The sequence below is a fragment of the Meriones unguiculatus genome, chromosome 6, assembly GCF_030254825.1.
Source record: "Meriones unguiculatus strain TT.TT164.6M chromosome 6, Bangor_MerUng_6.1, whole genome shotgun sequence".
NCBI lineage: Eukaryota > Metazoa > Chordata > Mammalia > Rodentia > Muridae > Meriones > Meriones unguiculatus.
Window position 1 is genome coordinate 33239879 of NC_083354.1, and position 125264 is coordinate 33365142.

General features: G+C 54.1%; 2 protein-coding genes across 2 annotated transcripts; one reads left to right on the forward strand and one right to left on the reverse strand.

Annotated features, from left to right (window-relative positions):
• Positions 1–18933: 18933 nt before the first annotated feature.
• On the reverse strand, positions 18934–28342 carry LOC110555047 (collagen alpha-1(I) chain-like). The gene is made up of 3 exons (XM_021648026.1): positions 28289–28342; positions 20426–20665; positions 18934–20373 (listed from the first exon to the last, which is right to left on the reverse strand). Exons 1-3 carry the CDS (start codon positions 28340–28342, stop codon positions 18934–18936), a joined length of 1734 nt encoding a protein of 577 aa, XP_021503701.1.
• Positions 28343–35429: 7087 nt separating this feature from the next.
• Positions 35430–109739, forward strand: Scn5a (sodium voltage-gated channel alpha subunit 5). The gene is made up of 27 exons (XM_060385064.1): positions 35430–35736; positions 37639–37769; positions 45602–45697; positions 46877–47005; positions 53638–53729; positions 56942–57172; positions 58641–58704; positions 59772–59913; positions 60304–60501; positions 61473–61652; positions 62143–62514; positions 64930–65062; positions 65851–66089; positions 73619–73792; positions 74968–75324; positions 78014–78451; positions 79523–79684; positions 82160–82280; positions 82871–83025; positions 93432–93605; positions 96554–96676; positions 98979–99260; positions 100837–100890; positions 101420–101561; positions 102109–102209; positions 103628–103898; positions 106416–109739. The coding sequence occupies exons 1-27, from the start codon at positions 35464–35466 to the stop codon at positions 107654–107656; spliced, it is 6075 nt and encodes a 2024-aa protein (XP_060241047.1). The 5' UTR covers positions 35430–35463; the 3' UTR covers positions 107657–109739.
• Positions 109740–125264: the final 15525 nt, after the last annotated feature.

A 125264-nucleotide genomic window follows, 5' to 3' on the forward strand; every position in this document is an offset into this window, starting at 1 on the left:
ACCAACTGAGCTACCTCCTCAAACAGCACACAGATATGTCAATAATCCTGTTAGGTAAAAATGAACTAAATGCTCCAGAAAATAGGCAAACAGTGTCAGGACTTTGAAACTCCGAATACAAGATCTCTTTAGAATGACTCACTTGAAGCCTAAGGTTTCCAAAAGGTACACATAAAAGATTAGAGGAACCATGCAAATACAACCAGCTAAAGCTGGGGCTCCAAACCCACCGTCTCTCGGTCAGCCCCCTTTCAGCTCAGAGGTTCACAAAACAAAACCAGCAGACGTGGGTGTGAGAAAGAGATGTGGGGGGAGGGCAGGAGGACAGGGTAGGGGGAAGGAGAGCCTGATGGTGACAGTGTCTGTACGCCTTATGAGCAAGTGTGAAATTGTTAAGGAGCAAATTTAATTAATAAAATAAAAAATTGCAAGCGATTTGAAGAGGCCCTTCACAATAGAGGAAATCTGAATAACTAATAAACATATAAAAGAGTGCACAACCTAATTAGTAATCAGGGAAATATGCAAATTAAAACCACAGTGAAATACCATTGTATGTCGACTGAATCTACAAAAAAAAAAAAGTTAGAGCCCAATAAAAATCAAACCCTAGCAAAAACAAAAAAAGACAAGAGCCCTCGGGTACTTTTGGAGAGAGTGTAAATTGATACAACCAGTTTTAGAAAGCACCATCACTTCATCTGGAGGACTTGAAGGCACATGATGTCATTTCCGTCCTGAGATACGGCACCCATGAACACATGCTTTAAGAGGTGTGTACGCTAAGGTTTCTTATGAAGCCGGGCATGTTCAAGCCCACAATCCCAGCATCTCCAAGGCGGAAGCAGAATCAAGGTCGTCCTCACCTGCAGAGCTGCAGGCCAACCTGAGAGACCTAGGCTCCTGTCTCAAAAACAAATAGGCTGGAGAGATGGCTTAGCAGTTAAGGACACTGGCTCGTCCCTCAGAGGAGCTGGGTCCTAGTTCCAGCACCTAGATAGCATCTCACAACTGTCTGTAGCACCACCCTCTTCTGGCCCCTGTGACCAGGCACACATGTGGTACACAGATATACACGTAGGCACAACATCCAGACATGTAAGATTTAAAAAATTAAAACAAAAACATTTCTTACGGATTTAATAGACCCAAATTTGAAACAACGCACTGTCTATCGGCAATAGAATAGTTTAATAACTTGTGTCATTTTTTTTCAAATAGTGTAATCTTTGCTGTAATGAAAGCGATTGAGAGATAGCATCCCACAAGTCTGTAAATGAACCTTTTAAGAGAATCGGAGAAAAGGAGCCAGACACCAAACTATTCGATATGGCTCTAGGAGATTCTGAAACAAGCAGAATTAAACTGTTTTGTGTAGGAACACATACAGAAAAACAAAGATTAGCTGTGAACGCCAGGGAGGAGTTCCTGCCAGGCAGAGAGGACGCTGGCCACTGACTGCCCGAGATGCTTTGATTACACCTCTTGGTGAGCATCTTCATAGCTTCCCAGCAAATCAAGCATGTTTGTCCAGGGCGTTCTCTGTGTAAAACAGAGACTCCAAGTGGTTCAGCTAAGACCCTCCTCCCTCTTCTCAGAGGTAATTACTGTCGACTGCTCTCCATCATGGCATTTACATCTTGGACTTAGGTCATCTGTGCCCGCGGGCGAGTAGGAGTTCAGGAGTGGGTAATTAAGACAGGAAATTCCAGGGAAAGTGAATCAGAGCCTGGGACGGCGCGGGAGAGCGGGCAGCTGAAGCTCTGGCGAGGCAGGCAGAGCGGAGGGGGGGAGCGGTGGACCGCTCAGCAGGGATGAAGTTTGGTAACCCTGGGTTACTTCAAACAGCATGGCTGCCGCAGGGCTTTATCCTGAGAGGCCGTTCACCACCCCGGAGGAGATCACAGGAATGCTTCGCACAGTGTAGACACTGCGATGGCTAGCTTCTGTTATCAGTGTGACACGGTCTGGAATCACTCGGAAGAATCTCAGTGCAGGGTTGTCTAGATCAAAGCAGCCTGTGGGCGTGTCTGTGGGCAGAGTATCTTGATGGCACTAACTCGTGTAGGAAGAACCAGCTCAAAGTGGGTGGCACCGCTCGCTGGAGTCAGGTCCCAGACGATGGCCCGGGGAGCAGGGGCAAGCTGAGCACAGGCGTGCTTGCACACCCCATCCTCTCTGTTTGTACCTGTGGGTGTGCCGGGCTGCTTCCAGCTCCTGCCTGACGGTGGTGGGCTGGGACCTGCAGCCAAATTAAACCTTTCTTCCTTAGAGTTGGTTTTGTCTCAGAGTGGTTTACCATGCAGAAACACACTGACCAGTGAAAGAGATAGAAACCAACGCCCGGCTGCAGAGAGGGCTGGGGTCAAGGGTCACTCCTGCAGAGGCTGGGGATCGACTCCTGGCACCCGCAGGTGTTGCTGCTCAGCTGCAGGGCATCTGACATCCTTTTCTGGCCTCCGGGGGAACATGCACATATACATACATACACATGCACATACACATACATACACATACATACACATACACATACATATATGTGCTTGCACACACATACATACACATGCACATACATATATGTGCATGCACACACATACATACACATGTGCACACAAGTACATACACTACACATACATATGCACACACACACACATACGCATGCATTTGCACACACCCACATACATACGCATGCATTTGCACACACCCACATACATACGCATGCATTTGCACACACCCACATACATACACATGCATGTGCACACACCCACATACATACACATGCATTTGCACACACACATACATACACATGCATTTGCACACACCCACATACATACACATGCATTTGCACACATACACATACATACACATGCATTTGCACACACACATACACACACATGCACACAAACATGCACTACACATACAGACAAACACACACACACAACAAATAATAAAATAAATACTTAAAAGAAGAAATACAACTTAGATTAGTTCATGGGGGAGAGAGAAAGAAATTCTGAAGAGCTACGATGGGTTTGCGTCATCTGCTCCTCACTCTTCTCTGGCCGCACAGTCCCTTCACCCTCCTCCTTGTTGGGTGTTTGCTGCTTCTTAAACCAGGTATGCTCCTGCCTCGGTGCAGAGGTCCTTGAAGCACACTTCACCTTCAGCTTCACCGCACTGTCTATGGTTCTTTCATGACCAGCCTGCCCAACCCCAGCCATCTCTGTGGCACTTATTCCCCAGAGGGCGTTATGCTCTTACTGTCTGTCTGTCTGTCCTGTTAGGATGTAAGCTCTCCAGGACTCAGCCTTGCTCTGAATCACTAGCAACAGGCACTGGTCAAATGAATGACAAATAGCTGCCCCATAAATACCTCTTTACAGTCCAGTACCCAGAGGCTAACTAGCCAATCAACATGCAAGAATATAGGCTAAAAGTTTGTCTTTCTGTGTGGAGAGTTTCTCCTCTACCCTCCTTCTCTTGTGAAACAAGAGCACGGAAGAAGAATGAAGAGGTTAGGGCTAGAGCAGGAAAGAAAGTGAAAAACAAAAGGAAGGAAAAGGGGGAGAAAGGGGAAAGAGGGCAGAGGATGGAGAGGGGCAGGAAGAAGGGAAAAAGGAAAGAAAAGGAGAAGGGGAGGGGAAAAAGAGAGGGAAAATAAAGGGAAACAGAAAAGGAAGGAGAGCACAGGGAAAGGGAGGAAAGAAAGGGAAAGAAGAGAGGAGAGGGAAAGAAATGTACAGAAGAGGGACACTGGCCGGACAGTTTCTTGATGTCACAGATTACCGGTTGGATTCTTGTTTCCTAAGGATGCTTCTGGCAACCATGACAAAGCCAAAGGGGCTGAACTCAGAGTGAGGATGGCTAGGTAAGCAATTGTGGCCAATGAAGACCTGAGCTACGCCTCTTGGCTGGTTGGTTTGAGGGGCTTTTTTTAGAATCTCAAGCAAACTGACTAAAAGCAATGAAGCCCTCTCAGAGAGTGTTTCTGCCCTCTCCCTCCGTCTTCTGTGCTGAAAGTAAGTGTTGTCCCGACCATCAGCAATGAACTCTGCTCCAGAAAACTGTTCATCCAATCCCTTCAAGTGCATCAAATGTCTGAAGTGTGTCCTCTTGAAGAGCTTTCGATGAGTCACCCCCAAGAGAGTCCAGGCGGAGAAGGCAGGATTCGTGTGCGAACATCAAGCTTGCAGCACAGACGTTCATGGCGACTGTTGACCTCTAAACACCGTTTCAACAGCACAACCAGCAACAATTGCCAGTGGCCGTTAGCTGGCTGCAGCTGTGGAGGGCAGGAGGCCTGTACGTGGAGAAAGCTCACAGAGTCAAGACTCGGTTAACTGATGGTTAGAAACTTGGCTGTACGTGCTCCCTGCTTCCAGATGCGACTGTGCTATAAGGTGAGCGAGAGAGGTGTTTCTGTGTGCATGTGTGTGTATGTGTTTGTGTGTGTTTGTGCAGATGCATCCGTGTGCATGTCTGTGTGTGCATGAAAGCAATGTGTGTGTCTGCTGGGTGATGATACCTCCCAAATTTGGGCCAGGGAGCCCCAGAAACATTTGGCAACTGAAGGTTTCTGAAGACGGATGCACTCAGCACCTTGTGTAGGCATGGTGGTGCCCTGGACTCACTCTGGGTGAGCAGGAGGAATGACCCAGTTTGAGCCTAGGCCTTCTGTTGTTTGGTCCCGACCTGAACTTTCATTGACTATGTAATGGGAGTAAGTCCCGTCCTGTCATCTTAGTCGGCTTCAGTGCAACAGTGATCAAAACCAGTTTTGGGGAGGAGAAAGCCAGGGCAGGGCTCAGGCAGAAACCGGGGGGAGCAAAGACATGGAGGGGGCTGCTGGCTGGCTTGCTCGTCGTGGCTGGCCCAGCCTGCTGTCTTACGGCTCCCAGTACCACCAGCCCAGGGATGACACCACCTGCAGTGAGCCAGGCCCTCTCACCACAGACTTGCCTGCAGGCCAAGCTCAAGATGGCAGTTCCTCAGGTGACCCCAGTTTGTGTCATTTGCAGGAACTACACAGCATACCTGCCAACCCACCAAAGCAATTCAAGAGGCAGAAACTGCTTTAGGAGTGTCACAGGGGGAAAAGGGGGCTGAGGGCAGCTAGTGGGGTGACTCGTCACATACACAGGCCTGGACACGCGTTTAAGAGGGTGTGCATTCTCCTTTTAAGTTTTGAAATATTTTCATTATGGGTGTTTTGCCTGCGTGTATGTCTGCATCACATGCCTGCAGGGGCCAGAGCAGGGAGGCGACTCCCCTGAGACTGGACTTACAGATGCCTGTGAGCTGCCACGTGAATGCCGGGACTCGAACCTGGGCTCTCTGGAAGAGAAACCAGTGTTCTTCAGTGCTGAGCCATCTGTGCAGATGCATGCTCATTCTTAAATGCTGCCTTTGTGTTTGCATGAGCCGGACAGTGGAGCCTCAGATTCAGCACCACGGCACCTGGAGTGCTTCATCTTTGTTCTAGACCCTAGTTCATCAGTTAACGCTGTGGGTTACCAGCTGTAAAAGGCTTACTCGTCAACGCCACGCCTCCAGCTCACTACCCACATGTCCTAGTTCATGTGTTACTCGGCACACACTGCGGTCCTTCACACCGAGCAGTCCTGCCCTCTACCTGGGTTCGTTTTTCCCTGTTTACTGATGCTGCTCGTCTCATTCAGGATTTATTATCTTTATCATGAGGCATGAGGCCATATGCCCATTGCCATATTAGTTTGCTTTTCCCGAATTGTCAACAGTAAACGTATTTTCTGGGCTGGAGAGATATCTTGGCAGTTGAGAGTACTCCCTGCTCTTCCAGAGCACCTGGACTCGGTTCCTAGCTCCCTTCTTCGGGCCAGCTCCCAGCTGCCTTTTAACTCCAGCTCCAGATGACCTGAAGCCCCCTTCTGGTGTCCAAGGGTATCCACACCCTCATGCCTATACACACCCACAGTCACAAGCACACAGATAAAAATGTAAAAGTCTTTAAAAACAATGAGCCTATCTGTGGGCTTGCCAGCAGCCCTGTTCATGTCTGTTATCCGTTTTCTCACCAGACCCTTTCTGCGGACGCTCACTGAAGTTTGACAGTACTTTAAACACTACAGATAGTGGCCTCTTTGCTGGCTACGTGGCCGGCAATAGACCTTCCCCAGCCTTCAGTTTGTCTTTCCTGCCTCACAGCAGAGCCTTCCACACTCTCGTGGCAATGCGTACCACTTACCAGGTTTCCTTTTGTGGATCCTGGTTGTGGTGTAAAAGCCTAAACCCAAACGTCCTAAAATTTCTCACCTACGACTTTTGAGGCTTTTTGTTTTACAGTTAAGGGTGTGGTCCTTTGAGGTTTTTGTCAGTGGTTCCAGGGCGTGAACCCAGGGCCTCTCCTCGCTATCCTAGTGCTTCACACTGAATCCAGCTCTGGCAAGCTAATTCTACACTGAGGCTGGGGCTCCTGTTCGTGCCCCAAGAAGTCCATCCACCCCCCATTTTGAAACTCTTACCTTTGACCATTAAGCTGCTTTGGAGCCCTCTGTCAGAGTGCAGCTGGGCGTGTTGGAGAGGCTCTGTTCTGCTCCGTGGCCCTGCACGTCTTCACGCGTGGTGCTGCTCTATCTCAAAGTCACAGCTCTGTGTGGTAAATTTAATGTGGAGTGGAGCGATTCCTCTCAGTTCTTTCTTTACCAAAATTAACTTAGGTATTTTTTTCCACTTTTTATTGATTCTTTGTGAATTTCACATCTGCGCCCCAATCCACCCTGTGCCCTTGCAACCTCCAGACTTAAAGAAAATAAAAACTGAAAATAAAAATAAAATTAAAAAAAAACAACAAGCAAACAAAACAAACCTCTCCATGAAAACTGCAGTGTCACAGTGTGTGTCACAGTGTACAGGATTACAGTGTGTGTGTGTGTGTGTGTGTGTGTGTGTGTGTGTGTCAGTGTGTGAGTGAGTGTGTGTGTGTGAGTGAGTGTGTGTGTGTATGTCTGTATGTGTGAGTGTGTTACTTATGTGCATATACTCATAGGGGCGGAAGAGGCCGTCAGAACCACTAGAGCTGGAGTCACAAGTGAGTGCAAGCCGTCTGATGTGGGTGCAGGTACGGACCCGACGCTCACATTGGTTCTTTCATGTTTGATGCCATCATTGCGGAAAAGGTCAAAAGGAGGAACCTGAGCTGCTCCGGAGCAGAGCAGCAATGACAATGGTTTCGTGCTCCTGGGGAAGTGTCACAGGTCAGAGCTACCAGTGAAGCTTTGAACCCGCTGGGCTGCAAAATGAGCCACATTCCATCTCATGTACTGGTGGGGCCAGGCAGAAGATCTCAGAATGTCTGTGGGCTACTGCGTACCTGTGTTTCTGAACGCAGGATTTCAGAGGGTACAGACGTGCTGGCGTAAACCAGCACAACCCCTGGCACCCAGGCCTGGGGGACTAAAACTGCTCTTACCTTCCAAGCAAGGGGCTTCTTGCTTTTCCCTTGTGTGACCAGCAATACACTGAGTGGCTCCTTCATCAAGCTCTTTAAACCAACGCGCCTCTGCAATGATACAGTGTAAGAACTAATTATCTTACAGATTCTGTGAGTACAAGGACATTCATCTGTGTCGTGTCTTTCTTGATATTATGGTGATTGGGTCTAATGATAAAGATGCAGCCGACTTTTTAGTTGCCTCGGCAATACAAATATGAATCAGAAAAATGAATTATATGAATGATAGGCCCCATCAGAATACAAGGGTACATGGCTCAGCAGTTTTGGGGGTTCGCTTATTTGAAGTATTTTATTACATACTAATAGGAATTTTCTTTAAAGGGTCCGGAAGTGGAAAAGATACTTAGTGCATTTCATATACATTGGTATGTATGCATGTACCTATATGTATATACACATATATACATACATATACTATCGAACCTGTCTAAAGTACAGGTATGAGAAGTGAAATAAGAGCTGGAGAGACAGCTCAGAAGCTAAAGCACAGGATTACAAAGACAGACCCAGTCAATGCCGGTGGACAGGCAAAAAGCTGGCCTGAATCCCAGCCTCAGAGTATAAAGCCAGTGTCCCTGAGGCAAGCTGGCCAGGCAGACTGGCCAAAACAGATGTCTCTGGGTCTCACTGAGAGACTGCAGTCTGTAAAGTGAAAGAGACAGAGACAGAGCACATACATGTGGACACACACACATAGGCACACACAGCACACACACACACACATACCAAAAGAAAATAGCTAAGTAAACGGAGAAGTATAATCATGAATTAAAAGGTTCAACAGAACCAGGAAGCCAAGTCTTCTCTGATATACTCTGTAGATTCAACCAGTTCGCAGTCAGAATTCCAGCAAGATGGTTTTGTTTTTAAATTGACAGAGATCACTTGAAAGAAACTATTTATGTCCTTAACTATAAAACCTAAGGTTGCAAGCCCCTTGGGAGAACCCAGCTTTGGGCCTTAGATCAGACAAAGATTTCTTACATACACCATAAAAAAAAAAAACCAATGCCCATAAAACACTATTTGAGGGCAGAAGCGATGGCTCGGTTGTTCCCAGACTTTTTCTTGCAGAGGACCTGGGTTCTGTTTCCGACACCCACATGGTGGCCCACCCACAGTCATCTGTAACTCCAGTTCCAGGGCATCCAATGCCTTCTTCTGGCCTCCGCGGGCACACACTCAGGCAAAACACTCATAAATATAAAATAAAATCAATAAATCATAAAAGAGATTTTTTTTAAATATGTGATACATTGTTCTTCATTAAGAATTTAAGTGCCGGGCATGGTGACATGGCTCTAAACCCAAGCACTTAAAGGGATGAGGCAGGAGGATGACTTTAGCCCCAGCCAAAGCCATGCCTGCCTCAGACATAACTAAAGAAGAAGTTCCTGCCAAGCACACTGTTAAGGAAATGAAAAGATGAGACTTGAATGTGGCGGCACACACCTGTAATTCTAGCACTTGAGAAGCTGAGGTTGGGATCAAGCCAGCCTGAGCTACACAGTAAGTTCAAGACCAGCTTGGTCAAGGCCAGCCTTGGATCTGTCAAAGAGCAAGCACCGGAATGAGTAGAAAGAGACAGGGATGGAAGAAGAGAGGAAAGAAAGGAGGGAGAGGGAATGAGGAAGGAAGAGCAGAAATAAAAAGGCAAGACATATACAGAAAGCACGCTGACACAGGATTTAGACTCAGAGAACACAAGAATTCTCAAAGCTCAATGATAAGTGGGTGCTGGGTCATTAAAGGGGAGTTCTCTCTTTGAACTGCAGGGTCCCAGTTAGCAGTCCGGGCTGGCCTGCGACTCAGAGAGCCCCCTGCTTCTGCCTCCCAAGTACTGAGGCTAAAAGCATGCATCGTCACACCCACATTGTTTTGTCTTTAGAGACAGGGTCTGGGTCTTCTCAGAGACAGCCCAGGCTTCTCTGGAACTCACTTTGTCTTCCAAGCAGGCTGGTCTTGAACTTGAGGCGACCTTCCCACCTCCATCTCTCAAATGTTGGGTTGAAGGCATGCGCAGCCACACTGTGCTCCAGGTGCTCTCTTCTTTACAGGCTAAACTTCCATCTCTCTCTAGATCGGCCGCTTCGCTTGCATGGACTCAGCCAAGAGGGAGGCGAGCACATGGTCATTTAGAGACCCAAGGAGAGCTTGAAGGCAAGCTACTGCATCCATCTGCCTGGAAGGGGCATCCCAGGAGGACCACCCGGCTTTAGAACAGCTGTGAACCGCCTGTGGCTCTCGACCCTGTCGGGAAGATCAGAGATTCTGCATATCACATATTTACATGGTGATTCGTAACAGTTGCAGAGTTGCAGCCATGAGGCAGCAATGAAACAATCTCATCGTTGAGGGCCACCTCAACCTGAGGAGCCGATGAGGGCCACCTCAACCTGAGGAGCCGATGAGGGCCACCTCAACCTGAGGAGCCGATGAGGGCCACCTCAACCTGAGGAGCTGATGAGGGCCACCTCAACCTGAGGAGCCGATGAGGGCCACCTCAACCTGAGGGGCCGATGAGGGCCACCTCAACCTGAGGAGCCGATGAGGGCCACCTCAACCTGAGGGGCCGATGAGGGCCACCTCAACCTGAGGAGCCGATGAGGGCCACCTCAACCTGAGGGGCCGATGAGGGCCACCTCAACCTGAGGAGCCGATGAGGGCCACCTCAACCTGAGGAGCCGATGAGGGCCACCTCAACCTGAGGAGCTGTATTAAAGAGTTGCAGCACTAGGAAGACTGAGAACCACTGGTCTAGAGGAAGGAATTCAAGCCTTGAGGATGGGAGTGAACTATTCAGTAGACACTTTTGAAAGCGCCGAAGCCAGCTGCGGCGTTTCTTGAGAATCCCTTGGAAAGGTGTATGGGTACGGTGTGACCCTGCCGCTAGAAAAGATGGCTGGCTGGGCCCAGGACTGCTTTAGCAGAAAGGGAAGCCGGTCCTCGACTCTGCTGCCGTCCAAAGTGACAAGACTGCCTGCATTCAGTGGAGGGCGGCATGCATCGGGCCATCTGCCCCCTCCTGGCCCTTCCCCCAGGAGCCCCCTCACAGCACAGCCGCTGGCAGGCCCTGGGAGTGTCGGGCAGTGGCTACAGCGGCAGCACGTCTGAGCCTGAGAGGGCTGAGCACTGGGATTGGGAGCTAGTGTCTCCGGTCTCCTGTCAGTGTGCGCTTGAGAAGCCTGCACTCCGGCCCCTGCTCTCATCTCCCTCACAGCCTGATGTGCTCAAGACAAGAGGCGCCTTTTGTCATCCGATGGCAATTTTGAGTGTTTTCTGGCTCTGAGCATTGACTTCCGGGGGTGGGGGGCAAAGTCTTCTGAATTCACTTGTCAGGCCCGGCGCCCGGCTTCTTTCACTTCTCCGAGCACGCAGGTTCCATGAGGCGGGAGGAGATGCTCAGGACTTGTCAGCACTGCCGAAATGAAGGAAGAGGTCCTGGAGAAAGGAGGATACAGCGAGGAGCACCCCCAGGCCCCCCCCAGCTTCTTTTCTGTGCTCAGCATTAGCTGAGAATAGCCCACCAGGGGATTTCAGAACCACTCAGTTTTCCCCAAAGGCCCTGGGACTCAGAGGCCTGGAGCAGCCTTCCAGTGAGTCTGATGGAAGTTGAAGGCTTCGCCGGCCCGTTTGTCCTCTAGTGCCTGCCAGGAAGTCTGTGTCTCAGGGAGCTGTGGGCTCTGGGCTCCTGTGAGGACACCATACCGCGGCCAGCAGGACCTCCCCCCGGAAGGCAGGTCCTCTGACATCCACAAACCACCCCCACCCCCAGCCCCCACACCACACACTCCAAACAGGTGTCATTTCTATTCAAAGAGGCAAAAATGCCTCCGTGCTTACACGTTTTCATTTTTATTTCTTTATGTTTTAATTGGCAGTCAGGCAAATTCTTTCCTTTTTCTTTTGTGCATGTGCTTGTGCGTGTTCTGATGGATGCTCGGCAGTGTACTCACCAGCAGTCAAGCCCCAGCCCCCCGAGCTGCTCCCCCCTCAAGCCATCACTCTGCTTCCCTCCAGCTCAGTCCCTGGCAACGGCAGGAGCGCTTCCTGCTCAGCAGCCCCCGGATGCTGCAGGACTCAAGTCGCACACACGGCCTCTCCACGCCGCCTTCTTCCGCCTAGACTAACATACTTAAAGTCTTCTGTGTGCTCTGCACACACAGAAGATGCCCCCTTGTGTGTGCGCATGCGTGTGTTTGTGTTTGCACAGGAGCACATGGGTGTGTGAGTATGGATGTGTGTCTCTGTCTGAGTGTGTCTGTGTGTAGTCTGCCTCTGTGTCTCTCTAGCTATCTGTCTATCTCTCTGTATGTAGGACAGAAGTCAGTCTTTTTTTTTTTTTTTTTTTTTTTTTTTTGCCTTGAGACACTTTTTCTCAGCATCGTGGAGTTGGCCACCGAGGTTACACAGTCTAGCCAGCAGGCTTCAGGGCCCTGCCTGCCCCTCTCCACCGCGCTGGTGCTGGAATCCAGGTGAGCGTCACCAGGCCAGGTTTGTGTGTGTGTATGGGCTTCGGGGTCAAACTTAAGCCTTGCAAGGGAAGTACTTTACTGGCTGAACCATCTTCCCAGCCTCCCACCCCTTAAAAATGCTTCTTAAAGGTTTAAAATAAAACTCCGGCGGGAACTCAGTGTCCACACAGAAGCTGCAGTCTTTGGCTTCCCTTTATTCCAGCTCTAATTGTCCCTAGCCTACCCAAGCCCCTGTCCTCCCACCTCCTGACCCCCCCTCCCAGGGCTGACCTGCTCTGCGCCTACTCTGCACAGCCATGACAGGGCGATGCACCAGTCCCTGCCGGCAGCTGACCCTCCTCAGGGGGAAAGGCCTCCGCGGCCTTTATCGGGCCCTACGAATAAGCAAATTCGGTCTAAAGAGTGCTTGTCGCAGGCAGCCAGTCACGGGACGATGCAAAATACCTGGCACCCCCACCCGCCCCATCATGGGCTGATCCTGGCGCCAGCTCTCCCGTCCGCAGTCTGACCTCTCACCCTGACCCTCTTACTCTATGAAAGGCAGCATTAAAGCGAAACACAACGGGACCAAGAGGTGACAGAACTCGGGGTGGCTGTGTCCCCATGGCACGTGGAGGGAGGGCCATGGGGATGCAAGTGCCGAGCACGGGCTTCTGTGGGCTGTTGGTGGGGGAGAGAACCCTGGGAGATGCCGGCAACCAGCCCCAGCCATACACTGCTTCCTGCCCTCAAAGTCAAGTCCAGGAGGCATTGCTCTGCGCAGAACCATTTCCCGGCTCATCTGCTTTTCAGAATGGCCACTGCCAACAGCAGCTCAGTCTCCCCCAAACAAGGGTGGAGGATGGGCTGTGGGGAGATGCTCAGAGCCCTTGTTAGGGTCTGGGCACTGTTGCTCCTCCCCTCTTCAGCTTACAGCGGAATCTCCTCCTTCACACTGCCCTTGCCTAGAACTAGCTGTCTCCTCCGAAGGTACAGCCCTCGTCAAGGGCAGTGGGCAGCGCACTGCCAGTATCTGCGAGGGCTGCGGGGGCCAGGAAGGCTGCCCCATCCCTCTTCGGCTTCCATGCTCAGCTCAGGGGCTTCCTGCCATCCTGGCTGCTGGTACAACAATGAGGTATGTCAATAACACACGGGGACCACTGAGATGGTTCAGAGCATGGAAGCGTTTGCTGCACAAGTAAGGCCTCCTGGGCTCTATCCCAGAAAACCCAGGCAAGAGAGGGTGCAGAAAACCAGCTCCCCAAAGCTGCCTTGTCACACACACACACACACACACACACACACACACACACGCACACGCACACGCACTGCAGCGTGGTGGAAACCACACATCTCACATACACCATGATAATAAATAATTTTATAATTCCATTGTATGTATGTACTACGTTAAAGAATAAGAACAAAAAAATAAAATGGAAGAGGAGCCAAGGGCAGAGGTAAGGAGAGCTTTCTGGAAGTTTGAATGGGATTCAAAATGTCTGAAGAGGGGGAGTGTTGTGTCTCTAGAGCGGAGAGAGAGAGAAGGGGGTCAAGGCGTCAGCTCCCTGGCTCATTGTCAGTGGGATGGGATGAAGGTCTTGTCCAGCCTCCTGACAGGAGTTTCATGGGGCAGAGGCTTTGTCAGCTGCAGGCAGGAAGGACAGGCAGAGGGTGGTAACCACAGCTGAGGGCTCTTCTACAGGAAGTTTCCTTCCCCACCAAGCCATGCTTTGGGCTCCTGGCCATCCCCAGGTTCTAGGTCTATACTGAATCCAGGGAAACCTCACGGCCAAACTGCAAACATTGCAGCCTTCCTGAGAGACACGGGAAGAGAGAGAAAGGTGGGACGAGAAGGAGCAGGGCCGAGTCTAAGGAGAAGACAGATGGAGGGAGAGGGCATGGCCAGCATCAAGAGGTCTTTCCCCACTAGCTGAGCTGTCAGTGTGGATGTGAAGAGCATGTAAGAGTCAGGGGTCTGGGGCTGGGAAATGACAAAGAGGTAGGCTTCTGTGCAAGCATGGGGACCTGAGTTCTAACCCCAAGACCCATGTTTAAAAAACAAGCAGATGTAGTGATATTTATGTGTGACCTCAGGGCCAGGTAGGCAGAGACAAGCTGGTCCCTGCACTCGCTAGCCAAGCAGCAGCACCTATGGGGGAAATTCCAGGCCAGTCAGAGACTTTGTCTCAAAACAACAACAATTTAAAAAAAGACAGATGGCTGGGTTGGGGATTTAGCTCAGTGGTAGAGCACTTGCCTAGCAAGCGCAAGGCCCTGGGTTTGATCCTCAGCTCTGGGAAAAAAAAAAAAAAGACAAAATAACAAAAAAAGACCAAAAAAAAACCAAACAAGGTAACTAGAAAGGTTGAGAACCACTGTCTTAAACATTCCTTCACAAAAAAAAGACAGATGGCTTATGAGGGACATCTGAGATTGCTCCCTGGCCTGCGTGTGCGTGCGAGCACACACGCATGCGAGCACACACACACGGAGGGCACAGAGATAAGTCTGGCACTCAAGAGCACTATGGGATTCACAGGTCATATTAAAGTCCCTGTGTCCAGACTTCTCCTGCCTCTAAGGTGCAGACCGCCCTGACAGCGCTTGGATCCAGCAGGCTTCGCCTGGGAGACCCAGAGCCAGGCAGGAAGCCACTGGGCCGAGTGTACCCACCCTTCTGCGTGGGCTTCAGGTGGGCCCTACCTTGTACTGCCATCTGAAGCATCTGCTTCTCAGAGCCCACTATCCTCCCTTCTCAGCTCGGAGCCCACTACCCTCCCTTCTCAGCTCTGAGCCACTACCCTCACTTCTCAGCTCGGAGCCCACTACCCTCACTTCTCAGCTCGGAGCCCACTACTCTCACTTCTCAGCTCTTCCCCAGCCTTACTGAATCAGCAAGGTGATGGAGACACAAGACAGTCACCCCTCTCCACACCCAAGAGGGCCCCAAGCCTCACCTCCAAGGGAATAGAGAGGAAAAAGGGGCGTGCAGGCTTCACATGGGACACGTTATAGCTGAGTGAGGCCGGGCTAGCCGTCTATACAGTGCCACAGCCTGAGCTCAAAGGCAGAGCACACACACAGGCACGCATACATGCATGTGCACACACACACACACAAAGAACTAAAAATGGAATCTTGAACAATGCCCATTTATATAAATGAAAAGTGCAAACACACAAATGGCCAATAAACCATGAAAAAGTGCTCAGTTTCATTAGTCACCAGGGAAATGTCAATTAAACCACAATGAGAAACCTCTGCACACCCACTCAGGCGACTAAAGCAAAAAAATGACAAAAATACCCAGTGCTAGAGAAAAAGGATGAGCCGAGTGTTGACTGTAGTAGCGTGAACGCTGGTAGAACAGTCTGGAAAACCGGCAATGTCTGCAAAAGGTGCTCACGCTCTCCCGGAGACTCGGCAACTCTGGTCAGGCTCAGGGCCACATACGTTCACCTAAATCCACGTCCCAGAATGTTCATAGTGCACCACTCATACTGGCACCAAACTAGAAACCACTCAAACACCCACTAGCAATACAGTGGATGAGTATTCACAGAAGGGCAATGGCCTACAACAGACCGTAATTTGGATGGATTGACAGATACAGGCTGATTTTGAAGTGAGGCTTAAAAGTTTGTTCCGTGTGACTCCTCTTTAAGCCCGTATTCAGAGTAAGCAAGCGTAGGGCCAGTGTGGTGGGTCAGCAGGTAAAGGGCTTGCAGCACGAGCCTGCAATCCGAGTTTGTTCCCCAGAATCCACATGAAGATGAAAGTAGAGGACCAGCTCTGTAAAGTAGGCTCCTGACCTGTGCAGTGGGTCATGGCATAGCATCCACCCACACACTTCATCACCATCATCACCATCATCATCACCATCATCACCATCATCACCATCATCACCATCATCATCATCACCATCATCACCATCACCACCATCATCATCATCACCACCATCACCATCACCACCGTCACCATCATCACCATCATCACCATCATCATCATCACCATCATCATCACCATCATCACCATCATCATCATCACCACCATCACCATCACCACCGTCACCATCATCACCATCATCACCATCATCATCATCATTATCTCCATCATCACCATCATCATCACCATCATCATCACCATCATCATTATCTCCATCATCACCATCACCATCACCATCATCACCATCATCACCATCATGATCACCATCATCATCATCACCATCATCATCATCACCATCATCATCACCATCACCATCATTAATAATTTTCTTTAAAGCAGGCAGAGTCAACAAGATGAGCTGGTAAAGGCACCAAGACTTACAACCTGAGCTTAAGCCTTACTCACATGGTAGAAAGACAGAACTCTCTGGCTTCCACACACAAATGTGTCATGCTACATGGGCACACACACACTAAAATAAAATAAATTAAAATGTTAAAAAAGGGCAAAGCTAGCGGAGAGAATTTGATGCAGTTAACTCTGGGGCTAGAAGTAGTGACAGGAGGCGTCTGTGAAGGGTTTTTGGGGTGTGGCAGGGCTTGGTCTCCATGCGCTGGCCATAAAGATGTGTTTGGGGGAAGCTCTAATGTTAAACATTGACTGTCCTTTTCTAGGTGCGCATTTGATAAAAGGAGACATAAAAACTGGGGCCTCAGGTAACCAGAGATAAACCAGAACCCCCTAGCATGGGCCCCAGTGTGCACAGGAATGTGACTGCCTTTTTGACAGGGGAGTGTGCTCTATGAGGAGCTCCCCTTTCTATCAGGAGAGATGCTTGCTGGGGAGAGCAGCGGCCAGCCGCCGCCGGGGAAAGACAGGGAGTGCTGGCATTGGTTGACATTCCCTGGGAGCCTGCCAGCATCTGGAATCATGGAGGAGACATGCTTCTGGGCGTGAGTGACAGGATGCTCAGATTAGCTTAACAGAATCAGGAAGACCACACGAAGTGTGGCCGGCGTCGGCCCGTGGGCTGGGGTCCTGGCCTGAGGAAGAAGGAGGAAGCAGGCTGAGTGCCAGCACTGAATGCAAGTGCAATGTCATCAGCCACCGAGTGCCCCAGCTCCATGCTTCCCACACATGTGTGCCGCCTTAACCCTTCCCCGCCATGCTGGACATGTGTGCCGCCTTAACCCTTCCCCGCCATGCGGGACATGAGCGCCACAAGAACACTTCCTTCCTTTAGTTGCTGTCAGGCATTTTGCCTCTGCCATGAGCAAAGGAATTGACACAGTCACCCAGGAGAAGAGTCTTGAAGCCTGGAAGGATAGTGTGCTTAATCCAGCTGTGAGCCTGCGGAGGGGAAGGCTGGGAGAAAGGTGAAAAGCATCGCCTTTGCTGCCTCTCAGTGCACGCTCTCTGTTCCTCAGCCACAAAGAGACCAGGGCATCCCAGATCTTGCAGGATTTCTCTGTGATGGTGGGAGCGAATACTCCAGGTGCCTGCTGCCCTTTCTTGCACTCTGCATCCTGTCTCAGAGCCCCAGATGTGGGTTCATGGTTGAATCTCCCTCCAGCGGCTTTGGATTTTCATTTCTCCTTCCACAGGCTTTGCACACACACACACACACACACACACACACACACACACACACACACAGAGAGAGAGAGAGAGAGAGAGAGAGAGAATGAGAGAGAGAGAGAGCTTAAACCTAGTGCGCTGATGCCCTGCACTGTGTAGCCCACCTCTCCTGGCAGCATCTCCTGCCCAGCACTGAGCAGACAGGAGAAAGCTGGAGGATTAGGGGGATTTCTCCTTCCACAGGCTTTGCACACACACACACACACACACACACACACACACACACACACACACACACAGAGAGAGAGAGAGAGAGAGAGAGAGAATGAGAGAGAGAGAGAGCTTAAACCTAGTGCGCTGATGCCCTGCACTGTGTAGCCCACCTCTCCTGGCAGCATCTCCTGCCCAGCACTGAGCAGACAGGAGAAAGCTGGAGGATTAGGGGGAAGGGAGTCTCCCCTCTCGCAGCCAGCACCTTTAGTTTCAGCCTGTCTCCATCCTGCAAGTCCGTTTGCATGTCTAAATCTGAATTTTGGATCCAGAGGCTGGCGGTTAAAGACCTCAGGGAAGGTGGGGACCTCGGGCGGTTTACCCGCCTGCCTGACGGGGTGTGTGCCCCAGCTCAAGAGAAGGTGGGTCCAACAGGGGGATCTGCCGCGGGACGGTGGGTGCACTTCTCACTCTGACCACTAGTGGGAGCTGCTGCCCAACCTCAGGCCTGGCCGGGACCAGAGGCCAGCGGCAGATCTGTGGTCCCTCTGTCAGAGCCCGCAGACCCCATGCCATTTAGAGCCAGAGCATCCTGTGTCCTGGGCGTCACTGGATGCTGACTTTATTGTGCATACTCCAGAGAAGCCTCCAGAAGCTCCTGGAGCCGCAGATGGACGCCGCCGCTGACCCACAGCCAGCCTTCAAAATTCCAGTAAAGAAGTTGCTGGGCAGAGCATGACAAAGTTTCAGTCTCAGCGGCTGGGAGACACAGGCAAGTGAATGTGAGTTCAAGACCAGCTTGGACCATATAGCAAATTCCAAGCAAGCCGGAAATACACAGTGAGACTCTATCTCAAGCCTGTCTCTGTGGTGGGGTGGAGGGTGCGCGCACACGCGTGCGCGCACACATGCATGCAGGGGCGCATTAGAGTGACTTTTGCCTCCCAAAACAGAACCTCAGCATCCTCTGAAGGTCAGCGCCAGTTTTGCCTTCCAGGCGTGCAAAGTCTTTCCTGGCTTGTGTTTGTGTGCACCTGTGTTCCTGTGATAGCCCTGGACAGTGCCCGTGCAGAGAGAAAGGGCACTGTCCTCTGCAAACAAGATGGTAGTGACCTGCTTGTCGAAATGGGTGCTCCCACTGGCCCCAGGCTTTTTTCTGAGATCCGCCTGGCTCTTCCGGCAGAGAGGAACCTGCGTCCACACGGACTGTGTGTGTGTGTGTGTGTGTGTGTGCCTGTGTGTGTGTGTGTGTCACTGGGTCTCAGCGTGGATGTCAGGCCGTGCCTGTGGATAACTGGGGTTCCTGGGGTGGGGTCCCCGAGGCAGAGAGGAGGGGCGTGTCTGTGCACTCCAGCTCCGGCGGCGTGAGTGCCGGCGTCTGTCGGCGTGTGCCTGTCCAGGTCTGCGTGGGTGGCTCTCCGTGGCGAGGCGTCCGTGTGTCTGTCCGTCCGCGTCCGCGTGGGCGGCCGCCTCCAGCGGGGGTCGGGGCGGCGGGCGTGCGCCCCGCCGGGGCCGGGCGGCTCTCCCCGCGAGGCGGGCGGGCGGGCGGGCGCAGCGCCACGTGCGGAGCCCCGGGCGGGCGGGCGGGCGCGTCGCTCTGGGGCGGAGCCAGCCCGGGGCCCGGGAGCCCCAGGCCGAGCCCAGGCGGGGCCCGCCCCCGACCCCGCCCCCAGCCCGAGCCCGGGAGCCCGAGCCGAGCGGCGGAGCCGAGACGGCGGCGGCGCCGTGGGATGCGGGGATCGCGCCCCCGGGGCCGCTGAGCCCGCCCCCGCCGCCCGGAGCCCGGCGCCCGCGCCAGCCCGCGCCGCGCCGCAGCCGCCCACCCCGGGGCGCGGGCCGGGGACCGGCAGGTGAGCGAGCGCCCCCGCCCCCGGGGCCCCGCGGCGCCCCGCGCCCCCGCGGCCGCCGCGGCCCAACTTTCGTCCCCGGGGCCCCCGCGGCCGCCGTCCCGGCGGGGGGAGGGGCGGGAGGCGCAGGTGACCCGGGCCGGGGTTCCCCGTGGCGCCGCGGGTCCCCTCTCCTTCCGGGTTTCCCGTGCGCTGTCGAGGGCCGGGGGTGGGGAGCTTCGGGCCGGACGCCCGGGCCGGCGCTGGCGCAGTCTCGCCGAGGGGCCGGGGCCGGGACCCGGATTCCCGAGGCCGGAGACCCCAAGGTCAGAGCGGCGGCCAGGCGCGCAGAACGTGGCTCCCGGAGCCGGGGCTGAGCGGGCTGAGCGGGCTGAGCGGCACCGGCCAGGGCTGGGGAGCAGGCCGAGCGCTCGCTTCCCCTGCGCCCGGGCCGTGCCCTGGGGTAGACGAGATCTCTGCCCCTCGGGAGGGACCCGGTGCGCTCTCGCGGGGTCGGGGCTGGGAGGGCGCCCTGGCTCCGGGCGCTCCCACCACGCCGAGCTTTCGGTGCCCGGTGTCGCCCTGGAGCGGCCGCATCGCCTCTCTCATCTCCATGCGCTCCGAGAGGGGAGAGATCTCTGGCCAGGGAAATTGGGGAGAATTCTTCGCCCTCCTTGCTTTGACCTGGACGGACTCGAGCACCCGAGCGGGAGAGGGAGGCGGCCGCTGTTATTTGGAGGTGCCCTGAGAGGAAGCGGAGGCGCCTGGCCTGGTCTGGGAACTGGGGGCAGCGCTGTGGCGGGGACTGGTGGCCGGGTGGTCGGGATGCGGGGAGCGCTGAAGGCGAGGCCTGGCGGAGGCCGGCCTGCCGAACACCTGTTGGAGGGCAGCTTACAACTGCCAACCGCGGAGCTCACTCTCGGCTCCCCAGCGACTTCAGCCAGCGGGACCGTGGGACCAGCGTGGCCCTCGGGGTCCCGAGCTGCCTCCTTACGGCAGTGACCCCAACACCCTCCAGAGAGGCGCAGGGCAGGACCTCCGACAGCCCCAGGCTTGCGTAGGTTCGCAGGCGCTCGGATCTGAGGCCCTGGGCAGCCCAGCACGTCTCTGACTGTCCCGTCCCGCTCAGAAGTGGGTGGGGGCGCACACTGACCGCCCTGCGCGGCAGGATGAGGAGGTGGGACAGACTCCTGCCCCAGGCTGGAGAGTATGGGCCGGCCGTGGCTCGCCCGTGCTTTGCGGAGCGGCCCGGGTTCTGAGAGGAACCTCGCTTGAACTTTCCCTCTCACCCCTCACCACCACCACGTGTACTGAGACCCAGCGGGTCAAGGACTTCTCCAAGGTTACAGAGAATCGCGGCCCTGGGGAGGACACTCGGGTGACAATCCCCTGGAATCTATTTCCTGCTGGCCAGACTGGTCTAGCACTGCCCAAAGAGGGTCTAAATAGAGCGGTGGGCCTCCGGTGCCAAGCACCCATTTTCAAAGCCGGCGTGGCGCGGGCAGCTGTCATCCTGTGGAGGGCCTGGTCCCTGTACGTGGCGGCCAGCGGCGCTTCTGGAGGAATTCCAGGGTTGACTCACATGGCTTGAAGAGCAAGCATGGAGGAGTAGTGGGGCTCAGCAGAGACTGATGGGGGGCAGGGAGGAGGGGAGGCTGGTGCCCAGGCAGTCCACACTGGAGAGGACCCTGGAGTGGTGAGAAAGGAGACGATCCCTGGCAGTCCTTGAGGAAGCTTCTGTTGGAAGTGTGCAGTGTCGGAGGTGTCTTCGTGACTTTGATCAAGAGAGTCAGAAGTGTCTATCTGAGGTAGGCAACCTTCCATCCGGGTTTTGAAGCATGAGCAGGAGTTTTCCAGGTGCTGACGGTGCAGTCCTGTCACCATCGATCAGTCAATACAAAATGCAGGGGTGAGACAGCGGTTAGTTGTGTGAGCTGTTGGGTCCCGTGGTGTGAGGAAAAGCCGAGGCCACGGTCATGGGGTGCCTGGGGGTGTCTGCAAGCTCTTCTCATGACCTGGGAATTCACCCTCAGTAATGGGTCTAAAAATAGCAGGCACCACTGAGTGCTTTCTGTAGACCACGCCAGGCACCTCCCAGGGTTCGCCTCCCAGCGTGTCCCAGCACAGGCCAAGAGCGGAGAGAGACCTAGTCACCACCATTTTGCAGATGGTGAAGCTAAAGACCCGGAAGAGAAAGCAGCTGGGTCACACTGGCACACATTCTCCCACGTGGCCCACCCCTGCTGTGCCACCTCCCCAGTGTAGATGGGTCTGTGCAGACTTAAAAAGTCCTTCAGCTGAGGTAGTGTCACCAGGAAGGCTGCTCTGCCACCCCTGCCTTCCAGGCACCGGAGGTACCCACCCGTCACCCTGTGTGCACAGTGAGGGGCGCGGCTCGGTGGACAAGCTTCATCCAAGCAATGCAGCCTCAGTTGGGCGTTAGAGGGGAGGATCCGGGAAGCAAGCTTTCCGAAGGAGACCCGGGCAGGAGGCAGGTGCTTTGGAAGGGCAGCAGAGAGAGGCTGGTGGGAGCCGGGCCTGCCTGGCCACCAGAACATCACTTGGGAGGCTTTACATAAAAACATCTGCCTGAGGCTCCGCCCCCAGGCATGCTAATTCTCCTGGGGTGGAGCAGGCAGCATCCTTCTGAAAATAGAAGACAGGTGATTCTGATGGCGTCAGAGGGCAAGGCTGGAGCCAGATGCTCAGAGACGCTGGACAGTCGAGGCAGGAGGGAAGCTAGAAGGGGAGGTGGCCCCGGCTGGCGGCAGAAGGGGCCCCTCCCGCAGGAAAGGGAAATCCCCCATTTCTGCTGATTTTTAGAAGGTACCTTCTGCGCCGTTCATGGACAGATGAACAAGGATGAATAATTCAGAGAGCAGTGCCCATTAGATTGAGCCGCAGCGAGGGTGCCAGCGACCTCGGCAAGAGCAACGGCACTCTGAGCCCACGAGATGTGGTGCCCTGCGCGGATAGATTCTGGTGAATGAGCACAGAGGAGAAGGCTGGGTTGGAGTGGGTTAAGGCACGAGCAGGTGGGGGTGATGTGGGGAGCACGGATAGATAGCCCTTTCAGGGGTTTGCTGGTTGGTGAGGGAGGGGAACATGTGAGGGGCGGGCTCATTTCGCCTTTGGGTAGAACCTGGGTAGATAGTATAGGTTAGGCAGCCCTGCATGCTTCGTGGGCAACAGCTTATAAAAAACATCTCAGGAAGAGGACGGGAAGTCTGTGGCTCAGAGTGGCACCTGAGAGGGGCACACAGCACACTTGGCCACTGAGCGGCCAGGGAGGCCAGGGTGGGCTGCCTCTGGGAGCATCTGCGAGAAGGTGATGTCGGGAACTGCTTCCTGCCTCAGGATGGAGAGTCAGTGGGTCCTCTCTCTAGGGAGAGGTGGTGATACCGAAAGCTTTCTTTGGAGACAGGGAGACAGGATGGGCTTGCCTAGAGAAGGCAGGTGTCCATGGTGACAGAATTTGGAGAAGAGGGGCTGGAGTCAAAGTCCCATGGCTAAATGGGGGCAGGGACGGAGAAGAGAAGACACAGACAGGAGCTGGACACTTCAGGGAATGCCTGGGTCTGATAACCACACCTCTGCCAGGCCGGGCTAACCTCCCACAGAGTTCAGAGGCTGTAGAGCCCTGCCTGGAGGGTAGGCTGGGGAACCTGGAGAGATGTTCAGCAACTGTGTATCCAAGATAGATACAGTAACTGAAGTTCACAGAGCAGTGGGGAGAGAGAGACTGTATCATGAAACACAGAGAGGGTACTTTTAGGTGGTGGCAAGTGCCATGGAGGGGTGAGACAGGATTCCTGGTGAGAGATGGTTGAGTCCATGTCTGTATCCAGGCAAGATCTGAAGGAGACAGCTGATCTAGGGCCTGAACAACAAGAAACATGTAGGGAGAGAGTACTGGAGAGGAAGCTGTGTGTGCAAAGGCCCTGGGGCAGAAAAGAGCTCCATGGATGCCCACTGTGGCTGGAGCAGAGGGCACAGAAGGGAATGGAGACATGGCAGGCCTCAGTTCTAACCACACCCCCTCTGTGGACTGCCCCTTCTCTGCGCCTACACCACTTTCCTTGGGCTGGCTCTGGCAGCAGTTCCTGGGAATGAATCTATTTTTAGACAGGACTCTCCTCTCCTGTGGGACTAGAACATACCGTGTCTTTTAAAGATGATCAATACGTGCTGGCACTATTTATAGAGACCCCATGTCAAGCCCTGGGGCCTGGGACCCCAGGCTTTCTGGGGGACAGTCATCACAGTATATATAACCTTAGGGACATTTAGCATAGATTCGTTAATCTACTCCTCAGCCAATTTTCTGCTCTCGAGGGCCAGACAGAGGCCCCAAGGACCTTGGAGCCTCCCAATACCACCCCCTGGGCCAGAAGGACCTGTCCAGGACAGGTAGAAGATAGGCTTGGAATGCAGGGCCAGCCTCCCCTCTCCCGGGTGATCAGTGTGGAAGAGGAAGCCTTCCTGGAGGAGACAAGCCTGGAGCCCAGTGGCGGAGGCTGCAGGGGAGAGCTAGCCTTGAGTCTCCTGGCCTGTGGTGGTTTAGCAGTAGGGAGAGAGTGTTTATGCTCTAGGCCTGAGTCCTTTTCTCCTCTTCAGTGCCTTCTCATTAAATCTCACAGGGAGGCAGTGGAAAGTGGAGTCCCCCAGGGGTATTTGCTGATGGCAGAGAGGAAGCTGTTCTTAAAGTTTCTGTGTGGCCCTGGCTTTCTCTCTCACCCGCTCAGACAGCCCTGAGTACCAACGGCTGCTCTCACACTCCTGGAGCCAGCGGCACAGGCAGGAACGGCATTGGCTACCGTGGGGTCTCAGGGCCAGCCAGGGACACGGGCAGGCCTTAGCCCGTTCACACCTTGGTCCTGGATGGCACTTTGTGAACAGTGGAAGCTTGTCTTGGATGGGGAAGGTGGAACACGGCCCTCTGGCAGGGCTGGGCTCTTGGAAGGACCTGGCTTTGGAGGTGGTTACGGAGACTACAAGGCAGGGAGAGGCAGTCCGACAGCTTGGGCATTGGAGCAGTTCAGAGACCGCACCTGAGGCCATCTGGGGGGTCGGGGGGGCTGCTGATCTCAGGGCAGGGTGTCCTGCCATGGGAGGAACCAGCCTCAGCAATCAGTCGATCCTGCCTGGCATTAAGGGCCAGCCCTGTTGGTCCAGGCAAGGGACCCAGACAAACCCCTTGAGGTACCCTGCTAAGTGAAAGAAGCCCAGCCAGGCCTATTTCTTTCCTGGCCAAAGCCCCACCTAGGGGTCCTGGGTTGGCACGGAAGTGCAGGGAGCCTGAGGGACAGAGGCCTACCCACGCAGCCAGAGGCCTGGGCGGAAGAAGGCGCAGGTGCCCACAGCCTTCCCCACTCCACAGTTGGGTCGGATGCAACACAGACTGCCAGTTAAATAAAGCGACAGCTAGTTGCCAGCAGCGCTGGAAACCCAGGGAAAGCCCCCACTCGCTCGCTGAGCCTGAGTGCCGAGGAGATGTAGAATTGCTGAGCTTCCGTTTCAGAATCTGTCCGAGCCAAGGAGACAAAAAAAAAAGCCCTCTCTAAGGAGCCTCCACAGCCAACCATTCCCAGAGAGAGGACACCGGGCCCCTCCAGTCTTCATCTTTCTGATGGAACTAAAGATTTGTACCCACAGGGGTCCCGTCTAGCCACTATGCACAGGTATTTTGACCTGGTCTCACCCCACAGGTGAGAATCAGCTTGCCTAGACCAGCCCACGTGTATCTGAGATGTTCTGCAAGGGGCTAAATGATGCGTGGTAGGATTAAGCAGCTGACTGGGGACAGAAGTGGGGAGCCTCCGCTCTCTGTCGGGTGGCAGTTTACGCGGGTGCGTGTACCTGTCAGTGCTTACCTGACCGCACACTCTGGGGACGTGATTTCGTGAGTTTAAAGCCTACTTCAGTCAGTCACACGTTTGGTTATGGTGTGTCCTGGATGCCTTTGCGGCTTAGATTCTGTGTCTTGTGGGTTGGTTCATCTCCCTCTGGGCAATGAGACCCCAAAGGGAAAGCCTCCCAGGTTTCCCTGGGGACATGTATGGTTCCTTCGATGCACACAGTAGGTGCCTCATAAATGCCTCGGTTGCCATAGCATCCATACACAGTAACCCTGTGAGGGCTCTTTTTCAGCTAAGGTATCAGAAAGATGAGCTGAAAAGGAAGTGAACCAGGCAGCATCAGGATGCCTCGTGGGCTGTGAGGGTCTGCGGGGGCCGAGCAGGGCCACTGTGTGGGGAGGTGGGGTGCTGCTCACAGCCAGGGGTAATCACCTCTCTGCGACTAACCCAGTGCTCTAACCCGGTGCCTTTGCCGTCACAGGGCTTAGATCATCCCCTGCCCTGGAGAGCCAGAACGCTGGGCCCTTGGGGGATAGCATACGGACATGTGTCTTGGTAGAGGTCCTGCGTGCATGGGCCTATGAAAGGGCTGACAAGGACTGCTGGGCACGGGGAAGGGTGCTGAGCTCACTGTGTGCCGTAGTGTGTGTTTAGGGGGATCTGGGGATTCCTCGGTTCCCCTGACCTAGCGTCTAGACACTGCCACTGCCAAGCAGTTGCCCCATTCTTGCTGTGGGGGAGGGGAGAGAGAAAAAGGCAAGACCTGGTAGGGGGACTCCTGGTTTGTCTTTGGCAGGTGGGTGAATCCGAGGAAGAACCATATAAACCAAACTAACCCCCCCCCAAGCTCCCAGCCCTGTCTTGAAGTGGAGCCGGGTTCTACCCCTGCCTGGGGATTCACGTCTGCAGAGCTAACACTGATGGGTTTTTTCCTGTCTGCAGAATTAGCCGGTGTTGGAATAAATGAGATGCAAATTTGTGTAAATGAGGGCATCCCCAGAAGCCGGGGTGGGCGTGTTCACCTCGGGAGAGATGGGGGTGATTGGGCAGGACTTCCCTGAGGTTTCTGGAGGTGGGGGAGTGGCCCAGATTTGCCCTGCTCCTCCTTCCACCTTGGATTACACAGGGTTAATGCCTCTGCAGCAGCCTCAGAGGAGTGGAGCCCGCAGGGAGCGGGTTAGCGGAGGCTGGGGGCAAGGACGTGTCAATGTGCCTTTGATCTGGGAACAGGGACCTCTGAATGAGGAGGCCAGGGCACCAGCTGGCACCCCTGTGGAGCCTTTGTCCAAGCAGTTACCCCAGAGTGCTGGGGCTGTACAGATAATTGCGGGGGCGGGAGGGTTGGTATGAACGCGCTGTTGACCCCTCCCCCTTCATCCCAACCTGTGGCTTTAGCCTCCACGGCCGTCCACACCCACCACCAGAAACCAGGCGGCCACTTTCTGGTCTACTGGGACAAGCCTTTCCCAACCCCTCCTGTCCCCACCCCCACCTCCTGAGACCAGTGTGAGGCCATGTGCCAAAGCTGATGGGCTCTTGTGGATGGCCAGCAGAACAGGACAGGGTCCCTGAATGCCAGTCACCTGTTTGGGGGGGGGGTCTTAAAAAAAAAAAGGAAAAAGAAGGCAGAAGTTATTTTAACAAAATATGTTTCTTTTGATCCAGTATTTTACCAAGTTAAATATTACGCATCTAACTGTAATCAATGTTAGAAATGATTAGTGTTTGGTATTCTTTATCTTTAAAAGCCTGCAGAGGGCCACACACAGCCTGTCTGTCTGTCCACTGTAGCCCTGTCCTCCGCCCTTAGAGCCACACACATCGAGTGGGTGACTCTTGGATGCTGCCAGAGCTAGGAGGAAAACTGCCAGGGAATTGCTTCTGTCGGGGGAAGTGCCAGCACTGGGCACAGGCAGAAACTGACCAAGGCTCCTTAAGAGCATCTACCCAGGCTCCTGGGGGTGAATCAGCCCCCTCCACACACACCCCATGGTGTTCACAGTCAGCCGTGTGCCTTTCCCCCAGCTCTGGCCGAGAGGAAGGAGACCGATGTGGCAGGGGTTAGGAGCTTCCTCACCTAGAAGAAAGGATAATACCCCCATCTTCATGGGATTGTAGCCAGGATGAAATACAATGATACAAAACAGCGCTAAAGAACACACATACTCGCGTGTGTGCGCATCATGAGACAGTGCTGGCATGGCTCTTGGCCCCTTGTCCACCCCCAGAAAGGGGCCGGAGTCACGGTATGGCTTCATGGCTAGAAAGCATTTACTCGTGCATTTGTTCCTTCAGCCATGGAGTCCATTCTGCTCCGAGGGTTTGTGTTGGATGCTGGGGGCAAGCTGTGCGTGGAATCGAGCTCTCTGCCAGGTGATGTAGGGATTCAGGTATACTGGAGACTTAAGAGGAGAGAGATGCTCAGACAGGGTGGCCTGGGGTGGAAGGAGGCCCTCTGAGCAGGGTCACCATGAGAGCACTTACGTGCTGCGTGACAACAGGGTTCCCAACAGCGACAGGCCACACAGAGGACCATGGTCCCTGGAGATGCCGAGGGAACTGAAAAATACCTACCACCTCGTGATGTTGTAGTTGTCCTAGCATCTCAGTACAGGGCTGTCCTGGGGTGTGTGTGTGCGTGTGTGTGTTGCTGTGGAAGCAAACCTTTATGTGAACATAAAGTATAAATGCAGTTACATGTGTGATACTCGGCAAACAGTAGGTAACTATGTTATTAGCTTTTTTTTTTTTACTTTTAAATGTTTTATTTATTATGTACGTGTGTGGGTGTGAGCCTCTGTGAGGTTGTGTTCACGCATGTGTGCAGGAGCCCGTGGAGACCCTCTGAGGCTATCATCAAGTCTCCTGGAGCTTGAGTTAGAGGCAGTTGTAAGATGCCCATCACGGTGTTGGGGACCATACCTGAGTCCTCTGCAGGAACAATCTGTGCCTCCGCATGCGCCGTGCCCTCGCCATGCGCCACGTCTGCAGCCCTGCTGTGTGTTCTCGTGGTGCTGTGCTTTTCTTGCTCTCTTAGAGTGCGCTCCTGCTTAGCCTCACGTGGTCCTTGTGTGTCATGGCTCCCTGCACTGGGGCTGTGCTGAGTTTAGGGGTGCTCTGCTCAGGGAACCCTGTGTACTAGAGCAAGTGCTTAGCGTGAAAAACAAGAAGTGGCCAGTATAGGTGTGTGTAAACACACGCTTATGTTCATGGACAGAACTGCCTAATGATGTCATTCCTATGGCTCCTCGGGATTAAATGACACATGGTAAGGACAGCAAAGCTCACAGTGACAGCAGCAGATAGTGATCGCTGCATCTGCACTGTGGGCAAGTATCAGCAACAAACACTCCAGAACAGCCCTCTGAAATTATCAGTCATCTATCTATCTATCTATCTATCTATCTATCTATCTATCTATCTCTCTATCTTCTATCTATCTATCTATCTATCTTCTATCTATCTATCTAGCTATCTATCTATCGTCTGTCTATCTATCTGTATCTCTCTTTCTCTGTCTCTCTCTCCCTTCTCTCAAACTTCCCTCCCTCCTTTTCCCTCCCTCCTTCACCTTTTCCCTCCCTCCTTCACATCTTTCCTCTTTCTCTCTCTATTGTCGCTATGTCAGGCTGGCCTCAAACTCACAGAGATCCTCATGTCTCTGCTCAACTGCTGGAATTAAAGGTGTGTGCCATCACACTGGGTCTCCAGGAATGGTTTCTCCCTCCCCCTGCCCCACTTGGCCCATGGGGAAATAGAGTAACGTGTGGCAAGCCAGCGGCAGGGCCCAGGTTCACCTGCAAGGACTGGCTTCCAAGCCACAGCCACAACCACCTCCTCATCCAGTGTAAAAACAGGAAATCTCTAGGAGAGGGAAGTGGGGGAGGGGAGCCAGGGAAGAGGAGGCAGAGATGGGTCTGGGGGAGGTTCTGTGCACACGGTTGTTTCCTCATTACTAGTCTCAGCAAGTCTGGATAGAAAAACGTCCTTTGGGGTCAGCGTGGAGTCTGTGCTGATGGAGTCGTTTCCCATCTGGTCACCACCAGTTGATCTGAGAACTATGGTCTGGGGAAGAAAGTACCTTCTGAAGCCACTGTAGGACCATGCCCACAGTGGGCATCAAATGAGTGCTCACGGAACCCGTCATGGAGCTGAGGTATTCCCATTAGTCTGTCCTCTTGAAGGAGGCCACCAAGCGGCGGGGTGCGTGCACAGGCCACAAGCCTGGGTGGGGGCTGTCACCAGTGACACCCAGAGGACAAGAGAACATCCCGCTTGGCATTCGCCGTGGGATGATTGCAAGCTCAGGAGGTCACAGAGGCGTTGGCCTCCCTCCCTGGGGTGCTGGTCCCCGCTCTGAGGTTACAGACCCCTTTCCATAGCTTTTTTCTTCAGCACCTAGGTGCAGGCAGGGGGGAGTACCAAGGGCAGGAGAGAGAAACCTGGGTAGGTAGCATGGGTGCCAAGGTCACCCAGCCAGAGGTCATGGGGCTGCCAAGCAGGAGAAAAGAGTGCAAGCCCGCAAAGCCAAGGAAGCCTGCAGAGGTTTCCTGGGAAGCCTGGGAGCAGGCCACAGAGGGCTGCGCATAAATTTACATGGCAAAGACTGTTCTTTGCATGCTGGGTTCCAGAGACTCTGATTCCACAGCGACCAAAATGCCAGACGTGATTCAGGCAGGAGGCGGGAGTGAGCCTGCCTTCAGGGTTTGGGCTTGAGATAGGCAGGGCTAGCACTGCCCCCCTCCTCGCCCATCTCTGAGCATCCTGAGAGTTCCCTGCTAAAGCCAGCCAGGTCACACAAACCAGGGCAAGTTCAGCAACCTGACTCTGGTCCCCTACTCTGAGGACAGGGGACAGAGCCCACAGCTGCATTCTGGGTTGCTAGGCTGTGTGTTCATTTCAATTACATCTTTGGCCATTGGAGGAGCCACATCTGTTCTGGGAGCATCGGGAAGGCCTGTGCACACTGTAGACTCCACCACACTGTCTCCACTGCACTGTCACAGGCTGTCACAGAGGCCGGAGTAGAGTCCCCGCCCCTCCCCATGCCAAGAGAGACACCCAGGCTACCTGGGAAAACGGATCTATCCCCAGAGACTGTTAGTGACTGTTAGAAGGGGAAGGGCCAGGTTGTGGGTGTCACACAGGACATAGGCAGTGCCTGGGGATGTCTGTCACAGACTGGGGTGGAAGGAGAGGGCCATGGCCATGTAGGGACAAGGCCATTGTGCTGGCTAATATGCCTGCTGTTATAATGGTGCCTGACAAGAGGCAATCTAAGGAAGGAAGGGATTATTTTGGCTCACAGTTTAAAGGGATACAGTCCATTACAGAGGGGAAGGCATGACAACAGAAGCAAGAGGTCACTGGTCACATTGCTTCCTCAGTCAGGAAGGGGGATATAGACGAGAGAGAGAGAGAGAGAGAGAGAGAGAGAGAGAGAGAGAGAGAGAGAGGGGGAGGGAAGGAGAGAGGGAGGGAGGGAGGGAAGGGAGGAGAGAGAGAGAGACCCTGGTGCTCAGCTCCCTTTTTTCCTTTTATCCAGTCTAGTCCTTCATCCCTAGACTGATGCCACCAGCAATCGGGGTGGGTCTTCCCTAAGAAATCTCTCACATGTGTGCTCAGAGACTTGCCTCCTGGGCGATTCTAAATGCTGTCAAGTTGACAGTATTAACCATTGCAGGAGCTATCCAATCGGGTTAGGAGCCTTCCCCAGGCCATGGTACTGGGGTTGGAGGAAGGAGCACTGGGTGAAGGTGGAGGGCAGATGGCCAGCATGGGTGCCGGTGTGGAGGAGGCCGGACCACGTGCTCCCAATAGCTCCATAACCAGTAGGACTTAGGGAGACTTGCCCAGGGACTGGAGGGATGTTGTTCGGATGGAGCAGACTTCTGGGAAGGGACTGGCAGGACAGGGGAGACTGCCCCAGGAAGAGGGGGCAACTAATGGAAGCTATCCCGGCCTCCAGAGCAGCTGGAGGGCTAGTGCTGAGAGCCGCTAGCAGAGGGGAAGGCGCCCTGGAGCGGGAGTGTGGCATGCCAACCTGTCCTCCTATGGCTTGGGGACAGTCATCTTGTAGCCAACCTCCCCACCCCATAGCAGAGGGAGATGAGTGATAGAGGCTCACTCGGCTGTGTCTTCTTCCTGCCTTCCACAGCCACAGCCTCCCCCACACACTTAGCACACTCAGACCACTCTGGGACCCGCCACCTCCTGTCCTGGCAGTCTGTGGTCATGCGGCTGGGCTATACCAGGCCCAGCAGGGTGTGGGCTCTGGGCGGCTGGAGGAAGGGCAGGGCCGGAGCCAGGTGCAGGCAGGAGAACAAGAGAGAAAGCCGATCCTGCCCGCCCACCAGGAGTAGCCCAGAACACAAAGGCCACTCTTGGCTGGTTTACTTTGGAACCCGAGGCAGTGAAGCTTCATGTGGAATCCAGTTTCAGACAGGCCTCTGATGCCAGGGGACCCAAAACCCTGTCACTTGGCCAGACATGGGGTGGAGGTGTTGCTGGGGTTCCCTGGCTCCCCAGAGTGTCCTGTCTCTCACTCTGGAACCAGCAGGACTCAGAACAGAAGCTGCCAGGTTCAAGGCCAGCCAGGCTGAGGTCCTCAGGCTATGTTTCTCTCTTAAAAGAGTCCCCTGTGAGATCTCCAATCCTGCCCAGGGATGCCCCAAAGTCCCAGTGAGCCAGGGAGGGGCAGACACACAGGATCACAAGAAGACATCAAGGAATCTCAGGAAGGACTTAGAGGGTCCCCCTGCCCACAGCTAAGGAAGATGGATCCCAGGGTCAGCAACTGAGCAGAGACTGAGCTGGAGTCTGGGAGTTCTCCACACACTGAGAGAAGCCCATCTCAGCATCAGTGTTGAAGAAGAAGAAAAAAAAAAAAGTGTAGCATTAAAAGGGAAATCAATCGTATTGAATACAGCTGTTGGGACACTTAAAAACCAAATTTCAATAGTGTGTGGGCCTCTCTAATGCCTTAAATGGGATCAAGCAGGAGCTGGAAGCAGTGTGGCATTGAAGTTGTGGGCAGTAAAAATATCTGAGGTGCCCACAGCCGCCATGACAGGACAGGGATGTGGAGACAGTCTCCAGGTCTTTGGGTCATAGCTGTTAATGATGCTGTTACGGATGTAGGAAATACTGCATTGAGTTCATGAGGCGATGAGTCTCTCCTCCCGAAAGCCTTTCTCATCTCTCCAAGAACCCCCAAAGCCTGTAAACAAGCAAGAGTCACCGGGCGAGAGAGGGCACCTTGGATGTTGGTGTCTGGAGGGGCACATGGGAGTGTAGATGGGCGCTAGTTCACACAAACGTCCGGGGCGTCTGTTTGCACGAATCCTGCACTTGAACACAAACTGCAAACACATCTTTCCTGAGTCAGGTGCACGTGTGGGTGCAGGCTTGTGCACGGACGCTTCTGCCTGCGTGTGTACATCCCCGGGCACCAGGGCCTCTAGAACCCCTGCAGGCATGTGGACACAGATGATCCAGCCAACAACCCCGAGCTCAGGGCGGCTTCCCCGTTTCCAGAAGGGGAGATTACTCACCCTGGGGAGGCCTGCCCCCACTGTCCTCCCAGCTGCCATCTTCGTCTCTTGCATGATATGAATAATGACTTTGTTGTTTTGCAAGCTCATCATCGCGGATTCGAGCAATGAGGGAAGGTGCAAAAGAAGTTTAAAATGACCCAAATTCTCCTCAGCTAGGAAGAAGAAAAATCACCATTCATGTTTGGTGATAAGTGTTGCAGAAAATGCCTTCTCTCAGTCAGAGGTGGAGGCTAGTCAGAGAAAGGCTCTTACTGAGTGGGGACCTACTCTCGCCTGCTATTTTTAACAAAGATGGTCCTTTAACTTCGTGTGAATCCAACAAGAAGCTGTAGAAGGACAAGGCGGATGTAAAGGGAATCTGGCTTCCTGCTTCTGTGACATTCATTACGTGCTATGCTTGTCCTGAGGGTATGCACACACACACACACACACCTCTGGGTGCCCACTCACACACACACGTACACACACACACACACCTGGACGCTCACTCACTCATACACACACCTGGGCGCTCTCTCTCTCTCTCTCTCTCTCACACACACACACACACACACCTGGATGCTCACTCACACACACACACAGAGACTCACTCTCACCAGGTAGTGGTGGCTCCCGCCTTTAATGCCAGCAGTCGGAAGACAGAAGCAAGCAGTTCTCTGTGAGTTCAAGACTAGCCTGGTCTAGAGAGCGAGTTCCAGGACAGCCAAGAGCTACACAAAGAAACCCTGTCTCAAAAAAAACAAACAACAACAACCCCCCTCTGTGTCTGTGTGTGCGTGTGTGTGTGTCCCAGTGCAGAGGCTCGTATTTGTCAGCATGTGGAGGCCACAGGTCAGTTTGCAGCACTGTTCCTCAGGAGCATTTTCTTTTCTGACACGGAGCTGGATGATTGCCCAGCAGGCTCCAGAGGTCTTCCCGCCTCTGCGTCCCCACACCAGAATCACAGGAAGGCACTACCTCCTGAGGCTTTTCACCTGAGATCTTCACACTCTGACGGCGAACACTGTAACCACTGAGGCACCGCCCCAGGCCCTGGAGGTGTCCTCTCCGTGTTTTTATACATTTATATTCTCCCCCGTGTCTGTGTGTGTGTGTGTGTGTGTGTGTGTGTGCATGTATTGCCACAACCAACATGTGGAGGTCAAGAAAAGAACCACCCATCTTGGGGACCCAAGGATTGAACTCAGGTCATCGGGCTTGGCAATGAGGGCTCTTGCCCCCTGCACCATCTCAGCAGCCCTAGAGGCGGCCTTTTGAGGCTGGGTTGTTTGCTTGCTCATCACCTGCACCCTGGTTGGATGCCTGCAGCCCATGGTGCTCAGGACCAGTGAGTCCTCGTTGGCCGTGTGCTGGGTGGGGGGGAGCCACAGAATCCTATGGGGGTCATTGATGTCATGCTTTCCCCCAGGAGTGAGACCAGGCAAAGCCCTTGGCTGACAGGAAGGGAGAGTGTCCCTGGCACACATCTCCAGCAGGTGTCCAGTCTGCCCTCTTGAGCTGGTGCCCGGCCGTTGCCGGGTTTGATGTGGTCATTAGCGGTGGGGCCTCCTGGCGTGGTGTCCTAGTCAGGAGCCCTCTGGCCACATCCTGTTTTGGTGAGCTGGTCAGGAATACATTCTTCTGCCTTGCTGTCATAGACAGAGTGTGTTCGCACCAGGTTCTGAATCGTTGGCGGCCATCAGGGGCCACATTCTCTCGGTTTGACGTCACACACATGTGCCTGTTGGATGTCCTCTTTAGAGTGGTCACCGTCTTCCGGTCCTCTTGGGGTTTGCATTTGTTTGTCCCCTTTGTGGGAGAAGGGAGGACAGTGTGCTGAGCCAAGAACGCTGTCACACTTCCCATCTCTAGAATCGGTCTGGTTGGGGACGTCACCACGCTCGGGGTGCTATGACACCCTCTGCAGGAGGTCTGCACAGCTGTGTATAGGCATCTGGGTGCCAGCTCTGCGTTCCTGGCTGGCTGTTTCTGAAAACCCACAGGGTTTTCCTGGGTCCCTCGGGGCAAATGCAGATGTCGCCTTAGTTCCTGCCTCCAGGTGTGATTTGCACCATGCCTAGATTGAGTACATCCTCTGTGGAGAGGAGGGATGGTGCCTGGTCCCATGCAGGACCAACTCCTGCAGACACGCCCCAACCTCTACTGGGGAAAGAGCCATTCTGTCAGGGCCTGGGATGAAACAGGTGACGTCCCTGCCCGTCCCACCCCGGGGAGCCCAGGGGGCTGGCTGGGGAGGAAATGTCTGAAAGGAGGCCAGCTGAAGCGTGTTCTTTGCTGTGGAGTGAACAGGGCAACACGATCATGACGGCACACTTTCTCTTGACACACACACTCGGCCAGGAGGGGAGGGGAGCACAGTGTGTACCCCAGCTGCTGTCGATCAGGTGTGGCTCTGTAGTGATTGACAACGGGAGGTGCCTGTCCACATCTGCAAATTGCGTGCTAGCTGGCCGAGCACGCTGTCACACCCCTGTCTGTTTCTTCCAGCGTGCCCCCAGGCAGCCCAAGGAGAGCCTGTGCCCCCAGAAGCAGGATGAGAAGATGGCAAACTTCTTGTTACCTCGGGGCACTGGCAGCTTCCGTAGGTTCACGCGGGAGTCCCTGGCGGCCATCGAGAAGCGCATGGCGGAAAGGCAAACCCGAGGGTCGGCTACCTCACAGGAGAGCCGAGAGGGCCTGCCAGAGGAGGAAGTTCCCCGGCCCCAGCTGGACCTGCAGGCCTCCAAAAAGCTGCCAGATCTCTATGGCAACCCGCCCCGAGAGCTCATTGGGGAACCCCTGGAAGACCTGGACCCTTTCTATAGCACTCAGAAGGTGACTCCCACCCCTCAGCACCCTTCCCGCCCTTCCAGGAGGCTCCCAGGAAGGCGACAGGGCAGATGGGCTCTGCTTATAGAGAGTTCTGTGTGGGGTGGGCTCCCCCAGGCTTTGGGGGAGTGACTCACCATTGATCTGTGCTATAGTTGCCTTAATCTTGGAGTTCTGGGGTAAAGACATCGCTCATGCTATCTGAGCCCCTAACGTGGGGGTGTGAAGACCACTGAGCCGGCTTCTCGTGTGCTGCTTCAGTTTATACCGGGGATTCCTTCCTGTTCCCAGATGTGTGGCTGCTTGGAATGAGGCCCTGAGCTGTCCCCCTCCTAACCAAAAGCCGGTGTGTCCCTCCCATCCTCCTGGCATTTCAGAGAACTAGCCAGATGTCACCCTCAGGGTCAGCAGGCTCAGGCTGGGCCACAGTAGGAGTCTCCTGGGTCTTATGGCCTTGCCTGAACCACAGAGGGCATGGGAAAGCTCTCAGAGCGGTGTGTGTGTGTGTGTGTGTGTGTGTGTGTGTGTGTGTGAAGAAGCCACTGAGGCATGGCATTGTGGGGAAGGCTTGTTCTGCCACACAGGGCATCTACAGAGGGGTCGGTCACCCACACGACTGTCCACACTTCTGGGCCCAAGTGTGGGGTCAGTGGCCAAGGGACAGGCTGTAATCTGGAAGGAGGCCTCTCCATGAAGGCTGGGCACCAGAGACCAGGGTGGCCATCAGCATTACCGTGGTCACCTCCAAGCTGAGGGCAGAGCAACACCTGTGGGGCCCAAAAGAAAAGCACAGTCAGTGCGAGCCTGTGTAACGTGTCCGTGTGTCTGTCACGGTTGCTAGGACACTGAGAGCCTGAGTGTGTGTGTGTGAGAGAGAGATCAGATGTGGATGTGAAGGGACGGACATACACACACACACACACACACACACACACACACACACACACACACGTTCCGTCTATGCAGACGGTCAGGAGAGCTGACCTGCATGCACCCTGCTCCCAGAACTTCTCCCTGGTTCAAGTGACTGGAGTAGGGTCAAAGTCCAGTAGGAGTGTGAGAGTCACAGCCAAAAGTGCAATTGGGTGTGAGTGAGTAAGTGAGTGAGTGAGTGAGTAGGCTTGGGTAGCGATTGGTCAGAGCTGACAGAAGATTTGGGACTAAGGTTAGGGACATGGCTGAGGGTCAGTTTAGGCTACGTGAGAGGAACAGAAAGGATTAGGTTGGAGTTACACGGCACCAGTAGGGAGTGGGGCACAGACTGTGTCGGTGGAGCCAGGGACACCGTTTTACACACACACTCATACACACACACACACACACACACACATCTGGGAATGCTTGCTGCGAGGTTTGCTGAGTGCCCTGGAGTCCACCCTGTCTCCCCTGCTGACCCTGGCTACACCGCCTGCCGTCTCGCAGGCTGTCACCCCATGGCACTTCTCGTCCTGGCCTAACTGCTCACTGTGTCCCACCAGCTGAGATTAAACAGAACTTTGTTCACCTCTCAGCCCGTGAAGACAAGCCATCTCCTCGAGCCCCGCCTGCCGTGCCTCTGGCCTGCTGGCTGCCGTTGGCTCCAGCTTCCACTCTGCAGCCCCCGCAGCCCCCACGGTTCCCCACTCCATTGTACCAGACAGGCAGATATGTTCTAGAAACCAAGGGAATGCCTCAAACCCTGGCCACCCTGGACTGCTCAGAACGCTGCATGTGAAAGGGAGACACTAGGCTGAGTGCGAGTAGGAGGCTGACCTTTGCCTGACCTTGGGCAGAGAGGGTCCAGGGAAGCCTTGGATGACCCTTTAGCCTCCTTTTCCTCCTCCTTTATTCCCTCCCCACCCGTAGCTGGGGCCCGAGGGCTCTGAGACGGCAGCTGTCTCCAGACTTAGCATCTTCCTCTGTCCACAGACCTTCATCGTGCTGAACAAGGGCAAGACCATCTTCCGGTTCAGTGCCACCAACGCCCTGTACATCCTCAGCCCCTTCCACCCCGTGCGCAGAGCGGCTGTGAAGATTCTGGTACATTCATATCCTTTGCTGTCCATCCCTGCTGTCCGCATCGGTCCTGGGTATACGGGGTGCTGACCTCAGGCGAGGGCTGTGCTGAGTCCCCTCGATGCTCCTGGGACAAGCAACATGCTGACCTCCAGCAGCCAATTAGAAAAGTAGAACCCTGACCTCTACCCTAGACACAGCACCTGCATTTGAACAAGACCCCTAAGGGTGCTTGGGGTGTCGGGAAGCTGGGGAAGCCCTCACATCCCCTCTGCTTCTTCAAGAGGGAAGAGAGCCCTGCAGCCGGGCAGTAGGACTGCGGAAGGAATGACGTCCCCAGAATTCCCCTCTCCCTGATGGCCCCACGTGTCCCCACTCACCACCACCCCTGAGCCCCCACCTCCTGTAGCCCCTTGCAGGGACTCAGCCAAGGAAAAGCCATTTCTTGGCAAAAAAGGCGTCTAGTTTTCCCTCACGTGGGCATCTTTCGAAGGAGGCAGCACTTGCTTCTGAGCTAGGTGTTGACAAATGTTTGCAGTTTGAGAGCTTCTCAAAGAACTCTGGTTAGCGTCCAATTACATAAACCGCAGCCTAAAAAAAAAATGCATCTCGCCTGCTAAGAGCTGTCGGGATTAAGCAGTGGGCCAAATCGGTGTCGGGGTCCTCGCCCCGGCAGCACCTGGGGGGGGGTTACCACCCTCCTCTGGATTTCACTCTTAGGATACAGTCATGTGCTTGTCGTGTTTGCATGTGTGGGGAACGTGGAGTCAGGGGACAGACTGCAGGATTCAGGTGTCTCCTTCCACCATGCGGGTGGGTTCCAAAGACGGGTGGTCAGGCTTGGCTGGAGGCAAGGGCCTTTGCCTCACTGGCCTGGTCGCCTCTGGATTTCAGGGGTCCTGAATACGGAGTCTCGGATAGGGGCTGTGCTGTCCACCAAGGCAGCGGCATCCACATTCTACTGTGAGGACCCAGGGAGCCCTTTCCGCGGATGAGGGCACGGCTGGAGGCAGTGCTGTTGTTCTCCGGTCGGTTGGCTTTGGCTTCCTGTTGTTGTTTTTAATGTTATGACTATTACATCCATCATTTATTTACTTGTGTTGTTGGAGGAAGCATATACACATCGGGGTGTGTGTGTTTGTGTGTGTGTGTAGGGCAGGGGGCAGAGGTCAATCTTCTGCCTCCACCACGTGGGGGCATCAAACTCGCTCGTCAGGCTTGGCAGCAAGCACCCTAACCCAGTGAGCCGACCCCGAGGCCCAAACTTGCTGCACCGTTGTTAATCTCAATTACGTTGCTGTGCTCCAAAAAGATGCTTGGGGCCGGTTGTGGGTAGAGTGAACTGACCGGACAGAGCTGCCCAAGCCCTCCCCAGCCACCTCCACCCCAACTCTGAACAGGCCTTTCCCCCTTCAGAGAACCCCCTGAGAGAGGTAAAACAGCTTCTGAGTTGTCATTCCGTCCAGAGCGTGGTCATAGCTCTGTAGGAGGAACAGAGCTGAAGGGGGAGGGAACCGGTTTCCTTAGTGCTCACGCTGGTCTCTAGCCTGCTGTGGGGGTGTGGCCAGCCTGGAAGCATCCTCCGTGCTCACTCAAGGCTGCTTCCCCAGGTACCCAACCAACCCAGCACTGTTTGGCAGTGGCAGAGTCTCCAGGGATGTATCCAGGGCAGGCGCAGGCAGGAAGCATGTGCTTGAGGAAGACAGTGGGGACACTGGGGTCCTCAGCCCAGCCAGAGGTGCCCTGAGGGTGGCTTTGGGGCTGTGGCTTGCTGGCCCTGTATGGTAAGACCAGCCTTGAGCGCCCTGAGCTGGCTGCCTGCCTCCCGCAGGGCGGCCACCCCAGGGAAGCCATCACTGCTGAGAGGCCCCACCCTAGGCTCTGGGGCTGCTGCTGCCCCCCGACACAGCACCACCTAGTGGCAGGGGCTGAGGTTGTGGTGTTTGGAAGCCCAGCCCCCCAATCCCCTGTGCCCCCAGCCCTCAGTACCCCAGCCTCCCAGACCCTGTCCCCCAGTCCTCAGTCCTCCCAGTTCCCTGTGCCCCAAGTCCTCAGCCTCCCAGCCCCCCAGCCCCTTGTCCCCCCAGTCTTCAGTCTCCCAGCCCCCCAGCCCCCTGTCTCCCTAGTCCTCAGTACCCCAGCCCCCCAATCCCCTGCCCCCCAGCCCTCAGTACCCCAGCCTCCCAGCCTCCTGCCCCCCAGCCCCCAGCCCTCTGCCCCCCAGCCCTCAGTACCCCAGCCCCCCAGCCCCCTGTCCCCCCAATCTCAGTCTCCCAGTCCCCTGCCCCTCCAGCCCTCAGTACCCCAGCCTCCCAGCCCCCCCCAGGGTGGTGGAACACCCACCAGGCCTTCCAGCATCACTAGGATTTTGTAGAAACTGCAGAGAGCCCCCCACCCCCACCCCAGAACCTGCATTCAGGTGCTCCACCTGCGAGGATGGAAGGGTGACCTCGTGTCTCCCAGGAAGCTTGTATGAAAGGAAGATCCTTAGGCCCTGCGAGACCCAATCAGCAGCTGCAGACCATGGGCTTCTGGAGAGCTGAAGTCTGCCTCCCACATCAGCAAACAGTTCAGATTTACTTTATTTAAAAATTCTCTCTGTCCATGTGTGTGTGAATGAGTGTGTATGTGAGGAGGTGAGTTTAGGTGAGAGTGGGTGTGTGAGTGTATATGAGTGTGTGAGAGTGAGCATGTGCATGTACTGCCCAGTGTGAGTGCTGCAGAACGAACGCGGGTCTTTGGCAAGGGCAGTGTGCATTTTAACCGCTGAACCATCGCTCCAGCCCGTACAGGGTGTGATTCAGTGGTTGATCTCTGAGGCTGCACAGTCATCACCGCCACTTCCAGGAGATTCCATCAGCCCCTGAAGTGGGCGAGCCTGTGCTCGTCAGCTACCACAGTGCCACTCTGTCTGAGAAAGGGACTCGCTCTGTTGCCCAGGCTAGCCTCGAATTCAGAGACCCAGCTGCCTCCTGAGTGCTAGGATTAAAGGTGCGAGCACCACGGTTTCTGCTGGGGGCTTTGGCTCTTTGCACTGGGCTGTACTGTCAGCTCAGGCCAAGCTGGAAGGCAGAGAGCCCTCAGCCTCCATATCTGGAGTGCCAGGAGGTCGTGGCCAGTGTGCCGGCTCACAGTGAACAGTCCAGGCTTGTGCTTCCCGTTGTGGGATTTCACTACGATTAAATTTTCACCTCCATTCAGACACCCACACGTAGATGTGCACACTTGGCTTTGGAAGCTGGGCAAAGACAAAGTTAAAGAGGGGCAAGAACGCACCCTGGCCTTCTGTGACAATCTAGACTCCCGTGTGACGTCCGGGTGCCACCGTTCCTAGGCTCTGGGCTTTGTTCTGTTTGTGGTGTGTCCCCGGGAAATGGCTGGAAAAGTAAATATGGGCGTGCAGAATTGGTTTGTTCCTATCCATTTTTGCTACAATCCCGCAGAGTGTGTTCCTGCCACGACTAAACAAAAGAAGCTAACAGAACTCCGAATTCCACTGCAGCCCCGCTCGGGGCCTCATGTTCAGGCCAAGAAGCGCTTGTCTCCCTCGGTGCCCAGGAACGGCTCACAAAAGCCTCCCACGTGTCTCCACCACATTCAAATGGGCAATCAAATTGTGTGTGTGTGTGTGTGTGTGTGTGTGTTCACTGAATAGCACAAACCATGACAGTACCATGGCTAATTAACCACCCATGGTTAATTCTCTTCTTTTGGGGAGAGTGCATTCCTGGAGCTGATTCTTTGGAGCTGAAGCCCAAGTGTCAGGCAGTCTCAGCTGCTGCGCAGGTGGTCTCCGTTGTTGCACAGGTGGTCTCCGTTGTTGCACAGGTGGTCTCAGCTGTTGCACAGGTGGTCTGCATTGTTGCACAGGTGGTCTCAGCTGCTGCACAGGTGGTCTCAGTGGCTGCACAGGTGATCTCTGCATTGTTGCACAGGTGGTCTCCATTGTTGCACAGGTGGTCTCCGTTGTTGCACAGGTGATCTGCATTGTTGCACAGGTGGTCTCAGCTGCTGCACAGGTGGTCTCTGTTGTTGCACAGGTGATCTGCATTGTTGCACAAGTGGTCTCAGCTGCTGCACAGGTGGTCTCTGCTGTTGCACAGGCAGTCTCAGCTGCTGCACAAGTGGTCTGCATTGTTGCACAGGTGGTCTCTGCTGTTGCACAGGCAGTCTCAGCTGCTGCACAGGTGGTCTGTATTGTTGCACAGGTAGTCTCAGCTGCTGCACAGGTGGTCTCTGCTGTTGCACAGATGGTCTTTGCTGGCGTGTTAACTCTGAGGCTAAGTGGGTGTTCGGGACAATGACAGGACTGAAGATGTTCTGCTGTGCACAGAGCTGTAGAGCTGGCCTTCTGCCCACACAGAGGACCAGCTTGATGCTGGCCTGGAGCTAGGAAGCAGCACAAGCAGATGTGTCCAGGTCGGGAGTTCAGGTGACTCCTAAGTCTGGTATTGGCCCATGCTGGGCTCCTTGAGGTCTTGGAGTGCTTAGGAGGGACTCCTGAAGCCTAGGGGCTTGGTCCAGGTAGGGAGAGATGGTTCTTGTCACACACAAACACTAGTGTCAGAGCCATTCCCAATGCCAAGGAAGCCAGGCGAAGCTTTTGGGGTGCCAAATGGAAAAAGGATAGGACCTGATTCACCCCACCCCAGGTCAACTGCAGATCTAGAAAGCTCTGCAGTGTCCCAGAGCTTCCCTCATCTTAATGTTCACATTTGTGCCCACCTGTCTGGCTACCTCGGTGAGAGTGTCCACTCAGCCCGTCCTACAGCCCCTCTGTAGAGAAGTCTCCTTCCCCTTCTGAGGGGCTGGGAGTGGCCCCCCAGGGTGGGGTCTGTGAGCTCAGTCTGTGCTGTGCCACCAGGACTGTCCAGGCTGACTAGCTGCTGAAAGAGCCACGAGTGGCCCAACATGCCTTCTCTGGGAAGCCCTCCTGCTCAGCCCCACTAGAGGCACAACGCCCCACTGTGTGGTGTTCTGGGGACAAGCCTGCTGTCACTAACTCATGGCCTGGAGACATTTGCTCTTTAAATGACACATGAAGCCTGCTGAGGTGGCTCGGTAAAGCGCTTGCCTTGCCTGTGTGGGGACCTGATCTTAAGCTCTAGGATTTCTGTACAAAGACTGGACACGGTGGCCCAGCTGCAGCCCACACCAGGGAGGCAGAGGCAGGCAAATCCCTGGAGCTCTCTGGGTTTGAGTTTCTGGGCACTAAGGAGCAGCCCATGTGTTGTCGAGTGAGGGTCAAGGCGGCATGCCTGACTGAGGCAGGAGAGTGGAGCAGCGGGCAGCTGAATTCCTCCTGCAGAGAGGCCTAGGCACAGGCTGCTCCTGTCCCTGAGATGGGGCACCAATGGGGCTCAGGCGGGCTCTGTCAGCGCTGTACCTGAGGTGACTCCTGGTGGTGCTGAGGTTCAGGGCCGCAGACATGCTGGCCTCTCAGAGCACATCTTCCGTTTCGCAGCTCCGGGGTCGCGCTGGGTGGAAATCAAGGACTCGCTCCTCCCTGGAGGTCCTGGGGTGAGGCGCCTCTCTGGGTTTTTCCTCTTCCTGCAGGGCTGTTTCACATTCCTGAGCACTTGGGCTTCCTTCCGTAAGCCAGCAGTGGGCAGTCCGCAACCTCGGTCCCCCCTGCCCGTCTCTGTCATAACACTGAACTGGATAGTCCAGGCACCTAAGTGGGTCACACCTGCCATGCCTTGCCATGTTTGAACAGAGTGCTGCCTCCCAGGGGCTCAGCAGTGGGCACCATTGTGGCAGTAGCCTGCCCGCTGCAGCGACCTTTAACTTGACCATCTTGTGCTTTAGGTTTTGTTTTATCTCTTCAGATGGAGGCAAAGTTGTCACCTTTAGGCTTGTTAGGAGAGTCGGGCTGGTTCATGAACAGCCCGGCTCCTCGGCAGGCCTAGGCTATCTGCTGTGGGTAACGTCCCGTACGTACTTAAAGTTCTGAGATCTTCCCGCAGCTCAGACGTGAACCCATGCGTGGCGGGGCTTGCAGATGGTTCACCCAGGGACAGAAGCTTCATCAGAGAGCCTGGGTGTGGAGATGTGTCAGGGGTAAGGGTGGGATCTTGAGGAGAGTGTCTCAGGAAGACAGACCTGGCCACGGTGACTGTTCTACGTCTGTGGCTGGGATAAAACACTGACGAGGGTTTGTTTCTGCGTTACACAGGGCAGGAAGGTAAAGGCAGAGAGCGTGGGGGGGGTTGCTTGCTGGTTTGCACACGGGCCCTGCTTAGCTAGCGCGCTTACATAACCAGGACCCGCACCTGCCCATGGGATGGTGCCCGCAGTGGGCTGGGCCTCCTCCATCAGCACAGTTCTCCACAGACATGCCCATAGGTCAATCTGATCTTGGCAGCTCCTCAATTGAGGCTTTCCTCTCGTGGCTTGGCTGTGTTAAGTTGGCAATTAAAGCTAATCAGGACAATGGCCTTACAACAGCTGTGTGCCACACGGAGGTAAGGACCCCAGAGCCTGGATTGGCACCCTCCCTGGCTAAGCAGCCCTGTAGGCCAGCCCTGAGTTGATGAAACAGCCCCATCACCTCTTTTTTTTTTTTATGAGAAACTAGAAATTATAAGTGGTAGGCTGCTTTTCTAATTAACTGGGTTTTCTAGGAGTCTGCAGGTAGGAAGGATAGTCACCTGGCTAGGCTCCACTCTCACACACCTCAGAGCAGGCACCAGGAAGGGCCATCCTGGGGCTATGAGAATGGAACTGTGTGAAGAGGCGAAGGGAGGCCCTGTGAGCTGGGGCTGCCCCCGGGAGTCCCTATTCAGCCGTGTGCTCAGGGCTGGGCTGGGATGCCCCACACCGGAGGGTAGCCACTGGGAGTGGTCAGCACAGCCTCTCTCTGGGGTAGAGGGAGGAGCTGTGGGTGCAGCCAGGCCCCTGGGGACACCCCAGCCCCCGTGAGGCTCACAGTCTCATCCCCACTCCATCTTGCAGAAGCAGGGAAGGTGAGTCAGAGCTTGCCCAGCCCGAAGCGGCAGTGAAGATACACAGGCAGGGTGGAGGGTGGCGGTTTGGCTGATTGATTCCTGAGATCCCACAAAGCCACCCAGGACACAGCGCTAGTGTTTGCAGAGACTCTGGCAAGAAGACAGATGATTGTTATTCAGTGAAGAGCCACAGGCTAAAAGGGGTGTTTGTGGCCTCTGGGGGTGTGAAGTAGCAACAGCCCAGGAGTCAGGGTGGTCTTTGAGGGCTGGGAGCTTCCTGCTTAGGGGACTTTTGAAGAGCAATGAGTGAAGGCCAGAGAGGCAGGGGCAGTGGCTGGCAGCACACAGGAGATGCCCCGACCCCCATCAAATGCCACCAACCTGGCAGGTCAGAAGCACACGGGAAATGCCTCTCTCTAACCTGGCAGGTCACCTCCAGGTATGTGCTTTGAAGCTAAAGCCTGGGGAGAGGGAACTTGGGGACCCTGCCCGTCCTCCTGGCCTTCCCCAAACGGAAGCGCAGTTTGTAGAGCTGTCTCCCTCCCACGTGGCCAGGAGCAAAAATCAGCGCTAAGGTCTGGAGTGTCTCTTCACAGAGAACCAGTTTGTCTGGGAGCTGCTAAGGGCTCTGGAACAGGGTGGGCTCTGGCAGCAAGTGCCCCGAGGGGTCGGGCTGCTCCATAGAGAGGCTTGGCACTGAAAGTTGCAGCACTGGGGCTGTCTTCACTGACCTGGCAGCATTTGCTGGCGTGACAACTCCAGGCCCAGCCCCTCAGTAGCTCTGGGGGCTTGGCTGGCCTCTCCCATGGATTTGTGCTCCCTCTTCAGCCTCCCCATCCCCTGTGGACGGGACCCTCCCATGGCTTTCCGTGGGTCCCCTAAGGTGGTGTTGTCCTTGGCCGTCCCGTGGCTTCCTTCCTTAACTCCAGCGCCATGCTCTTCAGCGTGCTCATCATGTGTACCATCCTGACCAACTGTGTGTTCATGGCCCAGCATGATCCTCCGCCTTGGACCAAATATGTTGAGTGAGTACCTCCAAGGCCTTGTCCTCCTGCCCCGTTCCTCCCTTTTCTGTCCACGCATGGGCCTTGCAGTCGCCTGAGATGGAGGCTGTGCCCACACCTGGAGTCCCACGCTATGGAGAGTGGCCTTTGCCCTCTTGCCATTCTCACGCCACAGGCTTGTTCTAAGTTTGTGGCCTGCGTGGTGGAAGCTCTGCAAACTGGCAACGTGGGGAATCTCTGCCCTCCCCCTAAAGAGGGACACTCCGGGCGCAAGATTAGTATGCATCTCTTCATTAACCAACCCCCGCCCCCGACAATGGGGTCAGCACAGCCCCTGTCCCATTTGGCAGATGGGAAGACTGAGAACGGGGCTGACTCGAAGTTGGGTTACATGGCAGCAGGAAGGCAAGGCCAGTTTCCTGCCTGCTTCAGTACTGCGCTGTTGCCTTCCCCCCCCCCCCCCCGGCCGAGTCCCGCTCCTAAAACCCTCTGCAGCTTTAGAACACTGCTTTGTCCCTTCCTGAAGAAATGTTGAATTCCTCCAGGGTCTAAGCACACATGGCGGGCCCTCCCCACTCGGCTCCTGGCTTATGGGAACCTCTCTCATAAGAGTAGCTTGTACAGAGGGCCACAGCTGTTATGACCATGGCTGGACCTGCATTACCTCTGAAGCCTGCATTACCTCTGGACCTCTGAAGCCTGCATTACTGCCCCTCCTGTGGGCCAGCCCTGGCACACAGGCATTTGGATTCCTCAGGCTGCGTAGTCAGAGAGCACCTACCAATCCTATACACTAGAAAATCTGTGTTTCCTCCAGCCCGGGGTAGGCAGCTAGAACCCTGGCCATGTAGGAACTTGAGAGTGACCCTGGTCCCCATTGCTAGTTGCTGAGAGCTCACACGCAGGGTGTGGCTCTGGTAAGCTCCGTATGCCTGAGAACACCCCTCCCCGCAGGGTGGAGTGCCGGGTCCATAGCGTCCTTCCGCGAGGGAGAAAGCAGGGGTCCGCAAACACATGACCCTCTCTCCGTAAAGCAAAAGGGCAGGTGGACTTGTCGGCTAGATTTTTAGCACAGACTGGCAGCCCCTACTCAAGCTTTCACGTGGGGCACAGCCTGTGGTGGTGGCTGGGGGAAGGCTCCTGGGCTCGGTCTGCCGGCCCCAGTGCCCCTGAGCGCCCCTGCTGGCCTCTCCTCCCCAGGTATACCTTCACTGCCATCTACACCTTTGAGTCTCTGGTCAAGATTCTAGCTCGAGGATTCTGCCTGCATGCGTTCACCTTCCTTCGGGACCCGTGGAACTGGCTAGACTTCAGCGTGATAGTCATGGCGTAAGTACCCAGCTCAGCCCAGCCGGCGATGTAGGGGGGGTGGGGTTTCCGTGCCCCTTGTCTCAGACTTTCTAGGCTTCACATAAAGCTACGCATGCTACGGAGGACTCTGTCTTGTTCTATGCTAAGTGAGGGCAAGATAGAGACTTACAGCTCATTCGAGTGAGGTGAGGCAGGTCCATCAGGGGGTCAAAGTGCTTGAGCAACCTGGCTCCTCCGGAGACCACAACAGCCCTGTGTTAAAGGAACACCACTCATATGACATACTCTACGTCTTGGTGTTTGGGCTAAGATCAAGGGAGGCTAAGGCTGAAAGATGGCAGAGTTTGAAGCCAATGAAAGCTGCATAGTGAGTCTGAGGTGAGCCTGGCTTAAGTCGACCTTACCTCAGAAGATGGGAGAGGGGTGGATTCTGCTTTAGCATCCTCTGTGCTGGCCACCAGGAAGTCCTGCCCCAGTTCCCACTGTGACCAGAGACCTGGCATCCGAGGTGATTAATAGTGAAACTGCAGTGGAGAGGCCTGGGGACGCAGCCAGCTTCCCCTAGAACTTGTGCCAGGAGGACTCCTGCTTGGCACAAGTTCTTAAAGCCACTGACCCCGACCGAAGGATCCTCACATGAGCCAAGGAGCCGTGCTAGAGGCAGCCAGCCATTGCACGATGACATATCATCTATGAGGTTCACGCTTCAGACCACAGCCTTGATGTTTTAAGCAAGTTTTTCATCTTCCGTTGAGCCCCATTTGTCATCATCCGGGCCCATGTACAGCCTCTGGGCCACAGGGTGGTGTAGATGTCAGTCACGATTTCCCAGCAAAAACATGGTGTCTGGAACAGGACACAGGGAGTCCACCACTCCCTGTGACCCCAGGCCTGCAGCAGCCCCGGCTACAGCCTCAGTTCCCTTCCTGGGGGGGGATTGCAGAGCGGTAGGGGTTGGGGTGGGTCCCCACCAGATGTCTTGAACCCGGTGCCTGGCTCTGTTGAGCAGCTGATCAGGGCGGGTCTGCTGTACTGAAGTCCTGGTCGGGAACTGAGCTAGCAGACCCTTCCTGTGAGCCGAGAACCCAGCGTGCGCTCAGCTCTGCACCTCAGCCAAGAGCACGCACTGGTTGATGGGCTCCACTCCCACGCAAGTCCTGCCCTCCCCTGGTACCCAAGAGCTTTGTGGGATCGGAGGCCCTGTTCATTTCCCGCTTTCTGAGCTGTGCCATAAGAGAGAGTGAGATGTAGGTATCTTGAGCTGACTCCAGGCCCCCCATTTCACAGATGGGGGACAGGGTCCGAGACAGTGCACCACCGACCTGAAGTATGGATTCACTCCTGGGTAGAGCTGCGTGAGCAGGGGAAGGATGGCAGGAGATGAGGAGGTGCAGCATGGGGGTAGACCGCACTGTGCTCTTAGGTCCTGTAAGGGCCAGGCAGGGCGATAGCCACTAGGGGAGGTGAGCTGGCGGGGCTGTGAGACGATTGAGCGTCTGTGGGGACGCGGGGTGGCTAACCGTGTGCTTTCAGACAGGGGAGAGAGCAGTGGCTGAGGCCAGCAGGTGAGCAGAGCTGAGGAGCGCTGGTCGGTGTGGCTGTTTTGAGGGTGTGACTGATGGGTGTTGCTTGTAACAGATGGGGGGATGGCAGTACCATTTGTGGAAGGAGAGACCCAGAGGAGGGACCAGCTGAAGGAGAAAGGGAGCCAGAAGCACAGTTGGGATCCCTGAAGTGTGGAGACACAACAGGATCTGGAGTGTGGGGAAGTGATCCAAGGTGGAGGCGTCGGTTAGAAGCCGTGGGGAAACTGAAGACACTGGAAGCAGGATAAGAGACCTAGATCCGAGCACGGCTGTAGAGCGCGCTCCCGAGAAGGGGGGTGCGGCTGGAGAGACGGCTCAGCTGCTCAGAGCATTTCCTGCTCTTCAGAAGCCTGGGTTCAGTTCCCAGCACCCGTTTTGGCTCACAGACACCTGCAGCCCCAGGTCGGGGGAACCTGATGCCTTCTCCTGGAGTCCACAGGCACTGCACACATGTGGTGCACATGCATACATGCAGGCACACACATATACATAAAATACATACTTTTTTAAAGAACAAAGGGATTGGTGCTATGGCTTAGTGGGTAAGAGCACTGGCTGTTCTTTCAGAAGACCTGGGTTCAATTCCCAGCACTCCCATAATGACTTACAGCTGTCCGTAACTCCAGTTCCAGGGATCTGACATCTTCTGGCCTGTGTGGGTGCCAGGCACGCACATGGTACATGCACATACATTTAGGCTAAACACCCACGTACGTACAATAAGAAAGAAGGGGCAACGGCACACAGAGACCGGAGGGGACTGGCCAGCAAAGGGAAGGACACCCAAGAAAGCATGCCCAAAGCCAGCAAGGAAGAGCAGTCCAGAACATTCCAGGAGGAAGCTGGCAAAGGTAGACAGACACTGGTGCCCCTGACAAGGGCTCACAGTGGAGTGGGCAGACAGGGTGGGAGAGGGAATTACAGGCGTCTAGTTCATGGAGATTCTGTGCAACCAGACAGGAAATGGCAGGGTGCCCAGAGGGAAATGAGGGTCAAGGAAGGGCTTTCAAAGAAGAGAGGCTGATGGAAATGACCCTGAAGAGAGGGCCTCTGATGAAGGCAAGGAGGGGGAACTGCAGGAACAAAGCCTTTGAGCTTCCTGAGCGAGTGGGACTCCAGGTGCTGAGGTGGAGCCCTGACCTTCAGCTCTAGTTCTGGCTGGAGATGGAGGTAGATTGTCAGAACTGATGAAGAGAGGAAGAGGAATTTCTCTTCTGATTGCCTCTATTTTCTCTGGGAAACAAGAAGCAGGATCATCAGTGAGAATGGAGTGGGGGGACAGCCTGGGGCTGGAGAGGAAGAACTTGTCAGACTGGAGGCTGCACTGGCCACGGGCTTGGGGTGTGGTAGCAGGCCAGGCTCTGGCACTGGGACCTTTGTAGAATGCAGGGGGAGCAGCGATCCACTAAGCATAAAGAGCTTCGGGCAAGAGGGCGGCCAGCATCTGCCTGGGCTTCTCCCAAGTTCTGTATCCTGGGCCTACAGAAAGTTACCATGGAGATGCCCGTGCACTCAGGAAAGCCATCACCCAGGACCAGCTCGCCCCGAGCTCAGCCCTGGTGTCTAGAGGATGTTCTCTAGGCCTCGTGGTCCTACAGGGTCCTGTCTTGTGAGAGGTCCCCTGCCCCTCTCCTCCACGGGATTCCAAGACCAACCACCACTACTCAGAACCATAAAGAAAATGGACGTGCCTTCCTAATGAGCCCAGCCACACCTGAGCCAAGAACAGACATGACAGAGGAGCAACTCCTGGAGAAGCACAACATTCCTGAGCATCTAGGGAAATGGCCTGGCCACTTCTGCCAGGGCTGCATGGACTGTGGGGATGCCAGCTTTCTGTCACTAGCCAAACCTGCCCGAGAGCTTCGATTGACATCCACTCCACCTTGTGAAAGCCAATTAGCTCCCACCTCTGAGATGCATTCTCTTATAAGGAAATGGATCCCAGAATGACCAAGAGTCTTGGGTGGCACAAAGTTGAATCAAGTGAAACTCACCAACCAACCCTCCTTTTGTCTCTGTGGAAACTGAGGTTCAGAGAGAACCTACCCACCCATAATGATCGAGTCAGCAGCTAAAGCTAAACTGGGACTGAAAACCAGTGTCCCAGATCCTAGCCAGGGATGGATGGGAGAGGACCTGGATTTTCCTTTTACACCCCACCCAGTTTAGAAGCTGGCGCAGGGGGTGCTGGGAACCTTGCCAGGCTCAGATCACAGCCCAACACCCAGATTTCCTTGCCCCCCCCCAAAAAAAGCTGGGCATTACCTGCCAGTTGACACAGCCTCCCACTGCCTGGGGTTGTTATGGAAACCAAACCTGGAGGGAAAGGAGGGAGGGCACAGAGGAGGGGCCCAGTCGCCACAGGAGCTGACAGCGTGGGCTCCACTGTCTCAGGGCCAGGGTGGGGTGGGAAAAGGCCAACACGTGCCATTCCTCAGAGTTTCTCAGCCTCCAGAAAGCTGCCTGTGGTGCTGGGCCGGTAAGACTGTAGAATTCTCGCCACCCTCTGCTTTCTGTGGTAGGCCCGTGATCTTAGTCAGTTGCCTACCAGCGGCCAGCCACTTGGCCAGCTGAGAGATAACTAGGCTTGGGGGGGGTGATTTTTGCCCACTCCTTCCCCATCTATCCACGTCGCTTCTGAAGCCAACTCTCTGCCATGAAAGGGTCTCCTTTGCTCCGCCACATTCAGGGGGGTGCTCCAGGAGAGGTCTTAGTGAAATCTGGTATCCCCTGGTGAAAGCTGGGGCTCCCTGGGGGGAGGTAGCCACGAAGTGGAGTGGAACAGCCAGCAGCCACCTTGTGACATCATGGTCCCAGACACACCTGCCCTCACTCAGTTCTGGCTCCTCCGAGACTTCCTCCAACCCCAGGCTGGACTTCCAACCAAATCCACCAGCATTGATGTTTCATTTCCAGCCATATGGTGGCAGCAAGCCTACCGGGGGCATAGCTGTGCTTTCCCTGTGCTGTCCCTAGCCTGTCCTTATCACCTGGGGTCCTGGCTTCTTTGCACTCAGCACTGTCTTCTTGGATCTTTGAAGGCAGCATAGGCAGGCCCTTTCCCGAGACCCCAGCAATCAAGCCAGGCTTTCAGGTCTTCAGCCATGGCTTTCAGTCATGTCACCCATGGAATGGCAATGTCGGCAATATTTCAGGCTCAGCAGCCCATCTAGACAGAAACTGAGAAAAAGAAATGGGGACAGAGGTCTGGGGGATCCAAGCCATCCAGGAGAAGGGAGGAACTCTACAGCTGGAAGAGCTTGTTCTGTGGGCCAGAACCAGGGAGGTGACTTTTGCTCCCCAGTGGATGACAGAAAGCTGCGTTGGAATTTCTAAATTGAAACAAGCCTAGAGAGTGGAATGGAAACCATGCCACAGAAAGGACCCTGGGTAGCCAGAAGATGGAAAGCATTGGAAGTGATGGGTGCCTGAGAAGGGAGCAGACACATGCCCAGGAACCTGTGAAGATGGATCGATCCCAAGAGCCAACAGAGCCAGGCCAAACTGCTGGTTTGAAGATAGGGAGTCCCTTGACCACCTTACCTGTAGACACCAGCAGCCCGTGGAGGAGTTCAGAAGCCCTGAGCAGTGTGAACTGAGAGAACTTTGAAGTTCTCAGCAGGTCCAGACTGTTGAGTGGAATGAATGACTCCGACCCTCACCAAGCACCGCAGGGCTGACAACCCGGCCTGACACCGGTCAGACACCTGGGCCAGACACACTTGTTAAACATCGGACATCCTGAGTTTGACCTCCTTCGTTAAACATCACACACCTCCAGCTAAATGTCAGATGTCGTGAATGTAAGGCCTTTGGTTAAATATCACAGGCCACTGGCCACTGTCCCCATAGTCTTGGTCACGTACTTTGCATTCACCTCTCCAATACCTGTGGTCGTGTGGCCTGCCCAGGGCACACATGACCTTCTCCCGTTCTGCTGGGGCAGATCCCTGCCACTTCTCCCGGCAGGTGCCCCCATGCCCACAGAGGTCAGGGATGGAGTGCCGCCCAAGTTCAAGACAGGGGTCTCATAGCTGCTCAACCCTGCCAAGTGTTCCTCAGTCCAAGGCAGGACACAGCCCACGACCTCCCTCCCCTCGCTCCACCTGAGGACTGATTTTCCCCATGAATACTCAAGCCGTCTCTTGTGAATCACAATCTGTGATTACTCCCTGCACAGAGGGGCTGTGATGAGGATGAGCAGGTGGGCAGTGCCCAGAGATCCTGTGGCCTCAACCAAGGCTTCAGTCAGCCAAGAGCAAGGTGATGACAGATGCTGGAAAGTGCAAAGAAGAAGCCCACATACTCCCAGCATTGCCGCCTGGAGCCATTTCAACACGCTAATGTGTCCCCAGCCTCAGACCTAGTCATGGAGGTTTCTGTTGGGTCCCTAGAGTGCTTGCCTCCTGGCGCCCACTGATCTTGGGACCATCATGGAGGAAGCCATCCGGGAGCCTTCTGCGTGCATCCTTAAGAGTCCTGGGCTGAGGTCATGTGAAAGGAGGAAAGGCCAAAGGAGGGCCCAGTCTGCCGCCTTTACCCTACAATGGGACCAGGAGAAGGGGGGAGGGGCAGGCACACTGCAGGAGAAGGGGAGGGGAGGGGGCAGGCACACTGCAGGAGAAGGGGAGGGGAGGGGAGGGGAGGGGCGGGCACACTGCAGGAGAAGCAGAGAGGGAGGGGCGGGCACACTGCAGGAGAAGCAGAGAGGGAGGGGCGGGCACACTGCAGGAGAAGGGGAGGGGGGGCAGGCACACTGCAGGAGAAGGGGAGAGGGAGGGGCGGGCACACTGCTCTCCGCTTTGTAACTCGCGGTAACTGTGGTTTGGTCCCACAGGTATGTATCAGAAAATATAAAGCTAGGCAATTTGTCGGCTCTTCGAACTTTCAGAGTCCTGAGAGCTCTGAAAACTATTTCAGTTATTCCAGGTAAGACCAGGTTTACCCACCAACCTCAGCCATGAGTGACTCTCTCTTTGTTTCCCGCCCTCCCCTCCTCTGACCCTGTGTCTCCTGTTGGTGTGCTGTCGCTGTGTTGTGTGTGAATCTCCCTTGTTGCAGATACACAACTGAATTTGTGGACCTGGGCAATGTCTCAGCCTTACGCACCTTCCGAGTCCTCCGGGCCCTGAAAACTATATCAGTCATTTCAGGTGAAAAAAATCAGGTTGAACGCCAAGGCTGGAGGGCCCATGCTCCTGGGCCTTGCCAAGGTTGCCTCCCAGAAGGCCCTTCAGATGTGCCTGTCTCCAGAATACCTTTCCCAGAGCCGGGGTAGAGGAAGACTCTTTTCCCCTGGAACCTCAGAATGGGCTCTGACTGTTCACCCCAGCCAAGCCCGCTCTCAGACACCAGGGGCTCAGAACAACCCATGGCAAGGCAGACCTGATTCCCCCATCCTTCCCAAAATGCTCAATTGTTTCTCCAACCTGGGTGAAAAGCTGGGAATCGCATTACCGGAAGTGATGTGCTCTGATCAGGAAACCAAAAAGGAGTGTGTTTGTGGGAGCCCGGCATACCCTAGCAGTGAGCCTCATGTCCCATGTGGTGACCCGTGCGAGCCTTGGCCCCGTCTAGTGACGCAAAGCGTACTCTGTTGACAGGCACCATCAGATCTTGGCGTCTACCAGCCCTCGCTGCATGGCGCAGTAGAGGTTTAGCAAATCGTGCATGGTAGCCTCGGGAAGAAATCCTCCTTGACAGATGTTGGCAACTGTACCCGGGGAACCTGAGCCCAGACAGCCTCAGCAGGAACCATTTCACTTGTCCACACAGGAGAGTACCCAGAAGACCATTAGTGTGAAGAGTGTGGTGCTAAAGGCGCCACCACTCCCCCTGACCCCTAGGGCCTTGTACCCCCACTGCTTATCTCACTCTTCCCAGGTTAACATGAGCTCTGACTCCCCCTGTTTGGTGGACTTGTTCTGGAGGAGCTGTGACTAGAGCCCAGGGGCCCCCTGTGGGTGCACTGGCCTCAGAACTGGGCAAGGCACTCAGGAAAGTAGCGAGAAGGCTGGGGGTGGGGTGGCTCGCTGGGTGAAGAGCTTATAGCACAGCCTTGGGAGCTGACTTTAGATCCCCAGTAGCTGCTCACATTGGCCTGCGCCTGTGCTCTCAGGCCGCAGAGGCAGACAGCAATGCACTAGCCAGCCAGTCTAGCTAGAAATGCTGAACTTCAGGCTCCAAGAGAGACCCTGTCTCAAAACCTAAGGAGCAGAGCACTAGAGGAAGGCAACAGATGGCCTCCACGTATGTAGGTGCCTCAGAGCTGAAGAGCTCCCTCCCTGGGCCAGTGATGGCCTCCACTCCTGGAGGACAATGCTGGTGACATCTCTCGAGGCACCAGGAGCCGGAGACCCCCAGCCACTGGTTAATAATTTTATAATCTCGACTCCTGACCACTTTGTATTTCGGCTGAGTCTCAAAACGTCTCTCCTGACGGCAGAACCCACTGGGTGTGTGCACCACATCTTCCCAAATCCCTGCCATGACTGAGGCGGCCCTCAGTGACTCCGCACGGCCACCAGCTGGGGGTAGGTCCGCACTCTCAGCCCCCTGGGAAGCTGGGCCGGGAGGCAGGATGAGCTCAGGGTCTGATGAGGACCTTGTCTCACTTTTGGAATACACGAAAGAACTGGGGATGTATAGAAGGCTTGCTCAGGGTGTCCAAGACCCCTGAGTTCAGTCCCCTAGTACTACAGAAAGACAAATTGAAGAGGCAGTAACAAGTCCTCTGAGGCCACCTGGCAGCTAAGGAGGTGGCAGAAGGCAGCCCCCAGGGTGGTGGAAGAATGTGGTGATCACTGCCTGATGGATGCTGCCTGCAGGGGTCCCAGGGGTGAAGCCAGAGTGGGGTGCCTCCAAACACCTGGAGCTTGTTTTAAACCATTCTTGACATAAGTAAACTCTGCCTTTGTTATGAGGGAAGATTTTGAGGTGTGAGTGGCCTTTGAGGCTGTCCCCACAGGCAGGAGCAAGATTGCTTTATCAGCCCCGAATAGAATATTTTGGGCCAAAAATCCTTTAGCCTGACTGTTGGGGTACGTCCAAGGCAGACATCTAAGCTGCAGCCGTCACCCCCGTCATGTACCTCTGGGATGCATGTCTTCAAGCCAGAGGACCAGAGGCACACACATGTCTCCCTGTAGGTGCTCAGAGTTCTCACCTGTACAGGACACGTGGATCCCTGCCCCTCCCCCACCCGCTGGGCAGTTGCCAACATGTGCCAGGATGATTTCCATAGTGTCCCAAGTGCCAGAGCCCTGGGCAGGCAGCAGTGATGGTGTCGCTATGGGGAGTCTGACCCCTCCCCTCCCTTGTCTGCCCATCGCTGCTCTCCTGTCTCCGGGCCGTGGACACAACAGTCACAGGTGCTCCTAACACACTAGCGGGCTGGACAGCGGATGGAGCTTAACCTGAGATCTGGCCGCTTCGGGGGTGGGGCCGGGGCCCTGCTGCTGGCAGGGAGCCCCTCGCCCCTGACGCTCTGCTCGCACTCGCCCTAGGACGGTAGCTGAGGGTCGGATGCGCTGTGTGTACGCGTGCTTCTCTGTCACCCCCGCTGTATGGCGCTGGCTTCTGCAGGGAGTTGGACTAACAGATCACAAGCCACTCCGCTTCGGGGACATGGGAGGGATGTAGAGGGTCCCAAGGGTCAGGGCAAATGAGGAAGAGGGGTATAGCTCAACCTAGTCCCTGCCTTCCCCACACCCAGAGCAGCCCCTTAGGGCAGCACCCAACCCTGCCAAACCTCCCCCCGGCCCCACAGCTGCACTTTACACTAATCAGCCACAGCCCAAGCCCAGTCCTTGGCTTCTCTAGTCTCCTTCAAATAATTGACCCCCACCCCCACCCCCACGTCTCCAAGACAGCTGGTCCCAGCAATAGAGCAGGAAGACATCCCACCAGGAGCAGATGTGACTCTACCCATTTCCAGGTCAAACTGAGGCCCCTGCATTGACCTAAAATGAGTCTGGACCTCAGCTTCCTTTGCTGCAGGCTGGGTTAAAGAGGCCAGACTGGTACGTCTCGGGACCAGCCATTGTGAGACCTGAAGACACTTCCAGCCTCTCTGTTTCATATATTCATATGTTGGGCTGGTGGGGAGCAAAGATTTCTGAGCCCCTCTGAAAATACAAAGCCAGGCTGGGCCCCTTGCCCTTGGCAGTCAGGAGACTCAGCTGAAAAAGGACTGTTGGTCCTAAAGGTCCAGAAAGCCTCCTTCACTATGCCCCTGCCTTGTGGCTGCCGTCCCTGTCCCCAGCCCTATTCAGTGCAGGATTCGGGGGTCCCAGTGCCCTCTGACAGGCCCAGCCTCCACCCAGAGCACCTGCGGGTGACCCCGCACCCGGTCTCCCTCTCCCAGGCCTGAAGACAATCGTGGGAGCCCTCATCCAGTCTGTGAAGAAGCTGGCCGACGTGATGGTCCTGACCGTCTTCTGCCTCAGTGTCTTCGCCCTCATCGGCCTGCAGCTCTTCATGGGCAACCTGAGGAATAAGTGTGTTCGCAACTTCACCGAGATCAATGGCACCAACGGTTCCGTGGAGGCCGACGGCCTGGTCTGGGTCTCTCTGGACGCCTACCTCAATAACCCAGGTATGGCCTCACTGTGCCTGCAGAGAGGGCCGGAGGGATGGCAAAGCAGGATTGTGATGTGCCCTCCTAGAGAGATGGTGTTTGAAGGCTAGGATGCAGGGCTAGGGAGACGGTTCAGTCAGGAAACTGCTTGCTATAAGCATGAAGACCTGAGCTCAGCTCCCAATGCCCACATCAAAAACCACGTGTGATAACACACACCTGTAATCCCAGCACAGGTGAGGTGCGGAAGAGTCAATGTCGACAACTTGGATAGAAAACAATTGAGGAAGACAATTGACGTTGACCTCTGACCTTCCATAAGTACATACACACACACACACATACACACACACACACACAGCTTATGGTTTTGAGATAGGCTGAGTCCAGAGAGCTGGGAATGGCGAGGAGACCAGCTTCCCTGAAGCATAGTGAGACTTGATTGGCTCCATCTTGGAGTGAGAACTTTGAACTCATCTTCCCTGCTGAGTGTCCAGGCTGCTGCTCCGCTGTGTACACACCCCAGAACCATCCAGAAGGCTGCAACAACCTGACTTGTGTGGTGTGTGCACCCTTCATTTTATCACCTCTCCAGGCTGCTGCCCACCACCTCTTTCAGCAAATGTCATCCATCTAGATCAAAGGAAGACCCTGGGGCAGGGCCAGATGCCAGCTGCAAGGGTACAGAGGGCTCTTCTAACGTCAGGACCTCTGACACACACACACACACACACACACACACATACACTAACACCCACAGGAGATCAGAGAGTGGATGTGGGTATGGTTCTGTTGTGGCATTCACAGAAATGAATGGCTCCAAACTTTGGTAGCAGAATCGCCTGGAAGGTTCCAGAAAACGCAGACTGTAGGTCCTGGCCTGCCAAACCCAGTGTAGCACCTGGGAAGCTATAGCTCAACCCATTCCCAGACACTTAGTGTCACCCATCAGGACCATGCTTAGAGAAATGCTTCCCAAGATGAAGGTGGGTCACGGTGACTGCAGGGCAGGTGGCCTGTGTCTCAACTGCTCTCAACCCAGTCCCAACAGAAACAGACCACAGTGTTGCCATGGTGATCGGCAGGCATCTCTTCAACCAGTTTGTGTCATGGCAGTGGGCCACACAATGGCACGGCAGCCAAGTTGGAGCTCTGCCCAGGCCCTGGCCTCCTGGCTTGGGGCCTCTTTCGACCCTGGTTGGCCCTCTGTGTGGTTTGGAGCTGGGTGCGGAAGCTGCCTTTAGGGACATTGAGCCCTGCCCAGGGCTCCAGGTGTCTTCAGAAACATGTAAGATGCTGGAGGTGGGGAGGGGCGGTCAGAGAAAGAGCAGGAGGATTTCAGAGCAGCAGCCAGGGCCACCGAGTTTGCCAGGCGTATGATAAGGATCAGGGCAGAGGCAAGGATGCCTTTTCCAAAACCCAGGGTGAGCCGGGCACCCGGAGGCCAGGTCACCCGTGCCGCTCACGTCCTCGTTTTTTCTTGCAGACAATTACCTGCTCAAGAATGGCACCACTGACGTGTTGCTATGTGGGAACAGCTCTGATGCCGGGTACGTGGGACAGCCCTCGCCGCAGCTGCCGTGGCTGTTGACACCCCAGTCCCAAGATGGCGACACCTTCCCTAGCCTTCTTTCCTGGCCAGAGCCCTGGAGGCTTCTGCACCCTCCCCTGCCACACAGGAGACAGACCAGGCACAGCTCTGAGGGGAGAAACAGGAGAGCCCTAAAGATGGGCTGGGACACGGGGGTCACTTGGGTCCCCTGTGATCCTGACTAGACCTTGATGCCACCTCCGCTCTGCCCTCGAGGCGGGAGTGTGGCCTCAGTCTAGCAGCTGTGCTTTGTTCAAGGCCAACCTGAGCCGGCAGCCTGACAAGCCCCAGGTGGTCGTGGTCGTCCAGGACAGGGAGAGGGGTCAGAAGCTCACCATGTGGGGAACTGGTCCTGGGGTGAGGTTCTTCCTGGGGCTCACTTCCATCGTGGGAGAGATGTCTGGAATGTCTTGGGTCTGAGGCACCCTTAGGAATATCCTGGCACTTGCCAAGCTTCTCCAACCAGATTTCTCTCTCCTCTCTTCCTCTCTACCCCTCCCTCTACACACACACATACATTCACACAAACACACCCTGTCAAGGAGAGAGGCTGAACTGTGTGTGTGTGTGTGTGTGTGTGTGTGTGTGTGTGTGTGTGTGTGTGTGTGTGTGTGAAATGGGCACTTTTCCAGATGCAACCCAGTCCAGCCCTTCACCCGACACCCCTGCCTCTGCGTCCACTCAGCCAAGCCTAGCTGGTCCTCTGCTCCCTCTGGGGCTCCCCGTGAGGTCACCTCCCCACGGAATGTGTTCGTCCTCCCTGGGAGGAGGCAGCATGAACAGCAGCAGCTTCTGGGAAGGGTGGGTCATGTGGGCAAAGGGGGACCGGCTGCGGGCCTAGGAGAGAGGAAGATGGCGACCTGGCCCATCACGAACATGGCAAGAACAAGCTCATGGGGGCAGGACCCAGAAGCCTGGCTCTGTTGGTGACACAGCCTCCGAGCAGTTGGGCCTAGGCTGGGCTGCCCAGGGAAATGAGCCAGGGTCCCTCCCAGCGTGGGACAGCGTGTATGTGTCTGGCTACAGGACATGTCCTGAGGGCTACCGGTGCCTGAAGGCCGGCGAGAACCCAGACCACGGCTACACCAGCTTCGACTCCTTCGCCTGGGCCTTCCTCGCACTCTTCCGCCTGATGACGCAGGACTGCTGGGAGCGCCTGTACCAGCAGGTGCATGGGTGCCTGGGCCAGCGGAGGGGTGTTAGGCATGGGCTTCAGGCAGGCTGCGCAGATGGCTAGCCAGGAATGTCCCTAGTAGATTTCCACTGGTGAGGGTTGGGGAGCAGGCTGATGACTGAGGCCCAGTCCCTTATAGCGGACACTCTGCTCTGTAGACGCAGTATTCCTCCGCCCTTATCTTCTGTAGATTTATCAGTCTCCTGCTAGGTGAGATGCCTCTTCCTGAGTGGGACACCGTCCTGTGGGTTAGCACGTGACCTTCTACAGGCGGGACATGCTTCTCTCCACCTCCAGGCTTTAGGACACCGAGCCACTGGTGACTTAGAAATGCCGTGACTCGGAGCCTCAGTGAGGGTGACCTCTGGCCCCTTGCTCCTCCAGACCCTGAGGTCAGCGGGGAAGGTCTACATGATCTTCTTCATGCTTGTCATCTTTCTGGGCTCCTTCTACCTGGTGAACTTGATCCTGGCTGTGGTGGCCATGGCCTATGAGGAGCAGAACCAAGCCACCATCGCTGAGACAGAAGAGAAGGAGAAGCGCTTCCAGGAGGCCATGGAGATGCTCAAGAAAGAACAGGAGGTGAGTGAGCAGTGCTTGGAGGTGCATGTTGGGTAAGGCCTGGAGATGTTGCCTTCTTAGTGGAAGGCAGTGCCTGCTGAGCGCAGCAGGCCCGTTGGTGTGGTATGCTTTGGGTAAAATTGTTCCCTGAGGCCACCGTGAGCTTTAAGTAAAGGTCATGCAAACTGGGTGGGTGCAGGTCATAGCGTCTCAGTAAACGTGGCCTCTGCGGGCACAGCACATGTCCATGGAAATAGTTTACTCTGGTCGAGGGATTCTTCCTAATGGCCTAGTGAAGAAAGCCCAAGGCCAGAGACTTTAGTGCTGGCCGTTCTGCTCCACACATTCAGCTTCCCTTGTGGGAGCTATCAGAAACTGAAAGGGCTGGGAAAATGGCTCAGTTACTAAAGTGCTTGCCACACAACTGAGGATCTTAGTTCGGTCCCCAGAACGACATTAAGAAGCACTGTGAGGCTTGTAACTCTTCCACTGGGGAGGTGGAAACAGGCAGATCCTGGGGGCTCTCTGGCCAGCTAGCCTAGACTACCCCAGTGAGTCCTGGGTCCTAGTGAGATAGGTCTCAAAGACCACGGTGGGTGGCCCTGAGGAATGCCACCTGAGGCTCATCTCTGGTACACACAGTCTGGAGGCATCTGCGTGCTTCGTGCCTCTGTGCTGCTCCCTCCAGTGCCCGCAGGCCAGGAGAAGCTTCTAGAAGAGCCTGTTCTTTTGTTCTGCTATTCCCTCCGTTCCCCAACAGCCAGCCCTCACCTGTCCCACACCCCCACTTAGCTACTTGTTCTCCCTTCCGGGTTCTTTATCTTTCTCCAAGCATTGAGGGTCTGCCTGGGACAAATGGCCTCCATGACACCTTCTTCTGAGTCAAGTCTGAGGTAGCAAACCAAACCACGGAGAGGCACATGGCTCGCCTCAGCCTGAGGCTACCCAAAGTCTCGCCACATCCAAACACCCCTTCTTCCATCCTTTTCCAGGCTCTCACCATCAGGGGGTTGGACACTGTGTCCCATAGCTCCCTGGAGATGTCTGCTTTGGCCCCAGTAACCAACCATGAGAGAAGGAACAAGAGAAGGAAGCGACTGTCTTCAGGGACAGAGGATGGAGGGGATGACAGGGTCCCCAAGTCTGAATCAGAAGATGGCCCCAGAGCATTGGTAATCCCGATGTGGTTCTGGCCTTTGCAAAACCCATCACGGTGGGCCCCTGGTGTGGTCCCACCCTCAAGCCTGGTCTCCACGAAGGCACCTTGGAACCCCTTTCAGCACTTCCAGTTTCCCATAGTCATTCTTCAAGTGGAGGAGAGGCAGGGTGGGTTTGCATGTTAATAATGCTAGTCCCCAAGTATGGGGCCAGGGCTGGGGCCTGTGGTGTGGCCTGCTGGTCCTACCTCATGCTGCCTAGCCTGGCCCCACCCCTAGGCCCAGAGCGGCTTCAGTCAGGCCCAGAGATGTGTGAAGCCAGTAGAGATCCCAGGAGACCCAGAGGCCACCCCATCTCTTCCTGAGCACTCACTTCAGCCCACCCAGCTCCCCTGTTGCCATCAGAAGCCTCAGTGCTCTGAGGAGCAAGCTGTGCTGACGCCATGAGAGGCAGGCTGAAGCATGGGTGGGACACATGGGTCACAGACACTCCCTGTGCCCTCAGAATCGACCCAGCCTTGCCCACGGGCTCAGCCGGACATCCATGAGGCCTCGCTCCAGCCGAGGGAGCATCTTCACGTTTCGGAGACGGGACCAGGGCTCCGAGGCGGATTTTGCGGATGATGAGAACAGCACTGCGGGGGAGAGTGAGAGCCACCGCACCTCGCTGCTGGTCCCCTGGCCCCTGCGCCGTCCCAGTGGCCAAGGACAGCTCAGCCCTGGAACCTCCGCTCCCGGTCACGTCCTCAATGGCAAAAGAAACAGCACTGTGGACTGCAATGGGGTGGTTTCCCTGCTGGGGGCAGGTGACGCAGAGGCTGCCTCCCTGGGGAGCAACCTTCTCCGTCCTATGGTGCTGGACCGCCACCCAGACACGGTGAGCCAGACCCCGGCCTACAAGCACCAGCCCAGAGCCGGCCCAAACCGGTGCTGAGGACCAGGTTCAGAACTCACTGAATGTTGGTCGAGCATCTACTGTGCGCCCATTCTCAGAATCTCTCTCGTAGTTTCCATGCCAACTGGACAGGCAGACTAGTCAGAGAGAGAGAGAGAGAGAGAGAGAGACGGACATGTAGTAGAGTAGCGATGAGTGAGAGAGGAACCCCCAAAACATGGGCTGGGGGCATCTGAGCAGTGACCACAGAAGAGCCAGGTTGCTTTTACAGCTGGGAGGGCTGGAGTGCAGAGTGGTTAGCGCCCAAGCTCCCGACATTAAAACCTAGGCTTGAATTCCAGATGGCAGCTCAGCAGCTGGGTGGCTGTCAGCAGGTATCTTTATCCCGCTGCACCGCTAGCGCCTCATCTGTGTGGTGGGGGAGAATGAACATGCTCAATGTGGACGGGTCTAAGGACACGCAGGAACGTGACCAGCACTGTCAAAGTGTCATAGTGCCATGCTGTCAACACCAGTGTGTCACACATGGGGAAGAGCAAACCGCTAGAGGGATTGCCAGCAAGGGGCTCACTATGGAAGGTCTGTCGGGGGCACACTGGTCACAGCCCGGCTGCAGCTCCACCTACAGTGGCTCAACAGCCCACTGAGGACAGAGGACAGCACAGGACGCTGGGGTGTTGGTCAGGAAAGTGGAGGCGGTGTGAATATGAGGGCACGGTCCACATGGCCGCTAGCTGGGGGACTTTCTACGGGTTAATCATCTGGAGCCTCGATTTCCTGCAAAGTGGAAATCAGATTTAACGTGTACGTCAGCAGGTAGTAGGACCACGAGGGTTGAAATGGGTCCAGACTCAGGCCAGATCTGGCCTCTTGAGCTTATTACTGGCTACTGTTACTATGTGTTGTTGACATGAGTGAGCAAAGGCTTCTGGGATGCATTGCCAAGTGTTCAGTTCCTGTAGAGGAAGTGAAGGGGAGGAACTTCAAAGCCCATAAGGGCTACAGAGTCATCTGTGACCTTCAGTACGCGTCACCTGGAGGATGTGGTATCTGGCTTCCAGGCCGGGCTCTGGAGCCCCAGCCTCAGGCAGGCAGAGCACAGCAGCCAGGAGCGCTAATAGAATTTCCTAATCCCATTAGGGAGAAAATCATCTCATTGTGCCGCACATGTCGGGAGGAATCCAAGTTCACACACTTCATTACCGGGAATTCTGACTTCACCCATTCTCACTTCTGCAGGGCCCATTTGTAACTTTAAAGGGATTAGCAGGCCAAGGCGGACTCGTTCGTAAGGTTAAAGGAATTAGCGACCAAGATGGAGACATTTGAAAAGTCAAAGGGATTAGCAGGCAGAAGCCCCTAGGAATGACTGCCCCGCTCCTAGCTGGTCCCCAGTGGTCTACAAACCGAGCCCTGGGTTGGGTACACAGCGCTCCAGTCAGCATGGGCGAGGGGGGAGGGGACCTCTGGTTCCGGAAGGTTCTGAAGGGGCCCAGAGAGCCCGCCTGCCTGCCCGGCTACTGCTGTCGGGCCGTAGCCATGCTGATGGTGTCTTTCTGCTTGCAAGTGCTTGTCGGAAGGCAGTCTGCAAAGCAGTTCATAAACGGGGACCTGCCCGGCCCTTTCCACTCTGCCCAGCCCCAGCGCGCTTTAACGGTCCCCAGACCTTCGTCTTGCCTTGATGGCTGAGTCTTTTGTCTTGGAGGTGTTCCCATGGGAGTGTACCAAGTCAGTCTCTCACTGTCTTCATCGGAGGTCAGGGTTGGGCTGTAGCCATGGCTGATTTCGATAATCTTCCTACTGCCTGATGGCTTTGTTTAGTTATTAGGAATGGTAATGAACACCATCTCTCTCTCTCTCTCTCTTTCTCTCTTGCTTTCTGCATTTTTGGGTATGTATGTAAAAGTATTTATGAAGGTAGCTTGCAAGATAAGGAATCTCGGGACCATTTAAACATTTCTCGGTAATCGGGGCTGAAATTAGATCTCTTCAGCCTCCTGCCCTGATCACAGAGAGCTTTGATTATGGTCACTGGTGCGTGTTCTGACGCTGGGAGAGTCTGTGTGGGTTTGTGCACTGAGAGTAGAGAAGGAAGGAGGTGGTGGCAATGGGAGGAACGAGGCTGGGGGGGTTGATAGCTGGAGTAGGGCTGGTTCTCCGAGTCCAGCACTCAGCATCCCATTGAGACCTCCATTACAAGTGCTGGCCCTGGCTCTGATCCCCAACACCGGTTGTCCTCTGACCTCCATATGGGCGCAGACCCAGATGAATAAATCAATAAATACCTAAGTGTAGCTCCAAAATGAGAGTGCAAAGCACAAAGAAAGGCTTTCCGTCTGTCTTCTTGAGTGCCCCCCAGCACTCCCAGGCTCATGCATGTCTCCTGGTTGCACGCAGACCACGCCTTCAGAGGAGCCAGGTGGGCCGCAGACGCTGACCCCACAGGCTCCCTGTGCAGATGGTCTTGAGGAGCCCGGGGCCCGGCAGCGGGCACTCAGTGCTGTCAGCGTCCTCACCAGTGCCCTGGAAGGTCAGTGTCCCCTCCCACACTTTCCCGGCTCCGTCTTCTGACTGCCCCCATCCTTGGACCCCCGTGCCCCTCCCAGACCTCTCTTCCTCTGGCTGGGACTGTTCTTGCCTGTTCTCTGGTCTCTTCTTTGGTTCTGCTGCTTCCCCGGGTATCCCCACAGCCATCCTGCACTGTCCCGGGCTCTCCCCGCCTCATCTACCCCTCTCCCAAGCATACCTCAGTCTGCCTAGAACCACCCTGCCTCCTGCATGCCCTTCCCCTTCTAGTCTGTTCTCAGCCATTGCCATATCCACTCAGACCACTGCAGCAGTCCTGCACCCAGTCAGCTGGCCCCACCCTAGCCAACTCTACACAGCTTCCAAGCCAAAGTGGGTGCCCTGTCTTGTGTCATCCTGCCCCAGATACAGATGCTTGTGTTTTACAGCCTGTGCCAACACCTCTCCCCTCGGCCCTGTGTACCCTCACACCAGACCTCGGCCATTCTGCTCCTTGTCCTCCTTTGCAGCACTGAGCATCCCCACATTCGTGGGAGACGGTGTCTTACTTGAACCTGCGTTAGCCCTAATCTGTCACACCCTCATTTCTGTCTTAGTCTCTCTTTGCAGCCCTTTCCTCCCACATTTCCAGAGTGTAGAGCTGAGACCTAGGCCACCCATTTCCCTGGCCTTTCCTCATTATGCTGCTGTCACTTAGCACCCTGCTCTCTCCCCCATGCAAGTCCCCAGACCTTGCTAGAATGTCACCAGATGCAGACAACAAAACCGAGTCAACTTCCTGGCTGTCCCCAGAGCTGGAGGAGTCCCACCGCAAGTGTCCGCCGTGCTGGAACCGCTTTGCCCAGCGCTACCTGATCTGGGAGTGCTGCCCGCTCTGGATGTCGCTCAAGCAGAAGGTGAAGTTCGTGGTCATGGACCCCTTTGCCGACCTCACGATCACTATGTGCATCGTGCTCAATACACTGTTCATGGCGCTGGAGCACTACAACATGACGGCCGAGTTCGAGGAGATGCTGCAGGTTGGGAACCTGGTAAGGACCGCCCATCGGCTCTTAAGTGGGCATCGCTGAGGGGCATGGCTTTTGTGGGGGAGGGAGGCTGAACGTCAGAGGGGGCTTTGGAAGCCGTCACTCACTGGAGACATCCTGGAAGAGGGAGTTCTGGAGTCAGGCTGTAAGGCGCAAAGGTGTGCATATTTGAGTGGGAGACTGGGGTTCAAGCACGTGAATGTGTTGAAAGTGAGTGGGGGCATATGAAGCGTGTGGAGCTCAGACAGCAGTGAGCAAATAGCGAAGGAAGGCCCACGGAGGAAGGGGTTGCTCTTGCCTAGCAGAGGACTGTGCAAGTGAACGTCCAGGGTTGTTGACCGGGGAGAAGGGTGAGTGGCTGGGTAGAAAGGAGAAGGGAGGATTGGAGAGATGAGTGCATTATTAGAAGATGTAGTGAGAGATAAAGGAATGGATGATTAAATAGAGACTAGAAGAAAATAGAGATGATGGATAGATGGTGGGTGTGTAAGTGTGAAGGAGGGATGAAAGACAATAGGTGGGTGGATGATGGATTGACCAATGGATGGATGGATGGATAGGAGGGTGTGTGGGTGGATGGATGGATGATGAATGGGAAGTTGTGTGGATGGATAGATGAGAGGATGTGTGGGTGGATGGATGGATGGATGGATGGGAGGATGGATGTATGAGAGGATGGATGGGAGGGTGTGTGAGTAGATGGATGGATGAGAGGATGGATGATAGGATGTTCGGGTAGATGGATGGATGAGAGGATGTGTGAGTAGATGGATGGATGAGAGGATGGATGAGAGGATGTGCGGGTAGATGGATGGATGGATGAGAGGATGGATGGATGGAATGGAGGATGGATGATTAGAGAGTGAACAAGATGAGAAGGATGGACAGATGGATAATTAGGAAGAAAGGAAAAGAAGGACAAAGAGATAGGTGATTAGAGGTGATAGAATAGGAGACAGTAACAGATGAATGGATCAACAGTTAGGTGGGAGAGAGACAAGGAGAAGGAAGGAAAGATGGCTGGATCTGTAGGTGAAGGCAAGTGGATGATTAGAGAGCAGGAGAGTGTGGGAGGCAGGGTGGATGGATTGGTGGGTGGATGATTATATAGGAGAAGGAATAAAGGAGAATGGATGTGTGAGGAGATGATGGCAGGCCTGGTGGGTGGCTAGATGGATGGATGGCTGAGTGTGGTGAGCCAATCAAGGACATGCAGAGCCAGGTGTGAATTCTGACTCAGCCCTTACTAACCATGAGACCTCAAGCAAACTACTTAGTCTGGTAATTGGCACAATAAGTATGTGCTGGATTTAATAAATGCAAGGACTCAGACAATATGAACCTCTTTGGAAGCTAATGAGGCTGAATAAGATAATGTCCATAGCGTGCGTTCCTCCAGCTTGCACGAACAACAAGCTTTCAGCATAGATGACGCTGTCGCTGTTGTCTTTATTAAAGGGACTGATTCCAGGAGTCAAAATGTCTGGGTTCCTTCAGATAATTTTCTTAAAACCACATCAGGTTCTGCCTCTTGGCGTCGCAGATGGAGAAACTGAGGCAGGAGGGGTGAAATGGTGGGAGCAGAGTTACACATGCATCCAGTGTATCCTGACATGTGGACCCTCCAGGTCCTCAGCAGGGTTGGCCAGAGCTCCTGAGATCACTGGCCGGCCAGTGAGGAGGCCCCGGCTGGGTCTCAGGCACAGCTGCTCCGGGGGCTCGCACAGGCAGGCAGACCTCACGCACCCTGTGAGCCGTGGGTATTTGCTTCTGTAACTCCTCTATAAACGCAGAAGTCCAAGTGGTCGTTTGCAGAATTTATTACCACTTTTCCAGTCATTTGAGGGCATTTGGCCATCCTTTACTTCCTTAGCATGTGCAGTCTCTCGGTACGGCCGTTGTGATTTTTGAGTGGTCTTCGGTACACCTCGGCATGCGGAGTCCCACGGTGCAGCCGCGGGCACTAAGTGGCTGTCGGATGGTCATCGTGGGATTTAAGCAGAGTGTAGTTTCTCTGGGTTGGCCTGGGCAGCAGTTGGACGTAGTGAAGAGCCTTAGTGGCTCTGCTGAGCTGCCAGCCTGTGGTTGACAGTTGTACTAAACCCAAGACTCTGTTCCTGGTAGCTGCTGTGTTTCACACTGTTTGAATAGCTTTACTGCTAACATGAAAGGCTTTGGCCTTCTAGAATTTAATATAGTACAAGTGGCTTAAATATTAACGTAAAGAAACAAAACCACCGAAATAACTATAGGCAGGTAACCTTGGTGTGGGGACGGACTCTCCAAGCGTGTGTCCAAAGGCACATTCCATAAAGGGAGCTGCAGATTAAACTGTTTAGCCCACTACGCAATCAAAGGCAGCATTGCTAAGAGCATAGCTTGAAAAGCTTGCCCTTACAAAGGAATTAAAAACACAGCAGGTTGGGGCTGGGGCTGGAGAGATGTCTCAATGGTTAAGTCCTGGATTGCAGAGGTCCTGGGTTCAGTTCCCAGCACCCACATGGAGGCTCAGTACTGCCTGAAGCTCCAGTTTCAAGGGATCCGACTCCTTCTGCCCTCTGCATGCCCATGCATGTAACACACACAGATAAATAAATCAATCTTGAAAAAAGAATAAGGTGGCAATTTTTCTATCATATAGTAAAACATATTACAAAACCTCCAAAAATGTGGTATCTATAAAGGGATTCAGTGCTGTAAGACTGAAATGTTAGGACTAAAGCAATCCTATTGGAGAACTGGTTGCAGGATTATAAATCAGTAAGAAAAGGGTGGGCCACTCTATAGACGGTCCTGGGAAGAACGGTTCATCTGAGCGGAATAAAGCTAATTTAGGTCCCTACTTCATGCCATGCTCACTAATTAGATGCTGGGGAATCTGCTTCGACACTTAACTAAAATAAAAACTTGTTTAAAGTTTGGAGTATGAAAGAAGATTGTATCCTGGCATTAAAACGTGTAGTGCCGTAAACCCAGCGAGGTCACCAGTACCCAGCAGATACTCACCTGTCAGAGGACAGAGTGTGGCAGTAGTGAACCCTTAAGCGTCAGTTGGGAAGGGAAGGGACCGTTAACACCTTTCCCGGTTTCACCCCGCCCAGCTTGGGGATTGTAGTAGTTGCTCTTCTGCTGCTGTGAAAAACACCAAAAGCAGCTTCAAGGAGAGTTCATTCCGGCTTACGGTTCCTGGTTCCTGCAGGCTGGGTGTTCGCAGAGGCCGGGGAAGCCCGGCAGCAGGAGCAGGGAGCTGAGGGCACAGATTTCTACCCAGAGCAGGAAATGGAGCAAGTGAGCTGGCCGTGGGGCTGTACAGACCCTCACAGCCTACCCTGGTGGTGTCTTCCCTCCACCTGCGGAGGGTTATATAACCTCCCGAGGCAGCCCCACCAGCTGAGATCCAAACAGTTTCAATACCGGAGCCTCCTGGGGTGACATTTCTCTTTCAAAACACCACAGGGAGGAAAGGGTTCATTCGGGGCTTCCAAGTCACAGTCCATTGTTAAGAGCAGTCATACAAACACATGATATATAGTTTTCGTGTGTTTAATATGTAACATGGCTAGATGGTGCACGTCAAATCTGGGCAGTAACTGCCCAGTGGCTGCAGCACTGTGAAGAGTTCTGTAAGTTACCTGTGCTGGTGGACAGGAGGCCGAGCCACCGTGGAGGCCATCATGTGGGTGGGTGCTTAATCTCTGTCCCCTTATTTGTACGGTAGTAATAATTAGCATCCCACATCACAGGGGTTCCTGTGAGGAGTAAATGGTGGGACTTCGGTAAAAGACTAGAGGGGTGCCCACCGCAGCATACGGCAAATACCAGTTCCGTCATTTTTGTTCCTGTTTTCTGAGAATGAATGAAATAGTGTTGGGCCAGGCATGGTGGTGCACGGCTTTAATCCCAGTGCTCAGAGGCAGAAGCAAGGAGATCTCTGAGTTGGAGGCAGGCTGGTCTACAGAAGGAGTTCCAGGACAGCCAGGGCTATATAGAGAAAGCCTGCCCTGAAAAACCGAACCCAAACAAACAAACAAAAAACAGCATTAGAAGCAAATAAAAAATGCTTTTTTTTTTTTTTTTTTTTTGTTATTTAAGGCAGGATCTCACTTAGGCCAGGCTGGCCTTGCGCTCACCGTATAGCTGAGAACGACCTTGAACTCTTGGTCCTCCTGCCCCACCCTCCTGTTCTAGGATTATAGCCATAACCATTGTGCCTAGCTCCTAAGTTATTTCTTAACGTAAAAAATAAAAATATAAATGGCAAGCCAGAAAATAATAGCGGCACACTTCGCAGACTGGGCAGCAACGTCCCCCGTCTAAAGAGTACATTTATACACAATTCAGACATGAGCAAGCACTGTGCCAGGACAATCAGCAACGGCTGGGAGCAGCGGTTTGGCAGGAGAAATGCAAAGATAAGGGCATAGCTGATAAAGCAGCTGTGTGCTGGGAGCAGAAACACGGGATTAGCAGTCAGAGGGGGACGGTTGTCACACGCGGCTCATGAGGCTGGTTAAGACCTGGCTCGGAGGACAAGTGAGCCACGTCAGAATCCAGTGATGGTCACTGATACCGTTCCATTTCTAACACTCTACTTTATGAAGAGAGTAGAACAGTGTGCCTGCAACATTCTCTTAATTATGACAGTCCGGCAAAGAAGATCGTTTACCAGAGAGAGCTGCTTAAACTGCTGCGGCACATCACTTCCATAGACCGTGCCGCCGGTGCTGATAATAGTAATGGACAAGAAGAAAGGGGTGCTGTGAATTGTATTTATCTAACATGGGAAAGGGTCACAGTGTCAGGGGTTAAGCTCATGTTTGCTACACTGTGCATCATGTAATCTCGAGAAAGACATATGCCAAGGTCAAGAAAAAGGTCTGGGCTATGTGAAACCCTGTCTCAAAAGGACCCCTTCTGTAAAAAAAAAAAAAAGAAAAAGAAAAAGAAAGAAAAGAAATTATTGTTTGTGTATGTGTTTGTCTGTATGTCTGTATATGCACCACAAGTGTGCAGTACCAAAAGAGGCCACAAGAGGGTGTCTGATCCCCTGGATCTGGTGTTACAGACAACAGTGAGCTGCCACATGAGTGCTGGGAACTGGACTAGATACTCTGGAAGAGCAGGCTGTGCTTTTAATGATGTATCTGCCTCTCAGACTTCAAACCCCACTGCTTGAGGGTCTCCAGAAGTTTCCCACAGGCTGGGAGGTCTCCATCAGCCGTGATAGGGAAGCCCCCTGCTAAGGAATCAGGGGAAGTAGGAAGCCATACTGAGCCCACTGAGCATCCAGCTTTCTGCATCTGGAGCAGCCCTTGCCTAGGTCTGGTGCCCTCAGCCCCGCTCAGGAGTGCTGGCACATCTGCTGACCACAGCGTGGTGCTCTCTTGCAGCTCCACGTGGAGCACTGGCTTCACATCCTTCACTGTAACTCTTGAATGCATTTGTCCCAGTTCATATATGTCCTCACTGAGAGATCAGCAGAGCGTTCTCTGTGCCACACGTCTGGTTGCCAGTCTGTGCTTCTGTGCACACCACACACCATCAGCCAGGAGCTTGGGGAAGGGGGACAGGAAGAGCCTTTGCTGAGCATTGCTCCCCTGAATGGAGGAGTAACACCCACGAGCCCATCGGACAGGCCTTAGAAACATACCCCCTCTCATGTGCTCAGGCAAGGTCTAGGGAGGCCCAAGCCTGTGTGCTGAAGAAGAGGCAGCCACTGGCCACTCTTGGGGCTCTCAGGGAAGCTGAGTGCTTTGCTTTGTGGGGTGGGGGTGGGGGGTCTGAACCCAGGCTGGGCACATAAGGCTCCCATGAGTCATGGAGTAGTGGTACCAGATGGGGGTGTGGTAGCCTGCAGGCCTGGTACAGCTCCAAGGCACGCTGCCTCCCGCCCTCCCTCCCAGCATCCCCCGGGGGCCTCCCCAGACCAGCCACCGCCTCACCATGGCTAAGCCGGCCCCTGTGCACCCCTGATTTCACACCAGCTGCGACCTCAGCAGACATGCCCTCCTCTGGGGACCATGCCCCATCCGTCTGGCACCCCTCAGGGCCTTGGGTTGTGTCATGGCTGCCTGTCAACACCACAGGCTCCACAAGCCGACCATCAGGCAGCTTGGTCACAAGTCAGCAAACCCAATAAGCCAGCCTCTGTCTCCTCAGGGACGTCTCTGGGAGAGCATTCCAGCCTTGACGCTGCAGCACGGCACTGTCGTCTAGGAAGTTCACACTCAAGAACCAAAAAAAATCAAAAAATGAAACAAAATTATTATTTTTTTATTTTAAGTTTTTAAGTTTACTTGTGTTAGGCCTCAGCTGCAGGCCATGGGCGCGACCAGCCCAGCCCTGTGACTATGTTCTTAATAGGCTCTTGAGCTTTGTAGCTTCGTGACCCTAGATAGCTAGGGTCCTCAGTGCCTCAATTTCCTTACATGTAAAATGGAACAGCGATGCTCTCCTATCAGGTTTTTGGATGAGTTTTTAAAAATTCACATGGGCTGGGGAGATGTCTTCATGGGTAAGAGTGCTTGCCAGGCGGGCATAAGGATCTGAGTTCAAATCCCTAGGATCCACATGAAAAGCCAGGCTTAGCCTGGCACAGTGACCCACACCTTTAATCCTAGCACTGAAGAGGTAAAGACAGGAACTTCTCCACAAGTTCAAGACCATCCTGCAAAGAGAGCTCCGGGCCACCAAGGCCACAGAGTGAAGAGCTTGTCCAAAAGGAAAACAAAACAAACAAACAAAAAACACATCGTTTTAAAGCCAGGTGTGGCCATGCACGCCTGTAACCCCAGTGATGTGGGTGGCAGAGACAGAGCGTCCCTGAGGCCTGCTCAGGGCCAGCCAGGTTCAGTGACACACCCCCTCAGGGAAGTCAGGGCTGTAGAGCAGAGTACTTGATGTCTTTCTCTGGCCTCTACACCTATGTAAGGGCCACACAGCCCTACACACACACACACAGACACAGACACACACACACCACACACAGACACACACACACACAGACACACATACACTCACACACACATAAAACCCACAGGGTGGTGATAACGCACACCTTTGATCCCAGCCCTTAGGAGGCAGAGGCAGGCAGATCTCTGAGTTTGAGGCCAGCCTGGTCTACAGAGTGAGTTTCAGGACAGCCAGGGCTACACAGAGAAGCCCTGTCTCAAAAAACTAAACAAAAACAAAACAAAAATACCCACAAGCACCTGGAGCAACGCCTGCACGTGGCCGGCAGTGGTTGTTGTTATGAAAAACCGGCTTGTGGAAAGGGTGTGGGGGCCTGGGAGAGGCCGAGCTCCGGGTGCCGTGAGGCGCCCCGGCTGCCCCTGCCGATGGCTGTGAGAGCTGCATGTCTGTGCAGCCCGTGATGAGTGTGGGCTGTTTCCGAGCTGCTGAGCCCGGCCAGCAGCCCGGAGGCCTGGGGCGGGGGTGGGGGAGGACGCTGGCCGGGAGTCCGGAAGCGGGGTGCCTGCTGGCCGGGGCCTCCAGCCCGCGCTCGGGACCCGCTGACCGCGCTCTCTCTGCAGGTCTTCACGGGGATCTTCACAGCAGAGATGACCTTCAAGATCATCGCCCTTGACCCCTACTACTACTTCCAGCAAGGCTGGAACATCTTCGACAGCATCATCGTCATCCTGAGCCTCATGGAGCTGGGCCTGTCCCGCATGGGCAACCTGTCTGTGCTCCGCTCCTTCCGCCTGGTACCCGCTGGGCCCTGCGGGGGGGGGGGGTCGATAGGGGGTGGAGTGAGGACTGGGAACCCCCTCCCTGCGGCCGCTGTCCAGACACGATGCCTTTGCTCTCTCACACTCTGGTGATGTCAAGACATTTTTTAAGTGTTTCTGGGTGCCTGGCCCAGAGGAGATGTTTCTGGGGGGAACAGCTGATGATGACGCAGCCTTTCATGTACCTCCTTAGTCCTGACGGGATCCAGGAGTGGGGTCCATGTTAAAATGTCCCCAGCTGGTGGATGAGAGAGTAACCTCCGAGACATAAAGTCCCCAGAGCCATAAGCTAGACACAGGTCTATGGCGGCTTGCTCAGGGCATTGCCTACAGAAATGGCTTTTTTCTTTTTCCTAACTTGCAAGTGCTTAAATTACCCAGGATCTTGCTAAAGCACAGAGGCAAGTTCAGTGGATCTCAGATGTCACTGAATCTGCTGTCTATGGCTTACACGTGGAGCTCAGAATACCCGAGGCCCAGTAGGGGCTAGTGGTGTGGTCAGGGAGGGCTTCCTGGAGGAGGACTGTAGCAGCTCCAGTGGAGGATGTAGGAACAGCAAGGAAAACCCAGGCTGTTTGGCTCTAATTCTGGCCTTATTCCTGTGAGCCAAGGAACTTACAGAAGTTACTTTGACTACCAAAGGGGGGTAGTAACCATGCCAGCCTGTGTGGGCACCAGAAACCCATGCTAAGTCTAAGCACAGCCTAGGGCACCCTGAGGCCCAGTAAGTAGAAGCACTGCCATCTTTCCCTGTGGTGGCTCAGAGGAAAGAAAGAGAGCTGGATTGGGTGAGTCGATGGCTTGAGCCGGCCTGAAGTGCCTGACGGGAACCGGTTCACTAGGGCACAGCAGGCTGGGGGAATCCACGGGGCTGCCCTGGAATGAGGGTAGGCAGGCGGAGGTTGGTGTGGGACAGAGGGGGTCTAACGGGAAGAGACGGGCTGCAGCCCAGTCCTGACACAGGCTGGCACCTGGGCGGCCGGCTTTCCACACATTGTGGCAAAAATCAGCAGCCTTTCCCTCAGAGAAACTAGTGGGCTGTGCGTCAGGGAAAACAGGGCCTCCGGGGCTCTCTGGCAGGAGCTGGGGCCGATGTCCGAGAGTCGCAGAGGCCCACACCTGTCAGCAGGCACTGCTCTCTCCTTTCCCAGCTGCGCGTCTTCAAGCTGGCCAAGTCCTGGCCCACGCTGAACACACTCATCAAGATCATCGGGAACTCCGTGGGCGCCCTGGGCAACCTGACCCTGGTGCTGGCCATCATCGTCTTCATCTTCGCCGTGGTGGGCATGCAGCTGTTCGGCAAGAACTACTCGGAGCTGAGGCACCGCATCAGCGACTCCGGCCTGCTGCCGCGCTGGCACATGATGGACTTCTTCCACGCCTTCCTCATCATCTTCCGCATCCTCTGCGGGGAGTGGATCGAGACCATGTGGGACTGCATGGAGGTGTCGGGGCAGTCCCTGTGCCTGCTGGTCTTCCTGCTCGTCATGGTCATCGGCAACCTGGTGGTGAGTCAGCCGAGGCCCGCAGTGCGCGCCGCCCCGCCCCGCCCCTCCGTCCCTTCATCTGCCCACCCCGCTCTCTGGCCAGTTACCCAGCCAGCTGTCGGTAGCCCACCTTCCCGCAGGCCCGATCGCCTGCCCGCTCACTCATCGGCTTGCTCGTCTACCCATCTCTCCCTGTCTACCCGACCATGCGTCCTCACACCCGGGCACACACCCATCCACCAACAGCAGGTCTAGTCAGGATTCGTTCTTCCGTCCCTCTGCTCAGCAACGTGCTCACCTATCCAGCCGTCTATGGCCTCGTCACCCCTCACCTCCCACCTTCTCGCCTGTCTACTCGGTTAGCGCCCCTTCCGTCCATCCGTGCATTCACTCACCAGGCGCTCGTCCGGCCACTCCCTCGCTGCCCAGCAACTTCCGTTCACACACACATCCGTTCGTGCAGGGCCCCGTCCACGCTGCCCGCATCTGTCTCCTCTCTTCTCTGCCCTCCGCCAGCCTGCCCTCACAGCCCTCGATCTCCACCCTTCCGACCTATCCAACAGGCTGTTCGCGCCATCCAACAGCCCTTCACTGAGTCCTCCTTCCTTGCACCTCGCTCATTAATTCATCTGCACACTCATCTTCACGCGTGTTCGCGGATTGCTGATTTCGAACTCATTCATTTCCTAATTGACTGGTCCCTCGTTGCCAATGAATCACCCCATGCTTTTCTGCTCAGAGTAACAGACACTCCCTAAGCATTTCTTGCAGGCAAACGTTCATACTGGCTGTTGGTGGGCTGACCCAGGGAAGTGCGGCCTAGGCCAAATGCTGGTGCTGCTCCCCAGCTTGAGAGATGTGGGGAAATAACCCTCAGACAGGAGCAACTGATCAGTGCCCCTAAGGAAGACCCCGCAGGGTCACTCCTTCCCAGCTAGGGAAACTGAGGAAGGCTCCCAGCTCAGAAGACACAGGTTAAAGTAAGTCCCTGGCTCAGGACAGGAGCCACGTTATTGGACACGTAGGAGACCAACACACACAGCCAGTCTCGCACAGTCTGGCCCCACTGTGGCTACCAGGTCCCTCCTGGGCAGCAGGGCCATCCCAGCAACGTGGTGTGTGATGAGAACTACGGGCTGCAGAGCCATTCCCCAAACCTGCCTGTGTTCCCTCTCCAGGGGCCTCGGCCAGGCCAGGCCAGGCCCCAACAGACTGTCCACCCCCTCAGTCCCCAGGCAGAAAGCTCAGGGCCCCGTCAAAGTAGCTGCCCCTTGGGGTGGAGCCTCACTTAGTCCCCTACTTGGCCACAGGGGCTGCCAGACTCTTTCTGTTAAAAAAAAAAAAAAAAAAGCCGAAAGTAAATGTGCCCAGCACTCAGCCTGATGCCAGGCTGAGCCGCCCCTCACACAGAGCCCTGCCATTTCTGAGCGGATCTGCCTGGGGACAGGAAGATTAGAGGCTCTGGAGGAGGGCAGCTGCTGCCAGCCCACGCTGCCGCCTCGGGAACAGGGCCGCTGCTGAGGCCAGCCGCGTGGGTGGAAGCAAGCGAGCTGCTGAAACGGGAAGCGATCAAGCGAGGCTGGGAGCCACGAGTGACTGACGGGGAAGCCCTGGAAGAAACCGAATTTCGGAAGCTGGAGAGGGGTTCTGAGTGGGTGGACAAGGCCTCCTACCTTGCCTGAAGCTTGGAGCCAGGACTTCCCTAGGGAGCCAGGACTTGTGTGACCAGGGATGGGTGAGGGCCCACAGTGAGCAGCAGGAACAGGGAAAGGCAGGCTGTGCTTAGACCCAAAGCCAGAGGCCAGGGGCCAGGCTAGAGGTTGGCACTGTGAGCAGTTTTCATTAATACTGAATCCCTCGTCCCTGGTGAGGACATTTCTCCAGAGAGTTGGCACAGAAGCACCTTTGGCCTTTGCTGCCATGGGAATGCTTGTTCCATTTAATCAACGCCTTCTTACTGGGCCTCGTCCTCACAATCACCGCCACCTTCACCAGAATGCTCACCCCCAGTTTGGGGGCAGATAGGCTCACCGGCCCGCCGCCATCTTCATTTCCCCTCCATGGGGCTGGGCAGTACACCTTGTCTCGTCACACCCAATTCGAGACATGAGTGTTGCTGCGTTTCTTGTCTCCTGCCGTTGTCCCTTCTCTGCTCGTGTTCCTGTGTCCCTCCCATGGGAAGGGGCCAAGACCCTGTGTCTCTAGACACAGACAGATGCTGAGCAGGTAGCCCGCCTCTGTGGGGAGCCAAGGCTAAAGGCCTCCCTCTTACCCACAGACTCACCAGAGCCCTTAGGGTTGGGAGTAGTTTCTTTGGGGACCTCTGCCTTGTCTCTGACTCCCCACTTCCCAGGAGGGCTCTCTGGGACCACCCTCCCCACTGTGCTCTACTGCCTCATTCATCCAGAGCAGGAGGGGGAAGGGAGGCCTGAATGTAGGGTTGCTGGTGCCTGGTTGAGGCTCTTCCCCATCTGCCCTCTGACCCCGAGCTGAAACACGGGGACCCGACACTGAATTTTCACTGTGGCTGTCTGACTGGGCCTTTCCCAGACAGAATTTAAATTCGTTTTTCTTGCGTAGATGAAGAGAAGGAGGGGGTGTGTGAGAGTCCAGCATCCCACGCTCTGTCTGTCATCACAGTAGCCTCAGTTTCCCCCCCCCAGGGCCCAGCAGTGCCTGGGTGAACTTGACCCGCTGCCTCCCTCAACAGGTCCTGAATCTCTTCTTGGCCTTGCTGCTCAGCTCCTTCAGCGCAGACAACCTCACGGCCCCCGACGAGGACGGCGAGATGAACAACCTCCAGCTGGCCCTGGCCCGCATCCAGCGGGGCATGCGCTTCGTCAAGCGGGCCACCTGGGACTTCTGCTGCAGCCTCCTGAGGCGGCGACCCAAGAAGCCCGAGGCTCTCACCGCCCGCGGCCAGCTGCCCAGCTGCGTGGCTGCCCCCAGGTCCCCACCGCCACCCCCAGAGGTGGAGAGGGTGCCCCCGGCCCGGAAGGAAACACGATTCGAGGAAGACAAGCGACCCAGCCAGGGCACCCCCGGGGATTCGGAGCCCGTGTGTGTGCCCATCGCCGTGGCTGAGTCAGACACGGACGACCAGGAGGAGGATGAGGAGGATGGCACTGAGGAAGAATCCAGCAAACAGGTCAGTCCCTGCCCCGAGGGGGCAGGCACCTGCTGGTGTGGGGTCCAGACTACCTCAGCAGGCCAGCCCCACAGCAGCTGTCCCCTCAGGAGGGAGCCGAGTCCAGCTGTTGTCCATTCATCCTGGAAGTTAGTATCCAGGCCTGGCTAACTTTATAGACAGTGAAAGCGAGGCACCCCCACCCCCAGCACCGACGCTGACTGTTGTCTGGCAGAGCCAGCAGGGACAAATGTCCGGGTGGGAGAGGGCTGTGGTTTGATGACCTCACGGCCATTCCTTCCCCTCCTCCCATGCCTGAGGCCAATTCTGAGATTTAAAAATAAGCATCTCTGAGATGGAGGTGTGAGAGACGGCGCTATCTTATCTCTCACGTGTTATTTTTAACACTTGGGACCAGAGTCTGGCCAGCATGGAGTGTCTGCCCCTCAGGCTTCCCTTGACCTGAGCTGGGCTCCATGGCCCTTCCTTAGCTCCCTGGGTCAAGCATGACCAGGGCCTGCCTTCCATGCTGGTGGCCCTTCCTGGATGCTTCCTCAGCTGGCCCTGGTTGGGCCTGACCCGTGCTGCCTCAGATGGCCTCACAGTCAAGCTTTGGCCCTTCTGGTAGAGTTGTAGGGCTGCAGCAGCGGTTAAGGGGGCTGGGGTCACCAGCAGCTCAGCTTCCAGTCACTCGTGCATAGGACATGGCATGCGCACATGCTTGTGTGTGTGTGTGTGTGTGTGTGAGAGAGAGAGAGAGAGAGAGAGAGAGAGAGACTTGTGGAAATCTTGGGGACTTGAGAAGTTAGCAAATCCTTCTGAGTAGAGTTGGTACCATTGCTAAGATATGCCTCATGGTCCAGCTATGCCCTTTTAGGGGGACTGAAATGTGCTGAGCTTTGGCTATGGGTCCTCTGCCCATCCTTACAGGAACCTCTCACTTAATAACCCAAGACAGCAGGAAAGGGATCTCTAGTGGGTGGAGGTTCATGAAGAGGCTAGGAGGCAGTGGGCAGGGGCCGCAGCCCACGAAGCCAGGGCCCTGGAGACCCTCTGCCCGGTGTTTAGGCTGTGCTCATGGGGTCTCTTCAGCAGGAATCCCAGGTTGTATCTGGTGGCCTAGAGCCCACCCAGGAGCCCAGGCGCAGGAGCCAGGTGTCAGAGACCACACCCTCTGAAGCTGAGGCCAGTACGTCTCAGGCAGACTGGCAGCAAGAGCGGAAGGCGGAGCCCCGGGCCCCGGGGTGCAGTGAGGTAACAGTGGGGTCTGTCGCTGGGGCCCAAGCCAGGCTGTGCCAGGCCACAGCGCAGGCTGTGTTTACAAAGGGAAACCATAGCCAGGGTCTCAGACAGCAAGGGGACCCAGTGAGAGAGGAGGGCGGGAAGCCAGCATCCTGACAGGCAGAGACGGTACCCACCCCAAGGCCACAAGAAAGTCGTGGACCCTGAGGCTGGACGAAGCCAGCACTTCTGTGTGTTCCCCTGTCCTCACACTCTGTCCCTGTGTTCACTTGACAAGCGTTTGTCCTGTGACTCCCCCCCCCCCCCCCCAGCCTACCCCCAATGCAAGGAGGACTTGAGCCATCTCTCAGAACAGTCCTTGCCATACCAGTCACCGGGGGCCTCTGCCTAGCCTGCGGCCACATAAAGGCTTTACTTTGAATTAACATTGCCAATTACTTGGGAGCTTTTTTGTTTAGGAAAAAAAAAAAATCTGCATTTCTTGTTCCTCTTGGAAACTCAAGAGTGGCACCCTGTGCTGTAAAGAGGAGGTTAGCCATTCCCCAGGCTCGGCTGGAGCTCTTTGGTCTGCAGCAGCACTACCCGCCCCATTGTATGTGTGACCCGCCTGGCCCCTCTGCACTTGTGAGTGAGTCTTAAGCCCCGCAGCCAAGGGACCCATGCCGCAGCCTGCCACGCTGCTCAGCCTCACTTGCTTCAAGCATGTGGATAGGAGGTCATGTGCTCAGAGAGTGCCGGTGACCTCAGCCCTCAGCCCGCTGCTGTCCTGTAAGACAGGCCCTAGGGTACTCGGAGCACGAGTCCCTGGTGGACTGTGACCTGACAGGGTCACAGCCGGCTCCCTAGATGGCTAACACGTGGAGTAGGAGGATTCAGGTTGCCAAGCCTCAGGAGAGAGGGCGAACCTTATACGGAGCTTTGTGGCATCTTCCCTTCAGATGTCTGTGGTTCCGAAAGAGAAGGACTCCTCCCGGGCTGGGCTCGTAGCTGGGTTGGTAGGGTGCTTGCCCAGCACACAGACCCCCAGGCTTGATCCCCAGCACTACGTAAATGGAGTGGTGGCCCACAGCTGTGACCCGTGCATGGGGAGCAGAGGCAGGAGGATGAGGAGTTCAAGGTAGGAGGCAGCTTGAATTGAGGCTCAGAAAAAGAGAGAAGAGGCAAAGGGAGGCGCTTCCTCCCTCCTGCAGCTGGGTCCAAGAACTCCCTGACCATTCTCTGTGCCTTACGCAGTCTGCAAAGCCTGCATGGGGACCATGAGACAGAGCCACTCCAAGCAGGCGGTCCTCTCCCCTGAGACCTAGCGCTTCTCCACCACAAACCTCAGCAGTGAGAAGACATGAGGCGCAGATATAAGCATGCTGGTTCATCCCAGGGAGCACAAAGAAGGCAGCGGGAGCCACGTAGCCAGGCCATTGAGAGCCTCCCCTGGCCTTAGGCAGCCAGCTGAGGCAGGAGTGAGAGTGGGCGGAAGCAGACAGCGGCTCCTTTCTCCACGGAAGCCCTCTGACTCTTCTGTCCAAGTTCCGGACTCATGGGGCAATGCTCACTGGAGAGGCCAGGAGGGCCACAAGAGAAGCAGAGGGGGAGAAGAAAGCTGCTAGGCCAGGGCCATGGGCAGGTTCTCTGGAGTGGACTTCAGCGGGTGCCACTGGGGAGCTCAGAGCTCTGAGCCGGCCCCCTGTGCTGTCCCACCCGGAGACCTGCGATGACGACCCCGGCTGCCAATTCACTGGCTGGCCTGTCCCGGAGGAGAGGCCAGCTAAGCTGCAGGGTTCAGAGTGGTGGGACAGGCTGCTGTCTCTACCCACAGACCTCCGATATTACCCACGAGTACCCACAAACACGCACAGGCTGTCGGGTGCCCTACAGTGGCAGGTCTCAACCTTCCCAATGCTGTGACTCTTTAACACAGTTCCTCATTATAAACCCTAATGTGTATTTGGAGGGTTGCCGAAGGGGTCGCGACCCACAGGTTGAGAACCTCTGGTCTGGCGCCTCCCTGGGCACCAAGCAAGTTATCAAGGTCTAGGGCCAAGGAGGGCCAGTTCCAGCGCTTTCTCTGCCCCCACCCAACACCACCTGTGTGAGCTGGGCAGGATGCATGGGCTGTTGCTGGCTTGTCCTCTGCAGGTGTGACTTGCTGCTGTGTGCCTGTGTCTTGGTTTTGAGTCTGTTCTGGATGTGCGTCCGCGTACAAGCAGGTGTCCCCGCTGTCTCCCCCACTCGTCTGTCCGGCCCAAGCTAGATGCATTTCTGCCCTTGAGTTCTCCCGAAGCCCCTCATTCCTCTACATCCCTAAACCAGAACCAGACCTGTAGACCCAGAGTCCCGAAGCCGAGGCTCTGCTCTGCCCTCCCTAAGTGGCTCTTCGGCAGGCAGATTCCCAGGATGTGCAAAGAGGGGCCCACCTGGGCTCCCCCAGATGCCAGGCCGGGGCTGGAGGCTTGTCCTCAGCCCACGGCCATCGCTGCTCACTCCCCACAGACCGCCGAGGAAAGTTACTCAGAGGGCAGCACGGCCGACATGACCAACACCGCCGATCTCCTGGAGCAAATCCCAGACCTCGGGGAGGACGTCAAGGATCCGGAGGAGTGCTTCCCTGAAGGTACTGGCGGCCCTCAGCCACCACCCCTGGGGGGTCTGCTGGTGCAGCGCTGGCCTGCCTCACAAGGGATGCCAGCCCCGTGCTTGTGGTGCGGCGGGCACCACCTTAACCCAGGCTCACCTTGCCACGCAGTCTGCCCCTGGCTACCCCCGCGCTGCGCGGTATGGCCGTGCTGGTGGCCGACATCCGCAGCTTTGTGAATGTGGCATTTGGAGGGCGGATGTGGGTCTCCATCATGTGCCACCGTGGTGTTGGCAGTCACTTAGGGCTCCACCAGACATCCCCAAGGCCCAGACGCTGAAAAGATGGGGTGGATCTCGGGACATGAGTATTCCCAGAGTTTATTTCCTGAGGGGAACAGGGTGACACCCATGCCGTCCCCAGACCCGCCCCAGGTCAGTGCAGCCAGCTTCTTCCCAGTGTTCGCTGAGTGTGCGGCTCTGCAGAGAGCATCCACAGTCCTCCCGCCCCGCGATCCCACGCCATACCCCCGTCATCACAGCCCTTCTCTCAGCCATTCCCTCGAGGACCAGCCTTCGGCCACCAGACCTCGCTGTTCAAGGGCCTGTGCCCCTCCCCCTCCTCCGCAGGCTGTGTCCGACGCTGTCCCTGCTGCACAGTGGACACCACTCAGGCCCCTGGGAAGGTCTGGTGGCGGCTGCGCAAGACCTGCTACCGCATCGTGGAGCACAGCTGGTTCGAGACCTTCATCATCTTCATGATCCTGCTGAGCAGCGGAGCGCTGGTACCGCTGGGGGTGTGGGGCTGGGCGGGCGGGGCTGGGGGAGGGCAGCAGGGCAGCGGGAAGACCCAGAGCAGGGCTGTGCCTCGGTCGGAGATGTGCCGCCCAGGCCCCCTGGAGCAGAGCAGGCTCAGAAGCCTCACACCCACAGCCCCTGTGGAGGCCAGCAGAAGGGCTGGCACCGGCCTGTGTCCAGCCCACTGACTTGTTCCATGAAAGGGAAATCGTTTTCCCTGCATCTGCAGCCTCCCACGTTGGAACTCATCCACCTGCCCTCTGCATCAGACATGCTGTGAGGCCATTAGACTACAGCCATGACTGACGGGCAAGCACTGGCTCCATACCACCCTTGCCTTCCGTGGGCCACAGTCTGAGCTTTGTCGTTCACACATTGTCACATTCTGTGTGTACATCAGCTTCTATGGAAAGAGCAGCCCCCATCCCCACCATTCAAAACTGTACGCGAACACAGGCAGTCAGGTTCCGGAGTCTGTGATCATGACCCTTCATGCATTCGATGGTCTTTTCTAAGCTCTCTGTGTTTCTGGCCTCAAGGTCTTCTGCTCTAGTTGGAGAAACCATATTCAGCAGATTTGAGATGTCAAAGATCAATGCAAGATAGAATAGACTAAGAACGGAGAACTCTGAGTGAGGAGAGGTCATGCAGAGCTAGGACAGTTAGGGAGGACTCCCTGGAGTAAGCCTACAGGCTCACAGTGGAGGACAGCCAAGGAGGAGGGGTGAGACCCTCCATAAGCCCCCGTTTGGCTTTCAAGCACCAGCTCTGAGCCTATAGGCCTTCTACAGAGATGGGCCAGCCCTGGAGATGTCAGTGAGCAGGGATGGGAGTAGTCCAGAGGACGTGGGGAGCAAACACTTGCATTGTTGGCAGCATGAGGATAGGGAGCACTTCGAATGCCCCTGCCTGCTTTAGAGTGGGCCTGGAGCCATGACTCGCAGCCTGCCTGCTGTTTTACCATCAGCAGCCGAAGCCAAGTCTCCGTAGGTTTCAGAGAAGTATGATTTGACAATATGTTAACAAGTTTTGTTTTTAAACAGCCACAAACAAGGGCAGCCAGAGCCATTTAGTCTGGGTTGTGCAGGAAAATCTCAGGCTGGCATAAGTGAGGAGGAGTTTTGGCAAGCATCTGGTGAATCTAATCAGGGTAGACAGCCAAGCACTGTTGCTAAAAAACCACGTCAATGATATATTGGGAAAAAGAAGTCTGCCTGTGTTATTTCAAGTTATAAACTTGTTTAACAGAAAGCAAACTACATCCCTTCCAAAGTGCTGAGGGGGGAAAATTAAGAAAATAGAGATCTTACAAGAAAAAAAAGAAGCAGCAACAGGAAGTGTAAAAAACAAAAAATTATACAGTCAAGTAAGATCAAGCACATCTTAATAATAAATGTAACCGGATAAAATTCACTTTTTAAAAGGAAAAGGACTCTGACCTTGAAAATATATCAGCCATGTGCAACAAAGTGACCAATCATGAAACAAAATTTTAGCTGGCTGAATACCTTTAATCCAAAATGCTTGGGTCCAGAACTGTTTCATATTTTAGAAGTTTGGGCATTTGAGACTATTTGCGTAAAACTACCAGTTGAGCACCCTAAACCCAAATTTCATAAATGCTCAAAATTTGGGATTTAGGTGTCACATCAGATCTCAAAAGGTTTCAAATTTCACTTTTCTTTTTGCATTAGGGATGTGTATTAGTTACTTTCCCCTTGCTATGATAAAATACCTGAGCAAAAGCACCCTAAGGATGGAAAGACTGGTCTGGGGTCACACAGTGAGAGAGCGCAGTCCATCCTGGCTGGGGAGGCAAGGCAGCTGGAGCACAGCGCTGCTGACCACGCCTGGCTGATCAAGAAGCAGGGAGAGGTGACTTTCTGCCCTCGTCTTGCTTTTTCTTTTTTTCTTTTTTCCCCAACCTGTGAGCGGATTAACTGCTTAGTTAATCCCATCTGGAAACACACTCACAGATGTGACCACAGGTGCTTCTATGGTAATTTTAGATCCAGTCAATTTAGCGTTGAAGATTGTGTGTGTGTGTGGTGTCGTCGTGTACATGCATATGTATGTATGTGTGTGTCTATGTGTGTATCTCTGTGTCTATGTGCATGTGTATGTGCACAGGTATGTCCATGGAGGCCAGAAGGGTTGTCAGATCCTCCTGGAGCTACATGTGGTTGTGAGCTGCCCATTGTGGGTGCTGGGGACCAGACTCTGGTCCTCTACAAAAGCAGTTCATGCTTGTAACTGGTGAGCCGTCTCTCCAGCCCCCGCATTAGAACATTTTGAATAACAGTAGAATTATTTTCTTCTCTCAGAACCAGTTATTTTTTCTCACATTAACAGAGATGACACAGAAATCAGGACATTTTTGTTGGTGTGTTAATATTAAACAATGTTGAATTCAAGGAAAAAGGCCTGGGATCAGACAATAAAGCAACCTACAGTTGAGATACAACCACAAGGCTGGGAAGATGTCCACTGGGAAGAGTGCACACTGCGCTTGTGTAGAGAGGACACAGGGGGCGCCTCACAGCTGCCTGTGACTGCAGCTCCAGAGGACGCAACACCTCTGCCGTCGGTGGACACCTGAACTCACATGCATGTTCCCCACATGCAGACATACGTATATAGGAATAAAAGTAAAATACTCTGAAAATGCAACTATTGGAGCTGGAGAGATGACTAAGCAGTTCAGAGCACTGGCTGCTCCTCCAGGGGACCTGGGTTTGACTCCCTGCACCCGTGTGGTAGCTCATAGCTGCCTGTGACTCCAGTCTCAGAGGATGTGCTGCCCTCTTTTGGCCTCAGTGTGCACCAGGAAAACACATTACATGGAAATACATGCAGATAAAACATCCATACACGTAAAAACACAATGATTTTTAAAAATTAGAATGCAACTATTATGATTATTACATGGGATCACATAGCACTTAACCCTAAAGCAAAAATACTATGAGGAGAAAATTAAAAAAGCAGTCAGGTGCAGTGATACCAAACCTTCCCTGTGGTAGGTGTGTGACAAAGCAAGTAGAGAGAACAACACAGCAGAAGGCCCGGAAGGAAGGAAGGAAGGAACGTTAATAACTAATTAACACTTATGTAGAGCTATGTACCAGGCACTGTTTTAAATATTTTACAAATATTAATTTCAGTTAATTATTACAGGAACCTTGTAAAATGAGAATCACTATGAAAACAATTCTACAGATAAAGAAGCTGCTATAAATACCAAAATCAGAGTCTGAGGATGCATTTGCCTAGAGTATGCAAGCTCTGCTTTGATCCCTAGCACAGAGACAGATAGAAAGACACATGCATATATGCATACACACATACACACATACATATATACACATTTACATAAGCAGGAAGGCAGGTGGATATACACGCATAGAGAAAACACTGACAGGGAAAGCTTGAATAGAACATGCTGAGAATAGCATATATGATGCAGCCAATGCTGTAATCAGAGGAAAATTCATAGAGAAACATTTTTATCAGTGAAGAGAATAAATTAAGATTTTCGTCTACTTTTATCAGCTTTTTCACAAGTATTTTCACAGCCATTGAGATAATTATGCTTTTAAAATCTTTTTTTTCCCACCTAAATAGATTTCCTAACATGCCACTATTCTGACATTTTAGGATAGATCTATGATACACTGAGTATTTTAAATCTGTTACTGAATCCAATTGACAAGGTTTTTTTTTTTTTCCAAGATTTTTTGAGTGACCAATCAATTGTTTAATTGAAGGAATTAGAAATACAAGATCAGCCACATAGCTCAGCAGATAAAGGTCCTTGCCACCCAAGCCCGGCAACCTGCGCTCCTTCCCCAAAGCCATGCAAAGGTGGAAGAAGAGAACCAAAGCCATAGGATTGTCCTCCGACCCCACACACAGCAGAACGCACACATTCACCAACCCCCTCTCCCACACAGTCTCAGTCAGTTAATAAAATCCTTTTAAAAATTATAAATGTAGGAACAAGACAATCATGAGCAAACCAAAGGATGTGGTTAACGAAATAAAAAATGTGAATTAATGAATTAGAAAGTAAATAGCATATTGTCATAAAATTTATAGCTAACTCCTCGACATATAATCATAAATCACTAGCTAGTCTAATTCCCCATGACTCCCAGGACAGCGTTTATGACGGTCTGAAAGAAGAAAACACTTCCATTGCTGTCTAGAATATTCTAACCTGGAGGCTGGTGAGATGGCTCGGCGGTTAAGATCATGCTGTGCCCTTGTACAGGGACGGAGTTGGGTTTCCAGCACACCTACTGGGCAGCTCACAACCACAGGTGACTCCAGAGGGATCTGATACCCTCTTCTGGTCTCCATGGGCACCTTCACACACACACACAATCGCAATAAACTAGGGCCTAACAGGATGGCTAAGTCGCCAAGAGTGCTCATTGCTCTGGTAGAGGAGCTAGGTTCCCTTCCCAGCACCCACATGGCCACTCACGACCATCTGTAACTCCAGTTTCAGGGGATCCGATGCCCTCTTCTGGCCTCTATGGGCACTGCACACACGGTGCACATACATGCATACACATGCAGGCAAAACATTCCTATATGTAAGATAAAAATAAATAAATATTTAAGGAAAGAAAGAATATTCTCATGTATGAAAAGATGGAACGTACAGCATCGTGCAGTGGCACACACCTGTAATCCCAGCAGATTACAGGCAGGAGGCAGAAGCAGGCGGATCTCTGCGTTCAAGGCCAGCCTGGTCTACAAAGAGAGTCCAGGATAGCCAAGACTACACAGACAAACCCTGCCTCAAAAAGAAAAAAAAAAAAGATGGAAATTACATAGATTATTCCTGTTAAAACTAAAGCTGGCTTCATAACCTTTAAGAACAAAAAAGAAGACTCAGCAGTTTTCAGATCTCAGCGTTCATTCTCAGAAATAATTGTGCAAGAGTGCTGTAAAGTGCTAATGGGGTCCAGCAGTGGACTTTAAAGATTGGGAAGATCACATGTATGTTCTAGGATGATAGGTCCTAAAATCTACTTATGTGAGTAGAAACAAAAATAGATAACATACAATTATCCAAATAAAGGCACAAAACCCGATGATGACAGAAAGAAAACATTTTTTTTTTATTTACTGAAAAGTTCAGCCTCTGCCATCATTAGTGGTAAATCACTTGAAATATTTTCATTAAAGTTAAAAGAATACGGAAAAGACATTTAACTACTTTCTAGCTGTTAATCATTAGGTAACAATCTTTAAGTGCTTAGTGGTATAATTAATTAAGTATATTTAAAAAAACACTTGGATATAAAAGCAAGAATCAAGGCCAGGCATGGTAGCACGCACCTTTAAATCCCAGCATTCAGGAGGCAGAGGCAGGTGGGTCTCTGAGATCCATAACAGCCTGGTCTACAGAATGAGCTCCAGGCTAGCCAGAGTTGTGTAGTGAGACCAAGTCTTGAGAGAAAGAGAGAGAGAGAGAGAGAGAGAGAGAGAGAGAGGGAGAGGGAGAGGGAGAGGGAAGGAAGGAAGGAAGGAAGGAAGGAAGGAAGGAAGGAAGGAAGGAAGGAAAGAAAGAAGGAAAGACTTTACAGTCAGGCTGGGAGCGGCTCGTGGGGGAGGGTGCATGCCACACAAGGGCTGGGACCTGAGCTTGGATCCCTTCCACCCGTGTGCACCTGCATGTGAGAGAGTACATCTGAAATCCCAGCACTTCTTCAGCAAGGTGGAGGTGGAGACAGGGGACCCCTAGGCCCATGGGCCGGCTCTCCCGGTGTCCATAGCAGCGGATTAGAAACCCTGTCTCAAACAGGCGTCAGGTGAAGACTGACACCCAGGGTTATCCATCTGACCCCCACATGCCTATGCCATTCACGCTCACACACATGAATGTGCACACACCCAAGTACACATACACATTGCATGCACACAAGAGATATTTTAAAAGCAATCATAATGGCTGGAGAGATGGCTCAGAGGTTAAGAGCACTGGCTGCTCTTGCTGAAGACCTGGGTTTGATCTCGGCACCCATACGGTGGTTCACAACCACCTGTAGCTCCAGTTCCAGGAGATCCCATGTCCTCTCTGAGGGTACAGGGCAGGCTGTACACAGTACAGACACACATGCAAGCAAACACATAAAATAAATGCATAAAACACATAAAAACAGTCATAAAATATACATGAGATTTTTAAAAATCATTATAAAGAGCACCGAGTGAGGCCCTGAGTTCACTTCCCAATGTGACAAGAAAAACTTGAAATTAATAATACTACTCATGATGTGTGGATAATGCAGTCACATAGGGAAAAAATACAACTCTGCTAAAAACGTTACATGGACCACAGAGACAGCCCAGCCGATGAAGGACTTGCCATGCAAGCCTGAGAACCGAATTCAATTCCTGGAGCCCATTCGAAGGTGGAGAGGGGAGTCACACACACATACAAACAACTTTTTTAAAAGATTTATTATTTATACACACACCTGCAGGCCAGAAGAGGGCACCAGATATCACTATAGAATGTTATGAGCCACCATGTGGTTGCTGGGAATTGAACTTAGGACCTCTGGAAGAGCAGCCAGTGCTCTTGACCTCTTAGCCGCCTCTCCAGCCCCACAAACAGCTTTTTAAATACAGCTTATTTAATTAAAAGAAGGAAGGAGTTTGAAATTTCTCGTATTAAAAAAAATGGCCACCTGTAAAACAGGATACAGAGACTGTGGCTGTTGATGCTGCTTTATGTGGGTGGAAACTGTTATCTTCTCTGCTGTTCTTATTTTCCTGCTGTTGAAAACAAAAAAATAATTGGTAACAAAATGTAAGCGATCTCTGTTAAATAAGTATAAAATCATACAAGGCATGAAAAAAAAAATGACAAACAGATTCCACACTGTGGTCTCAGGTAGGAAGGCTTTAGATTAATCCAGTCAGGAAAGATGCTGGCCACCAAGCCTGAGGGCCTGAGTGCAACCCCACCCCTCCCGGCCCACATGGTGGAAGGACACGAGGTCAGAGCCGCCCTGTCCCCACCCCACAAATAAACCAAAGCAATACTTAAAAAAAAAAAAAAGAATGAAATAGTACTACATTCCAACAATGAATGGTTTGAAAGAATTTAATAAAATATCACTAAAATTTATCTTTAAAATCCAGACAGCATCCAAAGAATAGTAGGGGCTTGGGGTGTGACTCAGAGACAGAGCTCTTATCTAGAAACACCTCAGGCCCTGGGTTCCATCCCAGCACCAAGAGGAACAAAAATACCTAACACCAGAAAGGCACAGGGTAGATCTACATGAATAGAGAAATGTCACATACAGCAAGATTGACTTCCTATTAGTGGGTTTTTTTTGTTGGAGCAGTTGACAAACCACTGAGAAAATTTTATTAAAATATTAGATTTTTTAAAAATCATACTATAAAGCAAACCACAAAACTTTTTAAAGAAAGGAGTGGAAGGGGGATTCTTTTTTCTAGTCTCAGGATAGGTGGGTGCTTTGTTTTTCATGTGTGGTTGTTTTGCCTGTGTGTGTGTGTGTGTGTGTGTGTGTGTGTGTATGCGCACGCGCGTGCACACGTCATGTGTGTGCCTGGGGCCCACAGAAGCCTGAAGAGGGTGCTGGATCGCCTGAAACTGGAGTTAGTAATGTTTGTAAACCACCATGTGGGTACTGGGATTGAACTCAGGTCCTCTGGAAGAGCAGCCAAGACTCTTAACCACTGAGCCATCTCTCCAGCCGCCTCTGACTGCTTCCTTAACACAAAACCCAAGACTGTACAAACTGAACATTACCACCAAAGGTCTCACATATTAATCGTTGTGGCAATGGATGTTTACCATAGCAAGCACAGCTGAGAGGCACACAGCAAACGAGACGCGTGCTCCATGGGGGCAGTGTGAACTGGTCTTCTCTCCTGGGGCTTGCTCACACTGGCCCCAGACCACACCTTTGTTCTGACATCAGCAATCTAGAGATTCGTCCTCAACAGGCAGACACGTTGTTGGCTTCAGAACAAGGGAGGCGTGCCGCGGTTGGAAGGACTGACAGGTGATAACGTATCACGTCAGTGGGTTCAGCACGGATTACGGGCTGAAAGAAGTCTTTTCTTTGGTTTTCTCATTTGGTGAGTTGGGGTTTGGGCTTTGGATTTTTTAAAAAGGATTATGCTTAAAATTACTCCCTTTGCGTGCACATCCGCCATGGAGAACTTCGGCTCTCCTTCATCACGCAGCTCCTCAGGTTCTCAGTCACCTGTGCCCTCTGAGCTGTCCTGCCAGGGTGTTGAGAAGGGGCCTCGAGATGTGGTCCCATGTTAGTTGGAACTGGTGAGCCTGCTGCCTCAGCCAAGTTCTGGGGTTACGTCCTCCACAGCCAGCATTTTACTGCTCTCCGGAGGCCTAAGTTCAGTTCTCACAGCTGCCAGCTCACGGTCAACTCTAACTCCAGCTCCAAGGGATCTGAAGCCGCCTTCTGGCCTCAGCAGGCACCACACTTAGGTGCACATACAAAAATACACACATGATTAAAAGGTAAAATATTTTATAAGTAATTTCAGAGCAGATGTTTAATGCATCCTGTAAAATCACACCGTGGGTGTGTGTGCGCATGTGCGTATGCACCCATTCACACGGATGCTATCTGAATGTTGGTGCCCATTCCTGTAAGCTCATGAAGCTGGAAATGCCAATTTTGATAATTTCTATACTTTTTTACTCTTATTTGTGAGTTTATGTGGAGCTCTGGAGCGCGAGCCCAGAGCCTTGTGCATGTTTTTCACTGAGCTACATCCCCAGGCCTTGCGTGTTTCAAAAATAAGAACATAGATATAAGTAGATTAACAGATCTGCACTTTTATTTTGAAACACCCCACGGCTGTCGGAGGGCCGGGCTATACCACTGTGCTGCCCACACAGGCCCAATTAGCCACACTGAGGCCTCAGCTGTGTGTCCCCAGGCGCTCCCGAAGCGCTCCTGCCTGGATCGCAGCACAGGCCCTGAAGTCAGAGGGGCCCAGAGGTGACAGAGCGACGCAGCTCCCCACGATCCCCCGTGACATGTTGCCTAGGCAGGGAGCCTCTGAGCACACTCTGGCTGGAGAGGGGAAGGAACAGCCAGAGACCAGAGGAGGAAGGGCAGCCGGAAGGAGTGCTATGGAAGAGGAGGGAATGAGGAGAAGCAGGGGAAATCCTATGTCGTCTCTAGAGTGCTAGGGACAGGTGGTCCCAGGACCACAGCCATTCCAGGAAAGGGCTCTGGGCCCAGGGTACACATGTTACCTGAGGAGAGCCTACTTGTCTGGACGTCAGAGCTTGTACTGGTTCACTGAGAATTCTGCTTTGGCTGGTGTGGTGGAGCACTCCTTTAATCCCAGCACTTGGGAGGCAGAAGCAGGTGGATCTCTGTGAGTTCGATGCCAGTCTGGTCTACAAAGCGAGATCCACAATAGCCAAAGCTACACAGAGAAACCCTGTCTCAAAAAAGCAAACAAACAACAAATAAAAACAAAAAAGAAAGAAACAAAAAAAAGGAAAAAAAATTTTGCTTTGGACCAAGCGTTGCTGGTTTTTTTGTTTATTTAAGTGTAGTCATTATAACGGACTCTAATCATCGTTGGAATAAAGTCCAATATAAATACCCATGGAAATGGTAACTATACAAGATAAGTAGAATAAATACAAGATGGAGGGTGAGCCAGAGCAGCTTTTCACACTGTGCCCACAGAAAGCTGTGAGCCAAAGCCTATCCCCTCTCTCTGGCTTTAAATGGGCAAGTTTTGGAAAGCTTAAATTAACTGTTTTCTATATCTTAGTTATTTAATTCAAATTATTTACTTACTAATTTTTGCAGTGATGTGAAGGAAGGGCTGACTACAGAGACACAGCCCAGCACTTATTTACTTATTGCTTTTTATTTTGAGGCAGGATCTCACCAAGTTTTCCAGGCTAGCCTTGATAGTGCTGTCTCCCTCCCCTGTCTTCCCCTTCCCCTTCCCCTCCCGTCTTTTCCCTCTCCCTTTGCCTCCCTCCCCCATCTCTCTCTTCAGGCCTTCTGGTCTTCAGGCCTCATCCACAGCTCAGATCACGGGCCTGCACCACCAAGCCCAGCCAGGGAAGTGATCTTAAGAGCGTGCTCACTTAGAAATAACACCCGCTCTCTAGTGTAGAGGGCGCACCCTGCCCAGCCAGCCACTGGCCATCTCCTGGCCATCCATGGTGGTGGGGAGGGAGTAACAGCTGAGTGAGGAGGCAGGCCTCCCTTCACATGTGTTTGGCCTCAGTTTCCCCACTCCTGAGCAGCAGCTGCTGCTGGAAATTGGGCCCCTGCAGGGGGAACTGCTTGGTGGCCATCTGGACCTAAGCCCCTGTCTATCTTGCCCACAGGCCTTTGAGGACATCTACCTGGAGGAGCGGAAGACCATCAAAGTGCTGCTAGAGTACGCCGACAAGATGTTCACCTACGTCTTCGTGCTGGAGATGCTCCTCAAGTGGGTGGCCTATGGCTTCAAGAAGTACTTCACCAACGCCTGGTGCTGGCTCGACTTCCTAATTGTGGACGTGAGTGGGCACTCGAGGGGGCCCACATGGTAGGGGCTCACGGCAGGGCAAGGGGTAGAATGACAGGGCCAGGCAGCATCGCCACGTGGAAGAGGGGGTGCTCAGCTGTGCTGCGGGGCAGGTGAGCAGAGGGAAGCCAGGAGTCTGAAGCCAGGCATCAGGGAGGAAGAGACCACTGGGAGGTTGAGACAGGAATTTCATGTGAAGAGGAGAGTGCATGAACTGTGGCTGAGTGGACCATCAAACCCCTGGGGACCTTGTCTGCCTGGGGTATGTCCCAGGATGGCAAGTGCAAAGGGGTGAGCGTGTCCTCTGAGCCCTCAGTCAGCAGATGGAGTGGGATGCCCCCTTCCCGAGCTTCCCCGAATGAGTATAGGCTGTATGGGCAACCTTCGGGACAGACGGAGCTGGGAGGAGACAATGCTCAGGTGAGGAGGCATCTCTGGATCTACTTTCAGTGAAGGGAGTAGGGGCTCAGGAGCCCAGGTGTGTGTGTCCCTGAGAAGAGGGGCTTGGGAGCCCAGGTGTGTGTGTGAAATAGGTTCCACAGGAAAGAGTGGGCATCAGGATCTGCAGCCACTTTCCAGAGTGTGGTTGTTGGTGGTCCTCGGGCTTGCACTAGAGTCCACATCCAGCAGGCCTGACTTGTTGGCAGAGAAGGGACTCAGCCCCAGCATTCTAGCCAAGGGCCACCTGAGCCCCCACCTAGGAGGGAGGTCAAACCAAGGTGCTTGAGCTTTTGGAGGCCCAGTGGAATGGAGAATTTACGGAGACCAAGGTGCTTGGGCCTCAAGTCTAACCCTTCTTATTACCCCAAGTGGCGGAGGAACACGGACGGTGTGATGGTGGGCTGGAGTGGGTGCTGACTGGCCCCAGCTCTCTCAGCCCTGAGGTAAAGCCTCTGGGATCCTACACCTGCCCTGAGTGTCCTAGCCTGCTCTTCCTGATGATTCTTGGGAAGCTGGGCCAGCTGAGGGACACTCAGTCCGGGAAAGGCTACCAACCACCACCCCAGGGAACCCAGTGCTGCAGGGTTTCAACACTGCTTCCCAGCTGAAACAGAAAAAACCCTGTGGAGAAGCAAGCTGGGGTCAGGGCTGCCATTCCAGGTTACATGGCACTAGCCGTGCTGCCTGAGAGGAGATTTCAGGTCCCAAGTCTTCAGGTGATCCCAGGTCTCAGGTGTTCTCAGCCTCAGATGGTTCCATGTCTTCAGGTGTTCTCAGCCTCAGGTGGTCCCATGTCTTCAGGTGATCCCAGGTCTCAGGTGTTCTCAGCTTCAGGTGGTCCCATGTCTTCAGGTGGCCCCAGGTCTCCAGGTGGCCCCAAGCATCAGGAGGTCCCAAGCCTCAGGCTGCCCTAGGTCTCAGGAGGTCCCAGGCCTCAGGCTGTCCCAGCTCTCCAGGTGATTTCAGGTGTCCAGGTGGTCCCAAGAGTCAGGTGGTCCCAGGACTCCAAGGAGTCCCATATTCAAGTACTATTGAAAGTCTACAAGTCTCAGTCCACAGAGAGGCATGTGGCAGCACACGATAAATAGAAATACGCCAGTCAGGCCTGGCGGGATAGCTCAGCGGGTAAAGGCACTTGCTGCCAAGCTTGACAACCTGAGCTCCGTCCCCTGAACCTCCATATGGAAGAAAGAATCAACTCCTACAAGTTATCCTCTGATCTCGAAACATGCCCCACCATACATATGCACATACGTACGATAAATAAATAAGCACAGTAGCTGGGTATGAGAGTACAGCCTATAATGCCGGCACTCAGGGTTGCCATGCCTTCCAGGCCAACCAGGGCTACGTAACAAAACCTCGTCTCAAAAAGGAAGGAGAAAGAGAGAGAGATGGAGAGAGAGAGAGAAGCCAGTCTGGTGTTATGTGTGAGGGTGAACTGGTGAAAAGAAGCCAGGACGGGCCAGGTCTTAGAAGCACAGGAGCCAGGCCACAGGGTGGAGGGATGGTGCAAGTCACAACTTTCTGTTGTTGTTTGTTTGTTTTTGTTTTTCGAGACAGTGTAGCCTTGGCTGTCCTGGACTCACTTTGTAGACCAGGCTGGCCTCAAACTCACAGAGATCTGCCTGCCTCTGCCTCGAGTGCTGGGATTACACCCGTTTTTCCAGTCACAACTTTAAATAATCTGGCTAGAATGGGTCCCCTGAGGGGACTCGGGCAGATCTGAGGGGAGTTAGGGTTAACTCACAGGGTTTTATCAGAACACCCATGCTCTAAGCCTGACATGTTTGAGAAACCACCCCCTAGTGGCTGGTCAGAGCAAACAGGCAGCGCAAACAGGCACATAAGGCCTTGGCAAAAACATCGACTTTTATTTAGGATGAAAGGTGGAAATAGTAGGGCCTTATGGTGCAGGCCTATAACCCACATATTCAAAAAGCTGAGGCAGGAGGATTGCAAGTTCAAGGCCAGCTGGGGTGAATTAGTGAGACCCTGTTTCAAAATCAAATAGTAAAGGGAAGGCTTGGGATATAGCTCAGAGGTAGAGTTTTGGCCTAGCATGGGTGAGGCCCTGGGTTCAGTCCCCAGCACCATCAAGGAAAGAAAAGGAGAGCTGTCAGAGGGTTCTAAGGGGAAGAAGGCCACACACGCTGGCTTTTGTTCTTAAAGGACCATGTACCCTGCAGGCAAGGGAGGAGCACAGATGAGCCCTGGGTGCAGGTTAAGGAGGCTGCCAGTGGTAAGCGAGGGAGAGGTTCTGCTCAGCCACATGAACAGGGTAGAACAGGAACGACACACCTTGGCCCGTGGGGTTGGTGGCTGTGACAGACACAGCAGCTCTCTGAAGGGCCTGTAGCTAGGACAGTCTTGGCTTGCCCCAGGCCTTCAAGGCTCTGGAAGCCTTTACCTATCTGGTAAAGGACAAGCGGCCAGCTGGCCTGAGAGCCTAGCACCTGGAGCTGTCACTGCCCTCCCATCCGCACCCCTTCTCCACAGGTCTCACTGGTCAGCCTAGTGGCCAACACCTTGGGCTTTGCCGAGATGGGTCCCATCAAGTCCCTGAGGACGCTGCGAGCACTGCGACCCCTGAGGGCCTTGTCACGTTTTGAGGGCATGAGGGTAAGCGGGGCTTCCGCCTCAGAGCTGGTGGAGGAGGGTGGGGATGCACCCCCAGGTGCCTAGTGTTTTCAGTGAAGCTGGACGGTGTCCTGGCCAACTCTGAGGAGTGAGGTCTTGACTGTCTGGGACGGTTCTTCCAGCTGTCACTGTCGGGTAGTGAGGGGGAACTCCCCCCAGCACAGTCTCAGTGACACCCAGGCCACCGGCACTCTGGCCCCTGGCTCTTCCACAAGGGCCCGTCTCCCTCTGTGGCGCTCGGGCTGGCTCAAGGCCCCCACGTCCTGGCAGGCACAGGTTGCCTTTCCCATGTCCCTTGTGACAGCGAAGGGCAGTGTAGCAGGAGCCAAGCAAGGTGCCTGTGAAGGAGGCCCGGCTCTCATCTTCAGAAGACAGCTCGCCAAGTGTGCTCGTGGCTTAGCAAATGCCTCTTTGATCCCATGGACATTTGGGGTTACCACATTTTATCAAAAAATTCGAGCATATAAATATCAGTATCTTTTAAAACTCTGTGTGTGTGTGTGTGTGTGTGTGTGTGTGTGTGTGTGTGTGTGTGTGAGTGAGTGAGTGAGAGACACTTGTGAGCGCGAGGCCTACCTGCCATGCATGCATTTGGACATTGGAGGACAACTTTCAGGACTTGGTTTCATCCTTCCACCTAGGTTCAGGGGACCAAGCTCCTGTTCTCGGGTTTTTACCAGCTGGACCATCTCCGCAGCCCTATTTCTTTCTTAAAATAATAATTTTAGCGCCTAAAGTAGCAGCTTTCTTCACGACATTTTTATATATGCTTAGTTCCTGTTGGTTCCCCCACCTCCCATCCCCCTGCGCCCAGCCCTTCTTGTCCCCTTCTGTTTCCTTCCCGTTCCCATCATGGTTGTCTGTTACCCTCAACACACCTCTCCCTTAAAGCTCCTCCCCTCCTTCTCCTCATGGGCCCCTTTCCAGGTCTCTGCCCTCGAAGACAGACAGATATAAAGTAGGGATGGATCGACATGAGCGGAACAGACAGTGTCTGTCTACCTGAGCCTTCGTGGCCTCCCTTCATATTTTCCAGTTCCATCCGTTTTCATGAGATGAATTTTAACATCCTCCAGAAAAACAGCCATGAGGGCTGGAGGCATGGGTCTTGAGCTAGTGTTTGCCTCAGTGTGTAAGGTGCTGGGTCTGACACCCTGCCCCCATCGCTGGAAAGGAATTAGCTATGATAGCAAGAAAGAAGACCTGTGTGTGTGTGTGTGTGTGTGTGTGTGTGTGAACATACACAGTTCTTCATGGCTTCAGAGAACCGTGTCTGTCCCCATGCCCTGGGAAACACCATCACACAGCTCATCATTTGCTTGATGGCTTTGAGCCTTGATGGCTTTGAACCTTGCCCGCACCACTTACACTGCTCAGTCCTGGCTGGAACCCGCAAGGGAGTAATCGGACCAGAGTTAAATGTCTCTTTGGGAGCCAAGGACACTTGATTCCAGAGGGACACAGAGTGATGCTAGGTGCCAGGAATGCCTCTGATGTGGCTGTTGGCCGCAGCGCCAGCCAAGGGCACGCTCTCTGCAGAAAGCTTGGTGCCTTAGGGAGCATGCTGCCCCACCTGCTCCGAGGCTGTGCTGTCTGCCTGAGAGTGTCATCCCCGATCTTGACCGTGGACCCTCGGTGCCACGACGGAATCCACCGGGCTTCACCCCATCTGTGTGGCAGACAGCTTCCTGGCTCCTGGGCTAGGCTTGGGCCGTGATGGGACTGTGGTTCCCCGCATGCACCTATCCGGAGCCACCTCACGGAGGCCCGGGAAGAGGGCAAGCGGTCAGACAACAGCCTGCAGACAGAGCGCCTGGGTCCCCTGGGGAACTTCAGTGGAACCATCCTCTTGCAACCCTAACATAAGCCAGAAGTTTGGCACAGAGAATGTAAGGACCAGCGGGACTAACACAGAACCTAAAGCCTTGTGCTGTGTCTAAGCCTGTCCTACCCACTGGACTCCTGGCAGCTGCAACTACCAGAGATCCCACTTTTTAGGAAAATTGAGTTCTGTAGATCATGGCTGAAAGCAAAAGAAGGCCTGGAGAAGAAAAGGCTGGTGTGTTCTGGATTGCCTCAGCAGTTAGGGTATGGCTAAAAAGGCCTCGATTCTCTCTGGCTTTGCCCCCTCGCCTCCAGAATGCCAGCTTAGAGAGTTAGCCTCCTCCGTGACCAGAGGACCCCACTCCCGCTCCACACCGACCTGCGGCCAGCAAGTGGGGTGGGGGAGGCAAGGTCTTGAGGAGAGCGCCCTTGGCCACCCAAGTCTCCTCTCCGTCCACAGGTGGTGGTCAACGCACTGGTGGGCGCCATCCCATCCATCATGAACGTCCTTCTCGTCTGCCTCATCTTCTGGCTCATCTTCAGCATCATGGGCGTGAACCTCTTCGCTGGAAAGTTTGGTAGGTGCATCAACCAGACCGAGGGGGACCTGCCTCTGAACTACACCATCGTGAACAACAAGAGCGAATGTGAGTCCTTCAATGTGACCGGAGAGCTGTACTGGACCAAGGTGAAGGTCAACTTTGACAACGTGGGGGCCGGGTACCTGGCCCTTCTGCAGGTGGTGAGTGTGGCGCCCCTCTCCTCCTCTGGCGCTTCTGAAGCATGTCCCTCGCCCTGGGGTGGGCAGGGGCGGGCTGTGGAGTCCCTGCACCAGGGTCACAGGGCCCAAAGGGGCGGGGATTTCCCAGGGACGAGGCTCAGTTCTAGGTTGGTTCTCCAGGGCCCGAGGTGTGCAGCATGGGGATCAAGGCAGCAGGAAGTAGGGCCCATCCCCCAGCTGTCAGTCACGTCAACCTCTTTAGGCGGCACAGGCTAGATGCAAGACCCTGCTGACTGGCCAGGGAATGAACTGTTAGTGAGAGTGACCTGCCACCCTCAATTATGAAGTGTCTTGGGCTGTTTGAAAGAATGCGTTTGGGGTGGGGATATGGCTGGTAGGGCACTGGCCTGATATGCAAGGCCCTGCGTTCGTGATCCCCACCCCACCCCCACGTGAGCAGGATGGTGTAATGGTTATAACACCTGCCGTCAAAAACCAACCACCGGCTCAGCCAGTAAAGTGCTTGCCACATGAGCGTAAGGATCTGAGTTCAAATCCCAGGCACCCACATCATAAGCCAGGTGTGCCTGTATGCTCGGTGCTGGGGAGGTGAAGACAGGGGCACCCTGCCGCATCCCCCTGGGGCCTGATAACCAGCCAGGCTAGCAGGATCAGCAAGCTCCAGGCTCAGTGAAAGACCTCAAAAAACTAAGGCAGAGGGCTAGTGAGGCAGCTAAGTGTGAAAAGGCGCTTAGCACTAGGCCCAAAGACCCGAGTTCAATTCCTGGTTCCCACAAGGAGGAGAGAGACACCCGGGTTCTCTTTCAGTTCCTGGCTTCTGTGTGTGCACTGTGGTATGTATGCACCTACACACATGCACACTCACGCACAACCATCCTAAGAGAGCTAAACTTTCTGGCTATGTAAGTGAGCGATGCTAAAACACAGATGAGCCTGGCATTCATCTCTATGGTCTGGGCAGCCCAGGTGGCTGTAGTCTGTGACGCCCGTGATGTGTGTATTTCACAACACTGTGGCTCTCATCTCTCTCCCCATCCGTCACACTGTGGAGGGGGGATTGGTCGCAGTGGGAATACTAACGTTGGAGAGAGAACTTGATGAGCACATGAGGGATTTTTCTTTTCCTTCTGGAAAACAAGTTGTTAGCCTCTCGCTGGAACAGTGGCAGGGAGGCCCCCGTGCTTCAGGCAGGACGCTGGTCCTCTGAGCAGTGGGGCACAGCTCACCAGATCAGCCTCGAGACCAGCCGTTAAGCTGGGACACCGCCTGGACCCTGTGCTGTGTTAGATTCTGAAATACGTTTTTGAGGAGTGAAGCTTCTGGCCTTACCAGACCTGCGGCCTCACTTGAGAAGCCTAACGTGGTCTTCTTAGGGTTTCTGTTCAGTGTCTTCTCCACCCCTACCCTCTACCTGAGGCCTTTCTCCTGGGCCACTCAGCCTTTTGGACACCCCTGAACAGGAGGACTGGAGAGTGCTTGCTTCTCGCAGGAGGCTGCCTGCCGAATCGAGACATGAGTTCTTTGCAGCTGACACGGAGTACCGAGTCTGATGATCTCCGTGCTCTCTTCCTCACAGGCCACATTTAAAGGGTGGATGGACATCATGTACGCCGCCGTGGACTCCAGAGGGGTAGGTTGCCACCAGCGTCTCCCAGCGAAACAGTGTCTGAGGTGCCCAGCCTCAATGCCTGAAGGCCCAGCCGGCAGGAGGGGCCCGGGTCAGGCTCCACATGATTTCGCATGGGGTTCCCAAATTCTCAAGCTGATCCACCCCATCCTCACTCAGGAGAGCAGGTGGAAGCAGCAGGCAAATAGATGAGTTCCTCCTTGGGACTCACGCTCTGCCCAGTCATGCCGACGACTGGGGGAGGACAGACAGAGCCCAGTGTCACCCTGTCTGCCACTGGCCCAGGGTGAACACACTGATATGGGCCACCCCTTAGCCTGGCACGCCATCTGTCCTTGCCTGCCACCTTCATCTCCGTTCACCTCTGTCACCACAGTGTGATCACAGCCATTCACATGCCTGGGCTGGTGAGGAGGCTCTGAGGCACACACACACACACACATACACACACACACACACACACACACACGCTGCGTCCCCGCCGCAGCCCGATCCCTCCCGTGTGACGACCCTGTCTGCTCCTCCCCCGCAGCATGAGGAGCAGCCACAGTGGGAATACAACCTCTACATGTACATCTACTTCGTTGTTTTCATCATCTTCGGCTCCTTTTTCACCCTGAACCTGTTTATTGGTGTCATCATTGATAACTTCAACCAGCAGAAGAAAAAGATATGTATAGCATTTGGTCCACCTGGTTTGGGGGCAGGGCAGAGGAGGACAGGGTGCCAGAGGCCCCCATCTTGTTCTCTCAGGGATGTGCCTCTTCTTCACGCTGATGAAGTAGGGTGGGAAGGGGTGTGGGCAAGGCCACAAAGAATGGAGGGGACTTTGGTGGGTCCTTGCTGGCCTTCATCTCACTAAGAGGTTCAGGGTTTAGAACTCAAACTCTTAACCTGAAATGTGATCAAGTTGTGGGTGGGGCTGGGCAGAGACCCAAGGAGAGAGAAACCACGATAAGGCTATAGCCAGACCAAGTGAGACCCTCAGACAGATGCCGAGGCCTGGCCGAGCCAACTCGGAGGGTCTGCAGGCCACAAAAGCCAGAGGTATTTCCCAGGGAATGGGGACAGGGAAGGACAGGAATGGCAGATTTTAGAGGAAATCTCTCCAAATACACCTTTGGGACAGGAAGTGATGAAGCAGTTGAGCCTGGCATCTTCACTTAGGAAGCTGATGCTGAGAACCCCAAAGTTATGCGGGAGCTGTTTTTCTATACTTAGGGGGCCAGGACATCTTCATGACAGAGGAGCAGAAGAAGTACTACAACGCCATGAAGAAGCTGGGCTCCAAGAAACCGCAGAAGCCCATCCCACGGCCCCTGGTGAGCCAGTCTCCCTGGCGGAGTCAGGAGCCCTGACTCCACCCCCCTCAAAGCCTGCTTCAGCCCAGCTGAGCAGCACTGTCAGATTGGTCTCCCACACAGATGGGGGGAAGGCAGGGAGCAGTGGCACCTAGGGTACACTGCATACTCACAGGGACTCAGCTGCTCCCACGGAGCCCTTCCTTCCTCTCAGAGGTATAGGCTCTTCCCAGGGAGTGTAGTGAGCTACCCCCCACTCACAGTCTCATCCCCAGAACTCTGGGGACAATCAGAGAACTATATAAGTTCCCCTTGTGTGTAGAGCCAGGGCAGGTGTTAGGCTGTCTGCTGGCCTGACTTTCTGAACCCCATCTAGCCATTCTTCGGAAAATGTGGGATGAGTTGAGGCATGGGGGTACCTACCTGTACTTCTAGCACTTGAGAGGCAGAGGCAGGAGGATCACTGAGAGTTCCATACCAGCCAGGGCTTCATACTGAGACCCAGTCCTAAAAACAAACAAGCAAACAAAAAATGGCGTGAGGGAACGTTCAAAGTAATAAGGCGAGATGACCCTAAACCAGCAGCCAATTAGACAGGCCCAGTGTTTCAAAGCTTCCAAGTGTTCTTCCCTATTCCCTATTCTCATCTCTCCTAGATTAGTCTCTGTGTGTGTGTGTGCGTGTGTGTGTGAGTGTGAGTGTGTGTGTGTGTGTGTTGGGGGACAAAGAAAGAGAGAGAATACAGACATTTTATTCCTATTCTATCTCTTTAAATAACCTGGGCTCATTCACAATGAAAGACACATAGAGTAGCTAGAAAGATGGTTCAGTGGTTAAGATCCTGTGTTTCCAGCACACATCTGCCTGTAACTCCAGACATGGGGGTTCAGTGACATTTCTGGTGTTCCACAGGCCCCTGCACACATATGTGCACACACCTACATGCAGGCACACACATATACACACTTTGAAAATAAAATGTTTTTTAAAACATACAGATATGAAATAGTTTGATTCCGTAGAACAGATAACACCTATTCCATAAACAGCATGGAGAAATATATGTTAATCTGAAGGCATATGCAATGTTAGGATTGAAGTTTAAGTCTGACCTTGAGCCTCCAGATTGTGAGACCCAAAGAGCAGCACTCCGGTGTGCTGAAACCCAGGACAGAAGTCTACTACCAGAAGGTCCTTCAGGGTGGCCTGGTGGAGGAGGAGCCCCAGGACTGGCCCTCAGTGCCTGGAGGGGATACAGCATACAGGCAGGAGGTCCAACTGGTCTACCTCCATGGCTTTCCTCCTCTACATATGCCATGCAGTGGGGGGGGGGCATTGTAGTCTCCCAGGGGGTGAGTAGGATGCAAGTTGTCTGGGATGACTGGCCCCAGACTCTTCTGGGTTTCCTGCTGCACTGAGCCCCTCATCTCTTCTTCTAGAACAAGTACCAGGGCTTCATGTTCGACATTGTGACCAAGCAGGCCTTCGACGTCACCATCATGTTCCTCATCTGTTTAAACATGGTGACCATGATGGTGGAGACAGATGACCAGAGCCCCGAGAAGGTCAACATCTTGTCCAAGATCAACCTGCTCTTCGTGGCCATCTTCACAGGCGAGTGTATTGTCAAGATGGCTGCCCTGCGCCACTATTACTTCACCAACAGCTGGAACATCTTCGACTTTGTGGTTGTCATCCTCTCCATCGTGGGTGAGTACGCATGTTGGCTGGACAGAGAAGTCCTGCCCCGGCCATGTTTTCTGCTCCAGCCCTCTGCTCTCTACTTACTGCCCCCTCTCTCTGTATTCCTCACGCCCCCTTACACACACACACACACACACACACACACACACACACACACACACACACAAGCACACACCACTCTAAAAAGAACTTGTCTGGGAGGGCCCATTCAGGCCAAGGTGATCAACCTGAAGAGAACCCAATACCCAATCTTGACCCTGCTCTCCCTGGGACACAGCTCTTCGGCTATTGAGAAATCTTTAAGGATGAGGCTAGGAAAAGGAATGGCCACTGCAGAGACTCTCTGACCCTCCAAACAGAAGCTTGCAACTTAGGCCGGAGGAGGAGGCAAGTGAACGAGAGGTAGACTGCCTGATAGTGTCAGACACATACAACATGCAGTGTAGAATCACCTGCAACTCACCTGAGGAGTGACAGCACAGGAAAAGAGCATAACACAAGGTTTCTCAAGAAGGGTTTCTCTGTGTAGTCCTAGCCATCCAAAGGTTGCCTCAAAGTCAGAGATCCACCTGCTTCTACCTCCCTAGTGCTGGGATTAAAGGCGTGAGCCACCACCAGTCAGAACTAATGACAGCCTTATCGAGATGTAATTCACGTATCACAGAATTTACAGGTTAACTCAGAATTCACTTGACAGTGTGTATTCTGTTGGTTTCAATACCGTTAGGCATTGCTTACCACCAGGGATATGTTCTGGAAATTGTCGTTGGGCAATTTCATCATTTTGTGAACATCACAGAATTTACCAAACACAAAGACAGCTACAGCGTCACCATGATGTGGAAGAACCATTGTCCCAGAATGGTCGACCATCGTCTGCCCTCTTGGTAACCCCTCTCCATGTCCAGTCTCCCTTATCTCCTGCCAGCCACTCATCTAAAATACTCAAGAATTGCCAAACCATTTTCCAGAGTGGTTGCACCATTTACATACTCAATATTGCTGATCAGAGCAATGTTAATCCACCTCCTCACCAGCTCGTATGACTGGCTTTTTGGCAGTTGTAGCCATCCTGCAGATAGAGAGCTACCTCACTGGTGTTTGGGTTTCTAGCGCCCTGGTGGCTGAAAGCTGGATGTCTTCCTATGCTTCCTAGCCATTTGTTTATCTTGCATAGAGAATACCTATCCAAAACGTATTCAAAGGTATTTTATCTTTTTTCTAGTTGAGTTATAAGAGCGCTTTATTTGGGATTCTAATCCCTTAATCAAATATATATATATATATACAATTTCTCTGTTTTCCTGTCTTTGTGATGTCTACTGGGGCACAAGTGTTTTAATTTTAATGAAGTCTAATTTTGAGCCTATATATTTTTCTTTGTTGCTGTGCTTAGAGCCTAGATACTTGACACACACACACCCATTCCCACACTTGCCTTTGTTTTTCTGCCATACACATCATCCACCTCTGGTGAGTCCAAACAGAGGTCAAGGCCACTCATGCCACCGCGTTCATGAGCTGGCATTTAGAGCACGAGTTAGGATCAGAAATGCCTCAAGCCTCCAGGTGGAGGGAAGGATGGCAGTGTACCTCACAGGGCTGGAGAGCAGTGTAGGGGTGCAGGTGTTGGGTGGAGTGGACCACTGAAGTCTTTGGAGGCTTTGGGAGGTACAGAGTGGGTTTCTGAGTCACCTGCTAGTGCTGGACTGACCCAGAGTGTGGTTAGGAGGTTTCCACGGAGCTAGAGGGCCTGGCGTTCATCCCAGCTTGTCTCTCGGGTCAGTTAACCTGTCTCCGTCCCATCTTCTGGAAGGGAGATGATGCTAGTGGTGCACCTTCTCAGAATTCTGGGAAGTCTAGTGAAACAAAGGCTGGAAAGTGCACAGCCCAGCGTTCCTGACTCATGCTGGAGAGCTAGGTAGGTCTCTTGCATCCCAAGAGGCAAGTGTACTTCATCTTTTCAGGGTAATACATCTGTGCCCTTACAGTAGTGCCCCAAAGGTGGGAGGAGCTGAAGGGCGATAGGAGCTGTCACAGAGACACCGAGGCTTGGCCTGTTCCGGTATCACTGACCTGCCCTGCGCCAGCATGGCCTGGCCCTTAGCATGCCCCTGCAGCATCTGCACTTGCTAAGAGGAGACAGGCCGCATTTCCAGTACGCCTCCGGGAGATCCCTAGCTGCTGGTCCTCAGGCCATGACATGAATAGTGAGAAGTTGGAAGTCCTGAGCTCTGGCTCTTGTCAGGTAGGAGTGATGAGTGAGGACTCTGGCCTCAGAACCCGTGCACACATGATATCCTGGTGTACCTTCATCGTGCAGGTGTGCCCTTACAATTAGAATAATGGAGCTGAGAAGACAATTTAGCAAAATGTAAGTCTTCATCGCCTGGGTGACTAGAGGCAAGAGGAGGAGGCCATGTCCTAGAATGTACCATTCATTGACCTAGTCTTCCTACAGACATGCTTGCCCTCAGCTGAACCTGGCCTGAAGGAGGCCACAGTCTTGCTTCTTTCCCACAGGCACCGTCCTCTCTGACATCATCCAGAAGTACTTCTTCTCCCCAACGCTCTTCCGGGTCATCCGTCTAGCCAGGATCGGCCGCATCCTCAGGCTGATCCGCGGAGCCAAGGGGATTCGCACACTGCTCTTCGCACTCATGATGTCCCTGCCCGCCCTCTTCAACATCGGCCTCCTGCTCTTCCTCGTCATGTTCATCTACTCCATCTTTGGCATGGCCAACTTTGCTTATGTCAAGTGGGAGGCTGGCATTGATGACATGTTCAACTTCCAGACCTTTGCCAACAGCATGCTGTGCCTTTTCCAGATCACCACATCAGCCGGCTGGGACGGCCTCCTCAGCCCCATCCTCAACACGGGTCCCCCCTACTGCGACCCCAACCTTCTCAACAGCAATGGCTCCCGGGGGAACTGCGGGAGCCCAGCGGTGGGCATCCTCTTTTTCACCACCTACATCATCATCTCCTTCCTCATCGTGGTCAACATGTACATCGCCATCATCCTGGAGAACTTCAGTGTGGCCACGGAGGAGAGCACAGAGCCCCTGAGCGAGGATGACTTTGACATGTTCTATGAGATCTGGGAGAAGTTCGACCCGGAGGCCACCCAGTTCATCGAGTACCTGGCCCTGTCTGACTTTGCAGATGCCCTGTCCGAGCCGCTCCGCATCGCCAAGCCCAACCAGATAAACCTCATCAACATGGACCTCCCCATGGTGAGCGGGGACCGCATCCACTGTATGGACATCCTGTTTGCCTTCACCAAGAGGGTCCTCGGGGAGTCTGGGGAAATGGACGCCCTGAAGATCCAGATGGAGGAGAAGTTCATGGCGGCCAACCCCTCCAAGATCTCCTACGAGCCCATCACCACCACCCTGCGACGGAAACATGAGGAGGTGTCGGCCACGGTCATCCAGAGGGCCTTCCGGAGGCACCTGCTCCAGCGTTCGGTGAAGCACGCCTCCTTCCTCTTCCGCCAGCAGGCGGGCAGCAGCGGCCTCTCGGATGAGGATGCCCCTGAGCGGGAGGGCCTCATTGCCTACATGATGAACGAGAACTTCTCTCGGCGCAGCGCCCCCGCCTCCAGCTCCTCCATCTCCTCCACGTCCTTCCCGCCCTCCTACGACAGCGTCACGAGAGCCACCAGTGACAACCTCCCAATGCGTGCATCTGATTACAGCCGCAGCGAAGACCTCGCAGACTTCCCTCCATCGCCGGACAGGGACCACGAGTCCATAGTGTGAGCCTGGCCCCAACCGCCAGCCGGGACGCACCCTCTGGGATCCTGACAAGCCCTAGGCAGTTAGAACCAGCGAAGGCAGAGGTCTGAGCCTCTGTGCTGAGGCGAGGAGCAGCTGCAGGAACCCTGTTGGTAGAGGCCTGGCACACCCTGCAGCCTGGTCTGGACAGGCGGGGCTCCAGGGCTCTGGACAGCAAGCCTGGCCCAGCCTCTGAGGTGGAACGCAAAACACAGTGCACACTTGTGAACAGGCTTTCATAGATTTATTATATTTGATATTTTTTTACTTGAGCAAAGAACATCTTTTTCCACGAACACCTGTGGCAGTTCACGCTGCCTCCCCTTACCCTGGACGAGCGCGTCAGTGGCGCTGCCAGGACCCTGCTCTCAGTAAAGTGGGATCCAGCCTGGCTTCCCCAGGCCTTCATGCCCAAGAGAGGAGTGTGGTTCCTGTCACCTGAGCTGAGGGGCCAGGAAGGCCTAAGTGTTTCACTCACACACGTGTGTGTTCGGACACTTCACACACTCGGGCTGGACTCAAGGGCCCAGGATCCCCTCAGGCAAGTGTGGCCAGCTGCTCCAAAGGAGACAGGTTTTTCCTTCCTGGCCCCAAGCACGGGGTTCTTCCAGTGGAGCTCACTCTGCACTCCCGATGTCCCCAGGATCCCATTTTCCTCTTTTTATCCAGGCTTCACTGAGGTCAGTGATACAAAGACTAAAAGCTTCCAGAGATCAGCCGAGGTCTCCGAGGTGCACCTTTCCTCCTCTCCCGTAAGAGTATTAAGGTTGGAACCCAAGGGCACAGGCAGGCTGCCCGCTCAGCCAGGCACACAGCCTGCTCCTGGGGTGTGGCAGGCCCTGTCCTCAGGCCAAGGGAAGAGAGAGCTGCTCTGTGTGGGCTGCCAAACTGCACCCAGCCATGGCAGCTACACAGCCCATGACAAAGGAAGGGGTCTCCTTGTCTCAGGCTCCCCTGGGGTCTCTCTGCCTCTACCCATGTGTGGAGGGCATTTGCATTGGGTCTTCAGCTCTTCAGGCACTGTAGATGTGGGAGGGTGGCCTGGGCCTGCCTAGGAGGAAGGTCCCCGATGCTCAGGATGCTCAGGCCTGGTTCTGTGCCCTGGGAAGAAACAAGCCATGCAGCCCCACTGGGAAAGGAGGAAGCATGGCACTCAGGCCCCGCCAGACGCAGGCCTCCTAAGGGCAGGGCCCTGACTATCCCAGGAGTCTTCTGAGAAGGCTTTTTCAGGGAAAAAAAAAAAATGATTTTACTAGTCCAATTGTCCCCGTGACCTCTTCAGCTGCTGACAATCCTATTTAGCATATGCAAATCTTTTAATGTGCAGAACTGTCACTGCTGAGGTGACTGGCTGGTCAAGCCTGAGCAGGGCAGGGCTCAGCTGCCCTCTGCTGGCGCTGCCGGCCACACAGGCCGCCTCAGCCCCACCTGCCCACTGCAGGCTGGCTGCTCCTACCTACCTCGCCGAGCTGTTGGAGGGCTGGCTGCTCCTGGCGGTGCCGAAGCGGGACACTGCGGGCCAAGTATTATGTTTCCTCTTGTCACCTCAGTTCCCGGTGGCAACCAGCCCCCGCCCCACCCGCTCCTGGAGATTGACCCAACGTCCCCACTGAGCTCAGTGTGGGGGGGCTTGGTTTTAACTGTCCAGGTGACACTTCTCTGAGTGGAAATCTTATTTTTGTAGATCTGTGCTTTGCTCTCAAGGCTTGGAGAGATGTGTGTCCCTCCCTGGCACCCAGTTCAGGCTGCCTAGGCAGGAACGTGGCTGAGGGCTGGCCGGGCTGGCAGGGCTGCCACACCAGCTGCCCGGAAGGAGACTGTGGCTTCGAGTATTCGGATAGCCTCGGAGCCTTACGACAGGTGCCCAGGGCTGGTTGCAGACGGGATGGCTGAGAGTGGGAGCCAGCTAGCCCCAGCTCCTTGGCTCAGAACTGCACAGTGGTGGGCAAGAAGGGAGAAGGAAGCAGGCGGAGGGAGGGAGGGACACGCATACACGTCAGGTGTTGTCTGAAATAAACAAGCACTTCTCACCAAGCTTCGTGTATAAACGGAATACATTATTTTTCAAACAAACTAATAAATGGCTTACATGACCTGGTCTGGATTCTGTTCCTGTGCTGAGGTGTAATGTGGGCACGGAGGAAAAGGCTGGGTGTCAGAGGCTGGAAGTAGCTGGGAGGAGGCCTTGGCTTGAGTGGGGCTGAAGAATGGTGGTGGTGATGGTGGTGGTGGAGGTGGAAGAGAGTGCGCAGGACTTGGGAATGACTTCAGCTTGTCACTGGAGAACAGCCAGCACAAGTGGGGATTCAGGGAGGGTGTCATGTCCCCCAGGAGAAGAGATGCCTAGGCCTTTGGAGACCTCCTGCTCCAGGGCACTGGGGAAACTGTACCTCCTTAGGGCCAAGCCAGGGACAGCCTCAGGGCAGGGGTACTGGCTACCCTGGACCTGCCACTTTTGGCGCTGGCCGGGTCCTCTCCTCCCTCAGTCCTTGCTTCCAGCTCTCTCACCACATGCCCATGTGCTCTGCCAGCCTACAGGACCTCCTTGTGGCTGGACTCAGTAGTGTCCCCTCTGGCCTCGTGTGCAAACCCTCACCTCAGTGTGCAGCAGGTCACCCGGGAGGTCTTCCCTCTCCTGCCTGCGCATCGCCCTTTCCGGGCTTTCAGCCGCCTCTTTCTCCCGTTTCAAGTGTTTTAATAGTGATAAAATACACATAGCACTGAGCTCACCGCCTTAACTGTGCTATGCGCCCAGTCCAGTGATAGCCAGCGTCTTGCCAAGCACCCACCACCCATCTCTTCATCTGTAGAGTAGAACATGTGTGTCCAGAAAGGTGGTCCTCAGTCCTGTCCACAGCCGCACCACGCTCTCTGTGACTGTGACAGCTCTAGCGGCCTTATCGTCAACCCTTGCGGTTGGCTGTTGGTTGGTTTTGCTTTTCTCCTTTGCTGCCCTGCCTCCTCCTGGCTCTTGAGTGTGCCTTTCCAGCCCCAGGTGAGGCTTTGAAACACAACCTGTCCTGAGCCGGGGCCTCTCTCCTGAGCCCTGAGCCAGTGTCCACTCTGGGTATTTCTAGACCTTCCAGCCAGATCACCTGATGCTGAATTCAACCTGCTTGCTTTGCCCCAAGCTCATTAACGCCATCTTAAGAGCCTACCCTGCCACCCACACACCTCCTGCCAGCCCTGGAGGCCCACCTCCTCAATGGTTCTGAAATCCCACTGCTCAGTTCTTACTTGTTCTCCTTGTTAGGTTACGGGGTCTATGTCTTGCTCTTGGAGACCATCAAGAAGTTCCTTTGCTAACTTCATCCATTCCAAATTCTTTCCTCAGTGGCCAGGGTGATATTTCAATCCAAGATTACTAACCCTGGATAAGGTTGCTCTGTGGCTTCCTGTTACTTCAGGATCAAGGCACACTGTCCCAGGCCTCTAGCCCCGCTGACCTCTGTAACCACATCTCCCCGGCCCCCAAGGCCCCAGGCCCTCACAGCCTCAGCAGCTGCTGCTCCCTCTACCCGGAATGTTTGCTTTTCCTCTCAGGCTCAGGACTGTCCTCCTCCTCCTCCTCCTCCTCCTCCTCCTCCTCCTCCTCCTCCTCCTCCTCCTCCTTCTCCTCCTCCACCTCCTCCTCTGGGAACCTTTACTGACACGGCCCAGGTCCCTACCCGTCACTTGCCTTCAGCCTGACATTTCCTGTCACAGCTCCCCTCTCTACAAATGTCAATGGAGTGGTGAGCAAGTAGGACCCCGATGATGTGACCGAGACCAGCCTTGCTCAATGGAAACTCCTCCCTGGGCCTGGCTGAGAATGGGCAGAGCCTGTGGCGTTTCTGTTCAGGGAACACAGCAGCCTACCGTCGCCTTTCTTGCACAGTGTCGGGCCTGGCATGAGTGTGTGCATTGTGAGGGGCAGAGTGGCTGGGTGGTTCCTCCCAGGCCAGGCATACAGTTAGGGACACTTTTGGCCTGTTAGGAGCCCCCTGCCATGCCTTCCCCCTGCAATTTCTCAGGAGATGCCCCTTTCCCAGGATCCCTGCTGACCTTTGTCCTGTCCATTTGTACTCATGGGTCCACCCAGACTCCTGCCAAGATGATCACTATGTGCTCAACTTGCTGAGGCCTGGCAAGTCCCCATTGGCCATGTCTGACATGGCACCATTCCCCAGGCAGCCTCCCAAAAGCCTGCTGTGGAAAGCCCGAGTTTAGGGGGCGGCACACACCTGTCCCCTGGGCCCTTCCTTGAAAGGAGGCCCAGGGTCCTGGAAACCGCACATTTATAAACCTCTCCAAAAGACCCTGCCTCCAGATGCTCTCAGCTTCCCCCCCTCAGACTCCGTACACCCTGGAGACTGAGGCATCCCCATAAAAATGTCCCCACATGGAACGTAATATTCTCACTGTTGGTCACTTTCTTCATTGTCTTTCCTCCAGCCAACCAGGCCATTCAAAAGACAGTCTACAAAAAATAAATAAATAAAATAAAATGACAATCTACATCCTAGAACAGCAGGCCACAACCAGCTTTGGAATAAGCATCAGAACCCAAACCCCCCGAGGCATGTGTGGGGATGTGTGACTTTATGGAGCCATCTTATATACGTATAAACCCCGGGGACGGCCTATGTGGTCCCTGCCGAGTGATGGCAAATGTCTCTTGAAAATTTCCATGGGGTAGAATTTAAAGAAATACCAGAGGGTCTGGAGAGATGGTTCTGTGGTTAGGAACACTAGCTGCTCCTCCAGAGGACCCAGGTTTGATCCTCAGACTCACAGCCATCTGTAACTGTTGTGTAGCTCCAGGGGAGCTTACACGCTTCTGACTTCTGTGGGCACCAGGCACGCGTGTGGCTCACAGACGTACAGGCAAGCCATCTTCATACATTTAAAAATAATAAGAGAAACGCCAGGTGGGTCCATGTTCCGTTTCCTCAGCGCCATGTCGCTAGACACTGGGTGTGGGAGGACTTCTGTGACTAAAGTATGGTAGACTAAGGAGTCTGAGGCAGCGGCCCACACCACAAGGCTGTACAGGGCTTGGGGATCTTTCCTCCCGCCCTCCGGGGACACTACCTCAGCACTTCCCACTGCGCTATAAGCCAAGACTCAAGTCTGGGGTTCGTGATTTCCTCTCTGTAGAGCCTTCCCCAGTTCCCTGAGGTAAGAGCCCTCAACTGTCTTAGAGAGTGTTGCAACTGGACCAGGCTTGAGGCTGTGGGAGCCACAGCTGTCACCAGGCCAAACAGGGGTGAGGCTGGGGTCTGGGTAGCAGATGACTGTGAGAGTGGCAGATGCCAGCTCCTGCGTCAAGGGGGAAGGCACGCGGCTGGGAATCTCAGCCCTTGGCAGGGAGAGAGATGCTCCCGGACAGACGTCAGCTCTCGCCCTGGGGCCACAGCATTGGCAGCTGCCCGGCCCCATGGCAGCAGCCCTCCAGCATCAGCCCTGACAGCCATGAGATTGTGTCCAGGAGATTGGGAGGAGCAGGGAGGAAGATGCTCAGGCTGTCCTAGAGGCAGAGGCCACACTGAGGGACGTGACCAAGGGCAAGGCAAGGGTGCGTGCGGCAGGTCTGTAATGGACTCGGGAGCCTCTCTGCCCTGCCCCCAGCACTCTGAGCACACCTATTATGCCAATCCACCACACTAAAGGCTGAGGCTGGTCGGGCCAGGCTGTTTGGTTACAGCCTTGTCTCCATCCTAGCCTTCGCACCCAGCACCAATGAGGTGTGAGGGTGTCTGTAGCATCAGTCAGAATGATCAACCAATCCACCATGGGCCTTCACCTGAGCCCTTCCTGTCCCTGAGGTCTCCAGTCCTTTCCCTCCTCCACTGTTTCTCTGGAAGAAAGCTAGATGCGGGTCCAATTGGGATCTTCACCTGGATGGATTCGCCTATATCCAAAATGTCCCAAGCCCACTCAGGCCACAAGTCTCAGGATGTTCCCAGGGACAGAAGTAGGCAGAGGAGACAAGGAGAATTCAAGCAGAGTGGGTGACGAGGGTGTCCAGAAGTGACAGCCAAGGACTGACAGCTGCCCTGCGGTTTGAGGAGCAGGGTGTCTCGCAGACCTTAAAGCCAAGCAGTTGGCACTGCTCTTCATGGCATCCAGTCACCTTGAGCAACAACGGTGAGACTTGAGGAGCCTAGGCTCCTCACGGGTAATGCCCACTCTAACAAGCACTTCCTCCCATGCCAGCTCACAGGGCTGGCATCCTGAGCAGCTGCCAGGCACCTGCTGCTGACAAGAAAAGACCCATCATCCCAGCCTTTATGGAGAGACAGGCCGGCTCAGATTCCTGAGAAGCGTGTGAGGTCCCGGCAGAAGCCCTTGCCCGGATGTGGGCTGGCTTGCCAGCAGTATGTCCTGTCTTCCTGTCGGTCCCAACCCCTGCCTAGCTGTGTGTGGGGCACAGTGTAACAGTGTAAATGGATTTCGGTTGTTTGTTTTGTTTTGTTTTGGTTTTGGTTTTTGTCTGGGGGTGTTGGGATGTGGATGCAAGCAAAGCTCCAGGGTTTCTCTTTAAGGCCATTTCTCCATGGGAATCTACTGTCCGCTACTCACCTTCAGGGGAGACCCCTCTTTGTAGACAGCCAGGGCCAGTTTCCCTGTATGTGCAGGGCTGTGGAGACATCTCAGATGGTAGAAGCAAAGAGGGCCAGCCCAAGAGAAGAGACCAGCTTACCAGAGATAATTGGGCCTCCTACATCCTGTACCCATCCATCACATTTATAGCCTTCGCTCCAGACAGGAGACAAGGAAACGCCAAAGCCAGTAAGGCCATAAATAAAGTGTAATGGAATAACTGGGATGCACAGCCCATCCCGAGCACTGAGCCAGGAGCAGAGCTGACCTGAGCCTCCCTCTGCCTCTGCCTTGACCTCACCCGCAGGCCCCAGGAGACAGCTAAAGCCACTAAGCGGTGGCCACGGGGTGCCCTGCCGGATTTCCAGCTTTCCAGGCCAAACGCCTTGATGTCATCCTTACCTCCTCTCTTTCCCTCACACCCCATACCCAATCCGGCAGGAAATCCTGTTGGCTCTGCCTTCAGAGCACATCCCCAAGTCCAGCTGGTCTTTGACACCTCCGCTGCCACCACAGTGCTCCGAGCACCTCCCTCCATTGACCTCCTAACTGGTTCCTGCTCCCGATTCTTCTTAACACTTGAGTCAGTGTGGCCGGCTCATACCCACCTCTTTGCTGGAACTCTCCAGAAGCCCCCATCCTGGTCCTCATGGTAGGCATGACTCCCCACCACCTACCTGAACCTCCCACAGCCCTGACTGCACTCCATACTGCAGCCAGCCATGCATGTCCCTTGCTGGCTTCCGGATGCACCAAGGGCTTAGACCTGTGCACTGGCTGATCCTCCGCTGGACTGCTCTCCCCCCAGGGAGTCAGGCTCACCTATTTCTATATCCAGGTCATCTTACAGATCCCACTCTTGTAATGAAAATGTGCCGGTGGCCATCCTGCCTTCTACCCTTCCGAGGTCCACTGCTTTTAAATCAGATTTATTTGGCGAGGTATAATTTGCACACAATAAGACTCACCCTTTTAACCTTTATTTAATGGGTGTGTGTAGGAGCACACCTGGAGGTCAGAGGACAACTTGTGGGAGTCAGTTGAACTCACATCATCAGGCTCAGTTGGCCAGCACCTCTGCCACCAAGCCCCTCCCGCTAGTCCTCGAACCCTGGGTTGTTGACACAGTCTTTGCATTTTTCCGTCGGCATCACCTGTTCAGGTGGGCCTAGAATCACCTGTTCAGGTGGGCGTGTTTGCTTGCTTGTTTTGGAGACCAGGCTGGTCTCAAACCCACCTGCCTCTGCCTCCCACCTGCTCGTATTAAACACACCGGATCTTAAATGGATTTCGGTTGTTTGTTTTGTTTTGTTTTTGGTTTTTGTCTGGGGGTGTTGGGGGGGTTTGTTTTGTATCTCGGTGATTTGAATTTGAATTTCCTCAAGGGCTGTGGCTGCTTTTTTCAGGTAGCGCCTGGCTCTTCTCTCTTATTTGGTGAAATGCCTCCTCTGTCTAAAGCTCTCTGTGGGGACACTTGACCACATTCAGCACCATTTGGAGGTGTAAGACTCCCCAAGTGAGCCAATGTTCTGGTGCTCCGCTGGGGCTTGCTATGTGATCTGGCTCTACCTCGTCTGTGAAATGGGGATGGAGTGACATCCTCCCGGGGGGGGGGGGGGTGTGAGTCTGTGTGCTCAGACATAGAAGGAACTCACAGTAAGCCCCAGGATACAGTAAGCACATTGAGAATGTCCAGCGATGACCGTTGGGGGCTGGTCCAGTGCTCTATGTATCCAAATGCTGAACTCTGGGCCCCAAGATCTGGTTGCAATCTGGACGAGGCCATTGTCACGTACATTGATCAGGGTTGTGTAGGTTTTGCTCCCTGGTTATCTTTGACTGGTTAATAAAGAAGTCGGACAGCCAATACTGGGCCAAAGAGACATTAGCAGAGCTGCCATTCCCAATCTTGGTAGGGAGCGTGAGAGAGAAGAGGGAGAAGAAGGAGTAAGATGGAGAGAAAGGACATGGCCTGATTAGCAGAAACAGCTCAGGCAGGACCAATATGGCAAATAACGGGGCATGTGGCTGGGAAGCAGCCAGACTAGCAGAGAAGACTAGTGTAAATGAGTATCTGCCCAGTTAGTGAGCCTAAAGCTTACTGATAAATCTAATAGGTCTCATTTTGGGGGGGAGCTACAGTGGGTGATTAGAAAAGCCCCCCAAAACATAAATTATAGCTCCTGGGTGGCTCTTCCTGGCTAGCCCGTTGCCTCTTCAGACCCTATTCTTCTGTGTGAACAGCTATGTCTCGTGAACAGTGGGAGGACAGTCAGACAAGTGGCACCTCCCAACCACACAGCCACCCCGGGAGTTCCAGAACTGTTTAGTGTCATACTCCAACTGGTCCTTCCCCAACCCAGGGTCGCCCAGGCAGCCATGCCAGCATGGAGCGCTAGAGCTATGCACACAAGGCAGGCAGCAAGAAGGCGACCTCATCACCTGACTCCCCAAATGGCCCAGAGCCCAGGTCCTCAGTGAGCGATGGGGAAGAAGGCACTAGGGGAAGTAAAATGGCCTTTCAAGGTCTCCCCTCCAACTCTGCAAGCTCCGTATGCTTTCCAGTCCTCCATGGGACTCTCCCCTAGTCAGCCTCACTGTTCTGCAGGACCCGTGTGACCTCTACAGGAAAGCAGGACCCCAATTCTTGTCTCTTGTGCCTGGGCCTCTTCCCTTCAAGATGGTGGGCTGGGAAGGAGGGCAGCTGTGTTAAGAAACCCACACATGCAGATGTGGGCCAGTGCCAGGGTGCCAAAGAGACCAAGGGGAGGTGATAAGAGGACAGTGTGGCTCAGCAGAGCCTGAGCTGTGGGGGGGAGCAGAGGTGGGGTGCTGGGGTGCAGCTGGGAAGCTGGTAGAAGGCGTTCAAAGGCTGAAGCTTCAGCACTCTGAAATATTAGATCCAAGAGAAGCAGAGGCACCCAGAGGCCAGAGAGCAGGAGAGCGAGGAAGACGGAGGGCAAGGGACAGGGGCTAGGCTGGAGGGAGATCAGCCACTGCTCTCCCCAGCCCAGCCCTTCACCCCCACTAAACATGCTCTCCACACTCACTGTCCCCTCCTTGACTTCGGGCAGTCCTAAGCAGCCTACTCAGACACAGGTCCCCACCAGGACTGTAAGTCAGGGTGTGAGTAAGGGTGCAGCCTGTAGCCTGCAGCTGCTGTCAGGGAGGGAGTATGGTGGGAGAGCAATGGGCAAGACTTGTGATGATCAAGGAACTCTTACGGTTGTGGCTGTGACTATGAGGGCCTTTCCAGAGAGGAGCAACTGAGAGTAGGGCACACCTGAACGGAGCGGCACCCTCCTACAGGCTGAGTGAGAGAAAAGGGGAAAGTGCTGCGCAGAACTTCCCTTCTCCACTTCCTGACCTGCCCAGATACAAGCAAGCAGGCTTGTATTTCTGTGTCCACACCAAGGGCTGTTCTCATCACCATGTCTTCTCCAACAGGCCAGACTGCACCTTCAAAAACAAGCTCTCCCCAACACCTCACGCCCTTTCTGGCCAGGTATTTGGTCACTGAAGTGAGAACAGTGACTAATAGGACATCAAGGGATGGAGTCAGGGAAGACCCCTTCTGATGTGGCATTAGACCTGACCCTGTGGGCATGTCCAGGCAGAGGAAAGGGGAAGGACGAGCTTCTGAGGTGGAGGGGACACGACCCATTCCAGACGGCGACATGGCCCATGTGGGCAGAGCCAGCGAGTAAGAGGAGCTGCAGGCTGGCAAGGTCTGGGAGAGGAACCTGGACGTGACCTGAGGCACGTGACACTCCTGAAGAGGTTTGCGCCTACACATACTTCTGTTTGTGGGGGTGAAGGGTCGTGGGGGTGAAGGGTCATGCGGCCTGTGCAAGACCCTACTCTCTGGTCTGTGGAAGAAACTGTGCAAGACAAGAAGGTGAGAAATGAGTCAGTGGCCTCTCTAGAGGGAGAGACAATGGTGGTGATGCTGAGGGTAGTCCTCATGACTTCCTGGGGACACTCCTACTCCAACTGCAGCCTTGACCCTGCAGGAGGAACTGGTGAGCCGCTGGGGACTTACTCCATCCAAGAATGAGTTTAGGGTACGAGCGAGGGACCCTGCCACTCACAGCAGGAACTCCAAAAAAGGCGAGTTCCCTGGTGGAGGCAGCACAGATGCACCACTAACAGGGAAAACACTGGCTTCTCATACTGCTGGCGTGAATGCGGCTGAGCCAAGTGCCTCCCCGTCACCCGGGAAACGGTATGCACACAGGTGCTGTGCATTGTGGTGGCGCAACCTTTAATTCCAGCACTTGGGAGGCAGAAGCAGGCAGATATCTATACATTCAAGGCCAGCCTGGTCTACAGAGTAAGGTCCAGCACAGCCAAGGCTACACAGAGAAACCCTGTCTCAAAAAGCCAAAAACAAACCAAAACAAAAAGCATGCACACGAAGTAGGCCCGGCTGCATCTCACACCCCAGCACTTGGGAAGTTGATATGGGAGGATCACAAACGCAAGGTCAGCCTGCACTGTGTCGTAAGTTCAACGCCAGCTTAGCCACACAAGAAAGTTGAAGTTAGCCTGAGATACAGTCAGAGCCCACGTCTTAAAATTCAGGAAACATGGGCCAGCACCATGGCTCATCTCCTACAAGGGCTTTGTTCTAAGTCTTAAGTCCAAGCTCTAAAACCCACATGGTAGAAATGCGAGACTCCTGCAAGTTGTCCTTTGACCTCCACAAGTGTTCTGTGGCACACACACACACACTTGGGGGTGGAGGCTAAGGTCTAACCAGCATTGCCGTCTTGCTTTGAGGATGATCACAGCACGCTTACTGGGTCCAGCATGGAGCACCTACCAGAACAGTCAGGAAGGGCCCAGGCACCCCACTTCACTTCCTCCCTAGGATATTCCCGTGGTTTGCTGCAGTTGCAGAACACAAAGCACAACTTGAACATTGGGGAGTCTTTACTTCCCAACAGCAGCCCTAGCCAAACCAGGGCTGGATCTTTCCTAACCTCGGTTACCACAGGAGACTCCTGGTCCAAAGCTTTTCCTGCGGATGCCTGACCACGCCTCAGCAGATCTCCTTCACTTCAACCCCCGAGGTAGCCGTCCTCCAAGAGGCTCAAAGACAGGAAACTGAGCCTAATGTCAAGAGTTAGCCAAGGAAAAAATTCTAGCTTACCCCCCCCCCATTCTACAGTCACAGCATGAATTTGAGTCCTCTACTGTCCCTGCTACCTGTGATGGGAGAGTGATGCCAGCATTTTAACCCTCCTAGCTGGTTCTCAGAATCCTTAGGCTTGTATGGGGAGCAGACCTCTGAAGGATACCCAAAGCCAACCTCCACGTGGGATTAGGTCTGAGTGCTTTCGTGCAGAAAAAAGGAACACTTCCAGGTGGAAACCTTCCAAATGTGTCTTCCCAGTCACCTTGTCACCAGATTGTCCTAAGCACAAACTTTCTCAGGAATTATCTTTGCCTTTGGCTCTTCACACAGAGAGGTCACATAGTTGTCTGCCTCTGATAGCACACATATAGCAGGGAAATGGCTTCAGAGGTTTCCACAACCGGAATGCCCAGAGGAATGCTTGACTAAGAAAGGGGAGATGAGGTCATGTAGAAAACAGAAAGAAAGGGAAGGGAGGGAGGCAGGGAATGAAAGGGAACCTCTCACCAGGCCCCTCACTCTGCCTCCTTCTCCTAAGCCACATTTTCTTCAGCTACCCCCCTCACTGTGTGCCAAAGAACAGACATATAGCAACAGCTAGACCCAGGGATACGCCAGGGTCAACCAGCATATCAGCAGCTAAATCTTGGTTTCTAGCATTATTGCTGTCCACTGAAAAGAACCAGAACTCCTAGGTAAAATGGGTAATTCAGGGTTAGAATAGAAAAAAAGACCAAATGTGCCAGGAACATTTTGCTGTGCTAGAACATGAAGTGCTGGAAACTGACGGAGAGATGTCAAAGACACGGGAGCCAGCTCAAATGGGCCAACCAAGAAGGTGAGAACAGTGAATAAAGTTGGTAAAGGTCAGAGGAGCACCAGAGTTCCCCATAATTATGTGTTGAGAACAAAGAAAAAGGAACTGTATAGAGGAGCTGACAGATTCCACCGGAACCAGGCAACCAATGGCAGAATTTGGGGGGGAAGGGGGGAGCACACTGTGTGCTGCCAGACGTCAGGGATACCCAACGTCACCTCTGCAATTTTCTTCCCAAAATGCAGTCTGAAACTACCAGACAACATCAAATGCAGCCTGAACAGCAGCATTCTACAAAATTGTTGTCCTGCACTCTCCAAATGCCAAGTTCAAGATTCACAAAGAATGGTGCTGATCTCGTCCTGAAGGGAGGAGGCTAAAAGTCCGTGACAATTAAATGCGATGGGTGACCAGGGACAGCAAGTAACACAGTGAAGGAGAATCGTCCCAGGCAACTGACGAGGTGTGAATAGGAGCCGTGGACTACTGCTGGCTCGACGTTAGAAGTCCCGATTTCGGCAACCACGCCGCGGCTTCACGAGGGCACACTTTAACCAACAGATAATCAAGAATTTAGAGGGTGATGAAAACCACAACTGTCTTCAACTTATTCTTCAATAATTCAGAAAAAAAAAAGTGCTTGCAGTTGTATTATATGCAACTTCATAGTTGTATAATGTAGAGATTATGTATATACATGGACAGAATGATAAACTGAGTAAAACAGTGATGGCCTGCGTAAAAGGCACATGGGGATTTCCTGCAGTGTTTGAGCTTGCAATGACATCAAAAAAAGATTTAGTAAACTGTTAGTAGCCAGCAGGGGCGTGGTGCTTGCTATGAGGACTGTGTGAGTTCACACGGTGTTCTGGTGTTATATGGAGCTACCTTTCTTTAAAATCGGGTGCTTCCGTTTACAGAGGGGGACCAGAGGCACACGCTGATTGAGCTGCTTGCCTGAGTTTTCCTATCTGCTAAAATGACAAAGCTAGGATGTGACAGCAAGTCAGCCTGTCTGGCCTGAGTCTGTGCTCTTAGCCAGTAAACTGCTCTGCCTCTTGAGCTGTGCAGAAAGCTGAGCATGGAAACACAGACAAGCACAGAGTAATTCTCTCTCCCTCTCTCTCCCACCCCCCAACCCCCACAGCACACAGCTGTCTGGTACAGAACGTTTTCAGTCTGAAAAATCAAGATAATCCTCAGACCTGAGGCTTTTAGAAGGTGGACATTCAGCTTAGAGGCCTAAGCCTTGAGGGTTTGTAGTGCAGGGCAGCAAGGACTTGAAGAGGCCCTAAGTCTTGAGGGTTTCCTGTGGCTTCCGGTTTAGCACTACTTGTCTTCTCTAGAGCTCCAAACTTCAGTTTCTTCCTCCAAGACTTCTCTGCCCATTCCATTCTCATGAATTCATCTGTGTGTCTGTGTGCATGTGCAGCTCAGAGACCAACTCTCCTTCTACATGGACCCAGGGGGTTGAACTCAGGTTGCCAGGTTTGATGGCAAGTGCCATTACCCACTGAGCCACCACCCTGGCCTGGAAAATGGCCTTCTGGGCAATGGCTATGGCCTTAGAGGAAAATATGGACCCAGACAGAGTGGCTGGATGGCTGGCAGCTGACTGAGTAGACAAGAGGACCAGTCATTGAGGTGATAAGAAATGCTAGATGTGCCAGGCCCAGCAACAGGGGTCACTGCAGGAACCATCCCTGGAGGTGGGGGATGGGGTGACCACCTTCCTTGGCACTTTGCCAGTAAACTGAGGGAGACATACTCCTCACCAGGCTTGGGCAGCAGAAAGGAAATCTCAGAGCAAGGCTGAGGTTCAGGAATAATCCCACTTTGTTGGGCCAGTCTTGTCCCGTGGGGAAGCGGAAGTGAGGGGAGAAAGATGCTGACGTCTGACTTCAGAAGTGGAGTGGACCCCCGCCACCACCCTCCCTGCCGAAGGGCCTGTCACAAGGCGGCCATGGCTCACACCTGCTTATCAGCGCTGGGGTGTGGAGAGGGTGTTTGAGACAGGAGATAGAGCTGGGACAGGGCTGTCCACACCAGCCCTGCTCTGCCTCCCTCATTCACACCTCCTCAGAAGCCCTCAGCCACTCTGCCCCTGCGGCCTCCACCTGCACCATGGCTCCTCTGCAAACCACCCCTGCGGAGGGCCTTTCCCCCAAGGAAGGCTCGGCCCTGTACGACTACAGGCTACCACGCTGGGAGGGACCCTGACCTAATGGGGAGGCAAACTGAGGAATAAGGTGCTACTTACCTGAAACCCTATCAACCCTATCACAAACACACCTATAAGCCAGAGTCGGAATCCAGGTTCTGACCCAGAGAAGGCTCCAAGCCACAGAACACACCAAGGGCTTTGTGCAGGAGAGTGAGGGACAGGCTGCCTGTGTGCCAGTCTGAGTCTTAGACTCACATAGGGGAAGAAGACATCCTGCTGTCCTGGCTCTATTCACTGGGGTCAAGGTGGCCTCACAGACCAGAGCAGGTCTCCTTCACCTGTGTCAGAAGGCAAACGCAGGCGAGGGGTCTAAGGCTCTGTCCACAGTGGTGAGGGGGTGGGGAAAGGAAACACAGGGAACACCCACTGGAAGGACAGAGGAAGGCAGGGACCTTTTTATGGGTAGTGGGAAGGAAAACATTGTCCTGTCTGATGGTGGAACAAAGCATACAGGAACTCAGGCCACTGCCTCACTGCCCCCACCCCTAACAGCCCTAGAGGACATTTGGGTAGGAAGGATCAACAGCAGGGACAGGGCATTTCATACTGTGTAAAGTGGGCCTGGGGCAGGGCAGGAACAGGCACATTCTGAGATCCAGTTTGGGGGTAGAGAGAGTGGGGTTCCACACCTGCACACAACTAGATCTCACTTCAGCTCTGCTTCCCCCAGAAGGCCCATTCGGAAGCCCCTGCCCAACACACACCACCTTTCTTCCATCTTCCCACCACGAAGGATCCCCTCAGCCAGAGCCGGGACTCTGCAGAGCCTGAAGCATGGGGGCTGGGCTGGGGCAAGGATGTACCTCATGATTCAGGCCATGGGACCAGTGCTCAACTCTGGTCTCATAGCCATTAGCCTACGGTGGTCAGACTGCCCCCAGTCCCCCACTGGGAGAATGGGAACACGAGCACTCAACAGGCTTCAGTCACCTTCAGGGTGACATCAAAATATTTAACCAGCCATTGCTTGCAGAATTTGAAGGGGAGCCTAGAAAGACGTCAGCTCCACCATGTGTTCGCCTCTAGCACATTAGCAGGGCTGAGTGGATGCCTGAATGACTGAACTGAAACCACGTGAAAACTGAAGACCCTTGAGAGGTGGAGGGTAGGCACTGGGACCTAGATCTGTGCTTCCTCACAGCACCTCCTAACTGGTGCCCAGAAGAGGTTCTCCTGCGAAGGAGCTTGAGAACTGTGTGAGCAGTGATCGGAGCTGCCTCTGCCTGGTCTGCTGCTTCACACCATAGGCTGCCCTGCACCTTCTTGTTGATCTCCACCAATCATCCCTAAGCTGATAAGTAACTGGCTACCCCTTATTAGAACTTATCACCCTGCATTCAATGCATTCAACTCAACCATGCATTCAGTTCTCAATCTGTCTCCAAACGAGGCTCCTCACTCAGAGGGATGAAGGCAGCGGGCCAAGGCTCCCTGCCGAAGCAGGGGTACCCTACCGGCTCCCATCTCCAAAGCCTTGGCCCAGCCACACTTTGTGGGCCTACAGAAGTGACAGGCCCTCTCCCTGTCCTGGAGTGAATCACAGGCAAACTGTCATGAAGACTCGTTTCTGTATTGTGCACAAACTTATCATCGGTTTTGCTTGCTTGCTTTTGCTGCTATTGTTACTGAGACAGTCTCACTATGTAGCTCTCACTGGCTGACCTTGAGCTCAGAGATCCACCTGTGAGCTGGGATTAAAGGCATGTGCCATCATGCCCTGCCACTGTTTTTCTTTTTCTTTTTGGGAGGACAAGAAATTAACTTTAAGTGGTTCCAGGTGGAGAGGAGCCAGCAAGACAAAACACTGGGGGAGGGACAATCACCACACTCTTCAACATTTCTGTAATCCTGAAATTTCTGAGCATACAGTTGAGGGAAATAAAGCTACTTGATTAGCTCAGAGTCAAAACATGAAGCTGACTAGATGAGGTAACAGCCACTCTCTCTCCAGGCCTCAGGCTGTAGCCTGCCTCAAGCTGTCACAGCCCAGCCCAGCTGACTCCTGTGGAGATGAGACCATACTGACCCCTAGAGGCAGTCTCAACCATCAGACCAGAACACCCTAACCCCACCCTGGCTATGCCCATAACCAATCCCACTGTCCTCAGGGACATGGGGTTCCCGCTGGAGAAAAGACCTGGCCTGGCCTTCTCTGGCGACTTGACTCATTTCTAAAAGTGAGGCTGAATGCAGAAGATCCATGTCCAGTGTGAGGCCAGTCCCATAGTTCCACCAGGACAAACCAGAGTGAGGCTCTGGGGACTAACACATAGAGGTGTGTGGGAAAGGTCCACAGGGAAGAAAATAGGGTGAAGGGTTGAGGGCCTAGCAGGAAGAAGAAATGCAGTCATGCGGGGGAGGGGGAGGGTTAGGGTTGGCCATGTGTTACCTCTACCACTGTGACAAATCACAGGGGCAGAAGCAACTTCAGGAAGGGTTTACTTGAACTGATGACTGCAGGAACTCCAGTCCACCAGAGCAGGAGGAGTGAGTGTGAGGTGGAGGGTGTTGACACGGTGGCAGACAGGAAGCAAAACACACAGGACAGAACCAAGGCGACATGTAACCTTCGAAGCCTCTACTGACCTTCTTCCACCAGCTGGGCTTCTCCTAAGAACCCCACAGCCTTCAGAGCTGCGTGGGCTGGGATTGTGTTAGCAATACACGTGTTAGATCTAGCCATGGCAGGTTAACAGGAAGCCATGTAACTGGAGTGAGGTCAATGACACCCTCTCACAGAAATGAGGCAGGGCACACGGGTGTCAGGCTGCAAGCACAGCTGCTGAGTGCAGCTCTGCAGGAAGCCATTCCCTCAGGACCAGACGGC

What these genes read in the sequence shown, in the direction of transcription:
- LOC110555047 (XM_021648026.1), bottom strand. Translation starts at nt 28,342, where the DNA reads ATGGCGAGGGCACGGCGCATGCGGAGGCACAGATTGTTCCTGCAGAGG. An exon ending in TGTTCCTGCAGAGGACTCAG is followed by an intron (nt 20,666 to 28,288) that starts GTATGGTCCCCA and finishes CCTGCCGCGCAG; the next exon opens with GGCGGTCAGTGTGCGCCCCC. An exon ending in AAGTCGCTGGGGAGCCGAGA is followed by an intron (nt 20,374 to 20,425) that starts GTGAGCTCCGCG and finishes GGTGTTCGGCAG; the next exon opens with GCCGGCCTCCGCCAGGCCTC.
- Scn5a (XM_060385064.1), top strand. Translation starts at nt 35,464, where the DNA reads ATGGCAAACTTCTTGTTACCTCGGGGCACTGGCAGCTTCCGTAGGTTC. An exon ending in GGAGGAGTGCTTCCCTGAAG is followed by an intron (nt 82,281 to 82,870) that starts GTACTGGCGGCC and finishes CCTCCTCCGCAG; the next exon opens with GCTGTGTCCGACGCTGTCCC. An exon ending in TGTCATCCTCTCCATCGTGG is followed by an intron (nt 103,899 to 106,415) that starts GTGAGTACGCAT and finishes TCTTTCCCACAG; the next exon opens with GCACCGTCCTCTCTGACATC.